Here is a 144,179-nt window from a genome sequence, read left to right on the forward strand (position 1 = left end):
GAATACTTTAATGAAGAGTCTCATTACATTACTTGAAACTGGGTCAGCAATTTAAAACTGAGCTCCAGTTATGTTTACACTACCAGGGAAGTGATCAAGCCTTCTACACAAACATGTAAAAGAGAATCATCATCCTCAAACTAAATAATTCCATTGCCACAAAACCTCATCTTCTTGCGGAAACCGCCCCAGTCTACGCTAACACGGGAGCATCTATCGTGAGCACGTGCGTCACGATTCGGAGGGCAATTACAGGATTAAAGTCATGAAACGGGGCAGAAGAGGTGAGTGGATGCGATACCGCTAATTATGCGGCCCTCGTCCAATTTCATCTGCGGCCAATGCGCAGAATGGCTCATCGGTAAGCTTTGGGACATGGATACTGGGGGTGATGGATAAGTGTTATTATAGTGCTTTGGCCGAGGACTGGCATTGCAGTATCATTACAGTTTCTCTGTCTGTCTGTCTAGTCCAGACTGATAGCACATATCACACAGGAAGAAACCTCTGGCTTGAGATCTGTCAATGATTTCAATAATTCTTCCCGAGTATGAATAAAATTAATCATCATGCTAGGAACTCCTCCATCAAACCATTCACCATCTGATCATTCATCACTCCTTTGCAAAAGAAAATATTGCTTTCCACTAAAATGCTGAACACAGCCCCAAATAAGAATAAAGAACCAAACATTTCTGTTCATAAGAATAGTCAATTCTTCTTTTTTCTTCTTCTTCATAACATTGGTTAACCAGATAAAGATAAGAAAAGCAGACCAAATCAACCACTTCCATATTTCCTTTTTGGATTAAGGCAAGAAAAATACATGTATGCATGAAAACATAATATTTTCAATGACTAGCCCCAGGTAATCCAACAATTATATTTGGAAGCATTAATGCCTGACATTCACAATCGACAAAGAAAATTCAGCCTGTTTCTTATCAAGAAGTTGATTTAATGCTGTGAGAGAAGATCCCTTTTTTCTCCTTTTCAATTGAACATTGAAAATGAGTACAATGAAAATAGGAATGGAAAACCCAATTATCTTTCTTCTTTTTTTCCTCCATGAAAACTCATTTCATATTCCATTTGTGAGATCACAATAGCAGTATGAGTCATAAAAAGAAGCTAGCACAATATGCAATGGACCTTTCCAACATGGACGTTCACAAAGAATTTGCAACCTTGGTATAGAATTCAAGTGATGGCAATTTGGTACACTGTACCTTAAGAAAATAAAATGACTTTTCTACTTGATGAAATAATATCTCAATGGTTTATTCAATCAATTTTATAGGGAAAATAAGATGAACTTAGTATCCTATATTCAATGGTTAATAATCATGCAGAATATAAATCACCCTTTCAATTGCAGTTTAATTCAGCTTTTTACTTTAACTTAAATTTTACAGTGTAAATTAGTAGGGGAAACCGGTGTTAGTTGGAACATGGGGTAAGTTGAAACATTGTAATTTTCTTTAACGCCTGTAAAGTAAATGCAATATGCAATACTGTCCTCAATTTATATCTATTTATTAATGATACAACTGTTGTATTATCAATAACAATAAATTGAGGGCAGTATTGCATAAATTTACTTTACAGGCGTTAAAGAAAATTACAATGTTTCAACTTACCCTGGTCTCCCCTACTCTTGTTTTTATTTGCCCCCCCCCCCCTCTATTTTTTGCTTGATTCAATACACAAGTACTGTATGTATATTTCAACATGTAATACTAGTATTATGTTTATGACTTGGTCAATTAAAAAATGGCAATAATAAGAGATTCTCAACTCTGAATTTTCAGCTCAAGGTAAAGGCTTACAATTACATGCCATACTTGAACAAGGGGACACCCTACATTTGAACTTGGAATGACAGACAAGAGAAAACATTTCCAACATGAAAATATTTGGGCATAGTTTGAATTATTTATTTAGACACTAAGCCTAGAGTCTGAATATGTTTTTGTTTTAATGTGGTAAAACTCTAAAAACACAGCTGTTTTCATGAATAATAAAGGCTGTTGTCTCTAGTGCTGTTGTCGATAGGCCTCATATCGACATTGATGTCGACATACGAAGGATTTTCAATGTTTCCGACATGTCGACATGCACGCACCCACATCGACATGCAAACATAAAATAAAAAGGGGTCTAGCCTAAAGTCACGAGTATAAAGCTTAGCTGAAAAGTTAGAAGCTTTTATCCACAGTAAGTGGAGCGATTAAAAGGTTTATTCAGCTATAAAGCGGCACATTAAATGAAAAAATACCTGCTATACGTCAGTGCGCGTGCCTGAGTGCAGTGGGGCCGGCCTGCCCGCCGATCGAGCTGTCCCTCGACGATCGCTCTAGATCTAGCTAGCGTAGCGTACGTAGTAGCATTCACCGTACCCATCCATATGTACCCATCGCTATTCACCGTGCTTGATAATACGTTGCTCCTCAATGCATTACTTTTCACATAAACGTTTTTGTCAAAGTTGTGACCGCCGCAATTGAGCGCTTATTTCAAACCACGAAGTCACAGAAAACTTCCCTTCCTTCGTTTGGAGATCGTTGCATGGATCGCCGCGGAAGTGATGCTGAAATTATCGGTCGATTTTCATTATTTTTTACTGTCAATTTGAGGAGCTTGCGTTTGCAGCACATGTGTACCAGCGTATAATACGCAATGATCACTATTGTAATTGGTGATTCTCAAATTGGCTCCGAGTGTTATTGCGCAATGCTTTTGAGACCGGATCGTGGTACAAAACTTGATTCTCCAGAAAAAGATGTGGATTAAATCGGTGATTTTGAAAGTGAATTCACTCTAGCTTAGTGAAAATATGTTTTCCCGAACTGAGCCTGTATTATATAGATCTAGCTCTAGTGTGGGGATATCACTCGTGTCAAGGTGAATACATTTGATTGAGAGTGTTATGTTCCACGATCGAATGATTTTTTTTGTTAGGGAGCCTAGGCTAAATTACGGTCCCTTTTTCATGTCGACATTGTCGATGTCGGGATTAATTTTTAAGCGACATGTCGACATGGATTTTTGTTCCCGACAACAGCACTAGTTGTCCCCCTTCAAACCTGAGGCAAATACATGGTAGAACCCAAATTACGAAGGAAATTGAAAAGCCCAAAATAATAACGGAGAGGATGGTAATTGGATACCATATTTATTATCAATACCAGAGAAAACACAAAGAAGAATACAGAGAGCCACTAGAATGAGGTCCCTCAAACATGATACTGATCTCCTCAAAAACATGTCATTTGGAGCAGCGAAAAAATGGTGCCCCGAAGCCAGTGTGCATTAGGCAAAAGCCAATTTTACATAGAACATCTTGGAGATGAGATAATCTCAGTCTGCCAACATTGTCGCATCGCACTCGTCGTTTTCTCTCCCTACCTTGATGTCTTTCTCTCTCCCTCACTGACTCATGTGTATGTGTGAATTTGACTAGTTCCAGATATATGTTTTATTCCGTCGTGGGCTACCGCACCTCTCATGCGTAAACAGAATACAATTTGCCGGCTGGGCATGACTTTCGTTAAAAAGCCGGGGCAGTTGCTGGTGGGCACAATTTTTATTTGTGCTAAAAGCTCCATGCTTTTATGAGTAATCAAATTCCTGGTAGCACAACTTTGCCTCCTTGCTTCACGAGAAAAAGAAAATTAGTTTTATTATTGTCGCAGAACAGATCATCTGTTCATCCCTTTTGTTATGAATTTCAGGATGTACATGTATACATGTAGGTCCAACATGTACATCCTTGACCATTGGAAACCAAAAAGTGACTTTTACTTTCTTAATGACTACCTGAAATGGCAATATTGTAATCCATAATTCTTTGCAATGAGCTTTCATTAAATTATGGGAAAATGTGTAAAGTTTATAAGTTGAGAATTTTTTCTTTCTTTATTCTAATATCATCAAAATATCACTCACACCATTGATTTTATGGATATATTATCATAAAATAAATTTATTCCCCTTTCATTCATGAACTGCATTCTAACAAATAGCATAAAATTGTTGTCAATCCATAGGCAATTTGCAAGTACAATGACTTTTTATAATACAAAAAAAGTTATGTTCCATGCCTTTGGCTTTCCAAAAATATACTTGGCAATACCTTGTAGAAAAGGCCCTTTCAACAATTGATTTACATGTACAGTACATGTAAATATGATCAGTAATAATAATTGTTTCCAAATGCTACAATACAAAAAGAAAATAATTATTGTATTTGAGTTTATTTAATTAGAATATAGGCCATTTCAGACATTTATCATCTAAGACATGTAATCATTTTGTGAACTTCTTGGCAAGATTGGTAATATTGTTACTGGCATTTTCCACTGATCATCTGATATTCTTGGCTACTTGTTCATGATGCAGCAGCTGTTTCAATTTGTATATTCTACAAACAAGATTAAATAGGACTCGGATTGGAGTTTATCTGTACTTGAACTGTAAATGTCTGATAAAGACATATATCAAAGGCACAGGAAGAGTACAGATCTGTTCAGTATTAATACCTCAGTCACTTTTTCCCTATGGAAGCTATACAGCGAGTAGAAAACAGTCAAAATAACACTTTTTTGTACCAGATACATGTACATACATGTATATACACGAAGGTGGTTTGAATAAAAATGAATAAAATGACTGTGTTTTCTCGCCGTAAGGCTGCCGTAGGCAGAATGTGACTGAGGTAGTTGATAAATGTTCAGTAAAGGTACAAGTATTAGAGTACAGTAATGAAGAACATGTAAATGGGTGTGAAAGTATTATGTGCGTTTAAAGCAGTAAGGATGGTGTAGTGGGGTACAAGTATGCAACAATTATCAATTAATTTTTCAATAAATAAAAACAAATGATAAATAACAATATGGGGTAAATGGGTACCTGTGCGCACCAGAATCAGTAGATTAGCTTAATAGCCAGGGTAATATATAGGAGCGCCTTGAGCACCTAGCAAGGTGGATATGTGCACTATACAAATCCTATATTATTATCATTTTATTTATTATAATAACAGCAACAATATCAATAATAACTGTAATAATAATGACAATAAATAATTTCGATAAAAATAATAATGCTAAATACATCTATCAAAATAGTAATATTATTGAAGTTGAGCTCTTCATAGGTCTCTTATCTAGACTTACTAAAAAAAATACAAAGTCTTCTGTCATATAGGACATATGAGGTTTGGGAACTGAGCACAGTGGGATTAATAAAGGGAGTGATCATTGAAAACCAATACCCTACAATATCCAGCCAACAATGTACATATTACATGTAGTACATCATGTAGTTCTTTTCTTACAGTTTTAGTACTTTCAGAATACATGTATACCAAGGTTTTTTACCTGGCTGCTATGAAAGCACAAATGCCTGTGAGCAAGCAACCAGGGAACCAACGGCTTAAGGTCCTCTCCGAGGGACCTGGTAATGAGGATAAATGCTTTACCAAAGGGCACTAGCGCACCACTTGGGAATCGAACCCAGGTCACCCGAATCCGAAACCCCCGCTCTACTGACAGAGCTATCGTGCCTTTCACTATACATATGTACCTCAATAACAAAGAATTTGAAAAATCAGACAAATATTTTGTCTGCTATAAATTTATTAATAACAAAAATGAATTTAAAAGCTAACCTACTGAGATTCATTACTGAAGTGGCTGTTGCACCAAGTTTTGAAACTGTGCACAAACTATAAAAAAAAATGTCTTAATCATTCAGACCATAAATTGAAAGTATTTACTACTGTAATAGGAGCATGGGGTAATTTGAAAGCAAGCCTACTGGGATAAAGAATTGATGCCATCAATGGGACCTGGTTTCGGAACTATTTTTGGTCCTGAGGTTCTAGCTTATTACGCAGCGGGCAGTCTTTTCATGGCTTGATGAGGCTTGGTGAATGGCGTAAAGCATTAGGTTACCACGAGGTGTGATACCAAAAAAGACAGGTGTTTCTTGTTGGAAGCATTGGTATGGTAGAGGTTACAGAGTTAAGGTCAATATCATCTGACCATATCTTAAAGGAACCACAACAGGGCAGGACAATCTCGGTGGGGTCACTCAGCCGCAGAGGAGGACACGTATGACCGTTACCACAAATGCAAGTGACCCCCTATTGCAGTCAATTTCAAGGACATTTTGTGAAATTTACCCCCCTATTTTCACGCAAAACAAGGACAAAATTGCGGTAAAATGGTACCTTGAAACACCCCTAATTATAAGATTGTATTTGTAAGGACACTTTTGCCCATTTCGCAAATTTACCCTATTTACCGTATTTCAAGCCTCAAGGACAGGGCATTTACACCCTTTCCTCATTAGAGGAAATTGCAACACAGGCGTCAGAGTGCTCAGTCCTGAAAGATGACCAAGAGCCATGTCATATAGTGATACAATAATCCAAAAGAACTTTATTTTTCTTGAAAAATAAGAAAAGTAGAATTTTTTGTAAAAATAAATGTAGAGATGACCATATAAAGATACACAGCATGATGCGGCTGGTGACTCGGCGACGGATTTTACTTCCCGTAATCGTTCTCCCCTTTTTCCTGACCCCTATTTCCATCAGATCGAGGACGGTGAGCACCCCTATTTTCACTACTTCGAGGAGTGTTCTGTCCGCGGACGTTCCGTGAAATTGACCCCTTTTCCCGCGATTTTGGTAATGGTCATGAGGTCCCCAAGTCATATTGAGTGACCCCACCGGAGGACAATTCGGATCTTTAATTTAATTATGAAGTACATGTACCAAAGATTGTACAGAATATACATGTAAAATACATGGAAGCAGTTTTGTTCTGTCAAATTTCACTGTCATTTATGTGATCAATGATGCATTTTTAGTTCCTACATATAATTGTACATGAGGAACAACAGTATCACTGACTAGCAGACGGTTTTCTTTATGTACACACTTAAACATGCTTAGAAAACGTGCAAGGAATAAAAGAAATCAAGATGTTATTTTCTGTCTGGTCCACTGTTTACATTTTCTGATGACTCTATCCTGGTTTTATGCCAATGGGGTCAACTTTGTTTATTAGCAGATTTCTGAGCCCCCAGTAGTCAAGAGCTACAAATGTAACCATGCATACATGTTCAGTGTACATGTAATGTATATGTACACATAAATCAGAATCAAATCCTTTTTACTTGGAAAATATAACTGGCCTACGTGTAGAAGACTTAAAATTCACCCATTAATAATAGTGCACATGTGCAAGATTTTACTTGAACATGTATAATGCTTAATGATGATTTGTATGGAAATGTGAAAATAAATTGAGCAAAATTAATAATGCAATGCTAATCCATTGCTGCCAACTGACATAGCTCAAAGTTATGGGGTCCTTTCCTTTCCTCCACTCCAGGGTTAAACAAAACATCAACACAGACTTTCCACGACACAGGCCTAAAAAATAGTCCAAACCTCATTAACCTACAAAAGAGGAAAATATTGCCGTTACGTTTTACATTAAAAGCTTTGACATTCAAGAAATCAAGATGAAGTTCATACAGTGTACTTGAACTCCATCTATCGTAAGCTTAACGAGTGAGGAGGTGTAACACCCTTTAATCACAATCACGGCAATGATGGCTATCAATTTGCAAAAGGTTATTAAATCCAATGATGACCTACGTCTTTCTTGCACTTAAGGCTCGAAAGCAAGCTGTGCCTGTACTGGGTCAATTTCACCAGGTGCCTCCGGCCACTTTCATCTCAAACGTAATAGATACGGGCCTACTAGTATTTTCACTATACAACGATGAAAGCGTTTTGAAAATCACAATGAAACTCCATTTTCATTGGTCAATCTTGATTTGTTGGAGGGGTCACAGGAGGAAAGTATTTCTCACAGTGATAAGTTGACATTCAGACAGACGAGGCCTTCTTGGGCTAGAAGGAATGCTCGGTAAAATTCACAGAATACAAAAGTCAAAGTGAAGTTCAAAATCATTCTCATTATTAATATATTTTAGGAAAAAAACATTCATCAATTTAAAGAAAAAATGAGCTTACAGTGTATGTATTCATCCAATGAGTTATTCTAAAAACAAATTGTTTCATACAAAATTTTATAAAACGTATACGATTTGAGCCTATACAGCAACACAATCACAGAACTTGCAAGAGATGACAAATCTGACTTTTAAACAACGAATGTGGTTTCCATGGATATGGTGTTGACATGAAGGCTCTGTATAATGTCAACAGCATGAAATGGCTGGTGGAGACAACGTTATCCAACAAATATGCACATGGAATTAATGAGATGGTGAGAGACAATGGTCTACACGTACATCACTTGTACACTGTAGTTGTAGGAATAGACATATGGTATTCCTATGGATGTTAATATTATTTACAATTTGGACTCAAAGAAGATCATAACTCTTGACTAGTCTGCAGGCACAGACCCTTGCTTTTCACAATTCACATAGGGCAAAAACAAAGTATAGTCTGAAGTAGTGAGACTACCTGTAGATCTATGCACTTACATTTGTACATAGTCTGCTGGTCAAACCCTTCACTGCACTCGAAATACATGTAAGGGTCTGAATGTCCAGCCTACTCATGCCTTGTGTACTGAAGGCTCTCTCGCTCAGGAACAGCAAGTTTTGTATGTGCTAGTCTTTGCGTGGAGGCACACTTGTTGATCAAAGTTCCAATGAGGGTCTGTCACTCTGTGCCTGAAGACTAGCACTTACATGGCTCTCATTTGACACAGGCAGTCTTTGGCATCAAGACCTTTTATTGGCTATTAAAAGTGTAAAATGTGAATCTTCCTTTTACATGTAGGTCTATATTTCACTTTCATACTTGACCAACTTGTATTACTAGAAGTTAGATGAAACTGAAGTATTGTGAGCAAATTGACTACCAGTGTTGTCTTTACATGTAGACATAAAGTATAGGCCTACTTATAAATCGATTCCAGTCCCTATATGATGCAGTGCATCCAAGTAGGATGCAGGCTATGTTACAGTGGAAAACACTCCATCCCTCGCATAGGATGCTAAATGGAGGCCCCGTGTAGAGGAGATTCACAACCTTTGCATGTTAAGAACCAACTGCAATATTCGAATAAGAGTAGGGGGAAACCCTGGTGTAGTGGTCCACCTGCATTCCCAAACCAGTTATCGGGAGGAGAGACCTACGGGTCACAGTTCTGTGTGCACGCCCTTCTAGGCGACTCAGATTGGCTGGCTCCTCCAATGCGCCTTTGAATGTCTTTGACAGATATATGGTGCTATATAAATGCTGTGCATCATCATCATCATCAAGTAGGCCTTCATCTACAGTGTACTACTGTATGTACATCATCAATATACTGAAAAAATATCACTATCACCAAAAGGATCAATCTTCTGTCATCAAACTCTAAAAAGATATTTGCCTCCTACAGAGAAAATTAATTGGTCATATACACTGTACATACATATACATGTATGGGCTCCACATACAGTTATCAAGGCCGATATTATTAAAATCAATATTAAAAAGACACAATGGTCTACCAGTGACTGTAAATTATGACTGACCATCACTGATAACATGAGTCATGTAGGCGCATTAATCAACATATTTTCAGTGCAATCCATCTAATTGCAAGGATGATCCATCTAATTATAGAGTATAGGCATGCTGGGTGGATGAAGATCTTTACTCACACCACCAACACACCAATTTGTGTAAATAATATCAAAGGTTAGACAAATGGACCCAATGAGTCACTGATTAACCACTTGGGGGATGGGGGAGAGTTGATCACAGAATATCTCCTTGTACATTTGTACATGTAAGTATTTGTTTGATTAATGACGTCCAGCACTGGAGTGCTAATCTATAGTAACTACATGTACAAGTACTGTAAGCTTCAAGGTATGGCATGGGTAGCATTGGTCAATATCACTGTCAGCCTACATTGAGAAACAGAAAAGAGGGCACAGAATATCTGTACAATCTAGACCAATATTATTGACGCTTTTGTGATAAAATCAGGGCTTTCAAGTACAAACGTACAAGCATAATATGAGAGAATTCTAAATAAATTTAGATTTCACACTTTCGTTCAGTTTTAAAAATTAACTACTTTTATAATCAAATATTGATTCTTAATAAAGCAGCCTTTGAGTTGACTATCAATTGACTACATGGGTACTTTCATGATGGAGGAAAGGGCCTCATACTCAATAAAGAAGATCTTGTCGCATTAATCCTTCCTTTATCTCATAATAAGCGTCCTTTTCAATGTGCTGGTACTTGTACATGTACTGTATGTTAACTTTTTACATACTGCCTTTAGAGCTGTAGATGATTCATATTAACCCCCTAACCCCCAAAGTATTAATGATAGATTTTTTATGCTTTGTGTATTTTTATAACTCTATTTTGATACTGTTATGTTTAATGCTGTTTTTTATGTAAAAGTTCTGTACAATTCAGCTCTTGCTGCGAACAGTCTTTGAATAAAATACCATTATTATTAGTAGGCGTACATGTATATTATAGTTGAGGAAATGCTTTATTTTCATTTCATTCACTGGTCTTTCTTTTTTTTTTTGGAACATGTACTGTATCCTGCATGCTCAGATATTGTGGTGAACCAAAGTGCTCACAAGCACCCACAATAATTATCATCATGCGGAATTATGACCTGGGTTTTAAAAGGATGCTCTGTTAAACACACAAAAGAAGGCATTTCCTACATATACTCCACATTGATGAGATTTGATTGCCATTGGAGTAGCACAGGAGAATGAACGTGAAGTGGGTCCTTTTCCACAAAACAACCATCAGTCCAAAAGCTATTGAAGTTCCATTCCATACAAACACACGTTATATTGAGAGTTGAGAGGAACCTACATGCAATTGTGTTGAAAATATATTTCGAAGTTTATGTACATGTATGAGAAAGAAGGGTAACCAACCAAGTAATTAGTGAGAAACCAGTATGGATTAATATATTTCTGTCCTTACTCATACAGTATGTCAATATAAAGAAGTGATTCTCAGAATATGACACCCCACAAAACCCAAATCCTCTTTTTATCACACTCAAATAACTCAATTATAGTTCGCAGGTAGGCTACGTAAATATAGGCCTATATTCAGTTTTACATTAAGTTTGCTTGAGTGGAGTTTTTTTCACCCCCCCCCAAAAAAAAAATATATATATATACAACATGTGTCATGTATACATTATCTGTATCCATCAATGTAAATGTAGATCGTCAACAAAATGAAACTCTTTGATGTGTTAATATTGAGAATAAAGTTATCAGACTCAAAATGACAGAGGGACTTACTGGGTTTTTTTCCTATTATTTATGTAAAAGTGTTCAAAAATCATGTGATGTACTAAAAGTCTTGTGGAATGTCGTCATGAATACTGCATCAAATATATTTTCAGTGTTGTACTGTACATACATGTACCTCACTTCAGTAAATGAAACCTGATATATTTTTCTCCTTGTAACTATCACAAAAAACCTCAAATAAAAATTAATGTTTCTAGATCAAAATAATAAGTTATTGGACTGAAGGTTGATAGACACGATATTAATTTACTTAAGTGCCTTTTTGACCCCCCCCCCCCCACCTCTCTTTCTCATCCACATTGATAATCAATTTTAATGACACATTGTGTGGTCCATGTACATGACAGCAGTACCATGTCTCTACCTGCATGTTTACTTTAAAGCATATTGTTTTACAAAGATAAAATCAAGCACTGTTTATAGTTTATGTAATGTAGGAAAGTGAAAGCAAACAGCAAACACACGCACACATATTACCAGAATGTCAATAAATGGAAAAGGTAGTGTATAGCCTACACATGTACTTTTATTCATAAGCAAAAATCATAATATTTTTCTGATTTGACAAGCAGGGATGCCATTAAAAAGATGATTTACAAACCACTAGGCCTATAGAATGAATAAAACATGATATTAATTTCTGCTTTCATACTGGAATCATTGGTTCATTAAACATCAAACGTCAACAAAGCGCAACACATCTTACCTCACTATCCTGTAAGTCATCACATGAAAAACCCACAGCATACTTTGGAACCACAATTTCTCTGATCTGTAAATGAGAAATAAAGTACAAGTATGTACATTGCAAACCTATGGATGTCAATATATCGCAACAAATCACAAATTACAAAACAAAAAATGGTAGTACTGTTGTGGGGGGGGGAAGGGATGGTACCTAAAAGGTGCAAATACATTTAAACATTTTCATACACTCAATAGAACAAAAAAAAATCTTCTATGGCCATCGAATTTCATTGTGAGATTCAATTCAATTTCCAATTAAAATAAAAATGGTTTATCAAAACACGATTAATGAACCAACAAGTGCAACAATTGACATTTATATAGGTGGTTTCAAATCGCCTCAATCACAAGAATCCCAGTTAAATTACGAGAACTTTTTTAGGCTAAAAAATACCCATTAATTATTCCTGCATTCACACCGCCCCGAAACATATCCTTCGGGATAAGTTCCTGAAGTTACGAGCATGTGCAGTATGGTCTGATAAGCAGGCAAGGCGCGAGATTCAAAATCACTAGCCCAGCAGCCACCCACAGCGCCCGAGCCCAACGACACGCTTGGCTAAAAGTTCCCGTAAAATTGCTTTCACATTGCCAAAATACCTGCGACCTTGGAAAAATCCCCGTGAAAGTTCTCGTAATTTCGCCAAGTAACTACATGTACTATTTAGTAGGTATTTTCTTTCGGGGAAATTACGCGTAGTTTGCTTTCACATTACCAAAATACCTGGTATTTTCTGATCGGGGTAAATTTCCCGATCAGAGAATACCTGGAACTGACGAACTTTGAGGCGGTCTGAAACCACTTTATTTGGACTGCCAATTTATTGAAGAGAGATGGGGGGGGGTATTAGGACATAAGAAAATCAGACCAAAATAAAACATCACCTGCTTGGTCTACCCATCACAACAAAACACCCCCTTGAGACATTAATCAATACTGCGCAATGCAATAAAGTGTCTGCCACAGAAAACATACTATTCCGGTCTGCAAGCATTTGAGGGATCGCACCTCTGACATATTCCATGCCGGCAGGGCAAAATAGGTTTTCTAAAAGGTCACTGATTATTGCAGCTGCAGACAGACAATCATGAAGTTATTGAAAAGGATATAAACTTCAGCTTATCTTTGAGCAAAATGTTTTTCATTATATATCTATCAAAAGGGCATACACGTTCTGTATGTGAAGGAGCTCAATCCTCCATTATTTGCCTTCTGAACTTTAAATCCAAGGATGGGAAGTTTATTTTGCCTTCTTTTATAAAACATGATCAGAAGTGATTTTCGTTGATGTTCATTTTTTTTTTTTTTGGCAGCCAAATATGCATTTATACCTGGGAAATGCAGTGAAAAAAAGAGTTTACCTACAAAGTAAAATCAAACTGTTACTTTTGCACATGGTTCGCTATAAAATAATGTGCAATTCAAAGTAAAATCAAATTGTTACTTTTGTACATGGTTCACTAAAAAATATTCTAATTTTAATTTTGAATTCTAAATTTTTTATGTAACAGGGCCCAAAAGTTAAAATAATAACAGTATTTATTTACCCAGGGTAGCCACTTCAGTTCCGAAAACAGTTCTCCCAGCGGGCGCTGCTATTACTATGCACAATCACAAAGTAACCGCTACTGGTATGCGGAATATTGTGTTAACATTATAAATACATACAATGGAGCTGAATAATTAAACACTATATTAAAAGAGTAACACATTTTTTTTTAAAGAGAGCAACTTACCAGCGAAAGAGAGTCTAGGCGGAGCTCCAAAAGAACATTTTTACCCCCAACAAACATGTTACTTTTGTTTCCTCGGTTATCATGAAACTCTAGTAATCTATAGAAGGATGGTGTGACTGCTGCCCCTGAACCAGGATAGAATTCACTATTTGGCACATCTGTATTAAATAAACAAAGATATTAGTGCACATTAGTCAAGAGAAATGGGAACGTAGACAGGATTGAAAATTATGTTTTTAAAGGTCAATTCCACCCAAATTACAACAAGCTATTTGAAAGAATTATATGAAAACTACTCTGTGACTCATAATTACCTACGATTGAATACTGTGGCATATTGTACAGCAAATGTTGTAGGATATATCACAAGTACATTATGTAGGCCTAAATGTACATCAAGAAAATAACATTTTCCCTGTATTATATTTATTCTTGGAATACAATTTTCCAATTATGATACACTGTATGATATTGTTTTTTGCAAGGTGCAGATCTACGAACATGTTGGGTCAGCGTTCCACAGGGTGTGACTTTTTCAGAAAAAAATTGACAAGCGAAAAAAAAAGTGTCTGTAAAAAAGTTAAAATGAAGGGCATTGCCCATTTTACGGGGTGTGCAATGAAGGTATTCTATGGGGTGCACCTCTATATTTTTTTTAATTTTACATCTTTGTAACTGGTGTTCCCAGTCTTGCTACCATGTCCTTTAATACAGTGCTCAGTGTTGCTGTATTGTATAGGTATATGTGTACATGTAAGCTTTTTTCGTTACCAATTACCGTGATCCCTCTCACCCAAACACCATTTACAAGTCATTACTTATGCAAACCCGAGCAATCTGTATATGAAGGACAACCAAAGACCCCTCTACTGGCATTGGCTGAGCAGAAGTTTACCCCTAACAATAGAGGACTGTAAAATTTACCCTACATGTGTCCAGCATAATAGCATCTCCCTTGGCAGATCTATTGTGGAAGTAATCTTGAGGACAAAAAAGGCCACAACCCTTATTCAATTAGTCCCAACCCTGGACCCTATTGAAAGGAGACTTCCTTTGAATTCAGCCATTCAGGCCCTGGTTCTTGTGTCTTTGTGGGTCTTTCTTTCAAGAGACCAAAGCAACACAAACATCATCAATTTCCTTTCAAAATGGCTTCTCAAAGTTATATGCTGATGTTGGCAAACATGTCTGCATGTTGATTCTAAAGACCTGCATCAATACAGAGGTACATCAACTTCTCCTCATCTAATATCTCATCAAGTGAAGTCCCTCTTGGCAAAGAAACCCTTCTTTGACAAAAAGTATCACCAAGTTTATACATGATGAACTGTAGCTCAATACTAAAATCTGAGACTACATTGTACATTGTACGATGTACATGTACCAGTAGCCAGGCCTACATGTACCTCCCTACTGGTTGAAAAATAAGCCAACAAATGTTTTTATGTGCATGTGCACAAACCTGAGGTCAATTCTGAGAGCCAATTCTGTTTAAGAAAGAAAAAAATGTCTACATTGTTGATTTTAACATTCTTTAATGTGTAATTTCATGACAATCGGCTTTTACATATATAGTGCTTTAATACTTTCGATTGGCATGTCTATTAGTGTTTTACAGATATACCCCTTTACAGATAGGCCCGGCCACTGGATTCAATCAGTCAGTCACGCACACAATATATACACATCCTCCACTCCCTGGGGAGTATATTCCAGTCAGTCGCCAGTACTGATCAAATGATTTGACTTTCACATCCTACGGGTACCCATTTGCTACATGTACATGGAAGCGCCCTTCTTGGCGACCCAGATTGGCTGGCTCCTCCAATGCGCCTTTGAATGTCTTTGACAGATATATGGTGCTATAACAAATGCTGTGCATCATCATCATCATCAAGTTTTGGACAAGGAAAAAATATGATGTACAGGCAGTATAGCAATATCCATGCACATGTAGGCCTTTACGTAAATTGTACCAATATACATGTAGACAGGTAAATATGAACTGGTGTGAGTGTACTAATTCTCGAATTAGGCTAATTCCAGACGAAATAAAACAGCAAGGATGAAGACAAAAGCAAAAGATGACATGCTGATCTCCTAAACAAAAACAGAAATCCTTGAATTGTCCTTGAAAGACAAACACTTTAGAATATCAGGTCAGGTCTCCCTATTGAGTTGTTTTAATTGCAACTGAATCTTCATGGAATCACTCACTGTTAGTGGGGAATGGACATCTGGAGCCTGTTGCAGAAAGAGATGCGTTTAAACGCAAGTCAAAATATCAAGCGCAAGTCCCAAATACGGGTGCTTCATTTATAGCTGAAAATCAAGTTGCGTAAGATTTTTTGAGTTGCGTTTGATGACTTTGATCGCTCTTTCTGCCACGGGCCCCTGGAGCCACTTTATAAAGCTACATGTATGTACATGTAGCGTCTTTGCTCATTGCCTGACGAAGTCTAGCAGCTTGCAGACGAAACGTCGCTTTCCTACTACGTTTGCTACATCGTGAGACAACTGGTTATTTCTTCTACTCAATCCTTCACCACGATGAACCTCTTCCACATAATGTACATGTACTTTATCAGTAAAAATAATCAAAATTGGGTAATGGTTGATTTTAAATATTTTTCTATGAAGCCATGGTGGGAAAAGACCAGCAAAATACAAAAAATCAGAGATACATGTACATGTACATGTAGTAAGAATCCAAAAGACTCTAGGCCTATTGATCATTTGAGAGAAGAAAAAGAACATAAAAAAACTGACACATACTTTACATTGATAGCACTTTGACTTCTATCACAACTACATGTAACATTTACAGAACTGATGGCTACATGTAACAAATAGAAAAATTAACATCCACCATGATTTAACATGCATGATGTAGGCCTCTACATTTTCAGTGCTTGTCTACATGTAGATCTGGACGTTAGTAGTTATTTGTCAGGAAAAGTTGGAAAACCCTACATCAGTCATCTCTATTTTCACCTTCTCCTACTAGTAAGTACTACGTGTACTATACAAGTATGATGTGCAAATTACACTCTGAAAATGCAATATACCAGCAAATACAGTATGTACACGTATACGTCATCCAACAAACCAAGTCATTGTAGTGTGTAATCTACCATACTTTTACTGTAGGTCTACATATACATATTGTCTTGACAAAAAATGGTTGAAATTTAAATCTGGAAAATCAAGGCCGAGATACATGTAGTATACAAATAAATAAATCCTACAATTTATCAAATGTATCATGAAAATATTTGTGATTTGTATTAAAAATTGATATCAATCCAAACTATGCATGTACATGTACATAAAGAAAAACATATTCCTGCATTCGAGATATTTATGTTTCCTCTTTTTAAGCAAGTTTTACAGCTTTGTAAGTTTTGTAAGTTTCAATAGGCCTATTCCACAATGTTTCAGCCTCTTCAACTGCATCATATCAGACTTGACTATGATAATACATGTATAAAATTAGTAATACAAGTTACATGTATATATACAGGGAGGTAGTTCAATTTGAGTGTGTAACATGAGTTTGGTCTTTAAAATAGGCATATAGGCATATATCTGTATGAGCTGTACATACATGTACATATAAAGACAACTTCAGGAGCCAAGTTTTCTTCAAAATTTTCTTTTTCGAGATGTGCCTGGTTTCAATGAAAACCCCATAAATCACAGCTGTGCTACATGTAGAGTGCACATTGTGGAGCTCACAAATCATGATTCTTGAAGGGGGTCAAAACCATAATCCATGGAGCTTCATGGAGTTGTCAGTAAACCTAACATCTGCTGTCTGTCAGTAAAGAGTATAAATCAGAACGCACCTTGACACCATCATAACTCAAGATGTTTGAAGGATTTCATGTAGATAAATATGGATAATATGCATGTTCACTGAATGAAACAGAAATGTGCTTATTTGCAAGGGAAAATCTAATTATTTGCAGGTAAATTTATTTTTTTTTCTTCACTGGGACAGTGGAAAAGGGGATGCATACTACTAAGAGAAAAAATAGAGGCAAATCTATAAAACCTTTTGGTGAGGTTTTCAAATTTATGAATGTTTTATTATGGTTGTTGAATGTGTAATGACAGTGACATTCATGCATTAATAGCCTACTCAATGACATGTGAAGTTGGCATCCACAAGAAAAGAACCTACAGAAAGCTACATGTACAAGCAAAGAGGGAAACTGGATACCCTTGAACAAAATCATGCCATGAATACATACTTTATTTACATTTTGAAAGTAAAGCATGATCCATGTATGATGTGTCTACTCTACACATTGATCATGAATAAACACAGTTTTTTCAACAGCCTCCCATATCAATATGAGTGTACTTTGGTCACTGACCTAGAATACAAAGGGATTCATCACAATTCAAAGACACATACAGTGTAGATATCAATTTAGGCCTACTATGTAAACATTAAAACCAAACAGTCAGCTTCATTTTTATTGTACTGAAGCTTCATGCAAGATTTCTGATTTACCTGAAATGTATCCATTGATCTTTTTAGGAGTTGGTCATGTACATATGGGTACTCTAAAAACTTCACAACAGTGGAATGGAGGATCTCCCACAAAAATTAATTCACAAACATAGAAATGGCAGTCTAAATACATTTCGCCAATATGTGATTGTGACATTAAATAAAGCTCCTTTATACTTGTAGTACAATGTACAATTGTATTTGTCACATTACATGTAATGTATCTTGGATAGAGTACAATGTACATTTACACTCGCTTCTGAACTTTGCTTTGTCTTGTAAAGAACGCTATTCATGGAGATCATTGAGGCATTCAAAAGAATAAAAGAGCTTATCCAGGAAGATGTAAGTTGGTGCAGTTGGGCTATTAGGATCATTGAGTTGTCACCCTGTATTTGCCTATTGAATCTTATATTAGGTGAGCTTAGGGGTAAAGTTAAAGACTTAAGGGGATGGTCCGGGCTGAAAGTATGTATACATGTAGCTTAATAAATAGAGTTGAATTCACTAAGCAAAATGCAAAAATTTCATCAAAATCAGATAACAAAAATTATAACAAAGTTATTGAATTTCAAAGTTTAGCAATATTTTGTGAAAACATTCGTCATGAATATTCATTACGTGGGCTGATGTCGCATCTCCACTTGTTCTTTTGTATTTTATCATATGAAATTAGGTTTATTCAAATTTTTTCCTCAAAGAACTAGAAAAATTGGATTGACAACTAATTTAGTGAATTGCATTTATTGCTGCAACTTATTTCATTATAAGGGGGACATATTCACACAAGTATGAAATAATGAAAAAAATATATTATGTAATATCATAAGAAAATAAAAAGTGGAGATGTGACATCATCAGCCCATCTATTGAATATTCATGACTACTGTTCTCACAAAATATTGCTAAAATTTCAATAACTTTATTATTTGTTATCCAATTTTGATGAATTTCTCAGCATTTTGTTCAGTGAATTCTACTCTATGTATTAAGATATAAATATTTTCAGCCCGGACCATCCCTTTAATAAAGGGATGGTCCGGGCTGAAAATATTTACATGTATATCTAAAACAACAAAGCCATGTCCAGATTCACAAGTGAACAATTATTGCCCGCAAATGTTAAACAATTTCTTTTTAAAACATTGTCCATTCTCCATTTAGGCTATGTGCATTGGCTTTAACTTTCCTTATTTTTTTTCCTAAACATTAGGCCCAATCTTAGAGAGAAAAAAAGAGAAAATCCATTCTCTATAAATCCAAATCAATATCTCTTCATAATGTTGTTTGTGTTATAACTTTACATTTGTTCAATCTTTTATGTATCAGATAATAATAATTTGACGTCTATAGTACTGCACAAGAATGAAGGAGAGAGAAAATTATAAAGCCATAAAGTGTACCAACTGCAAAAATCTTACTTTTGGGAGTGTATTTATTCTTATTTACCTAAGTAAAATCTTAATTTTCTCAAAATAATGTAATATGCAGAACTAAATAAATTCATACCTTTAAGCATCCTTTTGAAGTATTTCACATGACACCTACTGCATTGATACAAATCATACTTGAAAAAAAAAAAAACACAACAGGAACTTGCATGTATAGCACATTTTTCTGTCAAGTTGAAACAGATACCTGTACATCTGAAACAACGAAAAGTCATATGCATCATAAACATAACTAAATGTTGATAACACAAACCTACCTGCAACACTAAAACTCCTCTCCCGAACAATAACTGTCTCTGTCGCCCAGCTAATATGATCCACTAACAGCAAAGTCACTATAATGCATATTGCAGTAATTCGATGAAGTCGGAAGCTCCTCATGACTTTGGTATTCCTGTTGATTTTGTCCTTTGAAAATGCCATTGTCATAAGTTCCAGTACAAATTCATCTGCCACAGAGGAATTTCTGAAGGTATAGATCTAAACTGTGGTGCAGTCAGCTAAATTCTGAAAAGTACATAAAAGTGAAAATTCGAAAGGGAAACTTGATCACTAAAATAACATGATGAATAATAACAATCGGGTCTGGGAATATAATACAATGAAATTTGTAAATAAATATTATGAGATTTTCTCATTTATTGATCTTTAATTACAAAAAATATAAGTTCAGCATTGAATAAAGGGGTTTGAGGCTCCCTTTGATTTCTTCAACTTTGAGGGTGTTCCCGCGTTTGCCCAATTATGCTAATGCCTCATAGTTTATGTGAAATGAAACCTGCTCGCAGTACCCCACACATATGAATTCACTGCCGAATCCAAAATAGCAAACGCGAATTGCCCATGACCCATTCGCTATTTTGTATTTGGCGGTGAATTGATACGTGTGGGGTACTGGAAACCAGCTTCAAATCACCGATGTTACGTTTACAAGAAAGGGCAATGAGTGAGTCTGTGTCCAAGCAATAGTAAGGTTAGTCACTGAAGAGTATGCTTAGGCCTAATGTCTTTTTTTTTACGTCATGTGTTGCCTGCCCTTTTTACCAAAAAATGACAGTTTGTCACTGGTTTTTGAGAGCGAGTAGTTATCGCCGATGGTTCGGGTAATGTGCAGAGGGTAGCGGTAGTTAAGTATAGTCAGATAGTGGATCCTACACGAACCATCGCCTGAGCTGCAGTAGCATGATGCAGTTCTTTATTTTTGCCTCATACTGAAGTTGAGTGTAGGCCCTACTTTCATCATTTAGATTTTAACTCTTAACATGCCATGCACACTACTAACCCAATGCTACAGTGCTAATCCGATGCTAATCCCCTGTGCCAGCCACAAAACTCCCCTGTGCCACATTGATTTTGGGATCGCGAGTCGTATTCGCTCCTTTCAATAGTCATGATTACAATTGCTTATAACTCTCTAACGATTAGTTTATCCACGAAATATTGTGTAGTAAAGTTGTAGGAAATTTCATACCCCTTATAATGGTGTCCTCATTATATAGATTGGTTATTATCTTTACCGCTAAAATATGAGTTGTATCAAGTAGTTCCATTTAGTGGAGTGTTTTGTATGGATCAAAAAACCTAGGTCTCTTCCCTCTCAGAGGCGGAGCCATATCTTTTAAAAATGTAGAAATACTAAAAAAAAGTCGAATGTAAACCGCGTAAGTTGATCTGTCAAAAAGCAGAGTTCGCACTGCACACAATAGTGCTAATTACGGCATGCATGCGATGCGCAATACAATGCAAAACGGCGTAACAATGATTGTAATTCCGAATGTGCGCAGTCATGCACGAAGCAGGCAAGGGTAGGAAACAATGCAAGCACAAAGCAATCAATAGTAGGCGTGCGAGCACGAGTGTGGCATGTTATAGTAGGATACGTAGCATGCACGAAGCACTCAATGAGTCAACACATGCAATCATTCCAAAGGCAAAAGCTAAGGAAATGGCATAATTACTTGTAATGTAGGACAGTTTTGACATGCATGATCTATTCCCCTTTCTGAGTACATACATTACCAGCAAGTTTTATCGGAATTTAAGTCTTGATGAGTACAATTCATTGTCATTGAGCCGAGGCACCGGCAGAGCGCGAGCGACAATAGTCCGCCTCCGAGGCCAAACAATAAATAAAACGACGCCAGTGCAACGGGCGCATTTCTCACCACGCACCACCTCCACCACACCACTCACCAGCAAGCCACTCACAATTAATAATTCCGATCTTACTCAAAGGAGAAAATAATGGAAAGAGGCGGAAATTTACCTGAGTAGCCTAATTTTTACAGATACTACTTGTGTGAACAGTGGTACGAATGAAAATCCTTATAACTCCATGTATTTAGAAATGAGTGAAGACTCGACTTGAGTTTTGACGTAACGCGTACGAGAGCTAGCCGCAATTTCAGCGTTTATAGGGGGCGCTCTATCCAAAGTAAGAAAAGTCGTCACAGATCAGATTATTGATCTCATGTTTGCTTTCGGCCAACGTTGTTCATCGATCAAAATAGAGATGTCCATTGCTACTCTTATTCAGAAAAATTGTACCCTGAACCAATCTTTGTTCACAATGATCTTTTTTATGGAGGAGAGAGATAATGAGAGATCTGGTATAAATCAACAAAACTCCATACAAACTAAATGAAAAGTGAGTATAGAGTATTAAAAAAATCATACATGACATAAAAATCTAAAAAGTAAAATAGTTTGATGGGCCTGTCCATGTTTCACGGGCATATTTCAAAATCATTGACGCGTTTCATGAGGATGTTAATTCAACATCCTGTAGGGCAACTTCTTTTCTATAGTTCTACATGTAAGATTTGTAAGATTTTATTGACTCTATCGACCCCCTCTCGGGGTATGAGAATACAAACATACAAAAACATAAGTGATAATATATGGACAATAATATATTATGTACATGTGAAAATAAAAGATAACATTATTTACAAGTCAAGGCGCCTTTTTAGCATGTTTAGGGCGTTTGACTACTCTACCACTACGAGTGTACACACATTCTCATCTATGATTACTTTAAAACTATTGTCTGTTTTCTTTGGTTTTGAAAAATGCAATACAATTATTCTGACAAATTTTGCAAGTTTTATTTAAGTGGCAATCATTAGCTGAATTAAATAGCTTGGCAATGTGCAATGCATTTGGTCTATTGGCTGTTAGATTACTCGGTAAATACAAAAGTCTCTCTTTGTGACAAAAGGGACAAACAGAAATATAATGAAATTCATCTCCCATGTCTGCATGTGAACATAGAGTACAATGCAGTTCATTCGTCAGGCTTGCATCAAACCTTCCCTTATTAACAGGTAATGCATTTGTTCGACATCTGAATATACTTATAGTAACAGTCTATATCTTACACAGGATCTGTAAATACTTTTCAAACTTCAAAGTATCCTTAAACATTCTAAAATTTGTACAAATTCTATTTGACCATGTGACTGCATGCCCGCCACTCTTGATTAAACATCAAAAAGTATAACTTTAGCAGTGTGTGAAATCCATGTAGCACGATTTAAAAACAAAATAGAAAAGAAGTTGCCCTCTTTACACATATGTTTCTGATAATTGAAGAAAAAAAAGTACAATTATTTTTGAAGTGTCACATTGCGTCCCCCCCAAAAAAAAAAAACATGAATGTTTGTGTGACTATAAAAAAAAATCAATGATTAGCAAGAACTTTTTAAAAAAAAATTAAACAGCAAGGTGGGCAGAAAGACTGCCCTTCCACCAGAAAAGGGGAAAGGGGGAAAAAGAGAAAAGTAGAGGAAGCCACAGAAAGGAAAGAAGGAGCAAGAAAAATATAAAAGGATAAAGATAAGTGAAGAAAATAGTACGGGGAGGGGAGAAATTTACCATGCAATAGCAGCTATCCCAAGCCGCTAAATAGAAATAATGTTTAGTGAAATTTGTATCATACGATCATTTATTAAATTTCTTTGTTTTTAAGTCTTCATATAAAAAAATGTCTAGTGATATCCTTTTCATGCCTACAAACATTCCGTTAAAATATCCTTTTGTTAATTTCAGCTCACTGTCGTGCTTGCATTAATTCTTTACAGGGGCGGCTGAGCGAAGTTGAAAGTGGGGAGGGGCACTTATCTGGTATGAAGGTCAGGCACCTATATAAGAAGGCAAGGGGCACTTTCTGATGGCATAAAACGGGCCCTTCTCAGGTATGAAAGGGGCACAAAGCACTTTTCTTGAGTAAAAGGGGGCACTTGCTAAGAAATAAAACGGATCCTTCTCAGGTGAAAGGGGCATGCACAGAAGACATTCGAGAGGGGGCTTTTGGGTAAAAATGGGCAATCGAAATTATTTATTTATGAGGTACTGTATATATGATAATTATTCATGAATTGCATGGGGATAATGTTGATGTTAATTTTTATTCAGTCCAAAAATTTTGGCTGGGTTCGCCTATGTAGCTCATTATGTCAGAGATTTCAAGACCGTTCCGACGCTCCAACCCCCATCCCTTGACAACCTAATCCAACCTTCAAACTGTTTGAAAGTTTGGTATAGGTACGAAGTCGGATTCCATGACCCGTTGGGTGTTGTATTCCCGGGGGGGGGGGGCACTTCCATTCACGAGTGGATACCATGCGCGACCAAGGGGTCTCGAAAAGCACCCTAAACACGTAATTTCCATATTCTGAAAATGAACCCCTTAACAAGTATTGGCGTGTGAAACCCTACCCTTAACAAGTATTGGAAACAAAAACAATACTCTTGGCAAATATTCCCTGAAATGGACCCCTAAACAAGTACAGGAATGTTTTATTGTTACGGTTCCTTCGGTCGTCGGCTTTACCTTATTTGGTTTAGTACGACCCCACTTCTACACCTCGCGCAAATCGGACTCTAAACACGAAGTGTTGGGGCAAAAATGACATCCTTTATAAAACATTTTAATTTTGTTTTATCATCCCCGCAAATTCGACCCTAAACACGTAATTTTCCTAGCGAAATAGATACCCTTTTTTCATTATTTTTGTGTTTTTGGCACCCTTATCACGTTACGTACGTAACGTGCCCTATCGTGAAAAAGACATCCTTTTTACGTGTTTTTTTGGTCGCGCATGGTATCCACTCGTCAATGTAAGTGGCCCCTCCGGGGTTGTATTCGAATACCCGGGTTTAATCGTTGCTCAATAGTAATCCATACTGATCCCGTCCACAGGCTATATAATGTAGAGCATATTTCATTTTTCAAACTTCTTAGTTCGATATAACTGGTAATATTACCCCCCCCCCCTATTTTCTGTATCTCTCTCTCTCTCTCTCTCTTCTGAAGGGAAAATTTGAGACAATACAGTAATAAAACAATCGATTCAGTCACCAGTCCAAAGTACATAATAACAAAGTACACTTTTTTAACAAACACATTGTTTGTTTTGTCATGAGGCTGATTACATTGATTCTTATGTAATTCATTCTATTGCACGTAGACTTAAATTTAGGGGGAAAACCCCAACGTGTAATTTTCGTTGCGAATGAATGTAATTTTCATCGTTTTGAGTGCAGTTGTGATTTTTATTTTCTGTGGACAATAGAAAAGGTGAGCCGTTATCTTTTATCTTTATCGTTGCACAATATAGTGAACAAAAACGAGGAATATTATCATTGTCATAATTATGTCAACACCCCCATACCCATGGTTGCACGACAAGGATGTTTCAAATAATGGTCAAGAAATGTGGATTTCAATCTCCCGTAGTGTGAACAATTCAAATGCAAAGAACATGCACCCAAACAAGAAATTGATTTCATTTTTTTTTCAAATAGTCGAAATCGGATAAGAAATTTGTGACATTTCTAAGTTATGCTTATTTTCACAAAATAGTTATAAATAAGAAGTCCTTGACTGCTGATGACTAATAACATTACCAAATACCTATAGTTATTTTGATATTTGAGGAAAATTGAAATATTATTTTTCAAATAATGAAATACAAAGATGTGTGATATTAGGACCACACTATTATTGCATTTGATAACAATTTATTGTACTTTATCAAAGTTAACTGAAACAAAGTTATCGTTACAATGATGATACAGTAGATGGCACTCGACAACCCATTCATTATTTACATTGACAACAAACCGATTCCTGGGTATTCTATGCATTCAGAAAATGTGTTGAGTTTTTCCTTTACCGTGCATTTAATTTCGTATTTCTTTTATTAAATTAGATTAACAAAATAAGAAAATACTAGTAGCTGTTGGTTTCTCCATATTCGAAATCACATTCTGACCCCCCCCCCTCTACTGTCCCCTCTACCAAGTTCAAGATCAGGTTTATTGTTCATTGCTACTCATTCCTACCCTTGCAGGCCAACGATTTTCGTCAATTCATCTGTGTGAAAGAAGGAGAAGAAAAGTAACAAAAAAGACTCAGCTATCATAAAAGAAACCTGTAAATAATTGAAGAATGTATCTTGAATGCCATTGAAACGCATCTGGTTTTTACTTTGGACAGCACAAGTTGAAAATGGCATCCAAAAATCAAAAAATTACAGGACGTACTGATAGTCTAGAAATCTACTCCAACGGACTTGTTCTGGCATTCCTCTCGGGCTTCGCAGTGTCCATCTCATCACTCATGACAAAGCTAGCAAAAAACTCTACATTTCTACAAATAACTTTTCTGCGCACGAGTCTGATTTGTTGCTCCACCCTAATGATGGGAATACTGAGCGGTAATTGGTCCAAGTTTCGTGACGCAATACTTGATTCACCAATCAGAACAATCGGATGGCTCCTTGTGCGATCTTTTTCATCTTTCATGGCGATGACAACGGCCTATTCAGTTTATCAGCGGATACCTATGGGTACGGGTATGAATATTTGGGATTATTTTTATTTCGGTAATTTTGTTGATTTGAAGTAAATAAAATCCATATTAAACGTATTATTAAGAAATACATGCAGTCACCGTCGGGTGATTTTGATGCCATATTGTCGACGATCTGCGGTGTAACATAATATAATGGGGCTACAGTGTTGGATGAGATCATATACGATTCTGATGGAAGCAATCGAAGAAAACGGACCAAAATGTAATTAAAAAACACATGGATTTCCTAATGACAGATTATTTCTGAAGTCATTTATTTAACTATTCTATTCTTTCTTACCAAAGAACAAAGCTGACACCGGTAAGATCAAGAAAAGGGATCAAGATGAGAAATGATTATTCAAGGAAGAGAATCAACAAAATGATAATGAAAAGAGCTTATATGAAAGGAGCTTCACCTTCGTCTAAATAAAGGACAAGTCCACCCCAACAAAAACTTGATTTGAATAAAAAGAGAAAAATTCAACAAGCATAACACTGAAAATTTCATCAAAATCGGATGTAAAATAAGACAAAATTTCGCTTCATTTCACAAAAACAGTTATATGAACGAGCCAGCTACATCCAAATGAGAGAGTCGATGATGTCATTCACTCACTATTTCTTTTGTTTTTATTGTTTGAAATATGAAATATTTTGATTTTCTCGTCATTGGCATGTGAAATGAAGTTTCATTCCTCCCTGAACACGTGGAATTCCATTATTTTAACATTTTGTGCTTCAGGCAAGGAGGTCCTAATCGTCAAATTCGTAAAAATTGAAATATTGTATAATTCAAACAATAAAAAACAAAAGAAATAGTGAGTGAGTGACATCATCAACTCTCTCATTTGGATGTAACTGGCTCGTTCATATAACTATTTTGTTAAAAATAAGTGAAACTTTGAAATGTCATAACTTTCTTATTTTACATCCGATTTTGATGAAATCTTCAGCATTGTGCTTGTCTGATTTTTCTCTTTTGATTCAAATCAACATTTTTCTGAGGTGGACTTGACCTTTAATAAATCATTATAAAAAAATGAAATTCAAGAAAATACCAACAACTTTGCCGTATATCCATTGTGTGACAACTATTCACGGGCACAAATAAAAATCAAATGACTCTTTACCAATTTCCACTGGACTATATGCAGGTGACGCCTCAGCTATCTTCGGAGTTACTCCGGTATTCACTGGTATAATGGGCGTGGTCTTGCTAGGAGAGGCGTGGCAACGGAAACACGTGTACCTCACCTTCCTCGCGTGGACTGGTGTGGCTCTCATCTACAAGCCGACCTTCCTTTCCTTCATCATCCCATCCCACTACAGGGATAATCCGAAAATAGGAGTTCACTACGATGAAAAGTTTTACCTGGGCGTGGCTATTCTTGTACCAGTTGCTGCTTCGCTCTCGTTTGTCCTGTCGAGGAAACTCTCGAAGACGATGCCCCCAACGTCGATTGTCTGCATCACGAGTTTTGGGATTATGGTATACTCTTGCGTTGCCATGGCAATCATGGAAACGGTGCGACCTCCTCCTTTAGCGGACTGGAAATATTTAATTCCAGAAGTCATTGCTGGTAATAACCTCTTGACTCCATCATTTTCGTAAAGCAAATTTCAAAGGAGGTTTCAAATACCCATAAACACCAAGAAAAAAAAAAGTTTGATCTAATTATATTTTTTTCCAAGTAAATTTGAATGGTCCGTAAAAAAGATTAACAAAAGAAGGCATACAAAAATTGGGAGCTACTCATTCATACCCTTATCGATGTATAGTTAATTTGAATTTCATATCAAAGATGAAACAGTTTATTCATAACATTTTATTCAAACCAACAACGGAACATGATGAATATGGAAGGGATGTAAGTAGGCATAAACCAGTCATGCAACCGTGACCAGTGATCATCGTTCTTTATGGAAATTTCTGAAACTGAGATAGTAAATAATATCAGTTCCGCCAAACCTATATAGGCGTATCCTATAAAAGAATCTCATTGCATTATTAAATTCAATTTTCATACACGACGTCACCACATTGATTTTCATTATGGTAACTTTCCTTTTATGTTATGTTTGTCATTTCAGGGCTGACATCACAAACATTGTTTGGCAAGGCTCTACAACTTGAGCGAGCAGCTCCCGTTACACTTATGAGAAACTCATCCATCTTCTTCTCTTTCGTCTTCCAATTCATCATTTTCGGCACATTACCGAGCTGGGTCAGTGTTCTGGGTGCTTCCTTGGTCATCGTCTCAACGGCCCTACTCGGAACATTAAGATAGACTGATTTATGTATTTTAATTTTAAGAGGGTGACCATTTCATTTAAGAAAACTCCTTGATGGAAGTGTCAATCAATCCAAGTATGAATGAATGAAGTACATTTATTTCCAATAATAAAAACAACAATACATTTTATAAACTTGAACAAAACAATAGAGGTAGCAACTCAGAAAGCACAGCTTGTGATGAATGCACCTTGACGAAAAAAAAACAATTAATATACATAGTACATGAAAGAAATTTATCTAAACATAGTTCAATACAAAACAATGGGGCGGGGCAACTTTATATAAAATAGTAGTATGTCATAATTAATACTAGTATTTAAAATAAATCGTCTAACCAATCATCCCACAACTAAATATTTAAGGCAAATCACAAAATTTAGGGACCAGACGTAAGTTTTTACTTAAGTTTTGTCTTAAAGTTATTTAAAGTTGATTAAGACCAAGGTGCCGTATGTAACACTAAAATATATCGATACCGTTATTGCAAAGTCACTTTTTAAAGAATTTGGTTTGGATTTTTTTTTCAACAAAGACTTACAGGCCTTTCTTGATATCTAGTATGAAAGTCTGATGGCACACACTACCCTGAAATTTAGGATATAAAAACTGCTCAATAATAAAACTTCAAATACTCGGAACTGTAAGTGTCTTGTTGTAAGGGGCAGATCCAGGATTTTCCAAGAAGGGGGGGGGGGTAACCAAAAATTAAGGACATTTCCTACACAAAAAAGTTTGACAAGCATAAAAAAGGCCTTCACTTTCAAAGGGGGGGGGCACACTTTTATTTAAACGGCATTTTTACATTAAATGTTGAATCCATACTGTCAATTTGTTCTGTATTCTTTCTCTACGCAGGATCGTCATTTTTTAAACAGAACAATAGCGTACAGGATTGTATGGATGAAACAAGTGTTAGTTTTTTTTTTTTTTTAGATTTTGTTATTCATCCAGATTAAATTTTATTGAACAGCCCTACATATTGGCGATCACAGGCCTAAACAACACGCGATGACATCTCTCACAGAACACATTTCGTAACTCTTTTTGGCAACTCTCTTCCCCGCTCCCTTCCCCAAACAGTTGTGTTAAACGTGACAACGCAAAAGAAGCACAACAAATATGAATAAATCATGGTTGGGCTCGAATGAAAGAAAGAAAGAAATCAAAGAATGAACAAAAGTGAAAATGAACAGATTTTCTTGGATAGATGCATGTGCCGCGGAACTGGGGGTGGTCGGGCACTAGTAGAGCTTCTGTCCTTCTTTTTTCAATTATACAAAAACGGGAAAAAATTGCAAGGTACCCCTCCCCAAGCCCACTTCGAAAACCGTCCCGCGGCCCCTGGGATGAATGAGTGAATGAATAAATGAATGGATGGATGGACAGGTAGCCTGGATTTTCAACAGCGCCATCTGGATTTGTTGTCAGTGACTCCCGACGACGCTAAGATAAAAAAGTCAGCTGATCGATCTCAATTTCGGTTTGCGAAAATAATAAAAACATGACTGAATCACCATCGCCATTTAACAAAGAGCTCCTCGACAGACTCACGACGGGTATAAGCAAAAGTTTAGGTAATTATTGTTTAATTTTGTGTAATTTTAATGCCAACTATTAAGGGAGATTATTTTTAGCAAAAATGTTAATTTTCAGTCCCTTTTGTTAGTTTTGATGTCTGTTATTTTTAAAACTCGTACTGTCGTAGGGCTTGGCGCTGTTGCTTCGATAATTATGCCCACTGCTTTTCCGATTATAGCAAGACTCCCATATGTACCTCCCACTAAAATTGAGAATAAAAAAATGGAGAAGGCTCAAAATAATATATCTAGCACTAAAATAGAACATTTATGATGGGAGAGCGAAATGCATACCAAAAATTGCAAAATTATGGCTTGACCTCGTTCAAATTTTCACTCGCTCGCTGCTTTGCCTTTTATTTGCTTTGCCACTCATTCAGTGAACAAGGTTATTGATTTAACTTGTTCTCTGTTAGTTTTCCCTGTGTGATGAAATAAGGTTGGCAATGTTTGGCTTATTTTATCTTGTTCTTTGGGACAAATGCTTGATTTTTTTAAAGCAGGGAGCATCTTTACCGATAACCAGTTGGTCTAATAATCCATTTCATTTCAATTTATTTTGCACAATTAACACTTAATCCAATTAGACCAAATGGTATATGGACTAAATAGCTATTGGACCAACTGGTTATTAATAGACGAAATGGTGAATTTGCGATTAGACCATGTGGATAGTTTATGAACTGATGGTAGATGAGTTGGCAATTGGCTGCATTGGCATTAGACCAACTGGAAATAAATCCTCATCCGTTTGTTTGCCGCATGTTCACATAAGATTGGTCACTAACTTCAGCATTTTGACTGAACTATTATTTCTGGTATATTCATTTTTTTTATTAGAACTAAAGTTATTCCTAGTATCAATTATTCAGTAAGATTTGACTTTATTCAATGGTTACCCTATTATCTTTTATTCATGTTTGTAGAAAAGAGGCCAGGAGTATGTGACATCATGCTAACTGAGAAACCACAAGCCCATCGTCATCAACTCACATCTTGGGAACAACGGAATTCCTGCCTCTTGCCAGAAGACTTTAAAAATCTCTATCAGATGACAGATGGCTTGCTGCTGCAGTGGAGTGTCAAATTAGATGGTAATAGCTAGGTGAAATAATGAGAATTAGCAGAGAAACACAAATTCCCAGCTGAAATCTAACAGCTGCATTAAATCATTTCATCAAATTTACGAATTCTGTAGCCCTGACTTTGTAGAACTGTGGCTGGCATGACAATCAGATATGAAAAAATACTCAAGATGAGACATTGAAATCTTGGTATTATTTTACTCAAGATAAGTTCTCAAGACAGTTATGTATTTTCAGTGTTTCCTTTAATCAGGAATTTGCGCAGTGATTTGGTATCTCATTGAATTGAAAAAAAAATTAGATGAAGAATAATGTTGGTAGTACAATTGATTGACATCTTGATCTTTTTTATGTTTGTTTCATTCAGAATTGATTCTATTTCACTCATTACTAATTAGTAAAAATTAAATGAATGTGTATTCTGCTTGATAACTATTTTATTATGACTGTTTTCATGTAATCTATTTGCATTTATTGAACAGAATTTTCATACTTTAGATAATAATTTTGCAAATGCGTAACCAGATTTGATTAATTACCTAAACTTTAAAATATCTTGATTTTCAGGGGACAATGTTGAGCCTCTTGGGAGGATGGAGCTCAACTCGATCTCTGATGTAACAAAGATTGCCGGTGAAAAGATAACGAGAAGAAATAATCCTACCATTGCTGACCTTGAGGAGGACTCTGATGAAGAACCCGAGATGGGTAAAGCCCTTGAAAACTTTTCATAATTGAATTTGATTACAGCTTAACTTGCTGCTTGAAATGGCATGGATGAAATTCTCTTTTATCGTTGCACCGTGAGAATAATTGGCAGTGAGACAGTTGATTTTTTAATTCCAATGAGATTGAAATTAAGAAATTAGCCTCTATTTGGTCAGGGCTGGAGTATTCTTAATATTTGGCTATTGGTTAATCTTGTTATGGCAAGAGATCATCCCCTATGAATAATTGTCAAATCATTTATGCATTCTATGTTTGTACAGCTTAGACCAGTTTACTGACCTGTATCTGCCACACAGAAACATTAGCGCTAACAGAGCACTAACGGTAGGCCCAGTCACATCTTTTGGATTGCGATGTCAAACGTTGATCCAAGAAGTAAATAACATGCTGCTGTTACATTAGTCATCGCTGCAACATTACCGGTTGTAACAGGGCCTCTGGCACATTGTTAATGCTAACAATGTTTCTGTGCAGCCGGTACTGATGTATTGTATTGAAAATAGTTTGTTGTATGTTGATGCCATTCCCTCATTTACCATGTTAAAGTGAATAAGAGTAAATGGGATAATGTCTGGGCTGTATGAATCTTCCAGTGATTTATTACAGATTGGGACAGGTTTGTTTTCTGGAAAATATCCGTTGCTTTTGTAGGATTCTCATGAGTGATCAATGATATGATGTTTTTTGAAATCCAAAGTATTTTTTTTTCTCAGTCTAATCATTATCAGTGTTGAATTCTTTATTCTATGAAGTAATGAAGAGTTTATTGTACTATGCTTGCATTATATTAATACCCATCTACAACTTTTCTTTTGTTTATCACTGATTTGTATTTCTTTATTTCAGATGTTAAAAATTGATACAGAAAATGAAATAAATCAATGAATTCAAATCAATACTTTTGTAAATAAAAACAATCATAAATAACAATAGTGTCACAATAGTGTAATAATTTATTTGTCTCGACTCATATTCATTCTAAAACTTTTCAGATGAGACACCAAGCTTTGGACCAAGCAGTAGGGTCTTTGAGTTGGATCCTTGCCAAGGTTGTGGGAAGGTGTGCCTAGTCTACAGGAATACAAAACCAGGTTAAGTAGATGATCTCAACCTGAACTGTTTCTGTTTATGGTAACTCCCATAGGAACTCGGCAGGACAGCATTTTTGCTGGTAAACGCCAAGCTGGTATACAACCACTTACCCAGGAAACATTTTTACGCTTAGGTTAATCAGTAGTAGTGGCTGACCTAATAGACGACAGATATTACTCTCGGGCCTTTTTATCAAAGGGGAGACGATGGCAGAGTAAGGATTCAAACTCACAACCTTGGGATTATGTGTTCAATGCTCTAACTGCCGGACCACACGACCCGTTGAACTGTGGTTCTGTTGAACCTGTTTAGTCAATCATGGTTTGTGCTCGGATCTCGGGGAATACTAACCGATTTGATTGACTTGATTGACTGATCTTTCAATGTAATTCTGATGTTTATGACTCCAACATTTTATGTGATTATTTATAAAATATAGATACTAAAGAAATATAAGTATAATAGCTGAGGTCAGTCTGCTCATCCATGAAAACAAAAAGGGGACATACAAAGCAAATGCTGAATGTTTGTTACAGGGTTCAATACAAGATATAGTTTGGAATGGACAACTCTAGCAGGACAAATATCCCGGTCTCATTTTCCCTGAAGAGAATGATTTAATTTCTTTCTTCATTTAAGGCACACCAGCTGAAGTTGCAGAAATCTGGTTTCTAGACACTGCCCTCCGTTGGCACTTCCTCACCAGTACCTTTGCTCAGTACTTCCGTCTCATGATGGTTCATTTAGGGCTCCCTCAGTGGCAATATGCTTTCACGGATGTTGGCCTCAGTCCTTCTGCTCGGGTAAGAAAAAGCATTTAAAAGAAGGGTGTTCCTGATTATTCTTGAAGATCTAGCAAAGAAGTATGCTTCATTATAATTATGTACACATGATCGTGTAATGAATGCTGCTTTTGTGTATTGATAATATATTATGTGAACAAATAAGAAAGTTTGATTATAATATGCTTCATGGTCATAATTTAATCAGACTTTTAAATTTCAGGTACCAGATTGAGTACGTCCATTGTAAAGGAGGGAAGCAATATTTCTGTATAAGCCATTTTTTTCTGACTGTAATTTTAGCAGTCATCTATTCATTGATATATAAGTGCGTGTACTGGAGATGAAATGTTTGTGATCATATCTAGTAATGCTCATTCAAAGATTCTATAATATTTTGACAAACTTGTCGCGCTAGAGAAAGTGAGCAAATGACTTTACCACAAGGCAATGGGGAAAATTTTCTGTGGCATTGCATCAACATCTGTTGGTCATAAATATTGTCCCACTTTGGGTTTATTCAGATCAGCTTCTACGGGTTAAGCATCTGAACTGTGTCAAAATCCCCATAAAGACTTATGACAATGTGCCTTTAAAGAATCTTCTATCTGTTTGGTTGACATAAATTTTTGTTTCGTACCTTAACTGTTACCTGACTGTTTTTTTCCTTTTGCAGCAATGGTTTAATCTGTACGGTCCTTATCGGCTGCAAGTTGATTCTATACTGACAGAGATGTTTGGGCCTGAGGAGAAGGAGGTAGATGAAAATATGCCTGAAGGTGTACCGATACAGAAGCTTGATGTTACCAAAGTATTCAAAGGAAAATCAGATAAGAAGTAAGTCATCTGGGCTCCATAATATAAACGTTTGCAAGGAGTCACTAAATACCAATGACCAATCAAAATCATTGTCGCAATGCACACTTTGTTCAAAACACTGACCACTGGCCAGTCAGAGGGATTCTTTCATATTTGCATTTCATGACAAACTTTTAAGTTACAGGGCTCCTGTATTTGGCCTGGAAGTGTAAAGCTTAATATTAAATAGATAACTGCCATGGTAACAATACTCAATAGTCAACACGCAACTGCCAAAAAAAAAAAAAAAAAAAATCCTATGAAGTTACCAGAATACTGAGTTTTCAATTTTCAGGGCCAAGTATATAGCTTTTGAAGGTTGTCATTAAATTGATTTAATAAATAGTTGCTTTCATCAGTTTATTAGTCTATGTAATTATAAAGATGAAATAGATGGGGGTGGGTGTGGGGATAATGTCAACATTCAGAAAAAGAGGAATAAGGAGAAATAGATTAAGAGAGAAAGAATAAGAGAGAGGGAGAGAGATGGAAGATTGCACCAGAACAGACGGATAAAAAGTGGAGAAGGAAAATAGGACCTACTTTCTAGGATCATATTTGATGCAGTAGATAATATGATATGGCATAAGCTGTGGTCATATATGGAGCCCCATACATTTTATGAAGAATAGTAGATCAAGTTATTATATTATGCCAACTGTCAAATATTATATGATGTTGCAGCTTCTCATCTCCTAGCTTTCTATGACTGTTTAAACACATTTCATTTGTGTAAGTACATGTTTTCTTTAAATGCATTACCATCTCTTATTCATCCCTTATTATCTTTACAGAAGTAAAACATCCTCTGGTCAACAGAAAAAGAAGACATCAGTTCACAAGTAAGCATCAAATGGACAACTGAAGTTACTACTTTTTCTTTTCAAGTGTAAAAATTCTGTGCTCTTTGATGTTTTTAAACTTCATATTCCTTGTTTTTTGAGGACATAGACCTCACTAATAAAGCAATTATGAAAAATAAAAGGGATGTCTGCAATGAATGAATTGAGATGTCCATGAAGCCATAATCTTGCATGAATGGCAGTAAACTTCATTGCAAAATACGTTCTCAATTTAATTAAATTGACGCTGATAAGTGTTTATTTTAATAGTTTTAATGTGAATTTAATTGAGAATTTATTTTGCAATGAATTAACCACAACTTTGTAGGTAATGGATTAATTGCATTAATTCATCAAATTGGAGACAGACCTTATTTGGCACAGATCAAAACTTACGTAACACCAAAAAGTTCCTCCTTATTTATTGAAGTCTAAACACATCCCTGTAAAATGGCAGTAAATTGTTTGGGGATACTCTTCAGTAATAATTTTGTTTTCATGATGATTAATTTTCATTAAGTTAACAATTTTTTGAGGTGTGAATTTTTTTTGGACTTACTCAGTGTGATTGCTTGAAAAGTATTTAACTTTTTTTTATACTATTACATAATGAATTCTTTCATCAACTACAGGCCAATGTCTGGTGGGATGAGTGGAAGATCAACACAATTTCAGGGCAACAATCGATTTAGATGATTCTTGTTCTCGAAGGTGTCATTTTCTTTCAAGGACTTTCTGGAGTCCTGAAAAATTGATTAGGCACTTACTCATGAAAGACAAGAACAGACTTATAGACTTATAGAGCCCAGTGGCTGGACGCTGACGGACTAATTGGGATGTTCTACATACTTTAAGGGCAGCAAGTGATTTAGATGATCCTAGTTCTTAAAGATGTCTATTTCTTCAAGGCCTTTGCTGTTCATGACTGAGGGATGTCTTTCGAGAATCAATAAAACAATTCGAGAAAAAAATCTCTGTGTATACAAGATGTTAGTGCCATTCTGTAGTGAGCCAAGTGGACGGAGCTTTTGAAGGCAACATTTACTATCCTGGGGAAGCCTTAACCATTCCAGACTAAGGTATGCCTTTGATGGTATCAGCAAGGCACTTCTTGATGAAAGACTTTGGTTTTGCACTTCAATAAGGAGGGCTGATCCAGTGAAAAAGACTAGATATTTGATCAGATTACTTGAACCTGAATTGACTCCTGAAGACGGACAGCCAACCTGCCCGAAACGTCGAGTCTCTCTACTGCTTCTGCTTATCATCTCTACTCGCAGACTCAAGCCAGCACCTCCTCATCCATCCTACTACTCAAGCTGTTTCAATTTACCAATCTCTTCCGGTTTACAGTCCTTTTCCGGACTACGTTCAAGAAAGATTACTCTACTCTCAAATTTCCACTTTCTTGCCTATCCATTTCCTTTTCCTTTTTCTTTTTCCTCCTCTATCCACTGTTTCTATAATACTCCATATGGTGTACCGTAAACCACATCAGCGATTGCACATGCCACCATGCAAACCTTCAAACAACACTTTCCTGCTTGCTGTAATGATACCAGGGCATGCTGTATCAAAAATTGTTTAACTATTGCAAATTTAGGACCATGATGTTGATTGGATCATGGCCATAATAAAGACTGATCATTGTTATTTTTAAAAGCAGAATTATTACATGCTAGAGCTCCAAATTTGCAGTAATCAGAAAACCACCTTCATTAATATGTGTATCATGAAATGTGTTGTTCTTATGAATTCTGTTCATGTCGCCTCCCACTGTAAGCATTATGTTTTCTATCTTCTATCTTTTACGGTCATGTTTTAGTTATTATGATTTTAGTAATTAATACATGACCAGTAATAAAAACCATTGTTGGGCCAATAGCTTTTCCAGAAATGGTCAAATTCACAGCAAACCATTTCCCCCCGTTAAATTCTGCCATTCACACACAGAATACACACAGAATGAATCGCACGTAAGTGTTACTAGAGTACTATACAGCATGCATACAGTGTACATGTAGTCAGCCACACAACCACATGGTAAATTCTCCACTGGCCGCACGAACGAAGCCTGGCTAAACTCTGGCAGAAATCTCTCACAGAACTGTCAAAATTCAAGGTTCATACTCATGAAAGGCTCTTATAATGTCCATATTTCCTAAAAATTGGAGCAACTCTGTCATTTGTAAGCAGTAAAAGGAGAAATTTTCACTTCTGTTTTGGTTCAAACAGATCGGGTTTCGGGTGATATCGTCTGAATACATAATAGCTCCACATATGCATTTATGTGTGTGTTGATACACTTGGTATCTGACTTTCTTTCGTAGCTATTTTAATTGAGCCAAAAAGAAACTGATAAATTATTTATGATAATAATTTTAGCTTTCTTCCTATCTTTCTTTCCTTCTTAATCTTTCTTTGTTTCTTCCCTCGATTTTTTTTTGTTACTGTCTTTTTTAATTTCCCTTTTTTTCTTTAATTCATTTTTTCTTTCTATCCTTTTATAAAATATTTTCTCTATTTCCCTTTTCTCTTTCTTTCTGATATTTTCTTTCTTTAGTTTTTGAGTCCATCCATCCTATATTCATCTCTTCTCTTCCTTTCTTTCCTTCCTTCTTTTTACCCCTTTCTTCATTCTTTGTTACTTTCTTTGTTTCTTTCTTCCATCCATCATTTATTTACCCTTTCTTTTTTTATTTCTTTTCTCAGCCCTTTCTTTCTTACATTCATTCCTTCCTTTCTTCTATCTGTCTTGTTCTTTCTTTTTTCCCTTTGTTAATTATATCCTTTTACCTTTCCTTTCTTTTTTTGACTGCTTGCTTCCTTTCTCTCCTTTATTCTTTCATTCCTTCCTTTCTTTGTCTCTCGGTCTTTCTTTTTTTCTTCCTTTCATCTATTCTTTTACCTTTTCTTTTTTTATAATTGCTTGCTTCTTTCCTTCCCTTCCTTCCTTTATTTCTTTCCTTCTATCATTTTACCTTTCCTTCATTTCTTCGTTAATTCCTTCCTTCTTTCAATCCTTCCTTTCTTTCCTTTGTCTGTCTTTCCATCTCTCCTTTTACCCTTTCTTTTTTATTGCTTCTTCTTTCTTTCCTTTACTACTTTCTGGATTTGTTCTTTCTTTCTGTATTGCTTGCTTCATTTCCTTCCTTGCATTTCTTTTTTTCTTTTCTTTCTTTCTTTCTTATATTTGTTCCTTCTTTATTCCTTCCTTTCCTTCTCTAGTTCTTTCTTTTTTTCTTCCTTCACATCTATCCTTTCTTTACCTTTTTTTATTTCTTTCTTTTATTCTTTCCTTCTTTTCCTTCCTTCCTTCCTTCCTTCCTTCCTTCCTTCCTTCCTTCCTTCCTTCCTTCCTTCCTTCCTTCCTTCCTTCCTTCCTTCCTTCCTTCCTCCCTCCCTCCCTCCCTCCCTCCCTCCCTCCCTCCCTCCCTCCCTCCCTCCCTCCCTCCCTCCCTTTCTTTCTTTCTTCATTTCTGTCTTTCTTCGTTTCTGTCTTGCTTGCTTTTTGTCCTTCATTTCCTTCATTTTTTTTTTGAGGGGGGGGGGGTAACGAAACTTACGAAAGGCTAGACTTGCGCCTTTTCTTAATGTTTTCTTTATTTTTTGGGACCAGTAGATTTTAGGTTCGGACCAGTAAAAATTTGAAAAACTGGGTATCTACTGGTCCGACATGAAAAGGTTGGACCAGTAGAAAAAATGGGTTAGTGTGGAGCACCGAGTAATGACATTTTAAATTTTTGCTTAATTTCAGAAAACACTTATATGCACATCCTGGTCGGTATGCAAATGAAGAGACTGATGACATCATCCACTCACTATTTCTTTTGTATTCTAATACATGAAATATTCGAATTTTCTCCTCATTGTCAAGTGAAACAACGCTTGATTCCTCCATGAACATGTGGAACTATCATTGCTTAAAACTATATGATTTAGTCAAGTTGGTCCCTATTGTCAAATCTGTAAAAAATGAAATATTGTATAATTCAAACAATAAAAAACAAAAGAAATAGGTAGTGACGGTCATCATTGTCCATCTCATTTGCATGTCACTGAGTTGTGCATATCACTGATTTGTGAAAATAAGTGAAACTTTAAAATGTCATAAAGTTCTTATTTTACATCCAATTTTGATGAAATTTTCAGCGTTATGCAAGTTTGATTTTTCTCTATTTATTCAAATCAACATTTTTCTGGGTGGACTTGTCCTTTAAGCTCTCTCGTTCTTCCAAGAACTAAAGAACAATTTGGGGTATCCACTTCAATGATAGGCTCATGCTTGCACATTCGTGTGACAATGATCTGATTAAGTCTTGTGGAAAGATGATATTGACTTTGCACGCAAATGTTCGCAATCAGTTATTATTGTCATCAAAGGACAATAACTTGTGTTTCATGATGTTTGTACATATAATGGACATATGCATACTGTTGAATAATGATAGACTTGTATTCTTATTGGATTTTGTGTGTGCAATAAAGATTTCACCCTTTCTCTTACATGAACAATGTTTTAGAACTCTTTTTTTTTTACCTATTCTATTGAGTATTTTTATTTTATTTTTTTATGCTAATGTTTTCTCAAAGGGAGAGGGAAGGAAAGATCAGTGGTGGAAACACTACTATTGATTCTGCCACTGATTCAATATATCCAGAAGCTATTATATGTATGAATATTTTCATTTGGAGGTGCAGAACTAAATGCGCAAATACTTGACCACCATAACATAAATCAAAATCTGCAAGAATCTTAAGAAGAGAAGGAGGCAGTTTATAGAGAAGAAGATGAAGAATGGGTCAGGAAGTGAATGAAACGTGTAAGGAAAGGAAAAGTAAGGAAAAGATAAGATACATAGTAAGGATGATGGTGATGATAATGCTTTACTCTTATTTGGGTGTTCAGAAATGTGCCGCTCTAATTTGCATGACTTTTTTAAAGAAAAAAACCCTGAACAGGGGGTATGGTTTTGTAAGATTAAATGTGAAAAAAGCCAAAAGAGTAAATTTTCCAATGAGAACTGTTTATGATCATGATAAAGAGGATCTCCCTTAATATGATGCAGGTAATAATGTTGCCGTGCATATCCTGTTTTGTGCAGTAGGCCTATGCCTATCCTCGAATGGTCATGAATTTCTAATGTCATATTGGATTACAAAAAGTAAACATTTTTTGTGAGTTGTGATTTTCAGAAGTTAGTATTTGGTTGCTCTATAGGAACGCCCTCCCAGCTATGAAGACAACCAAATCCAGTAACAATGATACACATCATGATACACAATTGCATATTGCATTGGTAACACATGGATATTCATGAGACATAGTAAATGAAGAAATGTTTTCCTGCCTGGTTGGCTCCCTTTGTTGGGCGTTGGGCAGTATACCCAAAGAAGAAGAAATGTGAAGATATATAGACTAACTGTAGAAGAGTGAGAAAATAGACAAAGAAAAATACAGTCATTTCTCTGAGAGAGAGAGATACAAGGAAAAGAGATATATGTGTATGTTTATGAGAAAAAAAGAAAGCATCATGCTGCATATGAATTAGACAAAAGGAAGGAGGAAAGTCGAGTGAAGGGGGGGTACCAACATTATATGCCCTCAAATTCAGGATGATTACACAGCTAGGGTACACGGTGACACGTTTTCCTTCTCTTCTCTTTCTCCCCCCCCCCCCCCCCCGGTGATGGTGTGTTTTCAGGAGGGCATCACCCCAAGCCCCCATCTGTATGCCAGGGGCGGATCCGATCCAGCTTTTTTTAGAGGGTGATAAAATCACTTTTTACCCAATTTATTACAATCTTTAATTTTCCTTGGATTTTATTCTGATTTCCTTGGATTTTCTTTAATATTCTTGAATATCTTTTGATTTTTTCATTTTCTTTTTAATTCCTTGATTTTTCAAAATTCCTTGAAAAATTCCTTCTTTCGTCAAAAATTCCTTGAAATTAGAAAAAAAAGAAAAAAACAAGGAAAGTTTTTTGAATGTGGAATTAGCTTTTAGCTTTCCATATATCTAGAGCAACGCCACTTCATACCCACTGCAGCAGCAGCATGGCGTCAAGAGACTGTCATTTAAATGGTGCTTTACAAAAGTTCGAAAAAGCTACGAAGAATCCAGAAAGATATATTAGGTTTGTATAGTGATTTTGTAGTGATGGTTATAGTGTCATTTAATTTGAATTCCTTATTGTGCTTTAATTTGCAGCTTATCTTTACGAGATTTTGTGATAGTCCCACCCATGTAGTTTTGAGTTTGTTGAGAAGATTTTTTGCTAACTCGACCAGTGACAGCAGCAACGCCCGGAAAGAGTAACTAAATTCAACATGCACGCATGGAAAACTAATTTCACAAGCCAGTGCCGATGCTGCACTGCAGCATGCAGCAGACAATCACCACAACACACAGCAAACACTTCACTAGACAGCTGGCAGCCATCTGTTTTGAGGAGTTTTTTAACATTTTTTTATATTTCTCCTCGTACACACTCATTCAATGAACAAGGTTATGATCACTTGTTCACTGCTACCATCTGGCCTGTGGAGAATCTACAGGTAGGACTATGGTATGCCACACTCACACATTGTACGAGGTTAGTATGTACTAACCTCGTACAATAGACCGTGTTTGACCCTGGATTTCGAAGTAGTCGGCAAACATCGCTTCATTGCTGAAGTAATATTTGCCGAAGCTCCTTCTCGCTACGCACCGGGGCTCTTGCCGGTAAGTAGCAAGAGTTTGTTGAATATAAAAAGAATAATAAAATAATAATCCGATAAAAAAAGCACATTTTGCTTACCTCGGCCTCGAAAGTGACTTCGCTTGTCTCTTCCACGGAAATACAAGGAAGCCCGTTGGTGGCGCTAATAATTTCACAACCTTGATTCAGCTCCTCGGTAATTTTATAACTGTATCTAAATTCTTTGAATGCGCAATCCTCATGATTAATTTACTAATTATGGGCACCAATTCATGAAATGCCTTCAAAAAACATAATTAATGATTATTATTGGTGATGATAACACTCATTTGCATTAATTTAAAAAGATGACTGATAAAAAAAAATGAAAATAATATACATGCCTGGAAAGAAACCAGCAGTACAAGCTTTGACGAACGTCAATAATACGTATACGGTATACCAAAGTCTATACAATGAAAAGATGGACACTTCACGGACTTTGCGTAATGCCTTGCGTCGATATGCGTGTAAAATAGTGTAGGTGCCTATTCTTTCCCTTGTCGTGTCTTTGATATGAATATAAATCGCGCGCCCTCTTCAGGAGAAAATTGATATCAACGCTGACTGATTTCTATCTCCGTAAAATCTTCACTAAAGATCAAGAAAATATACATATTTTTAGAAAGAAACTTCAAGGAGAAGTCACGGAAGGATCTAAATGATTCGGTAAGTGTCATAGCAGGATGTGGAATATTTATTTATACATAATATTTTATGTGGGCAAAAGCCCACTGTATTTTCGAAGTGTAGTGGTGTGTCGCGTGCGTATGACTGATAATCCTTCACTCGCGAGACGATATGAACCCATGGGTGGGTATGCCAATGCTGTACAGAGCACACACTTTAAAAAATCATTAAAATATCACTTTTGTGACCAAAATTACTAATTTCCATACACTACCATGACTACAGTTTTAATTGATTTATCATTAGTAATGTGGGAATAATTTTTGTATTCACCAGAGCGCTCAAAAACTTGAATTTTGGGCATATTTTTGTGTACGCCCTCTATTGGTGGAAAGTAATATGGCAAGAAAATTTTCATTTTTTGATCTCTATTTTTAATTAAGAAAAAATGATATAAAGAATCAAATTCAAATATGAGCCAAGTGGTATGAATTAACAGGTCTAATGGAAACTGTCAGTGTAAAAAAATCAAGCATTTGCCCCAAAGAAAAAGAGAAAAATGAGCCAAACATTGCCACCCTTATTTTGTCACACATGGAGATATAACTGAGAACAAGGTTATATTATAACCTTGTTCATTGAATGAGTGGTTATGATATAACCTTGTCCTCAGTTATATCTCCATGTGTGGCAAAATAAGGGTGGCAATGTTTGGCTAATTTTCTCTTTTTGTTTGGGGCAAATGCTTGATGTTTTTACACTGACAGTTTCCATTACACCTATTTTTCATACACTTTAAATCATTTTTTTCTTAATTAAAAATAGAGATAAAAAAATGAAAATTTTCTTGCCATATTACTTTCCACCAATAGAGGGTGTACACAAAAATATGCCCAAAATTCAAGTTTTTGAGCGCTTTGGTGAATACAAAAATTACTCCCAAGACCAAGTTACTAATAAAAAATAAATTGCAACTGTATGGAAATTAGTAATTTTGGTCACAAAAGTGATATTTTAATGACTTTTTAAAGTGTGTGCTCTGGACAACATTGGCATACCATAGTCCTACCTGTAGATTCCCCACAGGCAGGGTGGTAGCAGTGAACAAGTGCTCGTACACATGGCTCGCTATCGTGCAGCCACCATTTAGGGGACTTGCAATGCAAAATCCCCCCGTCGGGGCTCTTCGATTTTTGTCTTTAATGAATAAAAAAATAGACAATTATTGCGACCAAAATGCAAATTAATATTCCCTCTTGGCATTAATTGCCCCAAAAACAGAGAAAAATCAAGTTAAAAGGAACAAAAACAGTGACTTACCTCGGCTGTCACGAAATTCACTTCCCTGTTTTGTCCGATCTTAAGTACATAAACATATGGCCATTGAGTCCCCTGTACAGATCGTGCTAGAACTTCGGTCTCTGTATTTGGTGAGTGAAGCCAACGGAGTTCAGCTGAACAACCAACATAACAGAGACCGAAGCTTTTGGTCTAACACTTAGTGTTGTTATCTAGAAAAAAAATCCCGGTCCGAAACCGTCCCGGCAACTTCAAAATTTCCTTATCGGGATCCCGGCTCGTCCCGAATCCCGAAACGTATCTCCACGCACAAATGCAATCCAAAACTGTATACCTACATTTCCAGCCTTAAATACGGTACAACACTGCGCACTGGCGGTGCACCAGACAGTCAAAGTGTGCATGCCACCACCGCAAATTGTAAACATTCACTCAAAACGTGGGGAAAATAATGATGAGACAGTCAAAGCGTGCCACCACCGCAAACTGTAAACATTAATGACCACTGACATGACCCGAATTATGTTTGAGTCGATCCAGCTGCTGATCTGACAGTCCAATAACACACGTGTCGGTGCCACTGATCTGTGGTCGGTGCGCACGTGGTTGACAGTTATAAGCAAATTGCGTAATGTCTTGTCAGTGCGCCTGTGGCCCTAGCTAGCCCGGAATATGGATTAATTTTCAGTTTCACTCTCTCTCTCTCCCTCTCTCGTAACTCTGAACAGTATGATATCACCAAGGAGATATCTCCTTGATATCACTACTACTGAGAAAAGTGAATACTATCTTATCAGAGAAGCTTATTTGGAAATTTACACAAGATTAGTCCCGGCGGCCGGCACTTCGCATCAAAACAACAAACTCATTTTTTCTTTAATCATGAATAACTTTCGATCAAGAAAACATTATTTGAATAGATACTCAGACTATTCACAGTAAAAAAAAATATTTTGAACAACTATTTAAATATCAAGAAACATTGTTTAAGCCAGTCAATATACAACTATTTTTTAAACTATTAAACCAATAGAAATTTTTTAAAACTTTAAACAGTTTGTTTTTAAATATTTTTTGCAATTTCCAACGATATCATTTAAAACTGTTAATATCATTGGAAATTTGTTTGATGCATTTAACAACATATTTTTACAACATATAGGGTATGATATGACTTTCAAAACAATGTTGTTTCAAAGTTTGAACAACGCCACTTTAAACATCGCCAATTCTAACAGCGTTTTGGTACAATTTTATAATTTAAGTCGAAATATATCTAGGAGAAATGATTTGACCGACTGGTTTGCAATTGTAAACATCAAGTCAACACTATCAACCATTGACGGCTGTCGATGACAGATGGTCCCTAGTCGTGAACGACCAAGCACTTCCCGTAATCCCCCCCTTATCTCTCTCTCTCTCTTTCTCCCTCTCTCTCTCCCGACTCTAACCAGCTGAAACATGGTGCGCATTCGTCTAGTTGTTATTTGCAAACCTTTTCGCAAAAAAATACCCCAACAAATACAATCATGATTGATTGATTGATTTTATTCGTCAAGAATATCACAAGAGATTACAATGAAATTGAAGAATACCTTGACAGGATAGCCCATGAAAGCCGAAAGGCTTATTTCCAATGGGGTCCTACAGTTAGTATAAAACATTAACATATTGTAACAAAACTGGAATATGGTAAAATAATAATAAAATACATACATACATATCCATCAGTCAAATAATAAGCAAATATCTGAAGCAAACAACAATCCTCCTAATATGTGAAATTAATCACAAAATCACAAAATTAATGTCGACTTTTTTTAAATGACTAAATTTGCATACTCATAGATCATCATCGTCAATTGCTAGTAAATTATTTCATGATAAATTCACTAGTCCATACATGTAGCAGATTCAACTCGAAAGTATGGGGTAAATGAATGACTCAGTAAAACAAACTGAGGCGAAAGAGGTCTGCACATGAGACTATAAAGTAGACGATTGTTGTCTGCGTAGATCTCTCGGAGCCGTGTGCAAAGCTAGATTGCGTGCATGCTCATGCGATCGACGAGTACAGATAGCTATGTAATTGCGTAATATTTCGAGGTGCATGTGCACACAGCCAGTTGAAACTAAATTGTTCTCTCGTATTTCGTAAGTACAATTACTAATTAGGGAAATATTACAACATGAATTTGGCCATTATTGATTTTATTTTCCTGCCGGGATACGGTCTAAGTTGATTGATCCCGGAACCGTCTCGGAGCCTCAGACCGCCGGGAATTCATCCCGATCCCGGACCGACTGACAACACTACTAACACTTCACTAGACCAAAACTGCTGGAACTTAGACACTCACACAACATGCGAGGTTAGTAATACTAACCTCGCACAACGCATGTGGTTTCATAGTGGACTTCGACGTTTTCATTCATCACACGAATGTGAGAGGGAATAAAACACGCCGAACCTTTCAATATTTCTCCACTATGCTATCTAGTAATTGCACATTCGTATTTTGAGTTAATTTTAAAAAGGAATTATTTATAAAAGTGTTTTTATCGCTTACCTCCAAATATCAACCGTTCAATCCATCCTTAGTTATCCTTAATACTGCAGTGGAAATTACGCAAACAACAATCGGAATTCAATTTTTCCTATCGAACATTCTCTATTCAAGTCGTTGGCGCATAATAGGAAATTGTACCAAAAATCAACAGGTTGCATCTCATGTATATACTTATAGGTAAAGTACGCCATCTATTGACAAGATGATGAAGAAAGTGGATTGAACGAGCAAGAAAATAATGCTGATCGCCTAGAATGCAGCTAGCAGTACAAGCTGCAGAAGAGGTAAACAAACGGTAAACAAACTGGCTTGTGAATAGTATCGCACGCCCTCTTTAGGCAAAAATTGATATCCACGCTGATCCAGAGGCATCTACGTGAAGATCACGAAAAAATGCTTTTATTTTATTAAAAAAACAGCAAAGAGAAGTCAACAAACGATCCATATGGTTTGGTAAGTGTCATAGCACAATTAGAATTCTTAGCTATGATGTAAAGTCATAGTTATTTGAGCTAAAAAGGTGTGAAAGATTCGCGTGTACCAGGTGCACATGAATCCTTCACACACGAGATGATTTGAAACCATGGGTGGAACTTAGATGGTTCTTCCGCTGAACTACGTTGGCTCCACTCACCAAATTTTATACAAAGACCGAAGTTCTAGCACAATCTGTACAGGGGACTCAATATCCATATATGTTTATGTATTTAAGATCGGACAAGATCGGAAGGTGCGATGTGTTATGCCGAACAAAAGGCAGGGGCTGTTGAACTGTGGCCGCAATGTATGGTGATGCATTTCAAGAGTTCATAAAATTTGAGACAGAAGTTAAAAATAAACATTGCAATTAAAAATTAAAAAATATATATCCATCAAACATTGATTCGAATTTCATTTTGTAAAAAAGACATTTTAGAATTAGAACAAAAAATATTACAGAAAAGCTTAACTGCATTAATAAATGTCAAATTTCGGGCAGGCTGCTCTAACGCCAATATGGCCAATGGTTAACATAGACACTTAGTGTCGTTCCAAAAATGAGGATCATTTTAGAAAACAAGGTTATCCTATAAACTTATACAAATCATGTCCTGTTACACTGAGATTGTCCTTTTTTTATGAGGACAATTTTTTTCAACTTTCTTGCAATTTTGGGTACTGAGAGTGCTAAAACTAGATTCTGTAATCTCAATTACTCCCAGTTTACCATTTTATTACTTGCCGTCTTCAAACAATCATGTTATGAACCTGATATATTTACATTAACTAGCACACTGATTGGGGTTGGCCAACTGCACTTGACAGGTGAATGAACTTTCCTTGATTTCTTGTGTAGAGAATTTATCATAAATGAAGATAATCCTAATACAGGGATGATCCTAATTTTCAGTCTGATGTCTCTACTGACAAGACAAGAAAATAATAATGGCATCCAGTATGTCTAATGGTGATGCAAATAGAAAAGTAGATTGAAAATGACGACATTGTTGACAGAGCACACACGTGAGTGGAACCCGACATGGTGTTTCTTGTTTGTTTTTTATGAATATGCCTGAAAAAGCTAGGATTCCCCATCTCATATTCAGCACCCTGAGCTAATGAATTGATTTTCTTATGTTTTTGTGTGTCACTGAACTTGCAGTGATTTAAGATCTGGTTAACTCAAGGAGTTCCACCAGCAAACCTCCCTAGTGAACATGGTGCAGACTGTAAGGGGTAACCATCCCAGTATCAGGCATCCATTCTTTATTCCTTTATTGTGAAAACTTGACCCATTAATTCTTTGTAGTTTCATGATGGTGTTGTATTTGTAGCCAGGAACTAATAACTTAAATTTATTTCTCACATTACAGTTCCCAACCAGCTCATGAAAACGCTCTGACATCATGCACCCAGACTTTGTTTGGACTGGCAGCGAGTCATGCAGAGGCAAATCTCAACTCTTCAAATCCGCTATCAGAGCTTATCACCGAAGGATTCGATGAGGAACAGATATGGCAGGAGCTCGAACTGCAGAATCAGCCTTGTCTTGGCACCCTTGTGAAGCATGTTTCTAAAGCAATTGCTGTAAGAAATAGACTTCATCTCCAAGTCCCCAATGCAAAAAGCACTCTTGGGGTTGAGGATGGAGATCAAGATGAGGAGAGTTCTGATGGTGACGATGAGGGAGATGATGAAGAAGATGATGAAGGTGAAGAAGACGAAGGGGATGCAGATCATGATGAGCTGATGGATAGCGAGAATGAAGAAGAAAATCTTAGTTTAACAAGAACAAGAAAACCAAAGAAAGCCAGCAAAGACTCTGATGAAAGTGACGAGTCTGATACGAATTTCGACATTGATGAGTTGCACTCAAGAACTAAACCGAAAAAGAAAACTTCAAAGACAAATGCTTTGTCGGAGGACAAGGGTGGGAAGGGTAAAGCGTCGGTCGTTGATGATCAGTTTTTCAGACTTGAAGATATGGAGAAGTTCTTAGAGATGGAGGATGCAAAGGAAGCAAAGCGTGTGAGACGAATGGAAAGAAAAGATGGAAGTGATGATGACGACGATGAGGAAGATGATGAAGATGATGAGGAGGAACCAGTGGACTTCTTTGAAGATGCTTCATCTGATGATGAGGGATTTGACGATGAGGATGATGAAGATGATGAAGATGATGTCAACATTACACACAAACAGGTAACTGACTGAAACACATGCAGCAAGTTGGCTTGTGTGAATTGAAAACAAACAAAGAACAAGATCAATGAAAGTTTTAAAGAACGGGACAAATATTGGTTTCAAGGGTTTTATTGTCCTTTAATCAAAGGTTGGAGGTCAAATGTAATTTTTGTTATTAAAAAAAATTTAACACCTGTAAATATTGTTTCTGTTTATGTTGTTGTAGCTATAGAAGTCTTACATTTCATTACTTACGCCAAAATGTATTACATATATATTTTAGGGCTGTTATTTACTGTTAGTGATTTTCCGTGATTTCATGGAATTCATAGAAAAAGCCTTTTAAAAGTGGCTTTTCAAACCGACAATCGCATAAAACATATTTTTCCTCAAACTGCACAGAACAGCAACATAAATTACTACAAAATCTCAACAAAATACAAATACATACTAGCCACAAAACACGATCTCACCCCCACTTTGCTAGACAATCCAAACATCGTTATTGCATTTGAGTAAAAAACATCGCATCACAGGGCAAGCTCAATTTTAGTAATGTACCAACTAACGTGGTAGGCATGCAGCACACGGCCGTGTTTGCTGCCCTTTACTTTAGAAGACGTTGACTGCTCAGAACGATGTCCAAAAAGTCTGAACATAATCTATAAAATTTCATCCAACCCTAAAATAATGCTTATAACATGAAAGGTGAGGTTGTTTTTATGCTAAATATTTTTGTTAAAAGTTGTTATGTAATCATTTACATCTGATGAACATGGATTTTAAGCGTTCTAAGTACAGTGGCAGATGCAAATTTGGGCTAAAGCAAGGTATGTGACATTGCTATAATGCATAAAAAAAAATGTGTGTTGATTACAGGTATGTTCTTTTGTCGAAAGTTATCGATATCGCCAAGATAGATTTAGCGACATATCAACAGAGAATTCTCTTAACGATAACAGCCCTAATACATCGATGATTCAAGCAAAAGTGAAAGGCAAGAAAGGGCAGTTACCATTTAAAAATATTTTGCCCCATAGCCTCCCATATTTTATGTGCAAAAAAGCAACATTTTTTTGTATCTATGATACATATTCTTACTCTTGGAAATGCAATTTTCTGCATGGCTTCTTATCTTCATTTTTCTGTGTGATACTTCGATTGAATAAGGGCTTACCAATGTTGATGATGTCCATCAAAGTAGATTCAAGATCACATATTTATTGTTACTCATTATTTGGATGAATTGTTACCCATCTATCAAAAAAATCAGTATACAGGATAAGATATCAATGATAATTGGTACAACGATCATGAACAGTGCTTTAGCAAAGTAGATATTCCTGATTTTTGTGTTTCATAAATCTTAAGCAGTCACATTTTCAAGAGCTACCAAGTCTCACGCATTATGCGTGAGACTCAAGCATTTTTGACTCTTGTTTATCCCCTCAAATCTCTGTCTCACGCAACTACATGTATCACAGCCTATCCCCATATACATTGTACACAATGTCTGTGATCTCACTCAAGATTCGCAGAAAATCTCACGCATAGCTGGTCTTTGAACTTGGCATTTCTGCATATTTATCTCTTGTTTTTTTATAGGATAAGAAGAGCACGCGTGACCTGATGTATGGGGACTTCTTTGCCGAGCCTGGTGCAGAGATGGCAACAAAATTCTCTAAGAAGAGGAAAGTACGTTTTGAAAGGGAAGATGAAGAAGAAGAAGAGATTGAAGAAGATGGGAATGAAAAGAACTTTGAAGAAGAGAGGTAAGTGTTGAGGCATGGTGCTTAAGAAATTCTTGAAAGACAGCAATTTTTTTTTTTTTTTTAACTTCAGTTTGTTTACAAAAGTGCTACACCAGATATTTGTTATCATTTGCATTCTGAACACTGTATCACAGAGATATATTAAAGGGGAATTCAACCCAAATAAAAACTTGTTTTTATAAGGGAAAAAAAATCAGACAAGTTGATTGGTGAAAGTTTGAACAATATTGGACAAACAACAAGAAAGTTATGAATTTTTAAAAGTTGTAAATATTGGTAATCACTATACCCATGGAGACTTCAAATTGGCCACATATGGGATGTGATAGTGATGTAAGGCAAGGACTACTCTTCCATGTACTCCAATACACATTATGGCTAAAATGTCATTTTTCCCAAAAGTTTTATTTCAAATTATATTTTTCGTTCATGAGGACATAAAAAAATATACTCCCTGGGTTATATTTAGATTACTGCCCCAGGGGAATGGGTACTTAGGAGAAAACCACAAATCCCTGATAATAAAGTACATGGCCTATGGGAAAGTTGTCCTTGCCCCTTGTCATAATTTACTTACTCAATTGCCAATTTGAAATCTACGTAGTATTAGTGATTTCAATTTTAAAGCAACTATAACTTCCTTATTACTTGTCCGATTTCTTTCAAACTTTCACCATTCTGTTTAATTTATTTTTCTCCTTCCCAACACAACTTTTATGGCCAAGGCTGGATTCCCCTTTAAATCTTTTGAGACATTTGTGTTTAATAATTGCATGCACTGGTTAAGGTCAATGAATTCTGATTGCCTATTAAAGCAATTGAAATTCAATTGGTTGGAAAATCTATCATTAGTAATTTCATCCACTTGGGCATTATGTCATGTTCGTTGATATGGTTTGTTGATTCCTATAAACTTAAGTTTTGAAGAGGCAGACTTTGAAGATGCCGATGATGAGCTGCTTGCTGACCTCCGGAAGGCATCAGGAACCAGGAATAAGGATGATCTACTCCTGAGCGGCAGTGAGAGTGAAGGAGAGGATATCTCGGACATCCTTGGTGGTCAGAGAAAGAAGGGAGAGGACAAGTCGTCTTTCGAGAAGCGCCAGGAAAAGGTGACAGTTTGGATTTATCCGTTCATATTTGATAAATATGGAAGGATAAAACATGTCTGAATTGACTGGAAGGAACTGGGCATCTGGGAGAATGATTTGAATAGTAATGTCTTGATCTGACTTGATCCTTATGTTTAAGCTGTGTCTTGAAAGAGCATAATTTAAGGTCAGAAATAATGTTAAAATTAGAAAATTCTATACATGATTTATATCCCACTCCTTGATACACAAATGGAAGATTGCATAGAATGTATTAGGCCTTCTTATTTGATATTGACTATAAGGCCCATTTACAAATGATTCATTATCTGCTTACTTTCCAAGTTAAATGTTTTAGGTGACAGCCTGAAAGCCTACTGATAAGTTTGACAGATGAAGCAAAAAGCAATGTATGCACAATGTATTCTGTGTATTAAGACCATTTCCTTGATAATAATGGTGATGTATATACTTGGACACTTTGGCCTGAATTAAGGTGGTTTTGAAAACCCACGGTTAAGTCCATGGTTTATGCAGATTTTCTGTAAAAATTATGCTTATTTACTGCGTATATTAAAAAAATGTCCAATGCTGATGCGCGCTTTTGTCACAGTGCGCCAAATTGACGTGTGTTGCCGTGGATATCCATGCTATTTTATTCATTAGTCCACTGTTTGAAGAGTGGACTCATTAATTCAAAACAGTGGACTCATGATTAACATAGCATACTTAACCATGGCAACAGGCGTCAATTTGGCGCACTGTGACAAAAGTGCGCATCAGTATTGGACATTTTCTATACACGCGCCCGATACACGGTAAATTATTGTAATTTCTACAGGAAATCTGCAGAAACCATGGACTCAATCAAAGGTGGTTTTCAAAACCACCTTTGTGAATTTGGGCCTTTGTTCGCCAGGAAGGAAACTTCCATGATTTAAATAATATAGTTAAATGTTTTATTGTAAATGGACAGCATGAGTTGTCTTTGTATTCAATTCATATTTGAATGATGCAAAATAATACGATGATAATCTCTTGTCAATTAATTTACAGCTCCGTAGCAAGATTAAGGACTTGGAACAGTCTAATTTGGCGAAGAAATCTTGGCAGCTGACTGGAGAGGTTGCTGGGATCAAACGACCTGAGAACAGCCTCCTTGAAGAAAACCTGGAATTTGACGTCAGAACAAGACCAGGTATGCATTTAGTCATGTTAACGCTAACTTCAAGGTGGATTGGCAGAGGCTGTAGAAAAATTGCAAGGGCATGTATGACATCAGCTTTCACAATAGCATTAGCACGAGTATGTGATATGGCTGCGATGGTTTTGTAATGCTTTCTCACACTTGCACGTTCAACCACTTGCACACACACGCACACTTCATTTTTCTTCTTTCTCCTTTTCTGATGATTTGTGACGTAAGATTTTCTTCCAGATATAGACCTATAGAATAATAGGTTTCCATGTAGCACTTTTCCCCGTTTGGCTGCTATTTCTCAAGCATTTTTTTGCTTATATAGTTTGCCACTGCATTTTTTTTTCATTACTTTGTCTTGTCCTTTTATTGTATTCATGTCTAAATTTTGTTATGACACTACTATAAATTTGTCACATTACAATGTACTTTCATGTCATACTACGATTATGTTTTATTCATTGTAAATTTATTTTGACTTTACAATAAATGCAGAAACTCCTGCAAAAAAAACCCAAGGTATTGTGTTTATTAGTCTAGTATACCAAGGGAGACTAGAAGTGAAATTTTAATTGCGTATGGCAGGTCTTGACATTTGTCCACATTTAAGCATTGCATCTTCTCTGTTCAGATTGATCCCTGTTCCATCATATCACTAACCCTGTTCCCAAATGACTCCTCTCCAGCTCCCGTGATCACCGAGGAGACCACCAAGAATTTAGAGTCTTTGATCAAGCAACGCGTCCTAGACCAGGCCTGGGATGATGTCCAGAGGAAGGCCAAGCCTAAAGAGGAGGTCAAGGAATTCAAGAAGAGGGTGACCTTAGACCAGGAGAAGAGCAAGATGAGTCTAGGAGAGATCTATGAACAGGAATACATCAAACAGACTCAGGTATTTGGGTTTTTCTATTATTGTTGTTACAAGTTCATGGGTGTGGGAGGGATGAGAACAGGAAAGATATAAAGTATTGCTGGATTCCTAGAGATACAAATTGCAGGAGCAACCTTCATCTTCAATTATTTTCCTTCTCCACTCTCATATTCTATTTTTTTTTCTTTTCCACCCCTTTATTCCTCATCTCTCTTTTTCCTGACCCATCCTCTTGGTTTCCTCCCCACCCCCTTTCCTTTCCTTTCCTTTCGTCTATACTCCCCTATCCTTGTTCCCCTCTCCCTCTGTCATTCCTCCTTCCATTCTCTCCTTTCCTCTTTTCTAATTATTGCCCTCTCTACCTCCTCCTTTTCCTCATTACACCTTCCTTTGTTACCATGTACTAGATGTGAAAGTCAATTGATTATCATTGTTAATATGTAATATCTCTTGATTCAAATTAAATATATTTGACCCATTTTATCATTCTTGTGTCCCATTTTTCAAAAATTAGCAAGAAGCTGAAGAGGAAAAGGAAGATCCATTGCACAAGGAGATCAAGGAATCCATGGATTCACTCTTCATCAAACTGGATGCCCTTTCAAACTTCCACTTTGCTCCTAAACCAATCGGTCCCGAGGTCAAGATCATCTCCAACACTCCAGCCATCTCCATGGAGGAGGTTGCACCAATCAGTGTCGCTGATTCCTCCTTGCTGGCTCCAGAAGAGATCAAGGTTAGTTGTCATCGATGGACCACTGAAACCTTGGCCCTAATTCACAAAGTTGGTTTTGAAGACCCACAGTTGAGTCCATGGTTTATGCAGATTTCCTGTATAAATTACGCTTAATTTAGTGCGTATTGGGCGCGTGTATAAAACATGTCCAATGCTGATGCACGCATTTGTCACAGTGTGCCAAATTGACGCCTGTTACCATGGTTATCTACGCTATTTTATTCATGAGTCCACTGTTTTTATTCATGAGTCCGATCTTCAAACAGTGGACTCCTAAATAGAATAGCGTAGATAACCATGGTAACAGGCATCAATTTGGCGCACTGTGACAAAAGCGCGCATCAGCATTGGACATTTCTTATACACGTGCCTGATACGCGCTAAATTAGGCGTAATTTATGTAGGAAATCTGCATAAACTATGGACTCAACCATGGGTTTTCAAGACCACCTTGGTGAATTCAGGCCCTTGTGTCTCAATATTTACAATAGCAATAGGACAGCTCAGAACAAGCTCTTATCTAAAGTTATGACATAAATGGCAACTTTATTTGCCGAGAGAGTTCTCTACTGGAATTTGGAGACCATTTTCAAATGAAATGACATTATTCTAAAATACAGCTTTTCCATGCTTTCCTTTTTTCTAAATTTTGAGATGTGAGGTTTGAACAGTCCACCAATGTTATGTGCATAATTACATAGGCTCATTAATGATTTTGCATTATGTGTATCCATACTGAGGGTACAAAATATTAGTTGGAGCAATCACAAAACAATAGATGAAATTTTTGGAGATCTTCCACCTATCTCCACCACCGTAATTAAGCATAGAAGGTTCGCTGGTCACTGTTTCTGTAGTGATAAGGATGTTATTTCTGATGTACTTTGTTTGTGCCTCCCTCATAAAACCAGAGAACAGAGACCTTTAAATTTGGTTGATTGCATATGTAGGGATACAAACAATTCCTTACATGATTTACCAACCCTCATTGTGAGATTGCAAAGCCTGGCTTAGCATTGTTAATTCATTCCCGGACGTGTCATTAGTAGTAATATCCATTTGTGTACATGATTTTTAAAGTGTGGTGGTGGGGCTAAAGAGATTAGATTGGTGATTAGCTGATGATCTACTGTTTGCTTTTCAAGTAAAACCAATATATGACGGCTAAGTGATGACAAGTTTTATCCTTACATATCACAGGACAAGGAGAAGGGCGAGCTGAAGGGTAAGACAGAGAGGACGTCAGAGGATCGGAACAGAGATCTACGTAAGAAGAAGCAGAGGCAGCGAGCCAGGGCCAAGGACAGGGAAAGGAAGGAGAAGCTGGTTGAGAAATTAAATCCAGGGCTTGGTAACAAGTACAGCAAGAAGGCTGCAATGGAAAGACTGGAAAAGAGTAGCAAAGCGCCATCTAGTACCACTACAATTGTAAAGGTCTGTATTCGTCCTTATCAACATTTAATTGCATTGGTTTGCTTTTAGGCTTATGATTTTTCAGAAAATTGCACAAAATCGACAGGAAATTGATTGAAGAATGTATATTTGGAAAGAGGATAGCGTTATGTTCATTCATGCGATTTTACTCTGACAAGTGCAGGTTGAAAAGCATCAGTTTTGAATGCCATTTTCCAATGGTTATTGATTGTAGGTAAGAAATGCAGGTAGAAATCTCAGAGCTCTGAAACCAATTATCACAATATGTTTGGTCATTTCTGTATTGGAAATATACTATGCACGTAACATCAAATAACCTTTTTCTTTCATTGAGTTTCATGTATGTTACAAGATTTATCAGTAGGACATCACAATGCCAAATGCCATTTCATAATAGGTGCATGAATTGGGAATCTTCCATATCAACCCCAAAATCTGAAGTTCTGAGACACTTATGCAAGACTTGGTCATGTCATCAAGACTCTGGATTATGCAAACTCACAAAGTAGAGAGAGCGGGAGAAAATGAATTGGTCATTACTCATCGGTAATCACTTCATTATTTGATTAGCATTGCACTGAATTTGTTGGTCCTTTTTTTTTTAGGATATGGAGAATACCAAAGGAAATCTCAAATCTTCCAAGGCATTCTTCAGTAAGCTCCAAGAGGAAGTAGTCTCAGAGGTCCATGGATTCAAGACCAAGAAAAAGAAAAAGAAGGTCATGTCAGGAACACAACTCAAATTGTAAATTGTGAAACTGATTTTGGACACCCAATTGTACTGAATATCCAAATATCGATGGTGCCTACAGTACATGTACCTCGAGCGTGTTTTGAATCTGCCAGAATCCGGTAAACCTCGCATCTTGCAAGCAGGAATATTTTTCATGAAAATTCTGGTAACATTCAAAGTGGAATTCAAGAGTGACCTTTATTGTTACTGCTTTGTGAGAGTACTTCCGTTGACCAGATGACTGATTGATACTAATCAACCTTCCAGTGAACTGTGGTCCGATTTGAATATGGTGGGAATGCAATATTAAAATGTTAAAGGGTGTCTGGATGCAGTATGAATGCAATGCAAATGCCAATCAATAGTTCTTCACAAGTTCCCATTTAAGTTTTCTTCCTCAAAAGCAGAAGGCTTGCCTCACAAATTATTTGAACATTTTGAACATTTTGATTGTATGTAATCTTCCATGAGAAAGAAAATCTGTTATGAATCAGAGTCTGTGTAAACAAAAAATGGAGGATAAAGGCAATGTATGTGACAGACGAGAGGGAGTGAAGAAAAAGGGGAAGGGGGTATCTTTTATAATTCTCACAATTTCCCATGAATAAAGCAAACATGTTAAAGCTAACTCGGTGTATGAAACACAGAATTCCTTGTGCAGAAATTACTAGAAGATTAAAAACATTAACACATAACCCCCAAACCATGTGAAATCTATTAAATTAAAATAATATTTTATTAGTCATGTAAAAAATACACTGCTTGTCTCCATCTCTCTAGCTTTTAGTGTGTAATTATTAGAACCGGAAATCCTACACCAACCTGGTGGACTGTACTTTTAACGGATGATGATCCTTTGTAAGGAATGGATCTCCAGCATGATGCTTGTTTAAACTTTAATGATTCATTCAAATTCATTGGCCTTAGCGTTACCGTTAATTTATGTTACAACATTCATATTTCTCTCATACGGAAACAATGAAAGTCTAAATGTTGGTCTACACTTCTACCTTTTTATATCTTACAATTATCCACTGACTTGCAGCAAGGTTTATATTGTGTTCAATTTTTCTTCTCCCACATACACAACATAAAACGATTCAAAGAATAATGACTTAAGAAATAAATGTACACCGAGGTTTATATTTTCATATTTAATAATGAAATATAGCTTTCTTTGGGAATATAGGTACAAGTTTTTAATCTCATTGAATTCCTTGTACATCCTATCCCATTTTTAACTCATCTGACCATATTTATTTTGTCATCTATCATCCAACAATTAGTGTGTAGTAATAATAGGCCACCAACATACATTCAGTATTTGGAGATCTGAGAAATTTCCATAACATAGTTCCTAAATTGAGGCATAACTTCACAACTGAACCACTGAGATATGGCAAGATACATTGGGGTGTTCAAACACAAGTCACATCATCTCCAGTATGAATTTAAAAAATCATTTGAATGCACAGTCAAACTTTGTTCAAATATCAGGAAAATATAAGGACTTCCATTTTGATTTCATATTCCAATAATTCAGAAAGTAATGAATCACTTTATATGCAAGTCTATGAGACCTCTTGCACTAAACGTGTTACCATGTTTCTGATAAATTAAGGTAGTATTTTTCTGCCTTTTATTTATACCATATATACATGTACTGAGTTTCCTGCTCTAACAATGCCTCTGCAATAGGCCCAGTGATCTAGACAATGGACCAAACAGATTAAGAAAGTTGCTGTTTCACAGTTCAATTAAAAAATCTTTGGGACAATTACATTGACACCAAGTCTTAGCAATGACATTTTCCTCACCTTGAATTTGGAGGATTTAAAGTTATATAATCAGGGATTAAATTTGCTCTCCTCCTTTCCCGTGAATAATGATTGTCCAATTTACCAGACTGATATTTGTTCAAAATTTGGTCTAAAAAAGGCTTTCACTGCCATAGCTCAGCATCCCACCACCCTTAAAAATAAAGTCTTAAAAAGATTTGTTTTTTCTTGAATTGTAAGTTCAGCTATCAAAGTATCAAGTTATGGTTGCAAAAACTACAATTAAAGTGCTGAAATCATTATCTGTAGTCTTTCACTGAAGGGATCCTGTTTCTCCAAGGCTTCATTTACAAGTGCCTGTATATGGAAAACAAGTAACCAAATGAATCAAAAGAAAATAAACAACCAACAATGGGAGACATATGCTAATACCTTGGTCACATTTTCTCTACGATGAGTCGAAAACAGCCGTTTTATTAATTTTGATTCAAACCACCTATATGTAGTTGGACAAAAAAATGTTAAAACGGCCGTTTTCAACTTGCTGTATGGCCGTCATAGAACAAATGTGACCATGGTATAATTATCCAATTCAGTATTTGACTTCCCTGAAACTCTGTGAATATTAACCTTTTTCCTGCAAACAAAAGTAAATATATCAAGATATGTACTGATGTGGTGTGCTCAACGCTTTAATATACAGAAAATGATATGAATTTTTTGTTTACACGACTAGGTTTTTTTCCCACTTACACGCTAGTGGCAAAAGTGTCAGATGATAAATTTCCACAACAGATGTATATCAAGGTTTGTGATCCTTACAGAATATTTTGATATTCATTAAATGCCTTTTTGGACACTTCATCATCTAAACATCTCTTTCAAATAAGTGTGCAAACACTTTGTTACCATTTTATTCTATCGGCAAATGAAAAGGCAAAAACAAAGAAAATGATAAAAATAAAAAAATTATAAAATAACAAAAAAACAATTGATGAAAATGGCAGTTTAGTTACCTTAGAAGCTTCCTTATCCTTCTTCATCAAAGCCTCTACTAATTGAAGTCTTATTACAGATCGGGTGTAGTCTTCTCCCCCAGGCTTCCCGTTGCTCTCCATGCCATGCTGAAATTCCCTTCTTGATTGCCTGCACAGTGATCACAAATGAAAGAGACTGTAAAATAAGCCTAAGATACTTCAAGAAAGGAATACATAAAATCAAGAGTCTTCTTCATATGTGTAGCTAACATGAGTTACAATAATTCAGTTCATCGTACATTTGTATAAAGCAACCAGCAGTTATCGACAGGTAACTGGTACTTATGATATTAAAGGAAGGTGATAAAATTAACATAATGATGCTCATAGTAATGATGATAATGTTGAATATGATGTTGATTCAAACCATAATAAGAATAAGGATGATTTTTCAATGTAAAGGACAAGTTCACCCCTCATAAAAGATGATTTGAATAAAAGGAGAAAATCCAACAAGCATAACACTGAAGATTTCATCAAAGTTGGATGTAAAATAAGAAAGTTATGACATTTTTAAGTTTCGCTGAATTTCATAAAACAGTTATATGTTCATCATGCGCAGTATGCAAATGAGGGGACTGATGATATCATCCACTTACTATTTCTGTTGCATTTTATTATATGAAATATTCTAATTTTCTCATTGTTCTGTGAAACAAAGTTTTATTCCTCCTGAACATATGGTATTTCCATTGTTTCAAAGTTTTATGGTTCAGTCAAGTTGGTCCTTAATGCAAAATCTGTATAAATCGAAATATTGTTCATACAATAAAAAACAAAAGAAACATTGGGCGATGGACATCATGGACTCTCTCATTTGCATGTCACTGAGTTGTGCATATAACTGTTTTGTGAAAAATAATCGAAACTTTAAAATGGCATAACTTTCTTATTTTACATCCGATTTTGATGAAATCTTCAGTGTTATGCTAGTTTGATTTTTATCTATTCATTCAAATCATCATTTTTCTGGGGTGGACTTGACCTTAATGATATTGAAGATGATAATGTTGTTCACGATAATGATGTTCATGACAGTGATGCAATGATGATGATGATAGTGTTGATGTTTATAATGATGATGGTGAATATTATGAAGATGATAACGGTTATAATAATTATAAAGGGGAATATGATAATGATGACAATAACTACAATAGGGAATACATTAATCATGCTTACCTGTCTTGATTACCTAGATGTTTATAAAGTAATCCCTTCAGTAAGTGACTCATAGCTTCCTTAGGAGCCTGTCTGTTGAGTTCATCAATCATTTGTTGACCAAGCTCACTCCACGAACCACTATCATCCGCTATCTGTAGTAAGATTAAGAAACAACAAATCAGCACCAATCATCGTTAGAACATCAATTAAGATATCTCCTTATGAAGTAAATAATTCTGATTGAGGAAAAGACAAAGTAAGCACTGGCTGGACGGACCGGAGAAACAGCACCACAGAGAAAGGCTATTCCGTACAAAGATTTTTTTTCTGTACTCTGAATTGTTCCAACCAATATTTTGTATTGGATTTAATACCTGTGAGTCTCCCTATGTTCAAATCCCTTGGAACCCAATAAACCTGTTCAACTTGGGTAAAATTAGACTTATAAGAGGTTAAATCCCACATTTCGCACAACCTGGATCCCGTAAACACAAAGGTTAGCGATTAATCACATGCTTGATTTTCATGATTAGTTGTACATTGTAGTCAATGCCATCAATTGTAGAAATATGTTCTATGATGATTGCTAAGCTTTGTGTTACAGGCTCCTGATCTGAAAAAATTCTTTCAACTTTAGTGATTATTGACTTACAGAAGGGAAACTTATGCAGAATCATCTGAAGCAATTTATAGAAACTCTTTCGCAATTTACAAGGGCTATTTTTTATATCATTGGGGACAAACGGACAAACACTTTTCTCCAATGTAATCTGCACATCATCCTACTGACAGGAAAGAACACCAATAGTTGATGCAATTTAATGTATACAATTTTTATACTATTTTGTGTGTTATGTACTTAAGATTTACATTTATATTTTATTTTTGACAATTGTAAGCGCTGTGATACTTTTTGTGTATAGCGCATATAAATAACCGTTATCATTATTATTAAGATAATGGAAAATATGAGAGGGAAGTGAGAAGATTAAATACATAGTTATCTCACCTTCAAGCCTAAGATAGCAAGGTATGCTAACTGATGTAATATAGTGATCTGCTTCCTACCACTGATGAGAGATAGACAGTGCTTATAGCAAGCTTCTGCTGCAGCCATCATCATGGATTCAGTGTAGATCTTACCTAATGTCTTCATTCCACAAAAGAAAGATAAAATATCTGCATGAAACTTAATCAATTTCATTCAAATAAGTTTTTATTTTTCATTAAAACATCCGATAATGCTCTAAATTTGAAATAAAAATTCATTCCAATTTGCCATGATTTTTCTTTAAATCCTAATTAATCTTTCATGCTGAGATCTTAATTAATGGTCTTTGACCTCAATGCAGTAAATCAAATTAGACAATCTTGTAGATTTGAATTGTTTAATTAATTTCTTCAGAATCTTTTCAAATTTACTTAAAGTATCAAATAATACATTAAATACTTGCCTACAATCAACCTTGTAATTATCTGATTTTCGTATTCAAAGTATCAATTTGAAACTAAACAATATCTTGAAATTTCGTACAAATTTCCTAGTACATACAGTAGTAGCAAACTCAATTTTTTTTAAATTTTAAACCCTCATTTCACATTTCATCAAATAATAAGAATATTAATAATAAGAATTTAAAATGAGAGTCAGGTGGAGAGATATGTACCTTGAAGTGGTTAAAGGTCAAGTCCACCCCAGGAAAATGTTGATTTGAATAAATAGAGAAAAATCAAACCAGCATATTGCTGAAAATTTCATCAAAATCGGATGTAAAATAAGAAAGTTATGGCATTTTAAAGTTTCACTTATTTTCACAAAACAGTGATATGTACAACTAAGTGACATGCAAATGAGTCAGTCGATGATATCCATCACTCACTATTTCTTTTGTTTTTTATTGTTTGAATTATATATTTCTTCATTTTTTACAGATTTGACCATAGGAACCGACTTCAATGAATCATATAGTATTAAACAATGCTAATTCCACATGTTCAGGGAGGAATTAACCACTGTTTCACTTGACAATGAGGAGAAAATTTGAATATTTCATATACTAAAATACAAAAGAAATAGTGAGTGGAGGACGTCATCAGTCTCTTCATTTGCATACCAACCAGGATGTGCATATAACTGTGAAATCAAGCGAAACTTTAAAATGTCATAACTTTCTTATTTCACATCCGATTTTGATGAAATTTTCAAGTGTTATGCTTGTTGAATTTTTCTCTTTTTTATTCAAATCAACTTTTTGTTGGGTTGGACTTGTCGTTTAATTGATCTACATATGTTTAATTTATCCAATAATGAATGCGCACTTTTGATTATTGCCAGAAAGGCTATGATGATGCTTGCTTCTAAACTTACTGTATTAGCGAGTCCTCTTTTTATGTAAATTAATCTATCTAAACAAATGCTGTTACTTCGTAACAAACATCAATATCGTGCAGTGATAAAAGCACACAATCATTACCGGACACTTTCTCAATACACGCACTGAATTAAGCGTAATCACACCCCCTAAAGCTGCATAAAGCATGGTTCAAAGGCACCTTTGTGGATGAAGGCCTAGGGGTTTGTAACCTGTACCTGCCATGCCAGTGGTGACTGAGAAGCCGTGATTGCTTCTCTGAGTGTTTTGAGATTAGACTTCTTTCCTGTCGCCATCCAGTCACTCAGGGTATGTAGTAGCATAAGGTCATCACTGGTCTCCTTTCCATAGTTACACCATTCAAGGAACTGATTATGATGAAAGAGAAGGTAGGGAATTTGGGAGAGGATGAAAATGCTATAGTTAAAGTTTGAACGACGAAATCATCAATTTGAAACCAAGAACAAACTGAAACAAGTAGAACATGTTTATAACTGAAACATTCAAACCATTTAGTATTGACAAATTAATCTGAGAACTAACTATTGCCCAGATGTCCCAAAATATTGTTCTACCAAGAGAAGATAGTTGGAAAAGTCCTGATACATGTACATATGTTGCAATATCCTAATTAACAAAAAGAAATATTAACAAAAAAGGAATTTGCATTAGGGAAATGAAGATGAATGCTACCAAACTCATTGAAAAAGTTTGCAGTTGAAATGTGATGTCCATGCTCATGTTAGATCTATAATACATCTCATATTCATAAATATGTAATAAAGTTTACCAGGGCTTCATGAAATTGAAAGTTGTCAAATTATGATCAAGACATCAACCAAATGCTTATACCCATTTCATAGAAATGTCTGATTCTTTATATCAACCTGAAAATTAAGATGTTGAGAACAAAACTCTGTACACAACGGAACTATAAAGACAAATGGAGGTTTGAACTGTCATGGTTTGTCCAGCTGTCGTGAATTATTTCTTACTTACACGATTTCATTCTTGCATGCTCCCTAGAATAGTTTTACTAGATTTACTAGTGGTTATCGTAAGCATAAACTAACAAAATCTTAAGGCGACCGCACACCTTAGGATTGGTCTGCGACTCAATTTTTTAATAAAACGTAGTAGAATTTGATTCTAATATTGACACTTGGAATATCTTACTGTGTAATGTTCTAAATCATTGTACAAATACCTATGCTCAAATCTTGACTATGCTATCATCCTCAGAATAAAAGCAAATTTAATATCTGTTTCTGTTTGTGGTAGCTCCCGTAGGAACTCGGCAGGACAGCATTTTGCTGGTAAACGCCAAGCTGGTAATTACCAATTACCTATGAAACATTTTACGTCTAGGTTAATCAGTCATAGTGGCTGACGTTATATCTAGTCGTAATGACGGCATAGCAGTCGTGGGATTGGCTACGATTTGAAACTAATTTGGCCTTTACTCCAAAAAAAAGGCTTACAATCTTACAAAATGGTTACATTAGTCTTCTTTCAATTAATTTTAACCTCAAATAAAATATGTTCCATTCACATTTTCAGAAAATGAGCAAAATGTGATTTGTTCCAAAATCGGATCGCAAAAAGTCGTAAGGTGTGCGGTGGCCTTCAAACTAGGGTATAAATTACCCTTTGTGATAGATCCTTCGCTTCCTTCCATTGTTGGCTCTGTAACAAGCAGAATACATTGTGAAGAGACACCCATGCAGCTAGCTTAGAATCTGCTTGACCTAAATACAGATAAATGCGCAATAAATCTCATTAACTACTTGATATATGGAGTTTCCACAATCATTCACAGAAAACGACCATTTATGGGAGACATCATGAAATAATTCAAGCTCTCTTTAAAGTTAAAAGTATAAATACATTCTTGACTATTTCTAATGTCTTATGCATCTTTCTACAATTACATCACCTAGTTTATCAAGCAATGCATACTATCATCATTCAGATATCATTATATTAAGCGCATTTAATCTTGGACACAAGTTCTTCTTTTACCAAGCTAGCAAAATTTATGCTATTGCCATGGTTTGAAATTGTAATAATTTATGTCAATATCAGTCACTGGGTTCACCTAACCCTAAATAGACTGGGCTATTTCGACGCTTAAGAATTTTTTAATCAAAATTAATTGATTTTAAGCAGTAAAAGGAAAAATAATGATACATTTATGAATTTTGGCTAAGAACACTATTTGCATTGGATTTGTACACAAATTCATGTTTTTGAGTAATTTTGGGTCTGCATGCACTTACAAAATGTTGCGTAATTTTGGAACCGCGTACCCAGGGGTCACAATTTTGGTCTCAAAAGTTGCGCGAGACTTGAAAGTAAAAAGTCAGCGAGTGACGCGGTCAAAAAATTTCGCGCGGCGGATTTATCGCGAAAAATGTCGAGGGGGGGGCTGATTCAGCCCCCCCAGTCTTTTTAGGGTTAAATAACCATGGTCTAAAACCACTGCTAGTTTTGGCCAAAAGAGCCCTTGCATTATTTGACCACTCTCGATTAACATGCCAAATTAGTCATTTATTACATAAATCTGCACAAACCATATTTTTACTTCACCATCTTTGTGAATATGTTTAATACATTCAGAAATTACATTCTCATTCTTGAAATATAAGAATTTTCAGTGGCTGAATCAACTAATTCTTTTCAGGTACTTCACAAAAATAACATTACCCAAATTACCCATTTTACTCACTTGTTTGCAAGAGGAATTTGGCCACTTGAAGATTGACATCTATCAGATTCCACTTGTCTTGGTGGACATGTTGGTATGTTGTCTGAGCAGAACAAGCAGCTCCAAGAAGGGCCCAATTATTCATATCACCTTTTCAAAAAATGAAATAAATAAAATGAAGTGAAAGAGAATGATACTCAATAAAAGTTTGAATTGTCTGCAATAAAAAAATACTTTAAACAGCAAAAGTGTGATATGTTTTGGGTCAAGGTAAAGACTCAACGATCTGAAACTTTTGTATTGCCTTAGGTTTTGCCTATTTTGACAGATAATTGTCAAAATTACTCCTCTTTACATGGCTATTGCTGCATATAAAAACATCAAAATTGTGAATATGGCGCATAAGCATTTTGTGAAAATATGTGCATGGCTTTACATATTAGCACACGATGACATATATATATTGGGATGATCTTTGTAGGTTTGCATGGTGGAGTTTGTAACCTGGAGGTCTACTGTTCACCATGTGTAATATGACGAAGGGAAGGAAATACAGGCAGAAAGATTGAAACGAAAAGACGAGATTTCAACCTGCTACTACTCAAACCATCGCTACTCAAGCCATATTCAGCTCATCTCATCTGGTTTACAGTCCTTTTCAGGACTTAACTCACTTTCAAGAAAAGAATACTTCCAATTTTCTCTGTTCATTCCATCTCGTCTTTCCATTTCAATCTTTCTGCCTGTATTTCCTTCCCTTCTTCATATTACACATGGTGAACCGTAAACCTTCTGCACGTTTCATATATACATGTATATTATTTCACTTATGATTGTCCAAGAAGTATCAATTATGCAGTGAATGAAGAGTCCTTTGCTCGTTCTTTACACTTCAACTGCTAAGCAGTGTTGTCAGCAATGTGTTATGATCTAGATTCTTAATAACAAAAGGAAAATTATTTTTTAGCTTTAGCTCTCACAGTTTCAAGAGATTTTACTTGCTCTGAGATTCTACTTGATCACCTTTGCCATACATACATGCCATCAGTCTGGTAAGGGTTTAATGTTGACTTCAAAATTTAAGACTGATTCAAAGATAATTTCTCTTAACCCTTTGACCCCGATAGGCCAGAATACTGTGCAGTGAACTCGCCAAAACCCAACAGGCCGGAGTACCTACCGGCCTGAAGCCATGTGACTTGAAAAACATGGGTTCTAAATATCCAGTGATCATTAATAATGATGTCATCTTTCTAGTACGAGTAGGAATATTCAGTTGATAATTTCATTTAGCATAAAAAAAAATGGCCAACATATACTACTATACTGCAAAAGATTGTGTGGTATGTATGGTAATATGCGGTGAGTCATAACGCTGACTGTGGGGCAGCTATTGATAAAACTCACTTCAGTTGAAAGAGTGATTTGAGCCTAAAACAGACACAAAAGATCATATTTCTGTCTGTAGACTAGGTCTGTAAGAAGCTAAACAACTTCAGTCAGGGCGGGCCACGTACCAGCAGGGGGAAGATGCCGCGTGGGCTCGAATCATGGGATTTTATTAATGTGGTTGATAAGTGCAAATAATTCAGGGTAGGTATGGGTCATGACCACCCCAAATAATTCAGGGTTCAAAGGGTTAAAGATAAATTCCAGTTCTGGTAACTACATGTATCTAAAAATGACTTTTTACAGAATCTAATATAATGACCACCCAAGTGTCTGTTTGTATGAATAAAAAATATGTGCCAAAGGATTCTGGAAGAAATTGTGTAATTGCTGAGAAATAAGCAAAATAAGCGCGGGTTCGGTCACTTCCGTCGGGTCTTTATTCCAGCAATAATAATGCACTGTCCCACGTGTGCCTATCTGTGTTGGTGATCTTCAGTGTGAACATTTTTCAGGGTAGATTTCAAGATTTCACAAAGTTCAGTTTATGTAACTGTACCAGATCTAGATCCTCGATGATATACTGACAATTAAGCCTGGTTTTACAGACTTTCTCATGAAATCAGTGTTTACTGCAACTACTGGAATTTCTCTTTAATTAATATTCTGAATGTACCTGGCATGGCATGGACAGCCTTCTGTGCTGCGATCAAGCTGGGAGAAAGACGACCTCTGGAAGGGTTACCATGGCAACCAGAGCAAAGTTTTGCTGCAGCATTGACTTGAAGAACATTCTACAAGAAGGCATTATAGACAGTGGTTACACACAAATATCTACACAATGAACACAAGAACTATCATATGTTCAATGATTCAAAACAGAAAGAAACCAATAGAAACAACTTTATTTTATGACATTGCACACTGGCACTTATACAAATTTCTTCCTTTGTTTTGAACAATAAGATTTTTTTTAGCTAAACTTTTATCAAAGTTAAATGATGGCATGTTGTGTACAGAAAATATGAGCTTGTTGTTGAAATGAACTAATTTATATATTTACATCTCACCTTGTGGGTAGGTACTAGAAGCCTTGCCTTTTCTGAACAGGTCAATGTAAACTGCAATAAAATAGAAACGGAAGACAGTTGCACTTCATAAAGCTGATTTTGAAGTAACACATGGTTCAACACATGATTATAATGTTTGGGATGCTCAAGGTCTATTTTAAAGCCGGCTCACACTGCAATTCATTGCGATCCAATTTTCAAAGAAATCATAATACTATTGACATGAACATTCCAACCAATAAAATCTTAGTGATCCGAGGTCAGAATACTTGTAGAGCTACTGAAATCAAAATTCATTGTAGTTCGAGCCTCAATGTAGGAATAAGAGCAAATTCAATTTCAAATCGTAATGACGTCATCATCGGCTGCGACTTGAAGCCGATTTGGAATAATCTGACCACAGGGCTTGCCGCACAGCAAAATTATGATTTCATTATGCCAAAATTCAAATAAAGTAATTCATGTTTTTGGAACTTTCATATTAAATGCAAAATGTGATTTTAACAGAAAATAATGTCATATCGGAACACAAAGTGTGAGACGGGCTTAACATACATATAACTGAGCACGACTTCATTTCCCATCATTCAATTAGAAAATGGGCCTTTATTACAGTGTATCTGGATCCTGGTTGCACAAAGTTTGGCAATCAGTCATTGTATGACATTTGCCAATCAATGTTGTTGAATTCATATTTTGTTTGGAATTTCTCTTGCCTTCGATCGCAAAACCTTGACCATTATATTTTTGGTACGTGGCAAAAGCTTGCATTTTTGAGAAAAATATATCTTGGAAATTAAAGATTGGATATTAATCATTCAATCTTCACTATTCTTGCATCATGAAAGCTACAAAGGTGATGAAATAGAAATTAAACAATGAAAAAAAAATGTACATGTCAGTGCCTCATATTCATATTGATTTTTCTTTTTGGACGAAGGGATGATTAATAAAGAGGCCTCTGCGATCTGATTCTTTCAAACAAACAAAAATGATAAATACCTCCACATTTGTAGCATCAAGCAGTAGCATCAGTTCTGCTGCCAGATTCCATAACTGATTGTCATTGGGATAACTGAATTAGAAGAAAAACAAACATTATTTTGATGAAAATTAACTATCAAATCATTAAAAATTCTACAATTAAGATTTATACAGAGTTCAAACATCAACTGGATCAGTAATCCATGAGATTAAAGCTTGAATACATTTCACTATACTCTGTATAACTTCAATGTGTGACATAACATCATTCTGACTGCAAAGGTTCATGCTTATTAAGTTGATGTACATGTACTTACTCTTTAACTGCTTTCATGAGGTGTTTAGACATTGCTGGTAAATCACCCTGATATATGAGGAAAACAAAACGAAATCATGACTAAACTAAACAATTCATCATTATCAATTATACATTTTGTAAGCTGAAAGTCATTAAATAGGCAAGTTAAAGGAGATGTGTACTATTGCCGAAACGAGCCATCTATTCGATCTTGTTTAAGAGTAAAAATTTAGTATAATACATTCTGAAAGAAGTACTTTTCCAGATCTTAATTCTTGGTGTGGGTATCTCCAAAATCTAACTTGTAATGTCTAAAACTACTGCGGTGGCTTCTGCTATACAAAATAACAATCCTAGAAATTCATCTGTGAGTAAGCTGATACCTGGAAAAAAAACTGCCATATAACCCAATGGAGAACTAACTTTAAGTAATTGGCATATGATAAAACAAGTGGAATGCCTCTGGCCGTCTCACCTGCATCACGCGGTTCAATATAGCAGCAGTGCTCACTTTGAATACTACTCTAACTCGCACAAGATGTTCAGTGATACATGGTTACTCTTATTTCCCTTTTTTATGAACTAGACCAATAAACTTACAGAGATATGATGGTTATTCAACAAAAAACCCCAACATGGCCAAAGTTCATTGACCTTACATGACCTTTGACCTTGATCATGTGACCTGAAACTCGAACAGGATGTTCAGTGATACTTGATTACTCTTATGTACAAGTTTCATGAATCAGATCCATAAACTTTCAAAGTTAGGATGGTAATTCAACAGATACACCCAATTCGGCCAAAGTTCATTGACCTTTGACCTTGGTCATGTGACCTGAAATGCGCACAGGATGTTCAGTGATACTTGATTACTCTAATGTCCAAGTTTAATGAACTAGACCAATAAACTTTCAAAGTTATGATGGTAATTCAACAGATACCCCGATTCGGCCAAAGTTCATTGACCCGAAATGACCTTTGACCTTAATCATGAGACCTGAAACTTGCACAAAATTTTCAGTGATGCTTGATTACTATTATGTCCAAGTTTCATGAATCAGATCCATAAACTTTCAAAGTTATGATGGGAATTCAACAGATATCCCCAATTCGGCCAAAGTTCATTGACCCTAAATGACCTTTGACCTTGGTCATGTGATGTGAAACTCATGCAGGATGTTCAGTGATACTTGATTAACCTTATGTCCAAGTTTCATGAACTAGGTCCATATATTTTCTAAGTTATGATGACATTTCAAAAACTTAACCTCAGGTTAAGATTTCGATGTTGATTCCTCCAACATGGTCTAAGTTCATTGACCCTAAATGACCTTTGACCTTGGTCATGTGACATGAAACTCTGATAGGATGTTCAGTAATACTTGATTAACCTTATGGCCAAGTTTTATTAACTAGGTCCATATACTTTCTAAGTTATGACATCATTTCAAAAACTTAACCTCAGGTTAAGATTTGATGTTGACGACGCCGCCGCCGCCGCCGTCGGAAAAGCGGCGCCTATAGTCTCACTTTGCTTCGCAGGTGAGACAAAAAACTATGTTAATGTTGGATTCTAATTCCACTTATATTACCAGCCTTTTGATCCCCAGTTTTCTCAATTTTTATTTCAATCCATGAGCTACTCTAGCCATGATGATTAAAGAGCATATGAATAAGAACAATAAAAATCATCTCATGAAGGTACCACATATTAAATTAAGATAAATAAATAAAACAAATAAACAAATAAATAAATAATATAGGATTTGTATAGCGCCCATGTATCCACCTTGCTAGGTGCTCAAGGCGTTCTTATATTACCGTGGCTAAGCTAGTCTACTGATTCTGGTGCGCACAGCTTTTTAAGGAGTTACTTTCTGCCAGTACCCATTTACCTCACCTGGGTCGAACAGCAGTGTGGATAAATTTCTTGTTGAAAAAAAAAACACGCCACGGCTTGGATTCGAACCCACGACCCTCTGTTTGAAAGGCGAGAGTCAGAACCACTAGACCACGCGCCCACACATATTCCGGGTAGGACTAACATCTTTTTTAATTGCCCTGAGGATAATTTCTTATTAACCTGCAAGTAATGAGCAGCGGAGGCCAGGACCGTTGTTTGGTGGACCAGGTCCTGTTGGTTAGGCTGCTTGGCAAGCTCAGCCAGGGCTGCATTGGTGAGGACCATATCCTGGGTCTGCAGTCCCAGGGCACTCAGTGCTACTAGCCCTTCACGACAGGGGGACGACAGCTGGGAACTACAAGGAGATCATAATGATAATGATTACAGTATATCTATAGAGTGCAGATACTATTCAACAATAAGTATGCATTCTACTGATCATATTTTCATGCGACAAGTTGTCAGATCTGACATCTTTCCATGATTTTGATTGGCTGAGAGGCACTGCTCCTATGGTAACTGTCGGATAAAATGGGACTTGTCGGATAAAACGTCCGACAAGTCCTTTCATGAAATGCCCCCCAGATCTCCTGATAAGCCTTGTTATTCATCAAATAGATATAATAAAAATATTGATTTCAACTTATTTACTGATGGGCTGATTGGGTTTATGCCTACATGACAAGTCCACAATTCTATGGTGTAGCTGGGTGCTTGACCAAGAAATGCTTTACATACAATTAGTTATATATTGAATGTTATTCCCTACATAGATAAAAACAGAGTAATGTCATGGGCAGAGCAGGAACAGCATACAGAACAGGGATGTGTTACTGTTGAAAAGTTAGCCACATCTACACCATTATAGACAGATCCATGATCTTGTTTAAAAGAAAGTTGAAACCTTGGCACAAAATCATAATGTTAAAGAGAGCAATTTGAATAGGACCAAATTATACATTAGGACAATATCTAAGGTCTCTAACCTTAAACACCCAAGGACCATAGCCTCTAATGATGTGCAGGTACTCTAATATAGTTGACATTGCATATATATGTAGAATATGCTATCTAGGTAAAGAATCCAAAAATGCCTCTGAGAGCCATGACCTACAACTTGCCATTTTTCTTCAGTAGATGAAATATTTGAATTTCATTTCACATTGAAGCAAATAATCTCAAAATCCTGTCAAAAATGTAAAGTTCAGAAATATGTAAAAAATCAGAGGATTGGTGGTGAATAAGATTTAAAAATGGTGAGATTCACCTTTGAAAGAGCAAGGTTTTAGCAGTGGCAAGATCTCCAGATTGGCAGGACACCATGGCAAGAGCTGTCAGGATCTGAGATCTCTCAACGTCAGAAGAAACTAACTGCAATGCTTGCTCATAAGCTGATTGAGTCAAGAAAATATAGAAACATACATAAACAAAATTAATTCAAAAATATGAGCTAAATTACAATGGTAAATAACATACATGTATTAAGACAAAATGTACAGAAGCAAGGGAAATCAAGAACAGTCAAGTGGAACACCTCTGGCAGTCTCGCCTGCATTAAGCGATTCGATATAGCAGCAGTGCTGACTTTCAAAAAACAGCTATTGAATAATAATTCACAAAAGAAAACATATGATAATATAAAAATAATAAAATACTATGTCCATTGACCATGACCATGATCATGTGCTCTAAGATCATTTACACAAGTATTTGATTACTCTTATGTCCAAGTTATATGAATCAGATCCATACACAAGTTATGATGCCAATTCAACAAATACCCCCAACATGACCAAAGTTCAATGACCCTGACCTTTGACCTTCGTCAGGTGACCTGAAACTCTCACAAGATGTTCAGTGATACTTAATTACTCTTACTGTATGTCACTATGTCTAAGTTTTATGAACTAGATCCAAGAAATTTCAAAGTTACGATGGAAATTCAACAAATACCCCTAACAGTTCATTGATCCTAAATGACTTTGACCTTGGTCATGTGACCTGAAATCAAGGCAGAATGTTAAGTAATACTTGATTACCCATATGTCCAAATTTCATGAACTAGGTCCAGATACTTTCTAAGTTATGATGTCATTTTAAAAAATTAACCTTAGATTTGATGTTGTTGCCGACGCCGTCGGAAAAGCAGCGCCTATAGTCTCACTGTATCTTTTTTGCAGAGTATAGAAAGTTGAGATAGTAAGGTGATATTAAGTTTATCTTATTGTCTTTTTACTAACTTACTCTCATCTTATACACTATACAACAATACACAATGTTTAATGTGACATCATAAATTTGGCCATTTGCATAACAACCTCCTTTTGGTTGAACAAATATTGATTAAAAAAATCATGATCAAAACATTTTAAAGTGGTAATGACACCATTTTAAATTATTTTTACATAATACTCCATCAGACAGGCCCTTTATTTCAGTATGATACTCTAATGAATCACATAACATATTACTTGTACTGTAAAAGAAAATTAAAACCATTGTATGCATTAAAAAAAAAGAGTTCCATATTACACGTTCAAAGACTCATTGCCACGAGGACATAAAAAACGCTCGAGTCTAAGTAGTTAATTGCAACTACTAAAAAGCAAGAAAGAAGCTAATGATACATGTAGTGTGAAAATTTGCCAATTACCCATATAGGCTTCCTGCCATTCCTTGTTCCGATAGAGGGCCAGAGCAAGCTGAAGGATGTCTTGAATATCAACCAGAGGACTGATAGAACGTAAGGTATCTCTGGCTTCCTCTGCTTTACCAATGGAGCTGGAGTAATGATGGAAGGATAGAATGATTCTAGTACTCTATTTTCTTTAACCATAAAAAAACATTTAGGATAAATCTGCTTACTAACATATTATATTTTAGGCATAGTGACTGATACCCTTTTCATAAACCTATCCTCCAATTAGCCGCCTAAGAGTAATGCGGATAATTCAATAAAAATTGCGTTCATAAACTCCGAAAATAAGCCACATTATTTTTACGAGCGCCCGTCCTGAAAAAGGCGGATAATCGCCATGACAACTGGACACGCCCCTCCGATGCGGTTGTGTTGGAAAAGGGTGACCTTGTGACCGCACCATGGCAATTATCCGCATTATTTGGAAATGCGTTCATAAACTCAAAATCTTGTCCCGATGCTGCTATTATGCGGATAATAGCAGCATCAGAGTAATGCGGATAACTCTTGTCCTCCTCCAATTTTACGACCAAATTATGCTGCTATTAGCCGCCTAATTCATTTTAATGGGGTTTATGAAAGGGGTATGATTTCTCAGATTTGGGAATAAGTGGGGAGATTCAACTTTTTAAAATGAGTGAATAATTTATCATCTTCATGTATGTCTTTTACACTAAACCTGAGAGATTGAAAGAGCTTGTTGGACATAGCCACAATTAATGTACTGTTTGCAAAATGCTTGCAATATATTGTAATTATTTTATTAAGTACATGTAGATACCTTGTTACTGGGTTCTCCAGTGGGTTGTCATAAAGCTTTTCATGCATTGTAAGGATTGACCTTTGAAAGGTCTTGAGGCCCATTGTCAAAACCTACCACTTTCTGTTATTGTTGTATTTATAATGCATCCTTTTGTATATCAATGTATTTGTAGTTTTAATGTATTTCTGAATATTTTTATACTATTGTACTTGTATTTTTATCAGATTGTGGAAGATAAATGATTTGATACTGAACTGAAATAAAGTTACGCATGACTTTATGTTCGACTGGAACATGATCTTAGGTGCCACATGTATGTCAGCTACATAGGAATATGACATTTAGCACAAGAAAAGGTCACCAGTTCTGCATAAAGTCACTTGTATCCTATGAACAATTTTATGAAACTTGCCAGGAAAGAAACTTCCATGACTTTGCACTATTTAGTAAAAAGGCATATAAGTCACAAACATACATGTACACAGATTTGAGGAAAAAATTAAAAAGTGCAGACAATCCATATTCTAACTTATATTGACAAATCAATGCTGCATGTTACTTCTTAACAAGGTGTGTGTCAACATGCTTCTGTGTCTGCCTTTCTATCTAGGCACTGAAATAAAAGAACGAACGATTGATTTCCACTTACTTCAAAGCTCTACCATGATTAGACAAGGCGATGTTGATCTGCTTCGCATCTCCCTGAGTCTTTACCACCTCTAGTGCTCTGGGAAAACAGTGTAAAGAATTATCTTGGCAGTTAGCAAGTATGGACATGCATAACAATGATGGGAAATTTTTGAAATAATTATTGTTAAGTTCTTGCCCCCTTCCTTTTGAAAGGAACCTAAATTGGGATCTGCAAGTGGAACAGCTCATCCAACGTGCTTCGAAACATCTGTATATCTTGTGCAAGCTGAAAAGGAATGGAGTTCCAGCAAGTGATGTATTAAGTTTGATAGTTTGTACTTAATTATAAGGTGTAAGACAATTTCGTATTTATGCCCTAATTTTAATGATTGTAAAAAGCGCCATGCCTGATGGATGTGTCTGCTTTAAAAGAATCTATCATTACTAGTATTATAAACCAAGCTTTGCTACTTATATCTTACATCTACATGTTTGTTTCATTAAAAGAGAAGCTATTATCTTATGGTCAACTTTTCAATGGTATTTCCCTTCATATTTAACCATTATTTTTGTTATTACCACTATATCACTTCTATGAAAATTTTAGGTTGTATTCTAATCATCAGTGTTTGTCCTATCTCATCAAATGTCATACTACATTTTGTGAGACTTTAACAAATAAACCAAACTGAAGTTGACTTTGAGTGGAGAATATTTCTACATTTATTAAGACTCACTGTTTATAGGACACTTCTGCAGCTCGATGTAGACCTTGTCTTTCTTGTAATATTCCATGTAAAGTGTGAGCTTCTCCACTAATCTGGAGACGATCTGTGATAACGTTGATGATTAAAAAGGGGGGAAGGAGAAAAGAGGGAGAAAGGGCTTAATAAGTTAAAGATAAATTCCAGTTCTGGTAACGATCTCAAAATGACTTTTTACAGAATCCAATATAATGACCACCCAAGTGTCTCTTTGTATGAATAAAAAATCTGTGCCAAAGGATTCTAGAAGAAATCGTGTAATTGTGGAGAAAAAAGCAAACAAAATAAGCGCGGATTCGGTCACTTCAGTCGGGTCTTTATTCCAGCAATAACAATACATTGTCCCACGTGTACCTATCTGTGTTGGCGATCTTCAGTGTGATCGTATTTCAGCTTAGATTTTATGATTTCACAAAGTTCAGTTTACGTAACTGTGCCAGATCTAGATCCACGATGATATAGTCATACTTAACCTTGGTTTTACAAACTTTCTCACGAAATTAGTGTTTTACTGCAACTACTATCAATTAGCTTTAATAAGGTGCAAGTTCATAATAATAAATGCAACATAAAAATAGATTTAGAAAGGAAGATGTGTAAGAATTATTTACAACAGACAAGTCAATCTTGGAACCTTCTTTACCATTACACACATATTTACTATTCTTCTTTTTTTCTTCTACCCTTATATCATAAATCTTTATGAACCACCAGCTAATCTTGTTTTTGCTGAACCATTTATGATCATAATATGTACATGTATAGTTATTACCATGAAATGGATTGAATTGAGCTGCCAGTTTTAAATCCAAATTTATTGTATCTCACTCTCTCACTGTTTTTTTTTTCATTTTATCTCTATTTTAGTCATTGTTTGTCAAATCGGCATCTTTATTGTCATACCCAATCCAACTTATAGATCATTCACTGTACGTGTACACACCTGCAACTTTGCCTATTGCGGCATCAGCAGCGGGAATGGCAGCCATCTGAATCACATTGTATCTGTACACCTCAGAATCCTTGTTGAGTGATGGGTCTAGGAGTGCACTACACACCAAATCAGCATAGCCAAGGCCACCTTCAACCTATCAAAGAATATTAAAAAAAACATGCTTAGAAGAATAGGTCAAGGTCAACATCAAGGTCGATTATTACCAGGCTTGGTTTGGTCTCTGTCACGGATATGAAGATTGCCAATCTGGCCTTAGTAGAACTGGATTTCTGGCAAAAGAGTTATTTTTTCATTTTCCAGGGCTACTTTTCACAATCTACTGCCTAAGCTGCCTAATTCTGCAATGGGGGTCTTTCTTTTTATTTTCCAGGGCTCTTTTGACCATTTTGGGGCAATGGGCTAAATTGCCCAAAGCCCCCATATAACTTTTTTTCCCTGCCAGACTAGACTATATGTAAATACTTAGGTGCACATTATAGCACACATTACGGTTAAATCTAAAAATGAATAAGTCATACTTATAAAGGAAGTAGGTTCCTTTTTTAAACCATTTATAAATTACCATAAACTATAAACTACAGCCGGGGTAATATATAATGCGCCACTGAATAGGCAACTAGATAGATCGGCGCCTCATAAATGCTATATATTATTATTATTACCATTATTTTCAAGTACCATGAAAAATCCGAGTTATTTTCATTAGATATCTTAGCATTGTAGATCTTACATGTGTAGTTAACTCTGTGGTATGTCTGTAGAGGTCCATGGCTTCTTGGCTCCCTAACGTCTCAGCTAGCATGCTCTGAATGATAGAGATTCAGAATAAATATCTTTAGAAAATACATGTAAACAGAAGGGAAAAAACATAAAAAATCAGTATTTACATGACATATTTCATTATTTTAATGTACAAATACAATAATATGAACAACAACAACCAGAAAGGGGCTTAAGAGATACTTGAGGACACCGAACGAAAATACTCTGACACTTTTCCAGGAAACAAATTTATTGATCATCTCTTAAACAATTTTCTGCAAAACTTTTAACATAATGTAATTACTGCAGATGGAGCAATTTTAAAAGATAACTTGACTGGTCAACAGAAGAAAATATCAAGCTTCGCTAAATAAATGATCGTCATGTTTTTCTTAATCATATGGTGTATCTGACTCTCATCTTTCAAACAAATCATCATGGGTTTGAATTCAAGCAATTGCATGTTTTCCTTCAGCAAGAAATTTATTCATATTGTGCTGCACTCAACCCAGGTGATGTGAATAGATACCTGACAGAATTATTTTTGTTGAATGCACCGAGTGCCAGAATTGCGCAGCACCTCGAGCTAAAGTCAGGGTAGTAATAGTTGCATTTTGTATCCTCTGGAAAATGTGCTACATAAATCAAGCTACTACTAAGTATTTTTTTTTTTTGACAAAACACAAATTATTTCTACCTGTCCAATCCAGCATTGCACATAGTTCGGTTCCAAAGACTGGGCAACAGCGAAGGCTTCATTAGCAAGCTTTAGGTTCCCATGGGATAGGTACAAGGTTCCTAGGTTGGTCCAAGCTACAACATTCTGTAGTAAAAATAAGACACAATTAACATTAACTTCTAGTCTGTTGCATTTTATTGACTCACATTCCAGAAATGTTCAGCTAACAAAGACAATCATTTGTTGGCTATAAATTGACAGGGATTTGCAGATTCTATGCTTGGTCAGGTCATACTTCAGAACTTTTAAAAGAAGATCCTCTGTCCTTAAGCAAATGTACTAAAATTCATATTAGTGTTTATATTATAATAGTTTAGCCCATGAATTTGAAATAAATTCAAATAATCTAGTTAGAAAGGTAAAAATCATGGTCACTTTGGTTGCAAGTTTCTAAGACAAGTGCAAATAATTTATATAAACAGTGAGAAAAAAAAACAATAATAATTAGGGGCTGAAGCACAGCAACTAGCATATCTACTAGTGCAAATACAGGATCCATTGCCAAAAGTGTACATTTATTACGGGACCTTCTACATGTCTGTGTTAAATCAAGAAATTTTCATAACTGTGGCATACTATGTACATTAAATCTTAAACACTACAAATACAGAGTATAAGATAAAAAAATGTCTACCTTTGATTCTAATTGAATTGATTTGATGAAGGCATGTTGTGCAAGTTTTGGGTCGTCAACAGCTGTAAATAACAAGAAGGCAAAACCATCAATACTTCATGCAATTACTCCTATCCATATGTTGCACTCGCATTCCGAAATTTGCAAAAGTATTAAAATAAAGAGGCTATGTTCCTTAATCCGAGTGTTAAAGGAACGACCCTCGGATTAAGGAACATAAGACCCATGGTAGGAGAGACGAGAGGGACAAGTCTGCAATCATCGATCATGCTCATACGCATGATCACCGGATCCTCTGGGATGAAAGTAGACTAGTCACCCGTGTCCCCTACTGGCATCAGCGGAGAGTCAGAGAAGCGTTGGAGATTGAGGAACATAACACTGTTCCTCAAGACAGCGGCCTCCAACTTAGCAATATCTGGCTTACCGTTCTAGACAAAGGGGCTAATTTGCCTAATTAGCCTACCGGGAGTTTCCACACACACGTGTGAGCACTGCAGCGCACGGGCGGAAGTGGTGGCTTTTGTCATTCATAAAATGCTAATCCTAGCGGGAATGATAAATGACGGCATTTCAGGTCGTGGCTGGTTTTGCGCGCCCAATTTGTATGTTGTCACTCACGTCCGCATATGTGGATGTCATGTGACTTATCTATAGCCAATCAGACACATGTACCCTGCGAGATACCGTGCAGACGGCACTTCGACAGAGTATATAAGGCCTGCTTTTACAAACTTTGCTCATTCTCCTGAGGATGACAAGAACAAACTTGTCGAAACGTCGAGATTGGGTGTTCCTTTTCAGGACCAACATTTGCCCAAGAAAGATACATGGTGTACCGTGAAATCTACTACATTATTGTTCTTCGCCATGGAAACCTTCAGAAGTTATATGAATAAAATATGCTTTGTACAATTTGCATGGAAAGATGAAAATACCAAATAATTCCATACTTTAGGTAGCATTACCACTTAATAGTTTTTTTTGGGGGTACAAGCATACCACCAATTGTCCATTTACACACACAAAAAAATGTTTAGCCTCGCAGATAGAGATTCAATAAATATACATGAGTGAGATGGCTGATAAATTTCCACTTAAGAGTTCAAATGATGATCGAGATACATGTACATCTAGTAAGAAATTATTTCCACAAATATTCGCACTGATCAATGAGGCTATCTTTGGTTAGGAGTTTGCAATGGTCCAATTAAATAGGTCAATAAGCATTGTGTGAATATATTGACCCACTATCAGTAGCAAAGAAATGGAAATTTAACTCTTTATTCAGATGGCCTCGATATCTTAGGTATCGTGTCTTGCTGATAGGCCTATATCACAATTGTCTTCAAGCTCTCACCATTGTGCACATTGAGTGAGACTCTGATATGTACTAACCTTTTGATGCTGCAACAACACCCAATGCAGTCCAGTGCATGTGATTAGATTCATCTAGCTTGATGGCTTTCCGGATAAACTGTACACCAGTATTAAAAAAAAAGAATAACGACATGTTAGTTCAAAGTAAGAGATTATCTAGACAGGTTTTCATAGTTACACCTGTATGAGAAAAATTGACTTTCTGCTTCACTAAGAATACTGAGAACCTGGTGTTTTTTAACAGGTCTATATGGCGGTCTTATCAATTTTTCACCAGAACTAAACATAAAACACTAAAATCAACACATGGAAGAAAAAATATAAGATAGATCAAATTGGGTGGTAATTTTTGAACTACAGCATTGCATGTCCATACCTTTCTCCAATCTAATACAAAAATGTCTGCTTTTCTATTCCAGGTCAATTTGATGAGATGTCATTTAGGAATACGGTCGACTCTAAGATGTGTCGCATATGGTTCTCTTTTAATTCTTTAATCCCTAAATGTTGTGTAGGCCATAAACCTTTAGTTGAGAAGCCTGGTATAAACCTTTGAGTTAATACCTTTAACAACAGAGGGTCGTGGGTTCAAATTCCAGCCATGGTGTAGTTTCCTTCAGCAAGAAATTAATCCATACTGTGCTGCACTCAACTCAGGAGAAGTGAATGGTTACCTGGCAGGAATTTATTACTTGAAATGCCGGGCGCGTGAAAGCTGCTTGAGCTACAGCCGGGGTAATAATATCCAAGTCCTTTGAAAGCGCATAGAGACGTTATTCATATGTGTTATGCGCTATACAAGAACTGATTATTATTATCATTATTATTACATTTATGTGATCATATAAAATATAGACTTTTGCTCAAAATTTGGGGAAAATGTGAGAATTTGATGATCAAAACAAACCTGCAATGCTTTATTTGCCATTTTCACATCCTGAGTGTACTGATACTGATGATAGAAGTTGATGCCTAGATCATGCCACAAGCTAGCACACCCCTTCTGCCTCTCTACAGCTCGACCATAACACCTATTTGATAGGTAAAATAACAGGTAAATAATCTTTGAAATATAGATCATATATATATATATATATATATATATATATATATATACAACTGGCAGACATCATAACATGAAAGGCACGACCTTCCCGCTTACGACAGATATCCCATTGTTTACTGGAATGAGATTCCACATAAAAGCCTATAGGAACTCAGTGGTCAATGGGATAATGGCAGTTGAGAATAATATAAAGGCACAAATGTTTTGAGACTACACACAGAGTGTATAACTAGATGACTGTACTAAATTTACAAGCAATATCCAGGAAAATATTCATATTGATTGTTAGTGCTTGAATATTTTGTTATATGAATAAAAAGCCAAATATGCAGGGATTCAGGTTTGTTTTATGCCGCTTGCGCACCCCCCACCCCCCCTCCCGAAACAAAAAAACACATTCTCAGAACAGAAAACACATGATATAATGTTATCACTATTACATAGCAACCAATGGCAGAGGTAAAATTGAACATTATACAAATAATGCACGTAAGCGCGTGCATGCAGGGCCAATAATGAACGATGTGCGAGACGAGCCAATGGATATACCGCAGGACCGAGTGTGGTATATCCATTTGCCAAGTTGAGCACAGAGTTCATTATTTAGGTCCTCTATGCACAAGAATGCGTGCATTGTTTGTTTTATACAACCCCCCTCCTCTCCCATGTTACTGAGTTGCCCCGAATGCTATTATTTGTTTTAAATTTTAGATAATTCTAGATCATTCCAGACCTTGTGCTATGATGCACTCTGATGTCAGAGTGCAGGATAGTACTTTTGGTATGATGTCAGAGTGCAGGATAGTGCATTTTTTATGCAATAGTGCAATTTGCTGAATATCATGTGATCCGATTTGGACCAATCAGATTACAGAACATTCTTGAGAGTTGTACATGTATAACATGCATTATTGATATTCTAACATTATGCGAGATGACTAACCTCCCACCCAGGGCAAGCAGTTCTCCTTTGTCTAAAGTTTCAATTTTCTTCTCGTCTCCACAGGTAAAAGCACCATTCACTGAAATCCTGAAGAAATAAAAAATGACAAAGAGTGATGATGCCTTATGAAAAGAAGAAATGATGCCTTAGGAACAAAGTGTCTTTAATAGTATCATACACAGAACTTCCTTAAAACATGCATCTTTATGCTAAAAGAAAATTTCTATTAAAACAGGAAAATCTTGATATAAACAGATGTAACGTAGTTGATAAGTGATATCTATGCTTGTTAGTGAAATCTTTGATTTAAGATGCACAATAGTCATGTTGGTAGAGTGATGGTCTCACAATACGTCGACCTTGGTAGATTCTCTAGTGACCTACAGTAAGGCATTTATTCTCATTACCAAGTCCCTCAAAGAGGACCTTATCATTTTATGTCCTCTAGTTGCTTATTAAAATATTTGTGCTTTCTAAGCAGTCAAATAATTTGACCACCACAAAACTAAATGAATAATACTTTATTGAAATCCATGCTTTCCTGAATGGAACATATTTGAAAGCTTAAATTGATGATATGATGGCCTATATTCTGAAGTCAGGTTGAACTTATATAACTCTGGACTAAGCCTGGGGTAAAATTACGGGAAGGTAGAAATGTAGAAAGTCTGTTTACTTCTTGTATATACCTAGATCTGTCTCCATATTTTAATGGTAAAGAAAACTATTGTAATTATAGTTTTTTTTTTAACATTTTTTTGTGATTTCAATGCCAAATGTGATAATGTAATTAGAGAAATTGATGTCGCAACTGGTGACCCATAGTTAAACCACCACTTTAGACCATGGTGTAAGTCACACCTGACTTTCAGAATAAGGGTCGGTATGTCACCTAACCTGATGAGATTGTTGTGTAGTGGAGCTAGCACAGTGCATGCGTCTCCCAACAGTTTCCACAAGCCACAGATATCAGAACGAAGTAGTACAGCTCTTTTGGAAGGAAACACGAAAACAAATTCATGGGCGAATCAAGAATGTAACAGGTTCAGTTTGGGATGAGGAATATTTTTCTTGAGGTAGTATATAGAAAGTATGGAATAGTCAATGATTACGGTTTGGGATGAAAAATAGCTGTTAAAACAGAAACAACTGTGTGGGATATCGAATAGATGCATAGGTTCTGTCCAGAACCGAGTGAGCTGTTAAGGGGATAATAGGACATTCACATAATGTTCATGGGAAATTATTGCTGAATTAAGAAATTTACTCATGTGCTATTTATAATATTCTTCATCATCATCATCATCATCACCATCATCATCACCATCAACATCATCATCATCACCATTATCATCATCATCATCATCACTATCATCACCACTATCATCACCATCATCTCAACATCACCATCATCATCACCATCATCATCATCATAATCATCATCATCATCATCATCATCATCATCACCATCACCATCACCATCATCATCATCATCATCATAATCATCATCATCATCATCATCAACATCATCATATCAACATCACCATCACCATCATCATCATCATCATCATATCAACATCACCACCACCATCATCATCATCATCATCATCACCACCATCACCATCATCACCAACCCACTATCACAAATACCCATCATCATCTTCTTCATCATTATCATGATCATGATGGTCATCAACATAATCATCATCATAATCATGATCATCACCATCACCAGCAGTTGCTATGACCATCACATCATCGTCATCAACATCCTACCCTTCCTCATCATCATATTCTTCTCAAACAGCATGCTGAAGTGTATACCTTGTCAAGACTGTGATCGCATCCTGGATGTAAGAAACACATCTGGCATTGAAGAACTCATGAAGAGCAGCCTTGGCCATTAAGATGTATGCCTCACCTTGGCCTAAGAATAAAATGCAATATACACCAATGTACATTATTTTCTTAAATTCTAGCTTATTATCTTTATATATATATTTTATGACAGGGTACAGGAGCTTATTTGTGTTACTATACTTTACAAATATAGGGAAGGTAAATCCCTTATGCTTAGCTCAAGTTAAATTTAGCATCTTTATTCTACAACAAATAACAGGTTGAAATGTAAATATACTATTTATGTTGAGAAATCTAAAAAATATAATAACATAAAGAGTCTGTGTATTTTTCTTTCAAGTGAGGATTTACTTCTCCAATGTCATATAATCATACTTTCCCGTTTTGATTCCAACTTTTCCCACATTATTGAAGTATCCTCTTTGAAACATGTTAATTCAATGAGAATATATGATGGCAAATTTTTTCCTTGATTCTCAGACATAGAGAATGATACAGTATGTTGTCTGTTTAACCTACCACTCAGCGCTGGGACATAGTCAGGTGTTTTGCTGAGGACGGCCTGATAGTCCGACACTGCCTCAGAGTAAAGACCAACAGTCTGCTTGATGTGACCAATCCTAGATAGTTAATAATCAAAGGGAAAAAAAGCATTACTTTATTTGCAGCATTTGAACCATCCGTATACCTAACTATAATCAACACTCATTTATAGGAATGTTTATAATCGGTAAAGGAAATAATCTGTTGTCTCACGATGCGGCAAACTGAAATTGCGACGTTTCAACTGCACCTGCTAGTCTTCGTCAGGCAATTAAGCGGACAATCGCTGCGTGCGCATTTTATACCGTAAGCTGCGTGCCGTCGGTGCCGGAATTGCCACGCTACAATTGGTCGGAGCAACTGACCAATCAGAAGCCACGGACGGTACGATCGCTGGGCGGCATGCGGACGTCGCGGATATCCCGTCAGCTGCCGGCGGTGTGGAAAGCGGGCGATTTACAGACGTCAAAGAGTTATCAGCGGAAGCTGTACAAATACTAGTGTGGATAGATGCGAACATCAGAGAGCAGTTCACTGATGAGCATCGGGCGGTCATCTAATTTCACGGAACACATAACATATTACAACTGATTGCAACCTTTACATGCATAAAGAACTTGCATTTTCACAAGGAATAATAACTTACTTGAATAAAGCATATGTTGAATTTGGTTCCACCTACATGAAAAAAAATTGAAAAAAAAAATGATACAAATGAGGGGGCATTAGGGCATGGTGACATCATACACTGAATTATTAATAATTTTATTCAACCACTCGATACCTCAATGAATCTTTATTTAATGTCGGATACAAGATTAAAAATGTTTACTCATGGTTATAGGTGCCTGAGCAAGGATTGAACCCAAAGTACTCTCCTATATAAACAAGTACAATAACTACTTGGCTATGGCAATTGCATAGCATCATTTATGACAGGAGGCAAAGTACAATTTTCTTTCAATTCCAATAACTTGCCTATTCCAATTCATCAACGCAAAAAAAAGAATAACTACAAATATGGCAAAAAGCATGGTAGAAAAAACGTCCTAAGTTCAATAATGCCTAGAGAAACAAAATGGAGGGATTACTAAAAGCAAAAGAGGCTTATCAAGGGAAATCCCAGGATCCAGCTGGTCTATTTAGAATGGTTGACTTACCTCTACAATGCGAGAGAATGTTTTTAATGCAGCAGTGTGGCTGCCTCGGCTCAAATAAGCTTCAGCAAGGCATTCCTGACAGTGTCTGCAGAATATCAATGTAAACAAATTATCATGGTAATAATATCATAGTCATTTATAATGTGGTGTACAATTTCCAAGTTTTGTTGAATAATACAATGTGCAGTCCAGCAAATGTATATATTCACCCATTTCTCTGCGCACTTGTTCTTGTAATTTAAATCAAGCACAAAAATCAATTACATCTTCAAGATTGCCATCCTGAGAGACCAGTAGAAAAACATTACTGTGTAACCAACCAATGTTTGACTTGAAATCAATCAAGAGGATCAAATAAATCTGTTATCAAAATATGTGTCACAATAGGGAAACAGGGACAGCATTACAACTTATAATTTACAAATCAACATTGTTGGTTATTCTGGTTTTTATGTTCAAAAGTACTGCATAATTTCGAATCACTTTATTTCCTCAGGTTTTACTTACATGTCATCAGGATCAGCTCTCAGAACTGCTTGAAAGCTGAAAAGAAGAAATTATAAAATAAAAGAGACTAGAATGAAACAATAGAGCATTAATAACAGGAGTAGCACTCTGAGTAAATATACTTTGCAAATCAATGATAGATTTTCAATTATTGAAAATAAATGCATGGTCACGTTATACACTAAATGATGTCCTATCTTTCTACAGAAATGAAAAAAAAAAACACAAAAAATTACTGCTAAAAGCAAAAGGGGCCACAGTAAGTTTGTTAGTGACACCTATCTCCATGTATGTGGCTAAATGTAAAACTGGGTCATAAACATTTAGCAAACTCTTCATTTCTGGTATAATTATAAGATGAAATGATGAGTTCATCACAATCTTCTTAACACATTATCCTTGTGATCAACGAGGTAAAATAAGTCCACCACATTGTCAATACAAGCAAATGATTCAATTTTTAAGCATCTGAAATTTAGAGAATGCAATATTCAATTTATTATTGATTATGGATTGTAACTGAAGGGCAGTAGTCACAATGGATTATGACCAAAACAACAGTTACTTACCTTTCTACAGCTTCTGTCGCATTGCCTGCTTTGAGTTGAACAAGACCTAATCTTAGCCACGCCCACTTTGCCTCACCCAGAGCAGCCCGACTGGTCACTTTTGTGTAGACAGAAATAGCTTCATCCTATCAAATTTTAATTTTCAAAACGAGCAATATAAAACAGTGTTGTAGTGCCTTGATGCTCGGCCTTGGCCTTAAGGCGCCTTAAGGCCTATTTTTTCAAAGCCTTGGCCTTGAGAGGGCCTTGGCCTTGAGGATTTTGAGCCTTGAAATTTCAAGGCATTTTCAAGGCATTTTCAAGGCTTTTTCAAGGCATTTTGTATTTTGTACTTTCATTTGTTTTATAAAAGTAATTATAAATGTTTCAATTGTTCTGTATATCTAATGACACTAAATACTACCAGTCAGCAGCAGCAGAAGCAGTACATGTATAAGTGTACTTAGCAGTGCCATCAATTACAATTATCATCACATAATTATGTAACAAAGAGAAGTGATGAAAATTAATATTATTTATTGGTAATATGATGTAATCATGACTAATAAGGATAATGACAATATCAATAATAATGATAATTATGATTAGGATTATAGTCAGTGGCGTAACTACAGGGGGGGGCACGTGCCCCCCCCCAATCAGCTGACTAAAAAAAAGGAGGAAAAGAGGGAGAAAGGAAGAGAAACGTAGTGGGAAAGAAGACATTAATGTTCATTATAATGTTATAATTATGTTATGTTACATTACATAAGAAACATTTTTTTTCATATAAATGAAACATAATTGGCTCAGGGCATATATGTCTTCATTGTTCCTGGTTCTCCCATTGTCTTTTTACCGAGATATATAATCCTGTTATACTAAAACCTCCCGTTTTCAAGTCAATATACACCAAACTACCAAATATATTTCCTCGCACTTCAAGTTATTATTTTACATGTACAATAGTATGCTTCTTTTTCATGAATACTTTAAGTGATTGTCCCATTTTAAGGTCTTAATATAAAACATTTCCTGTCCGTGCTTACATTCGCAGTAGTGGATTGGTGAAAGATGTCTGCTCTCCATCAATTCCTAGAATGAGTCCTTAAAATGTCCCTTTTTCTGTTTTCTGATCTAAATATCAAAAATTTTCAGCTCGCGCTTCGCGCTCGCATCATTTGGTTAGTGAACTATGTAAGGTCTTCTTGAATTCCTACAAACAAGCCTTAAAATGCCCCTCTTCAGGTCCGAATTTCCTAAATTTTCAGCTTGCGCTCGCAAGATTTGATTAGTGAGATGGGTATGTTAATCATGATTACAAGTGCTTTATGTGCATGTTTAGATGTAATTCTAACAAAATCAGCAAGCGTTTATTGGCACTCCCATTAAATGACTATGGTGAGATGTGTATAATCTTAATAGATAAAAGATTCCTAAAATATAATCCTTAAAATCTTCCTGTTTGGGGTCAATATTTACAAAAATTTCAGTTCGCGCTTCGCGCTCGCATTATTTAGCGAGACAGGTACGTATCATGATTACAAAAGATTGATTGTAATGTCCCTTTTTAGGTTTGAATATCAAAAATTTTAAGCTCGCGCTTCGCGCTCGCATTAATTGACTAGTGAGATACATGTCCGTTTATTGGCACTGTCCTTATAAAAATATCTCTATTAGGTCAGTATACCTGGCAACTGGGCGCGCTTCGCGAGCTCACTAGGCAGTTCCAAGTTTTTGCTGGTGTCCCCCAATGCCGTGACCCACGGTACGCCACTGATTATAGTGATTTTATGACAGGAATAATTCTGACAGATCTGACTGCAATTTTGAGAACAATTTTCATACTTTAAAAATAGCTTACTCTAAAGAATGATAACAAGGTTGATTTCTATTCCATTAGGTTTTCCTTGTATTATTTTCTTTGACCAACAAGAATGTTTTAAGTCTTAATGATATTCCGAAAAGATTTGGTAAACTTGAACACACACTTCAATTTCGTCATTTCCAAATGGGCTATGGCATCAATGGCATGATGAGCCAAAAAGTTTTTGAGGGATCAAGCATGGCATACAGAGCAAAATTTTAGGTTTCAAAATCAACAAATTTTTGGATTGTGCTTGCATAAATTATTGTTAAGTAAGGTTCGCATTCAATTTACACACAAAAAATGCCTAGAATGTCTAGTTTTTAGGTCGGAATATTACAAATTTTTGAGCTCGCGCTTTGCGCTCGCATTATTTGATTAGTGAGTTATGTATCCTATTTATGAGTCACCAAATGCAGTCCAGAACAGCTTCCTTTTGTGGTCAGTAAAAATTTCAGCTCGTGTTTTGTGCTCGCGTTAATTTGTTTAGTAAGATGCACACCTTTTTCATGATTACAAAAACAGCTCGAAATATTTAAATTTCATTTCTTATTACATCTTATTACAACATCTCGCAAGGATGCCCTTTTAACAGTGATTAGCACCATAATTGACCCAAAATCGAGTTTTACAACTTCAAAATTGATTTTTTTTTCAAAACCACTTGCTCGCTATGCTTTCTATAGCGGGAAATTAAAGCCTAAATCAAAATATCTGTCTTATCAATTAGAAATCACTTAAAAAAGCTTTGCTGAACTGCACCAAAATTCTCATTTTGACTTTGTAAGTGCATTTTTGGCTTTGACCTCCCCCCCCCAAAAAAACCAAACATTCTGCCTCCCCTGTACCAGGTAGAGGAGAAAGACATATGTTGAGAATGGGCATGCGAGGATCAGATCACCTTGGTAACAATAATTATTGCAATGTGAATCGCCTAGAACAATAATTAAATGTTTTTATGTCTCTAAATCTACATCATGAAATTATTTTTGTTTTAAATGTACAAGGGTCAAAAATTTTTCTCGCTCACACCTTTCATACATTTGGTCCTGTGTGTCATGTATGCCGCCTAAGCATTGTTGTCTAATTTTTTCCATATATTGTACAATTGAAATGCCTTGGCCTTGGCCTTGAGGTTTTCAGGCCTTGGCCTTGGCCTTGAGTTTCCATGCCTTGGCCTCAGCCTAGGTTATTGAAGCCTTGGCCTTGGGTATTAAAGCCTTGGCCTTGGCCTTGGAGGTTTGAGCCTTGACTACAAGACTGATATAAAATATGGCATTAAAAAGGCCTACATTTTGAACAGAAATAAGTAGGATGTTCGAAAAAGAGATTTCATTGTTTTGGTATCCAATATAAATGTAGAGTTTAAGTGCAGCCTTGACAACGAACTATAAGCACATACATGTACTCTCTTTATAATAATAATCATACAAAATCGAAGTAAGATACAAATGTTGTCATCAAGCAAGATCTTGTACAATACAATATACCAATCCACAAAGGAAATAGTCTAGAGTGTTCCTGATTAGAGATTAATGCTTCATGTCAACTTCTTAAACCAGAGTAAAACACTGTTTAAGAAAATAACCCATAACAATGTGAGTAGGGTGAAGAATATTGATGCATGTACACATATGTTTGAAATAAGAGAAACTTTTTTATTGAAAACATTCAAAACATTATAGCAGGATGGAAAATAGAGATTTGTTTGTTTGGGTAAAGAAGTTTGTTCGCCTTCTTCCATTGTTTACATTCCTTAAAGGTGTTGATTTTATTTGCTAGTTTTGCTGGGCCAAACTAGCAATTGGAATGTGGAAGTGAAAGAGGGCAAACTGACTGGGTTGCTAGGCGTTCAGGACTCATGGAAGTCCATTGGAACTTCAGTTATTTTACTACTTTGCTTCTTATTCATGTTCTTCGGCTTGCTTGCATTCTTCAGTGATTAGAGAGAGAGAGAGAGAATGTGAACAGGTGTGGAAGCAAGGAGTGCTGGTAATTCCTTGGTGGAAGTGAGCTGTGAGGAGTTGTAGAACGAGTAAGCTGTAGTGGGAGTGGCTGAAGTGGGAGAGTCGCAAAAGAGGATTAGTTGACCGACAGAGCAGTTGGGGGAGTGGTAAAGAGAGTCACATATGTTGGAAGAATAATGGAAAGCCGTAGAGCTTGAATTTGGAATCAGAGTACACACAATAATTAGTTCCATTTTATACACTAACATTAAAGGGGATTAATTTCGCGCATTACACCAAACGTGATAGGGTCGATTTGGGGAAAGGCTTTTCTCGCCATGTGGTGTTTGACCCAAAAGGGGATAAAAGGGAGTGTTTAGTCGACAATAAGAATTTTCGTTCCCGATTTGTTTTGCTGCCGTAGGCCATGTCGGCTTAATTTTCGTACTGTTGTCGGTCGTCCAGCCCAGAGATGCGACGTATATTATTATCCAGCATGTAATTTGACTCTGATTTAGAATAAAACCTGATATACAATTTAACTTCATCGAACTTGTAATTCTTTGACTCCCGTCTTTTTTTGTACGTGAGCAGCGCAAGACAGTGGGCGGCCACCGGCCGTCTTGCAATGCTGTGCCGCTACAACATCAGAACAGATTGTCTTATCAAATTCTTTGATCAAATTTCTTAATTCCTTCATCTGATAAAGCATCACACATAATCATGAAAACAGTAATAACACTATATGAGACAAAGGAGTAAGCACCAGGGGTGGACTTGAGGCCAAAAGTTCTCAGGCATGAAGCCGCTGGATAGAAGTCACTCAAATAGACTTTGTGTACAACAAACAGACCAAGACCAATAAAATATGGCCTTGATATTGGCCTTAGCTCCAACCCTACTAAGAAGCAAGTATTACCTTTTCATCAAGTAAGTCACACACATCACCCAGGGATTTAGCTGCAGCTTCATTAGCGGGATTCAAATCATAGGCTTTTTTGTAACAACGTTTCGCTCTCCTGAAAATATACAAACATAAACATGAGAAGTGTATTCATGCTGATTTACTATCATCGCCATTATCATTATTCATTTGGACAGAAAAGGCCCAAATTCACAAAGGTGGTTTTGAAAATCCATGGTTGAGTCCGTGGTTCATGCAGATTTCCTGTATAAATTACGCTTATTTTATCGCGTATATTAAGAAATGTCCAATGCTGATGCGCGAGCTTTTATCTGAGTGTGCCAAATAAACACCTGTTGCCATGGTAACCCATGCAATTTATTCATCAGTCTACTGTTTTGAATAACGAGTCCACTCTTCAAACAGTGGACTCCTGAATAAAATAGCGTACCTAACCATAGCAACAGGCGTCAATTTGGCGCACTGTGACAAAAGCACGCATCAGCATTGGACATTTTTTTATTCAAGCGCCCGATATGCGGTAAATTAAGAGTAATTTATATAGGAAATTTGCATAAACCATGGGTTTTCAAAACCATCTTTGTGAATTTGGGCTAAAAATCGTTTTGAATAGACAATGAAAGTATCTTACCAGAAATAATCTTTAACAAAACATACATCAGAAAAAAATTGAAAGAACTGGAGGGAAACATGAAAGGCAAAAGAAAGAAAATATGCTTACACTGTATCTTTGCCTATCTGCATGTAGTAATGTCCAATGTAAAGGAAGGAATCTGAGTAGTTGGGGTCAAGTTTGGCAGCCTAAGAAAATAACAAAAAAAATGCACTTATTATGGCCGTCACAACCATTGGTGTATTGAACATACCCAAAGACATACACAGGTAACATGCTCTATAAAGTTGTCCTTCTATGAATCTAATATTTGCCCATTACAGTCCAGATTAAGCGAAGCACATTATATACCTCTTATAAGTCGATTTTCTGCTAAGAGAAACAGATTTCTGTGATCCAGAAAGACCACAGGACGAGTTACCTGTATATCATCTATTCATATACATGTATTGTTCTGAAGTAAATAAAGTTAAGAATTAAAAAAGTAACTGGTAAAATAGTAAGATTGATTGGTTTGGGGTGGTCTACTTGAATGCCATGAAAGGATGAACACATGTAAATATGCAACAACAAAAAAAAAAAAACAAGTGGAATGCCTCTGGCCATCTCACCTGCATCACGCGGTTCAATGTAGCAGCAGTGCTGACTTTGAATACTACTCTAACTCGCACAAGATGTTCAGTGATACATGGTTACTCTTATGTCCACTTTTTATGAACTAGACCAATAAACTTACAGAGATATGATGGTTATTCAACAAAAAACCCCAACATGGCCAAAGTTCATTGACCTTACATGACCTTTGACCTTGATCATGTGACCTGAAACTCAAACAGGATGTTCAGTGATACTTGATTACTCTTATGTACAAGTTTCATGAATCAGATCCATACACTTTCAAAGTTATGATGGTAATTCAACAGATACACCCAATTCGGCCAAAGTTCATTGACCTTTGACCTTGGTCATGTGACCTGAAACGTGCACAGGATGTTCAGTGATACTTGATTACTCTAATGTCCAAGTTTAATGAACTAGACCAATAAACTTTCAAAGTTATGATGGTAATTCAACAGATACCCCCGATTCGGCCAAAGTTCATTGACCCTAAATGACCTTTGACCTTAATCATGAGACCTGAAACTTGCACAAAATTTTCAGTGATGCTTGATTACTATTATGTCCAAGTTTCATGAATCAGATCCATAAACTTTCAAAGTTATGATGGGAATTCAACAGATATCCCCAATTCGGCCAAAGTTCATTGACCCTAAATGACCTTTGACCTTGTTCATGTGACGTGAAACTCATGCAGGATGTTCAGTGATACTTGATTAACCTTATGTCCAAGTTTCATGAACTAGGTCCATATATTTTCTAAGTTATGATGACATTTCAAAAACTTAACCACAGGTTAAGATTTCGACGTTGATTCCTCCAACATGGTCTAAGTTCATTGACCCTAAATGACCTTTGACCTTGGTCATGTGACATGAAACTCTACTAGGATCTTCAGTAATACTTGATTAACCTTATGGCCAAGTTTCATGAACTAGGTCCATATACTTTCTAAGTTATGATGTCATTTCAAAACCTTAACTTCAGGTTAAGATTTGATGTTGATGCCGCCGCCATCGGAAAAGCGGCGCCTATAGTCTCACTTTGCTTCGCAGGTGAGACAAAAACGTCTTTGAGGGACCTGTTCAAGAGGATTAATACCTGATCGCAGGGTGTTATTATATCAATTTGGAATTGATGCTGCATTACAGGAGATATTCAATGAATTTTTAAGGCTCCTACACTGTGGATTAGCCATAAACATAGATGTCTTAAGCCCGTATTCTGAAGGCAGGTTTAACTTAACTCAGGTTTAAGTATGGATAGCCAATTGTTTCATAAATCACTAACAGTATAAATACATGCAGCATATTTCAGCTCATTTGGCTCTCAAATCATTCATAATTGGCTAGGAAGTATAAAAAGATGATTGTCTTCACCATGGATGAATCAGGAAAGAGCACAGTAAACATAAGAATAATACAACTGAATAAAATTTCTGACACTTTTGGCTTCCCATAATTTTAGCACAGAGTTAGACCATGGTCTAAGTTAAACCTGACTTCAGAATACGGGCCTTAGATTCCTTTATTGCACACACAAAAAATAAAATCAAATCAATAATCATCATGTATTACCTTGAGTAGGGATGAATTGCATTTAGATTTATCTAGCTGTGCTTGACCTCCCAAAGCCCAGTACACTCTGCCAAGCCAGTAATGGTAGACTGCCTTCTCTTCCCGAGCTAGAGCCACCTGTAATCTATAAAACAGGATTGAAAAATAACAGAATATGATAAAATAAAAGAATGCAAAAATTGACCTTGCATGGTTCCATAGTCAATATAGAGATACGCCAGGGGAGTGTTTTCACCATTTAACTAACTTATATTAAGCTAAAACTCATTTGATTTCTTTGCAAATAATGGACAAGTCCACTCCAACAAAAAGTTTATTTGAATAAAAAGAGAAAAATCCAACAAACATAACACTGAAAATTTCATCAAAATCAGATGTAAAATAAGAAAGTTATGACATTTTAAAGTTTCGCTTAATTTCACAAAATAGTTATATGCACATCCTGGTCTGTATGCAAATGAGGAGAATGATGACGTCATCCACTCACTATTTCTTTTGTATTTCATTGCATGAAATATGAATATTCTAATTTTCTCCTCATTGCCAAGTAAAACAATTAATTCCTCCCGAACATGTGGAATTAGCATTGTTTAATACTATATGGTTCAGGCAAATTGGTCCTTATTGTCAAATTTGTAAAAAATGAAATATTGTATGATTCAAACAATAAAAAACACAAGAAATAGTGAGTGATGGGCATCATCGACTGACTTGCCTAGTTGTGCATATCACTATTTTGTGAAAAATAAGCGAAACTTTAAAATGTCATAACTTTCTTATTTTACATCCAATTTTAATGAAATTTTCAGTGTTGTGCTAGTTTTATTTTTCTGTATTTATTCAAATCAACATTTTTCTTGGGTGGACTTGACCTTTAATACATCCTTTTTTTATAATTAGTTCTTTCCACTATTTTCACATTAAAAAATAAGAATATTTGGTGGGTATTTCATGAAAGTTGTCAGCACTGACTAAATTGTCAGTGCTGACAATTTCAGTGAAATCCTTGGTTTTGATTGGCTGAAAGGCACTGGCTCTGACTGTTGCTATGGTAACTGTCGGAGAAAGACAACTTGTCAGTGCTTCCAACTTTCATGAAACGGTCCCCTGATGTGCTTACAGCAATACAATAATTCACAGCAACAAAACTGCACAACAGAATATAAATATTGCTAATTCAAAACAATTTCATAGGTCACATGATTAGAGGTTTCATAAATAAAAATTATGTATTTCTTACTTCTCCTGGGCATCAGAAAATTCCCCTTGATGAAACTTCAACCAGCCACCTAAAGCTATAGTATCACTTTGGTCTTGATCAGAAGATATCATCTCAAAGCTCTGGAAAGTACAACAACAAAATGCTTGATAACAACTTCTAATAAAAGCAACACAATGTATCCATTTTCTTGACAAAGAATACTTTATTTCTTCAGTATTTTTTTAAGCTCAAAAGCTGACCAATACAATAGCAATACTCTATCAAAAATACAGATTAATCAATACACCCACTTTTATGAAATAAGCATACTTATTAGAATTGGGTTAGATTGCAGTAAACAGAAAAAGATGTACTGATGTGACTGTTTGAATAGAGATGCTCTTGCATGTCAATGTGTCAAACATATTACATGTAAAAAAATGATTTCATTAAAAAATTAGCTAAAGTACTTTTTAACCTAACAGGCCCTGAAGTTACAACTATCAAAGATTTTACTATGTAACAATTTTTATGGAACAGTATTGTGGATTGCAGATAGACATTAGATTCAGGCAGATTTTTATGCAAGCCCTAAAATACTATAATTGATAGACAGAGGAGTGAATATAGTAGCACAACACCTCAAAATTCTGACAATTTGCTACATATTGGTATGACCACAGGCTTTATGTCAGGTGACTACAGGTCTTTGGTCAGGTGATCAAAGGCCATTATGCATTGCACCATCAATGGTGCTGAAGAGTCGTGGTCCATGTTACATGGAAGCCAAAACTCCCACGAAAGACGGGATAAACAGGAATACAAATTAACATTGTAGTGTATAAAATTCATTCATGTGTGTTAGCTAGATCATGAAATGGAAACAAACCTGCTGTGCACTCGCCAAGTCCCCTACAAGAAGATGTGCCAAGGTTAACGGCTTGTATATGGAGTCCTTATCGATAGCCTCAGGTAACAGCTGTTAAATGACAAACAAACATGCCATGAGGAAACTCGACTGATTTAGCAACAATTTGTGGCACCACTACAATATACAGGAAGAGGATTGTTTTCCTAAGTGATTGAAATTCTTGGGATAGGGGTGGTCAATGGAGAATTCCCTGGAGGAAACCAGCAAGGAGGTTCCTGATGAACAAAAATATTTTGATACTAGAAATGGTGTAAGATTGCTGATGTAAATCATACAACCTTGAACCTAGTTATATAAAAAATAGCTACATCATGGAAGAAAATAGTTAATAACACCCACCCTTCCCTGAATACACCCAGATTTGATTTTAGCACAAGATACACTTCTTGGTTTATTTCACACCTTCATTCATGACAAATAATTATGTGGATAGGATAGAGCAAATGAGGGTAATTATGCAAATGGTAGATATTGAAACAATTATCACTACAAAGGCTTAAAAGCATACCTAAAGCTGTCAATTTTTTGAAAATATTCTGTGATAGAATTGAAAATTTTCAGTTTGAACAAATAAGACACATATGTTGACATACTTATTACATGTGAACTCCAATGCATACATTTCATGTACATAAAAATATAATCAATTATTTCTATAGTTAAAATTTACCTTTTTAAATATTTCTACAGCCCTTAGGCCCTGTGCCATAAGGCCCGAGTCGATGCAAGCTTTTCCCTGGAGAATTCTGAATGCTTCATGCAATCTTACTGCCTCACTGAGTGCTGGATGCTTGAAGGTCTTCAGAGCTCTTCTACCTATGAAGTGCCAATAGAGGGAATGCAATAACACACATTTTATAACTACCTCTCTACTTGTGCTTTTTTAATGAGAAGTTTACTACAGAATCTGTAAAAATTGTGCTTTTTTAATGAGAAGTTTACGACAGAATCTGTAAAAATTGATGTGCTTATTTTTCTTTCTATCTGCAGCAGCAGGCGTGCCAAAACACTTTCAGTTTAGGGAGCACAATCTAGAATGGGCAAAATTTTGTGAAAGTGTGAGATCCTCAGCCAGAAGCGAATCAATCAATCAGTGTAGAAAGGGTGTGGGAAGGGACTTTCTATAAAAATGGAGTATTAAAGATGTGATTATAGAGCATTCATTCCTTGGGAATACATATTTGCCTTCAAATAATTGATGATTTTTTTTTATGTATGCAATACACCATTGCTTTTGTCCTGAATATAGGTATTTGACAGAGGCCCTAGATGTACTTCACCCATTTTAGTTTTCATATAAATACAAATTATTCCAGACACAGAGCATATTTGAGTGCACAGTGTATTATTCAATTGTGCGCACCAGAATTGGTAGACTAGCTTAGCCAGGGTAATACATGTATAGGAGTGCCTTGAGCACCTAGCAAGGTGGATACATGTACTATAAAAATCCTATATTATTTCTTTTATGTATTAATTATAATAATACATCCATGAATATTCATAGCCTGTTGAGATTGTATGATTATACTGTCATCTATTTACATATACATGAATATTCATAGCCTGTTGAGATTGTATCATTATACTGACATCTATTTACATATACATGAATATTCATACCCTGTTCAGCTGAATGTTCGGCTGCTTGGTAATCATGGAGACTGAGTTGGCACCGAGCCAAGAATAGCCAACTAAGTGGAAAGCCGGGTAGCTTTTGTGATGCTATGATGAGAGAAAAAAAAAAAATGCAAACCATAGCATCTTGACATCAAATTTGTAAAGAAAAAAAAAAATTTATTGAATATTGAAAGTTTCTAAATGTATGATATACAGTACACTGGGGTAAAATTTCATGAGGTTATGTACATCAAATTGGATTTTATATATCATGGCATATTTTGAAAAAAAAATCATGGAATATTTTGAAGAAAATTATGATATCCATACTGTATTCAATATTAAAACAAATATTATTTTTCATGTCCATAAACTCTTTTATAAACTTTTATCGGGATATTTATAGTGTAATTAGCAAGATGAAAAAAACTTTCTGAACATGCTTGGAATTTCGGTTTCCTCTGAATAATTCTTGCTTTTTGTTCTGTGTAAAGACATTGTGGTTTATGTTTAATATGTCTCCTGCAAAATATATGTAGCAATTTTAATTGTTATTCAACAAAAGGTTATAATGAACTCCGCTTCAATTCTTATTCATAAACATCAGAATATTTGCAAAGAAAATAAATAACATACTCTTGGAACTCATTTTCATTACCCGCAGTATATACCAAATATCTATAACAGAAATAAACCACATGTTGCATGAAACAATGATCATTCTTGCACTATTGTACATATTTACCATTTGTGAGATACTCCTTAGCTGCCTTGTAATCTCCACTGGTCAGTTTAAGTTGACCTTGACCAATCACGGCCCATACATTGTCCTTATCCAGTTCTAGTAACTGACCATAGACTGACCAGTCATCAGATGTCTTCAATGCTGGGAGAAAAAACATCAAATGTACAAGTAAAAGTTATTCTCAGTAATTTATTGACAGCATATGAATGTTGTTATTGTGTTACTATGACAAGCTATACGAAGGGAACTGAGTTTTAAAATAAATATAAGATTAACAATTTGTCAGACCTACCAAACTGAAAAAGAACATTTCAGTATTTTTAAAGCTGAAAATCAGTATTCCGGTGAGGAAATCAGTATTTAAAAAAAATACCATAGGACCACACATACAACTGAAACTTTAGAAATCAGTATTTTACATGAAACTATCAGTATTCTTCTCACTCTTCAGTACTAAATACTGAAAATCAGTACTACTTGGCAGCTCTGATTTGTGACCTAAAAAAACATTTGATTTCAAATTCAATATACAAAGAAAACTGAGACTCACCAAATGTTTCAATCAGAGTCATTTCTGTCATTTTCTCCAGGGGATATATCTCTGATGGAAACTTTTCACACATCTTAGAACATGTTGCCTTTAGCGCACCTACATCAACTTCCCTGTCCTGAAGAGATAAAAACATAATGTCAGTTTAACTTCATTAGGAAATTATCCAAAGATTAGTCAGAGTGATATGTTTTGTTACATGCATGATTTAAGATTGTAAAGATTACTAAAAAAAAGTCCATGGGAACTTGATTGCACACAAAGATATCAAGCAAGTGAAAATTGGCCGATCTTCTGTGGGCTGGATATAGCAACTTGCAATCATGATCAATATAACCTTGCCGAAGTACGGTAATACATGAAGATGACATGAAAAGTGCTTTTAAAAATCCTACATGGAGTCTTCAAATAGGGCCTACAGTTGTGAGTAGGAAATATCAGTAAATGGTATGAAAAGTGGTTGAAAATAATTGTTAAAATGTCACTCATGTTGATATAAAAAAGACTAATCTAATACATGTAACTTTTAAATACAAATAAACACAATATCAATATTGTCATGTGTAAACAATCAAACATAAAGTGCAAATGGATTAGCAATGAAAGGGCCGTGGTGCACTGGTTCTGACTCTTGCCTTGTAATTACAAGGTCATAGGTTTGAATCCCACCCTGACCTTTATAAAGGTGTATTCCACACTGTGCCACTCTCCACCCAGGTAGTGAATAGGTACATGGTAGGATGTGACAATCATTGAAGCTTGTCCAGCATTGTGTGCGCCTTAAAGGTCATTGGCTGGAATACTCCCAAAAGTAGAGAATGTGCATAGATGTACATTGTGTTAGGGAATGAATAAGTGAATCTGATATACATGTAAGCACATTATAAGTAATCAGATTATTACTAATACTTTTAGGAAAAAGGATATAATCACAGTATTCCACTGAGTACAATACAGGAACAACAAAATATTACCTTAAATTGTAAGTCAATGTATCCCTTGTAGAGCTCTCTCAGTGATTCATTTTCAATGTTGCCTGACTCCATGACCACAGTATATGCTTCCTTTAGCTGAAGGAAAAACAATTATTACAGTAATTTGGGTAGATGGAAAGTATCTGTTGAATTCATTTCAATATTAATATACATAACAGGGAAAACTGAACAACTGTAATCCTCACATAGAGATGCCATGGCTCAATGGAGGAATTTCAAGAACACTGATGAAACAGTAAAGGGTTTCAATCCACACATTTCAAAGCATGCTTTCATGCCTCTTTGCAAGACATTGACTTTAATCTGCTACACTAGACATACATCTCAAAACACACTTATATAACCGTAAACCTTAACTTGTCTAATGCAATCAACAGCGCTTTGTATCCTCTGAAAAAAGCGCTATATTAATCCAATTATTATTATTATTATACATACAGTGAGTGGGTATCTGGGGGCCTTTTCACAAAGCTGTTAAGTTAAGAGTGACTTTAAGAATGACTGGTGAACCTTTCTTCCAATAATCACCAATGAACATTTAATGGTGAAAATAATTTATCACAAGAAAGGATCCCCAGTCGTTCATAAAGTCGCTCTTAACTTACGAACAGCTTCATGAAACACCCACCTGGTAGGCAGGGATGGACCTAGGGACATTTTAATAGCAGATATTTAATTAAAAGGCACCTTGCCATGTAGGAAATAAGGGGACAACACAACATTTTCTTTAATTAGATGATCAATTGGAGCATTGTGGCCCAGTGGATTAGTCTTCTGACTTTGAAACACAGGGTCGTGGGTTCGAATCCCAGCCATGGCATATTTTTCCGAAGCAAAGAAATTTATCTACATTGTGCTGCACTCAACCCAGGTGAGGTGAATGGGTACCCGGCAGGATTAATTCCTTGAATGCACTGAGCGCTGAAAGGCAGCTTGAGCTAAAGCCGGGGTAATAATGATAAAACAATGCGCCTCGGAACAGAATATTTCTATATAGATCGCGCTATATAAATGCCTATTATTCTTATTATCAATTGACCCTCACATTTTGCATTTAAATCATTAAAATTTCCTTAAAAACATTATATGATATTTTCTTCGCTATTAAAAAATGGGAAGAGTCCCAGTAAACACAAGAAGCATAACAATTGCAATAAAACTTTTGACACTCATGACTTTCCATTCTATTAGCCCAGACTTAGACCATGGTTTAAGTTAAATCAGAGTTCAGAATACTGACCATTGGGTTTAAGATCCATTACTTACCAGGTTGGTATTGCTCTCGTCAAGTGATGCCTGTTTTGATAGGAGTTGTATTATCTTGCTCCACTTCTCAATCTTGTATTCATTGTCTTCAGATTTCAAGATCAAGGAATGGAGGACTTCACATGCCTGATAGAAAGTGATACGATTCATTTATATTGTCGATCAGGAATATGTTAATGAATGTAAATTACAAGCTAACAATGAGCTTAAAAGGTCAATTTTCATTGAAATCGATTCTATACTAGTAGGATATGACCGAGTTTCTATAACTGTATAATTAATTCCAAATGTACATTAACATCTATATTAATTTTACTTTGCATCAGTACCCATAGCAGTGCATGGTTGTATCTACATTCATAGCAGTTCTAGTATAACATCTACACAGCAAAGGGGGAGGGGGGCAAATTCTCTACCCAGACACATTTTCTTTTCCAACAATTTATTGAAAAGAATATTTTTCACTATTTCATTATCGGTAAGTTATCTGACAAAAATGTCTACATAAATTGAAGAATGATAATCATATTTCAAGAAGCCTACATTGTGACAGGCATGTCATTACCTGCAAAGGTTTGCTAAGTTTTTGATAGAGGTCTGCTAGTTTTTCAGCAATCTGAGTTTCTTTTGTCTTATCATCTGATAGTTTCATAAGCTCCTGATACACATCCACAAGGTTTTCTGAGTTTTGGGGGGTATCGATCTTCTCATAGAGTGCAGCCAGTCCCTGTGACACACAATAGACAAGAGAGAAATATACTGAATGAATAAAAAAAAATACAGAGTGTCACACACAATTAGACAAACACTGGACTTAAATTAAATTTATATATCTGTAGGGAAGAAAGATTGTAAATTCACACCTTACACAAATCAAAACTGACAAAATGTTATTTTTCTTTAACTTAGTTCATTGGTTGGAGTCCCATCCAGAGACAGTGCTCTTATTACGGAGTTGAGTCAATCCAACCCTTTCAGAACAGCAGGTTTTATGCTGCAAAACATTCTTGTACATTTGAGAAAATCTTTTTCAGAAAGGGTATTGATGAATAAGCCAGTTCGTAGTTCCTTTCTGCGCATGACCAAAAGATTCTACGCATGATCAGAGGAAGGTCATTTGTACTAAAGGGTCATTCCATCTGGATTCACCCAGTGGTTGCACCCGACCGTCTCAGAATTCGTTGTAATTTGGTATACATAAAATTCAACATGGCCCAACCACAAAACAAAAAAAATTAGTCCAATCGGTCCGTCGGTTCTCGCACTACGGCCCGCCCTTTTCTCCTTGTTTTGACAAAAATGGGCGTGACCTTCAACTTTCAATGGCCACTGCGTCGTTACGTGTTGACCAATTTTCATGAAACTGGTACCATTTGATAGGAAATTCAGAGAGGAATCCAAAACATGCATCGAATAATGTATTGGAGCAATTTATAAGGTCATGACCTTTGACCTTAACTTTGACCTTGAGTTTGACCCCCGGACAAATAATTTTTTAACTTGATTTTCGTGTATGTTAATTATTGGTATGATATTGACAAAATATGTTAAAATCAATGATGATATTTTATTTCTTCACCTTTAAAAACTCTTCCAAAGATACCATGAAATTTCACTCTAGTCCCACACACTGATATTCATGTTAGTAAAGTGTTTACCAGTTACATGATTTCTTCCAATCTTAAGTTACAGTATGCAAGCACATGAAAAGAAATTAAGCTTAATCAGTTCACAAATAAAAGATTAAACCTTTATGCTCATGAATAGGTATCTGTTTAGGCATTTTGATGTTCATCAATATATATTCATTTTGATGTTTGGCAATATATATCATATATATTCATAGTAGTAAAGTCTTCACTTTTATCATCAAAATATATACATGTATATATATATGTATATGATATATATTGCTGAATCATAAAATGCCTAAACAGATACCTATTCATTAGCATAAAGGTTTAGTCTTTTATTTGTAAACTGATTAAGCTTAATTTCTTTTCATGTGCTTGCATACTGTAACTTAAGATTGGAAGAAATCATGTAACTGGTAAACACTTTACTAACATGAATATCAGTGTGTGGGACTAGAGTGAAATTTCATGGTATCTTTGGAAGAGTTTTTAAAGGTGAAGAAATAAAATATCATCATTGATTTTAACATATTTTGTCAATATCATACCAATAATTAACATACACGAAAATCAAGTTAAAAAATTATTTGTCCGGGGGTCAAACTCAAGGTCAAAGTTAAGGTCAAAGGTCATGACCTTATAAATTGCTCCAATACATTATTCGATGCATGTTTTGGATTCCTCTCTGAATTTCCTATCAAATGGTACCAGTTTCATGAAAATTGGTCAACACGTAACAATGCAGTGGCCATTGAAAGTTGAAGGTCACGCCCATTTTTGTCAAAACAAGGAGAAAAGGGTGGGCCGTAGCGCGAGAACCGACGGACCGATTGGACTAATTTTTTTTGTTTTGTGCTTGGGCCATGTTAAATTTTATGTATACCAAATTATAACAAATTCTGAGACAGTCGGGTGCAAAATTGCACATTCATTGGGTGAATTGGCATGGAATGACCCTAAAGTGTTATGGTGGTTTAAAATCTAATGAGATAAGCACCAACTTTGATGTCTTGATTATTCATATATTCTTTTGAATTGTGGTTTTCATTTACATCCACAAAAAACAACAATGCGTCCACGAATGACTGGTATTTCACAGTTTGCCAAGTACATTGTGCAACATGCTATGATATGCATTCAAAGCAGGAATGCAACAAATACCTTCATAAAGTGTTCATTGGTGTGCTATTCTAGTCACCTGGTCTATTCAATTTCTTCATCCTGCTACATAAGGCAAGCTTATGTAATATCTTGCTTTGAAATCTGCCTATCATAATGAAAGAAATGAAAGGTCATTTGACCAAAATTGTCCATGAAGTAACTACGAACTGGTCTATTGCGTATTGTAGAAATCTTTTCAATTCCCTTCATAATCATAAGACAGCAAAATGTCACGCCAATTATTGCTTGCTTCGAGATGTATATTTAATACCGGTTTTCTTTAATCTTGCACTCATTGATTTAAAAAGGCCCTGTCTGATCGTTCCATGCAAGCCTTGCGTGTGACTTTTGGGTAACTATTTTTGCTACCTGCAGGTCGCCGGCATTGATAGTATCTTGCATGTATCTCACGTGCAGTTGCCCGTAGTAGCGCTCAAAACTTTGTTCCAAGTGAGTTGCGGGCAATCACCCACAAGGGTTGCACGGAACAATGTGACAAAGGCATTAGCAAATGTAGTGAGTGCAGATGGGTGCCTATCTGCTTACCTGCCATGCTAGAGTCTGCTTGGGATCTATGTCTGCTGCTTTCTTATATGCTTTCTCTGCTTCATCTCCCTGTCCAAGCTCAGTGGTAGACTTACCAAGAAATATCAAGGCATTGTAATGCTTAGGATCCACACTCAAAGCATGCTGACAGTGTCAGTGGGAAAAAAAATCAAAAGGAATACTTCATATCTTTGAATATTTCGTAGGCAACAAATTTACAACTATAGAGCTGATGCGGTCATCTAAGTATTTCATATTCCATGTTTGGAAAAGTCAAATCTCTTGGTCCACGATCAAGGTACCGTATCATAATGAGGAAAAAAAACACATTTTTGTCTTCAATTGGAAATTTGGAATGTAACAGCATATGCAAGCTTTCGCTGCTATCACTCTTTTATTTGACATATTTCTATTTCGAACACTAAAAATATGGATTTTTATTGCATACCCATTCATACGATGAAGTTAATTTGAAACTTATCTAATTTTGAATGTCATACAAATTTAAGAAAAGGATGTTGTTTGAAACTATTCGTAAGTATTCACTGTTTAGTCAGGAGGGGGAGAAAAATGATAATTGATATATAGGAGTACAATAAAGTAATTTAACCATGAAAAAGTGGTCGCTCAACAAAAGTAAGCAAATACGGGTCAAGTCAAGTTAAGCCATCAGTGTATGAATAGTTTTGTGATTAGTTATGTAGATAAAATTGGCATTTGGGTTGGATCAAGATTACTTACTTTCGAATGTTCTAAAGCCTGCTGATAATCCTTTACTTTGATGGCTTCTTTAGCTCTCTTGATAGGAGCTTTAAGCTCCTTGCTTCCACCTCCTGCTGCCATTCTTCAGTTTGGTTCTAAACTCGGTTACATCTGGTTATAATAGTTGGTATAAAAAGAAAGAAATGAGTAGGCCTATACATATCAATACACTTTGTACTGAGACTAAAGAATTAAAAGTAACAATGAAAAAAATCACCTGCAGACCTTGCTTCTTATGCATGTATTGCGCTACCCTATCGCATATCTTGCACCTAAATATAAAGTCCATAACATTGTCCATAATGCCCACGATATAAGCAAACCGAGTGCTTTATGCAGAGTCTAATATTATTACATCAACCTCATCTTCTTTTTTAGTGCAACTTAACAAACAGACGATGTCCTAGAATCTACTAACAACCATTGCTAGCCTCATTTCAGCCTGCCAGGGGCCCATTGCAGAAAAAGTTGCAATCAATTGCAACTCTAAAGATCATGCGCAACTTGATTTTCAACCAATCAACAGCACACATTTGGGACTTGCGATTGATTTTTACTTGCGTTTAAACACAGATCTTTCTCCAACGGAACCTAGATGTGATTTCTGAACAACTATTCTCAAGGCATGGACAACCGTTTTTTTTTTTACCCTTTTTGGGGTTTCTCCTACACAGACAGCTAGCCACCTTGCACACAGTGTGAGGGACCTATGCCCCATAGACTCAATGGCCAGTATTCTGAAGTTGGGTTTAAGTTAAACTTAGGTTTAAAGTTGTGGTTTAAATATGGACAGCCATTCTTACATAAATCACTAACAAAAGAGATATATTATTTCAGCCCATTTGGCTCTCAAATCATTCATAATTGTGTAGGAAGTATAAATAAATGATTGAATTCACTACGATTAATCAGGGAAGAGCACAGTAAACATAAGAAACATACAACTCAATTATAATTTTGACACGTTTGGCTTCCCATAATTTTAGCAGAGAGTTAGACCGTGGTCTAAGTTAAACCTCACTTCAGAATACGGGCCAATGTATTATTCACCTAAAAAACAAGGTTCAGGAGAGCTTTTCAACATTTTTGTCTCACAAGCTGTCAGATCTGACAACTTTCCTTGAATTTGATTAAAGAAGCAACGTTACTACAATAACATTCCAATAAAACAGGACTTGTTGGATAAAATGTCTGACAACTACTTTCAAGAAAAGCTCCCTGATTTTCAGTGATTATTATTTTGTTAGAAAATTGCACTATCATGGTGTTGATAAGATTTTATTATCTTTAAAAATTAATCATTCATAAATTTATATATCGACGAAAAAAGTAGTATTCACAGTAAAAAATCGATCATTGATTTTTGGGTACATAGGTTATCACATGATATGCCTGAAATTCAATATTTTTCCACCGTTCTGAATCAGCATTTTAATCAATATAGGTCTAGATCTATGTATTGCTGGTGTAATAGTTTTTTTCATTGCATATCTTCTTTAATTAGAATTGCGCAGATATGTGTATGCACAGACTTGGGGTAACCTTATTACCATATAATATAATACCATACTACCCATTTTCATTTTTTTAAAAAGAAAAAGACAACTTATTGAGTTTCTTAATTCATGATACATAGAAAGCTGCTCAAACCCACTCTAGGCGACACCGCAATACTTACCCGTGTTAAGAAACTGAGACTCCACTCACGCGCATTTGGGCAGCCCTAGCTTAGAACTAAGCTTTCTTTCCGTAAAAAATCTTTATTCTTATGATTCAATAAATGTTAATGAATATATAATTACTCTTAAATCGGTACTCACCGGTTCTTTTCTTGAATTTTCTGCCAAATTCCCACGCTTCTGGCTTCAATTCTGCGATGGATTCTGTTGCCATAGACAGCTACACATGCAACTCTATTTATAAATAGAGCGCCCCTTACGAGAGTTGTTAATGCCGCGGAAAAATTGTTAGGCATTTTGGCCTGTGGTCAAGGCGTTCTTTTGTTCTATTTTTTTATAGGTATGAGATCGAAATCACAGCGACTATTCACACTGTTCCATAATGATTCCGAAAGGAGGTGCAGCACCCCCCAGGGGGACACTTCCCCCTAACCCAAAATAGTAGGGGCACATTATCAAATGTCCCCCTACTATTTTTGTTCTTTTATATATGATGGAAAGAAATAGGCCTACATCATTTAAATCGAAGTAAAACATGTATTTTGGACGAGACGACCTTCTTTTGGGGGTGATAAACCTTCCTTTTTGTTTTTTTTTTTGTTAGTTTGTTTTTGTTTTTTTTGCCTGTTTTCCAGCCCCTGGTCCCCTACCTTAGATTTCCACCCTTGCCTCCCACTACTCTTGATATTGTTTGCGAATCTGTTTTGTAAATTAAAGGGGAATTTCACCCTGATAAAAAGATGATGAAAATATGAGAAAAATCATTTCAAAATATCGATGAAGGTGTTATTTGACAAAAAATGGAGTTGATAGAATTTAGAATGCTTGATTTATTGTGACGTCTATAACGAGCAGTTGCTCTATCCTAAATATAAAATGCCCAAATTTCCCATTTTTAATGGTCCGTAACGACCCACTTTTTTCTTTTTGATAACAAGTATGAATTGATATAGGCCTACTAAAATGTACCATAAAAATCATTATCATGTATTTCTTGACATTTCATTTACTTTTTTACCATAATAATAGCTGCTTGCAAAGGCCTACGCCGTCACAAAAAAACCCGGGGGCCGGGGGGGGGGGGCACTTACATTGACGAGTGGATACCATGCGCGACCAAAAAAAAACGTAAAAAGGATGTCCTTTTCACGATAGGGCACGTTACCTACGTAACGTGATAAGGGTGTCAAAAACACAAAAATAACGAAAAAAGGGTATCTATTAATTCGCTAGGAAAACCGTCGTGTTTAGGGTCTAATTTGCGGGGATGATAAAACAAAATCAAAATGTTTTATAAAGGATGTCCTTTTTGCTCCAACACTTCGTGTTTAGAGTCCGATTTGCGCGAGGTGTAGAAGGTGGGGTCGTACTAAACCAAATAAGGTAAAGCCGACGACCGAAGGACCCGTAACAATAAAACATTCCTGTACTTGTTTAGGGGTTCATTTCAGGGAATATTTGCCAAGAGTATCGTTTTGTTTCCAATACTTGTTAAGGGTAGGGTTTCACACGCCAATACTTGTTAAGGGGTGCATTTTCAGAATATGGAAATTACGTGTTTAGGGTGCTTTTCGAGACCCCATGGTCGCGCATGGTATTCACTCGTGAATGGAAGTGGCCCCCCCCCCGGGCAAAAAAAAAATCTTACCTTTGAAAAAGATTGGTGGGGGATGGATTTTCCTCGAACGCATACCAATTTTTTTTCTGCTATTTTCATAATAAACTTTAAATGAATTCAACTTTGCACTACTTAATTTTTTCAAAGACAAAATAACAAAATTACATCTCGTCATCATCATCATCACCACTATCATTAGCATCACCATCATCATCACCACAACCGTCACCACAACCATCATCATCACCAAGATAATTTTCATCATCGTCATTGCCATCATCATCTTTTTTTTTTCTTTATTTTTTCCCCATCCCTTCTTCTTTTTTTTTTTCTTCCAATATTCCTCCTTTTTTTTAGAGCGGCACACCGTCATGCTCCCTCACTGATTATCCGCCTCTATATGCTTGGTGTTGTATAAATTGGCGGATACCTGAATGAAATACTGAAGAGAAAATAAGGAAAGGGAAAAAGTAAGAAGAAAAAGAAGATGAGGAGAAGAAAAAAAGAAAGCCAAACAAATGAAACAAAACAATGTCAAAATTTCGTAATAAAGTCTTCTACATGTACGTCAGTTTAATAATGATGTTTTCATTGAAATGAGAACAAAAAAAGAATTGAAACCATAGGCGGCGGAAGCGGGGACGTTCCCCCCTAAATTTGTTGTTGACCTTTTTTTTTTTGCTTGTCAATTTATTTTCCTACGTCCCCCCTAAAATGTTTGGGTTGAGAGCCTTTTTTTTGCTTGTCAAAATTTTTTAGGTTGGCCCCTCCTAAAATTTGGGGCTTCCGCCGCCAATGATTGAAACAGGACTACATTATAATATAGTGTAAAGAAATAGAGGGAAGCTCCGAGACAATAAAAAGGTTGAAAAAGAAAAAAATGTGAAAACACAAAGCTCTCACAACATGAGCATAATAACAAATAATAACAAATAAGCGAGGACAAGTAGCTGAGGGACCCCCCCCAACTCTCTCTCTCTAGTTATCTATCTATCTATCCGACTCGATTATATAAGAGAAGAATTTACTAATCAAAATATTATGAGCAAAAAGCACGAGCTGATATTTTTTATGAATATTCAAAACTGATAGAGAGACGCAATCGAATTATTCGATTGCGACAAAATTGATGATCTGAGAATTTATTGTTTTTAGGAATTCATTAAAAGCATAAAGTTGATCAGCATTAAAATATGGCAGGCGCAACGCATGAGCTAAAGCTTTATAGGCATACACCGATAAAAAATTTTAAGTATTTTTGGTAATCATGAAAAAAACTGATATTTCATGAAAGAAAGCTCAAATCCCGAGGAGGAATATTCTTATGAATTGACTTTAAAAAAAACTGTGGTAAGCCCCATTTAATATTTGATTATAAGTCGAATAAAACAGTAAAAGCTGACAAACGTTCGCGTGATATTTGGCAACCTCCCCCCCAAAAAAAAAATAAATAAATAAATAAAAAATATAAAAAAGTTTTTAACTATAATAATGATCGAAGGTAATTTTGTCTCGCGTAGAACTGGACAAATGAAAAAAAGATTGTCACTAAAAAAATGAAGGTAATTTTGACCCACGTAAAATTTGGCGAGCCCCCCCCCCAAAAAAAAAGGAAAAAAGGTTTTAACAAGCAAAAAAAGGCTAAAAAGGAGAAAGAAGAGACAAGAATAATTATGAACGAAATATCCCCATTACAAATAATGCTGTGATCATCATAAGGGAGGGGTCGCATAACTAGTATGAACAACGTATTTAATTCCAAAATATTTACTACAAATCTCAATAGGGGGATCGGGCAGAAATGCTCACCCCCACCCCCCCCCCCCCCCCCCCCCCCGATCCGCCACTGATTCCAATCAATAATGACATTTATCTGCAATACTGATACTTTGGAATCAAGATACTGAAGATTGATACGCTTTACATAAATTATGAACGTCTGACAAAAAGATAATCTACCGATCACCTGACCGATCAGCTGACCAGTTCGCGTATTACTTCGGAGTTGATCACTCGTCGCAGCTGTGTGGAACGCTCACCGAAAATCAACAAAAAGGGCCTGAAATGTAAGTTTAATGATAATATATTTTAATTTGAACTACTTAATTAATACTTTTAATGTCTCCCCAACAAATGAAAGTCATATCACGTAACTCCAATTTGTATTAAGGCGTACATTTACCAAAGTCTTGGGTTGGAAATCAGAACAGCATTGTCTAACCCATATTTTTGGGTAATGTCGCCTATGAGGTCCATACATGTTAATGTTTGGACCTCATTGGTACTAGGAGTGCTCAAACCCTATATTTACCTCAATAAAAAACATTTAATGCATAATTTGCAAAATTATTATTATAAATATTCTATAAAAAAATCAGAATCAGAACTAATACAACGTCAAAATTACTTAATTCAATTTTTATGTCGGACAAGGGTCTCTTTCATGGAAATATCAATGAAAGATGTCTCTAAAAGGACACCGTCCATGTTCTAAAATAAGGGAAATAATGAAATTTTTAATTTATCCAGTTATGTTTGTTAATCTTTAAAGTTTTTTTCTCTTTTTACCTCATATAGTAAGTTCCATACATCGACTACAATCAGTAACACTAATAAATAAAAGATTATTACCTCCATTTAATTTATGAAATATATGATTTTATGAAAAGTCGTCATTCCGAAATACAGGTGGCAATGAAGAACAAATATTTTTCTGATACTATCAATATCCACCCAAGGGTTCATTACATGCTGCCGCGCACAGAAGAATCAAGCCGTAGAAGTCGTGTGCTGTGGACACCAGAAATGAGATCCCAGCACGCGCGACCCACTAGATGGAAATCCAGTGCCAAACGCGGTTCACTCTCGATCTCTGGGAGCCTCCTGGCTACGCAAACAAACGGGTGGGACTACACTACACATAATCTTTACGAATGATCTAACGTGAGGCAACAGTAACGATTAACACAAACATCCAATTCCGAAATTGAAAACCTGGCATCTGATTACATCAACAGTTACATAGAATATGTATTTCTTGTTCATCTGGTACACGTACTCACATTTTTTAGAAGCCAAACTTGAAACTTCTCTAGGCCTAAATAGAACCAAAATAAATCAGAACGTGGAAACTTCTATGTCAAGCCAAAATACACTTAGATGAAGTATGGGTAGCCGCATGAGTCGTCGGGTATGTGGAATTCTATTGGGCATCATGGTTCGTACATGGAGAATTATTTCAAATTTAATTCATTTGAAGAGGAAAAAATCTTATTCAGAATCAAGACTTTGAAGAATGCAATATTATAGTGTTACATTTCAGGATTGTTTATGAAAGACTTTTCTGAAATTACCCTGCCCGTACCACTGAGGGGAGATGAGTGGTTCGTACCTATGTGAAGTAGCCCCAAATTAGTCTCTAACGTAGCTTATTTTTTTCCCTTAGCTAATTCCCACGAGTAAACTCGTTCTCTAGACTAACATAACTCGTTCCGTCGACTTATAGAACTCAATATTCCCTCGAAAAGTCGTTCCCTCGACTTATTATAACTGTAATTTCGAGGGAACGAGTTAGGAAAAAATGTCACGCATCATGATGCCTTGTACCTTAGGCCTAGGGCTCCGTAGATTAACTTATAGTGCTCTCTATAGAGCTCTCAAGTCTATTTTCTCGTCCTGAGTTTCTGCATGACCCCCCTTCCCATTTATAAGGCGCCCGGGGAGGGCCAAGGGGCTGACACCCCCCCCCCTCTGGTGGTCATCTATATTAGGCCTTTTACCATTATTTGATGGTTTAAAAAAAATCCCGTATAATAGGTTATGAAAAACCTAACCCACTTCCATCCTTATTTCTAAGAACAGCATATAGAACGGCATATTATATGTGCATGGCCCGGTGTATGGTTGACCTAGACTGAGTATGGTGGGGCGCCCACCCTCCTAAACCCTGATCCGTCCTACTTCTCGTTCTTTGGACTTTTAGCTTTAATTCTCAAAACTGCGTTTTGTTACATGCTTTACATGACATTCATACGTCTCCGCTGATTGACTGATTGAAGTTATTTGTCTGCTCCTGAAAGTGGCTTGACCTCTGCATAACACCGAGGAGTATTTGAACAAAATGGCCGACCAAAATGTCAAGAGATCTCGAGCAAGATCAAATAATTCTTTAATTTAAACAACCTCTGCCTTTTCCAGAGCTCCTTCCCTTGTTCTTCTTCTCCCCATCTCTCCTGACTCTCTGATTTCTATTTGATCATTTGCATGGCCTTCAACTTTTTTGAAAAGATACGATTGGTGAGGGAGATCGTGTTCTCGCCTGGCACAACTCTCATATTTCATTTTTGGAGAGGAAAATGCGCGGTCTTTTTATCGAGAAAACGTTAAGGTATAGAGAGGAGAGGAAAGGGGTTGCGTATTTTATAGGCGTGTTTGCCAAAGCTGACGTTCTCGCCAGGCAAACTCTCGGGTTTCAAAGTATCGTGATTAATGGCATTTTGTGGGCCGCCTTGCCAGATTTTTGTGCAATATTTTCGAGCTTTGCTCATATTTTCCATTTTCTTCTTCATCTACCTGCATGGTGGTGGTTTCAAGACATATCCAATAGCACTTGGGTAATAATACTGAAAGATTTCACTCTCCTTGTCCCTTTAGTCGATGGCGAATGGACTGGTAAAGACCTTTATGATTCCAGACCCTGTAATAATGTAGGACATTGATGAAGAGTCACATCGCGCATTTATTAGACATGACACACATTTTCACATGGGTTATAAAATCCTTTACAGCTTTCGAAATGCAACCTAAGTGATTATGATGCCATAATGACCTTTTTATAAGTTGTGATTTTCAAATCCATGTCTCGGCAAATGTCATTTCAGCTAAGTGCATGTCCACATAACCGGAGATTCAAATGACGTGAATAATGACATGAGTGATATTTTTTCTCTACATCCAAACACAAATATTGATTATTTTTACCTTCAATTTTATAGTGCATGCTACTTATATTTTCTTTCGTCAACAATTTCAAATAGACATTGTACCAATCTGTTATAGAGGTGCTATGAAAAACAGTTAATCGTTAGAATCAGGCCATGCAGTTTAAATCAAATCATTACTTTCTTTGATGTGTTTCTTCGTCATTCTATATATGGATGTCTTTCAGATCAGTTTATGACTTTTAACACAAAAATGAAATCATTTTAAATCACTTAAAAAGTTATTAACCATTATAATCATCTGTTATACTAAAAAAAATAATTATTAAGTACCAATTGTTTCCTTTTGTTCCCTTTTTATCACAATAGATTTTATGTTTCGATAACCTACAACTACAAGTTCATGTATGCAATCATAATAGGCCTATATTTAATCAAATGTTTATCTCTTTTTAAAAAATATGTTTCAAATAAAATCGAATCAAATCAGAAAATATACATATTTCATAATTGGCGATCATTTTAAAAATATGAAGAAAAAAGTGATGAGAACCAATTCAAGTACCAATACACATCATACAAATTCCTAAACAATAGGATAATTGGTTGATGCGTAGGCATATCATCTTTAATCATAAAATTATTTTAACGGTATGGCGTGAGATATCAATAACAGTATTAAAGTATAGTTTCTTGTCACAGAAATAAGAAAAAAATGAAATGAAGGGGGGTGCAATAAAAAGTACGAGTGAATATTGGAGGCAAGATATCGCATAGCGCAAGTGAACAAAAGACGGTGCTGCACCATCCCGAGTCAAGACTTCAAATCGAGAAATACAGTCTTGACAATTGCCAAAAAACATATAAATAAACAGATAAATAACACAAAGTGAAAAGGGACACTAAATCTAGTTGGTAAAACTTAGTACTAAAAACAGTACAGTTGGTTTAAATTTTTAGCGAAAAAACAAAACATGAAGACCACCAAAATGCCATTATGGCCAGTAAAATATGTTGAATTAAAAAATTTGATTCGAAAGAATTGTAATTCATCAATTACATTTGAAACTGCAGTTGAATTGATGGTGTTTCGTTAATTTGTCTATGTAAAACAGTACATTCACTTCAGAATATAGATTTAGGGGGGCCAATATCAATGATATTGCTTGTTAGAAATAAGTTGACATGAAGGCAAATTTATATTCTTCGGAATTAACAAATTGAAGAGATAAGAATGATAACAGTATTGTGAAATATTATACGCATTAAAACAATACAACAATTTTCTTTGCGGAATATGTAAAAAAAATCATTATTTTAAATGCTCAGGTTTAATTTCTTACATTTTTCGGCAACACCAATTATCTTCAGGGTCACATCAATTACATAAATCCCATTTACTGTAGTATTGAGCTTAGTTTTTCATGAAATGGAATAGGCATGATATTTATACGTCTTTACAATATTCTGACATGATGCTCTTTTTTTTACGATGAATTAATTTAATTTAATGAAAGGCAATGAAAATTAATGATTGATGCGTTGAATTTGATACCGTAAATGAGAAAAGGGGGAAGCTATCGTAGGGAAGGAGGTAAAAAGTATTGTGTATATGGTTGAGAAGAGCATGAAGCAGGTTAGGAAAAGAGTAAAAAGAAGGATAAATGAAAAAGAAATATAACAAATACACCTGTATAATGATTTAAAAAAAAACACGAATTCTGAGCAAAGGACAGTCCGAATCCGAATATTTTTTCATTTCGAGGCACCATTCGTGGGAAAGGATCGGCGCACTATACTCTCTTCCAGTCATTTCCCCTTTCCTCCTATACCTCGCTCTGTTTACAGAAGCGGGTAAAAGCCGGATATTTTGTGAAGAATTCGACCTTTTTACTCGTAATGTCGGCTGCAAACTGAAAGACGACAGAAGCTCACTCTCTATCTCCATCTCCAAAGTCGGTCTCAAATGAGAGTTTAACACGGGACGTGCACTGTACAAAACAGCCGCCGTTTACTTGATTCAGTCAACACACGCTCAGGAACGACCGAGCCGAGCAAATCAAGAATTGAGAGAGTTTCCCGCGCTGATTCTCTGAGCAAATATCACAATTTTTTGCCATCAAAACTGGAGATTTGTTGGTATGGTGGCAGCGCGATATAGTAATTTGATGGAAATCAGAAATGAATCGCAAGCGAGACCGTGGTGCTAATTCTTTAGGGATTCGGGGGAAATGGGGGTAATTTGAAAGGAGGGAGGGAGGAAGGTTGAGTGGTCCACATTATACACTGGCTAAATCAGGTTTAGGCTTCTTTTGATCCTGGCTTTTGATGCAGGTAACATTTCTTCTTCTGCTACATTTTTTTTTCTGTAGACAGTTATCACACAATACGTAACTAGAACCAAATACAAAATATCTCAAATTTACTATATTGGGCACAAGGGGGGAGGGGAGGGGCAATGGTGTTTAGATGGAGTGGCTTTATAGTTCCACGATAAAAGTAAATGTAAAAAAAAATAAGGATAAAAAAAGAAAACGAAAGGGAAAATGGTGAGATATATTTTTGGCTGGATATGATATTCAGTTGCTCACAACTTTTTTAAAGGCATTTTGCTCGTCAAATTTTTGGCTCAAAGCACCCGTGGCGTAAACAGGACTGTCTTCATGGTCTTCATAGCCAAGAGATGAATGATCCCGTAGCAATGTAAGTACAGGATTTTTTAAATGCAAATGTATGTGTTGGCATAGGTCCAGGGAATAGAAGCGGCTGCCCCCCCCTTCATGGCTGCGCAAAAAATATAAATAGATATATATAAAAACATGAAAATGGAGGAGAGAGGGGTAAAACATAAGAAGTAGAAAAAAATGGTAGGAGAAAAAAAAGAAGAAAAATCTAAACGAGGAAGAAAGTGAGTGAAATAAGGGGAGGCGAAGAATACAGGAAAAGAGAGAAATTTTCAGGCTATTATAAAGTATATATTATCGCATTATTAATGTACGGCTTATGAGATCCATTATCTTGTTTGTAAAATGAATTTTAAAATGTAAAATAAAGTCTTTTATACATCCCTTCCTATCCCCAATGTTTATCCGACTCCTATTTTTGCAATAAATGTATGTTACGTAATTCATTTATGTTGTTTTCTTTGGAAAATTAATAGATAATAATTGCAATAGCTGGACCCAGCTGTGTGTGAGCGTGTGTGGAGGTGCGCGTGTGTGTGTACATATACATTTCACTTACATAAATTTGCATACACACCTTCCATCTGATTTATGAGGCCGCCATCAATATCAAGCTTTACCGCTCACGATGGCGGTCTCCTGCGTTCAGTAAGCATTATTAATATTATATATTATAATCATTATCAAAAAGTCAAGTTTAGGCTCACAACATTATTTTGTATGTATTATGTATTGTTTATGTTATGGATTATTTTATATATTGCATATAATGTATTTTTATGCCACATTTGATATTGAATTGTTTGAACGCAGAAATAAAAGCAAACAAGAAAGCAAATAAAACAACTGTTTTACAATGTATATTGTGTTTTTTTTTACAATATATATTTACGTTGCAAAGACCCCATAAGAACAGCGGTATTATGTTAATACCTATGAAATGGGCAATCCTGCATATTTCATTTGACGAATTTTCGTTTTCTTATTTTACTTTGATCATGTATGTATTTTGTTTTATATGGAAATAAATACAAACAAACAAAGGAATATTACTAAAAACATCGACCCTCAAAGGAATAGTTTCAACGGATCATATCAACAATGTTAACAATGGTAAATATAATAACAATAATAATGATCAGTTTTTGTTACACAAAACAAATAGGTCCCTATGCGCTTAAGAAAACAAAGGAGAGGAAGAGAAGTGTTTGTGAGTTCATTTTGTAGAGGCTAGGTACAATTTAAATAAGTATATTTTAAGAGCTGTTTTGAATTTGTCTACTGATTCGATTGTTTTCAGGGAATGTGGGAGTGTTTTTTTTCCATAAAACAGGGGCTGCATGAGCAAATGAACGTTCGCCATATCATGATGTTGTTGATATTGGAGGTACGACTATAAATCCATGCTTTGTGAACGTAAATGACATGTTTCGTTATACAAAGAGACTAAATCATTTAAAAGAGTAAGTCCATACAAACAATGATATACCAATAATAATGGTGATGATGATAATAATGAAAACTATAAGTTTATGTTTTACACACAATTTGTTTTTCGTCTATCTTGAAACCCGAGGGATGATTGTATACAGCATTCATTCTACCAGATGATAAGTTGGGGATGCACCCCACCCACATTGTTAAGGCCCCTGCATTACGTTGTTTGTTTGTTTTATTTTTATTTCTGAGTTCACAATACATTACCTAAAATATTTACATTGCTTGCAATATACAAAATAATACATAATGTATACAATATAAACATAATACATATTTAGAAATAAAAATGGTGTGGGCATATACTTCACATTTTAATACCTGTAATAATAAAAAGCAACATTAACAAATGAACGCGGGAGACCGCCATTGTGACCGGTTAAGCTCGTAATTGATGGCGGCCTCATTGTAAAAAACTCTATGCTTCACCAAAACCAATCCCTCCATAACTATCCCACCAGGCAGTCAAATGAATATCACTTGCCCCTCCTCAGAACGCATCTAGCACAAAATACTTATTTATATACAGGTCCAAGATTTTGGAACTCCCTTGGCGATGAGATTAAAGATGCCCGTTCTTTACTGTCCTTTAAAAACAAATTAAAATTTATGCTCCTTATTTCCTAATGAATTATATTCACTGTTTAAACTAAAATTTTGTATCATTTTTTGCTAATCTATGTTTATACAGAACATAAAGCCTTATTATTATTTTTTTTTCCAGTTAGACATAAAATTTGAAAGTTATATCTTGTCTATACATTATATTGTACCTTTTTTATTGTATGTGTGTGTGTGTGTGTGTGCGTGTGTAATGGTGTATTTGTATATGTGTGTATGGTGGGGTGTGTGTGTGTATGTTTATGTGTATATGTATGCGTGTATGTATTTGTGTGTATGTGTGTGTATATATGTATATATATATATATGTGTGTGTGTGTGTGCGTGTATTGATGTGTATGTATGTGTAGACATAATATAATTATATGCAGCAAATTAGCTTTGCATCCCTCTCCCTATCTCTATTTTCTTTCTATATTCTAGGCAGTTGTTATCGTACTATTGTCCACCTCATGTTCATGTGTTGTGTTGTTTCGTGTTATTTACTATTATTACTTGCCTTTTCGTTATCTTCATGTATTACTTTACGTATATTTCTATATTCCTTGTATCTATTTTTTGAGGGGTCCACATTATACAAGCTTTGCTTTTCAGTGGACCCCTCCATTCTTCTTATGATATATAATTGCGTTGATTCAATTATATCTAATGATATTGATTGTATTGATTTAATTTGACATGTATGTTAATTTATATTTAGATTACTTTCAAATATGTATTTTTTTTTCTTCCAATATTGAATTTTGTTCATGCTATTGTTTATTTAAATTGAATCAATCTATTTTGTCCTTATTTGTATCATTTTGAAGAATGAAAATAAATTTGAATTGAATTGAATTGAAAAAAATAACAATATTAAGATGCAGTTTAGGGGATAGCCATATCCTGTATATAGTTGAAGTAAGTGAACGTTTAATAAGGTTACCAATTATATGGCTTGCCCCCCATCAACCCAATAATCTCTATACTCAATACTCATATCTCGCTGCTTTGATAGCCCTTCTACCTTTTAAACTCTTAACTACCCATGCACACAACATGATTTACGAATGATGGAAAGGTTCGGAGAAAAAAAAGAAAATTGATAATGATGTTGTTCTTTTTTTGTGGAAAAGGCCCCAAAACGATACCATTCAATTTAAGACTCAGATAGGTTTATGTTATTACCATCGAATTTGATTGCAAATTATACCATTATTCCCTGCCTGACCCTGCTTGCAAAGTATAGCACAGAAATAGAAATGTACAGATTCATATTTCTCCCTTTTCTAGAGGTTTGGGACTGCTAAGTAAGCACTAGTTCTTCGATTTATGTATTCCTCAGCTTGAACTCATCATCGTACTTCGCCCACTGTCGAGAGTTTGTTTGTCTTGACCTAAATTCTACTCGATGCCAGAAAGCCCCCGTTTAAGCTACCCAAGTCATGGGGAGCGTACTAAGCAAAATCGGACGAAAATATGTTTATTCGATTATCGAATAAATTCTATTGGGAGAGAATACAAGTTTTAGTATGTAAACAAATATTGACTATGAACCAGTTCACTGCCCTTCAGAAGGAGGTCAAGTTCACGTGTACTTCTGTTGGGGGAAGTCGGTCAAAACGCGCACCCGGAAGGATTGTATCACATTAAAGCGTGCGCGGTAATTTTACACATCCGAAATGCGCTAATGCTCTGAATGCGCGATCAGCGCGGATGAAATCGAGTCATTCACTTTTTAATTTCCGTCCGGGAAAGACATTTTTTATGATCACGGTGGTACTACGGTACCTTTTACTCGGATTTATTCGGAAACACGATCCCCATGCACGGAGATATCTCAGATAGAACTATTTACGGTACTTTATCGCGATCTGGATCTATACACGGAAAACTAAATCCAACCCTAGCCGGACTCTAACCTAATACCATCGGAACATATTCCACTGGCACTGATACCGTACATCTGAAAACTGTTAAGATGATTAAATATTTTAGGGTAGGCCTAGATTATAGGCCTATACGGTACTCTTCGCTTCGGCCTAATCCTTTAATTCGGACAGATCTACGGAACCAATATATAGGCTACCTCGGCCGGCCTCGGAGACATCTCACACGTGAATTCACTAAAACTCAATTTTAGTCGCATGTACTGTAGGCCAGCTACACTGCAGATTGATAAGCTAACTCTTCGACCACATTACGGTACGGTACTGGCTCCTCAATTTCGACGGTCGACTCTAAAGTATGATTATCGCGGCAGACATCAAAACTTGACTGGTTCAATGAAATAATGCCTCAAGATGGGAAAACATAAAGGATTAACCAGCAGAGGAGGCAGGGGGAAAGGAGCCAAAGGTTCAAGGAGACGCCCACGTCCACGGAGTCTATGCGGTCAGAGTACCGGTACGGGTACCGGTACGACTACGAGCAACGAGAGCCACAACGGAGAGCCCGGCAAAGCCAGCAGCCGACCAGACCGGGGGTGATCGAGCCTTCGCTAGGCGATGGACCAGAGATAGAGCTCTCAACAAGCAACCACCTCCCACCCACGTTAAACCACGACGAGCCACCAGTCATCCGGTGAGTTAACCAGCCTTGGGCCTGTAATCCAGGCCTCTGGCTCTGGTGAACTTGTGTCACTCATTCTCATTAGTAGGCCTATTGTGCCTGAAACTAGTAGAAATAGAATGAGGGTTAACTCGACGGAAACTCAGGGGGTGAATTGTCTTGGGAATACAGCTGACAATATAACGCTAGGCCTAGATTAACATTTCGCTCATTTTGCAGTGATAATTCAACCAGGGCTTTAGTCCCAGACCCAGGGAAAATGCAAGTGCTAGCGATTAGGGCCTATTTTAATGTCACGCCATAGCACATGTAGATGTGGACCTAGCCTGCAGTTAATTTTAATCACTTGGCTGTGGATCAAGGTCTAGGCCTAGGGGTCTAAATTTTGAAATTGCTACCAATTCAGATAAATTCATACAGAATGGATTGATACATAGGCCTATTAATTGGGTACAAACGTCGTTTAAACTGAAGAAATTAGTGGTATTACCACTGCCGCATAGGTGAAAATATAAATAAATATCGAGCCCGGGCCTAACGTTAGCCTGGCCTGGACCTGGTCTTACTCAGGACTACAACGTAGTGCCCGGCTTGGCCAATAACACTGAATCATTGTAATTCCGAAGCCGGTTGTTTAGATTTTTGGGGTAGTCTAGACTCTACGTCAGAAGTAGGCTAGATTAGATCTGGATAAATTAAAGATCTAATAATGCCTAAATTATATTAAATTTTCATAATTTTGGCCAGATTATACGTATAGGGTTATAATATCTATCTAGGACCAGAATTAGGCCTAATTCTAAGACGCCGTTTTTGCAATTGGAGAAATGCCCGAACTTTTTTCAAATTAAATTGAATGGGAAAAGTCAATTCTTCGTCAGATCCAGTCTACTGCCAGTTCTGTGCGCAGCCTACAGCTACATGTAGGCCTACATCTTTAATATCAACTTCACAATGGAAGTTAGGCTAGAGCCTAGGCCTAGTTCTATTTCTGAGTAGATGTAGCCAGAGACTAGACTTGTCTGTTTTAGGCCCTGGTTCAGCTGGCAGATAAACCATAAAGACCGTCTATATTATGCGCAATAAATCAGCTTGAAAGATAAATGTTGACCTCTTTGATTTAATTTGGATGGTTGGTCGAGCGAGATGGTCTCGAATTTATCCCTGTCCGGCTAGCTTGAAATGTTATTGAATGGAATTCTCTCAGTCTTTCAACAAAAAGTGAATAAATAAAGAAAAAAAAATAATGATAATGAAGAAAAAAATAAATAAATATAGAGATAGATAGAAAACATACACGGTAAATAAAGGAACAATAGAGTTGGTAGTATTGATAATGGAATATAAAAATAAATATCCCAAGATCTACACCTTGAAGCATCAATAATGGTACGGTTCATACGCCTTGAAAGGAGGTTGGTATTTGGAATTAGGTTTGTATGGAATGGATGTCGATGTTTGGGACTGCTTTTGAGTTTTAAATCTCGAGAAAACACAGTAACGGTCAATTTACCATGCACTCACCAATGCGAACTAGCATGGAACTCCTACCTCAATCTGGATAGTATTATTACCAATAGTGTGCAATATTGTTGCTCTCTTTTGGAAGGGGCAAGTTCAAGGGGTTCGGCAAGCAGCGATTGTTTTTTATATAGCGCTTTGTCAATCTTCAACACAATAAAATCTTACAATTTATGGTTGAAGAATAATAGTACAGGAGCCTAGATTGCCCGTGAGTAGTTGGAACTGAGATGATATCGACTATATCATGAATGGCAACAATTGTAATAATAATTTTGCTAGTAATGTTAATAGCGGTAAATATAAATAAAGTTGAAACAATAATTCCGGAAGGGGTCAAGTGGAAATTAATGGATATAGACAGGCGGGCATGGGCTTGTATTCGGATGTGGCTGAGCCCTGTTAAAAGCTTCGGTCATAATTTCCATGTGTTGCGTTTTTTAATACAATACATGCAAATGAAGTAAGCCATTTAGTTCAAGTGTACATGTAGGTGAACGGGTGAACCTGGAAATGAAGTCGTAAATGTCTTATGTGATAAAATGGGTGGTATTTACCCAACTGTAGTAGTTTGGATAACTGGTTTTCGGGGAGGATGGCAGTGCATTCTTGTAATTCAGATGATGTTACGCAGATACACATCCATGGTTTCTATCAAAAGAAAGCCACGGATTACTTACTCAGCACGTTTCATAAATGTACAGGTGGCTGCTTTTTGGAATTGATCAGTGAGGGGAATATGGGTGACCAGTGGTCTTCTGCTGATTTTGCAAGAGCTTAAAGGGATTGGTTAACATTGGTTTGACTTTTTAAAAAATTTGAGCTAGAAGGTCACACTTGTCATCTGCGTCTGTGATATGTTACAAAAATGAAGCCAAGAAAAAATTGCGTTCGAAAATAATTATATAGTTTTTCAAAATTGAAATATAAAGTGACCGGAAATACCATCTTAATTTCATCCCATACACTTATGTGTACTATTCAAGCATCTATAAGACGCCTAATTACAAAATCGGGGTTTGCCTTGTAGTTTTAGCTTTTCATTCTCAATAATGGTTGTTTTCAGGGTTTATTAGTTGTGATACATGCACTTGTACGCATATTTCATCTTGGTTTGAGGATTTTTAAATCGGCAGCCCGCAAAGTTAAACAATACTTTTAATATTGGCGGGATGTAAAAAAATAAATAAATAAATAAATGGAAAAAAAAGGAACTTAACAAAAAATAAAAGAAAGGCGTCTGCAATTTGGCTTATTTCTGTAGTTTTAGAGGTTATAAACAGTGTATGAATATTGTTGATTATGATACTCTTCTGCTACAACTATTAGTTAAAATAAATTGATTAACAAGCCAAAATAAATGAAAAAAAAAATATTCATAAATTTGATAACTGGAAAACAGAGATAAAAAGTCGGGAGCTACGTGCATGAGAAGAGCAAGTAAATCTTAATTGGCCTTAAGTTTAAATAGGCATGCTTTTGCCGAAAGTTCTTTATGTCAATGGAATGTGTATAGTTTACATGCAACACCAAATTAACAGAATTAGGGTATTTACACGCACAATACAACTCCGGCTTAAAGAGAATTAGGTGATTTTAACATGATCCATGACAAATCAACCTGAAAAGGAATTATGGGTATTTTACATGTCCCAACGCAAGTCCAAAGTAAAAAGAAGTATGGGTAATTACAGGTGCCAATTTAACTTCAACTTAAATATAAATCAGAGTAGTTGCCGTCAATATGAGTTTATATCGCCAGAGATCTGGTACATTTAAATGAATCGAATCTTGTGGAAACATGAAACCTAAGCCGGTTATCAATTACCATGGGCAACGCCAATACAGGCAAATAAAGGAAAGGACTAGACAAATCCGTGGAATGTATGCTTACATGATCTTTGATTATTCATCAGAACTCACAATTTCTTGCAGAATCCACTGGCATAAATAATGCTCATATGAACAGATGTTGGGGTCATTTTTCAGGTTCAGTAAACTCACTACCACAATTGATAGTTATTTTTGAATATCATTAAGGGTATTTACATGCCGTGTCCCAATGCAACTCCAGCTTAGATATAATCATATATAATTACATTTACCATATTATATCCATACATCTGGATACCAATAAATTTTCTCATACTGACATGCATGTACGGCATAGGCTACCATAAAGAATATATACTCGGAAAGATTTCTGGTTTCTCCTTGCAGGGCTCGAAGAATCTGGCTGTTTGGCGACAGCTTACAATGAGGGCTCGGGAGAGGGCCGTCACCACGGGGAACCACAACCTTGGGGGCTGATTAAAGGCTACGAGGTGTACTAGTTGGTGGAGCCGTGGGGGTACTACGCTTCCCAACTGCCCGAGTGACCTCCAAGGGGGATCGACTGAGATACAGCCCCATACCAACCTTAATAATCATTCACGTGGGATCCAATGGATTCAATGATTGGGCAGCTATATAGTGCCAAAGAAAGTAGACAAGCTGGAGATAACGCACTGAATTCAACCAGAGCTCTACGGCCTTGGTGCGACATATGTTTCTCAAGCATCTTGCCACGCCTTACTATTATGCACAAGAAAGAACTATCACCTCACAGGCAGCTAGTGACAATGTCAGGAAATCTGTGAACGAATATATATGCCAAGAGAAGGATTCGGTGCATGCACAAGGCGTCATTTATCAACCACATCTTACACTATCATGAACACCGGTACTACAACAGAGGTGGCATCCAACGGTCAGACGAAGGAAGTGACATCCTGACTAGTGATTTCAATAGGGCAGGTTAATTTGCCCTCACTGGACAAGACTTGAATGAATAAGAGAGCTCTAAGAGTCCCAGGATTGGCGAGTGCGATTCCTTTAATTGATCTGGGAATAGCGAAGGAAAGACACTGGACGTGCAGGGAAGTGTAGTTTAATTACACAACCCATGATATGGCACTCATACTATTATAATGGTTTTTCTCATGCTTATATTGGTTCGTTATCTGTTTAACCAAACGGTTCCTTCGGCTCATACCGAAGAGAAATACAAGAGAAACATTAAGATTTAATGAACGAATGAGTAACACCGACAAATAAATTCAATAGATCAATAGCACGAAGTGCTCAAAGGTTAGCAACTGGCATTAAGACAAGCTGATAGTTTTGAATTTAGTTTGGTTATACCTTACAATGCAATCACATCTGTCATATTGGCGTGGGTGCATGGACACTCGCACCTGATTGGACATGGGTAATAGTGAAAATAAACTTGGGAGTTAATTAATGAACAGAGAACCTCTTTCTGCAAAATGGCAAGATATACAGAAACAGTGCCTATCCAATGGTTCTTTTCTTGGTACGAAATTTGCTCTGGTCAGTGCTTAATGGTAACTACTTTGGTGCAAATGAACAAATCAAAGAATTGGCAAAAAAAAAAAAAAAAAAAAAAAAAAAAAATTATGGGTGTTGTTTGGGGGCATTTGTTTTGGGGGTGTTTTTTAGTACTTGGCAATTTCATTATCATTTCTCGAAGCATGCAGGGGATGGAATGACCAAGAGCTCTGTGAGCCAATGGCGGGGAAAGGCCAAGATTATCGGATATTTCGTAGGGGGATCCCCGTCCCAGGCAACTGGGACACTGGGTGGAGCCACCATCCTCCCAGCTGGTCACGTGACTCGTGACCCGGTTCCCCCTATGTGGTTAATTCTTAGCCTTACTCTCTCCTTCCTCTGCAGGCATTGACATTTATTGATATTACTGCGATACACATGTTTGTGAAGTATTGGTGTATTAATTAATGTTTGATATTACTGTGATACACAAGTATGTGAAATATTTGGGTAACAATTCCCGAACGGAAATTAAAAGTTGAGAATATGGCAATATCTGGTATATCGTGTAGTATTTCTTCTCACAATATGTTTATTCGATTATCGAATAAATTCTATTGGGAGAGAATACAAGTTTTAGTATGTAAACAAATATTGACTATGAACCAGTTCACTGCCCTTCAGAAGGAGGTCAAGTTCACGTGTACTTCTGTTGGGGGAAGTCGGTCAAAACGCGCACCCGGAAGGATTGTATCACATTAAAGCGTGCGCGGTAATTTTACACATCCGAAATGCGCTAATGCCCTGAATGCGCGATCAGCGCGGATGAAATCGAGTCATTCACTTTTTAATTTCCGTCCGGGAAAGACATTTTCCCACCTCCCACCCCTCATTCCTCATGTATTGATGTTCCTTAAGGTGCATTTACGGATTCCGTCGATATATCTAATCAGTGGATTTTCTTTTTAGCCAAGGGTTGAAAAAAGAAAGAAAAAAAAAAATAATATATATATCTTATCAGTATAACATGCGAGACGGGCACGAATGGGTAGCATTAATGAAGTAATTAGCATTCACTGTGCTAGGAATGGTAAAATATGATTACTATGATACATAACACATGTAATTGGTAGAAAACCTGGACTATTGGCCAACAGATGGTTGGTACAAAGCTATTACCTCATGGTTATACTCTAGGGGAAGTTTGGACTTTCAGTTGTCAATGGGGTGGCTAAATGAGTTTGCATGTCTTGTTGCTTAGTAAGATTCATTTATGTATCTTCATAGGCTGATTTTATGTTTTTGTAAAGAAATGGATGGCTGGTTGGGGTTGTACCAGGAGTAACTCCTTGGTTGTATACACATATTTTGGTTGGCTGGTTGGGGTTGTTTATTATTTGGCTGGATGGTTGGGGTTGTTATCAACAAGACTTTAGGCCAACAGATGGTTGGTACAAAGCTATTACCTCGTGGTTATACTCTAAGGGAAATTTGGACTTTCAGTTGTCCATGGGGTGGCTAAATTAGTTTGCATGTCTTGTTGCTTAGTAAGATTCATTTATGTATCTTCATAGGTTGATTTATGGTTTGGTAAAGAATTGGATGGCTGGTTGGGGTTGTACACATATTATTTTGGTTGGCTGGTTGGAGTTGTTAAGTATTTGGCTGGATGGCTGGGGTTGTTATTAACAAGACTATTGGCCAACAGATGGTTGGTACAAAGCTATTACCTCACGGTTATACTCGAGAGGAAGTTTTGGACTTTCAGTTGTCAATGGGGTGGCTAAATGAGTTTGCATGTCTTGTTGCTTAGTAAGATTCATTTATGTATCTTCATAGGCTGATTTTATGGTTTTGTAAAGAAATGGATGGCTGGTTGGGGTTGTACCAAGGAGTAACTCCTTGGTTGTATACACATATTTTGGTTGGCTGGTTGGGGTTGTTAAATATTTGGCTGGATGGTTGGGGTTGTTATCAACAAGACTTAGGCCAACAGATGGTTGGTACAAAGCTATTACCTCGTGCTACTCTAGAGGAAGTTTGGACTTTCAGTTGTCCATGGAGTAGCTAAATGAGTTTGCATGTCTTGTTGCTTAGTAAGATTCATTTATGTATCTTCATAGGCTGATATATGGTTTTGTAAAGAAATGGATGGCTGGTTGGGGTTGTTAAATATTTGGCTGGATGATTGGTGTTGTTATTAACAGGACGTTGTAGCCTGTAAACGACATGCATCTTGGGTGTTTTTTAGTACTTGGCAATTTCATTATCATTTCTCGAAGCATGCAGGGGATGGAATGACCAAGAGCTCTGTGAGCCAATGGCGGGGAAAGGCCAAGATTATCGGATATTTCGTAGGGGGATCCCCGTCCCAGGCAACTGGGACACTGGGTGGAGCCACCATCCTCCCAGCTGGTCACGTGACTCGTGACCCGGTTCCCCCTATGTGGTTAATTCTTAGCCTTACTCTCTCCTTCCTCTGCAGGCATTGACATTTATTGATATTACTGCGATACACATGTTTGTGAAGTATTGGTGTATTAATTAATGTTTGATATTACTGTGATACACAAGTATGTAAAATATTTGGGTAACAATTCCCGAACGGAAATTAAAAGTTGAGAATATGGCAATATCTGGTATATCGTGTAGTATTTCTTCTCACAATATCGCCTTACAGCACAAGCAGTTCAGCAGGAGTATTCTGGTTTGTCTTGATTTTTTTTTCAAATATAGTTATGTTTTTTTTAATTGATTTGTAATCATTATGTTGCATATATATGAAATCTGGGCATCAATGAACCATATTCTGAATCCCACGCATTCCTCCACTTGTACAAAGCTTTCTAAGATTTGGTATAATGGTTCAATGATATGAATTATTGGATTGTCATCCCCAAATAATAAACCTTTAACAGATTTTAGCTTTAAGGTACCTCACCATTCCCCCGTCATTGAAGCATGCTTGTCGGAGAGCATCGTAACTGTAGACAACCGTTTAATAGTACTGTAATACTTGGTTAAAATTCTTTTCAAATAGTTTGTATCTTTGTACAACTATAGTTATTGTAATAATTACAAAATTGGGGATTCGCTTAGCTCGTATTTTTGCGAGGATATGAAAAGAAGAGCAATTTATGATAAAATGAAAAACTGTGGCCACTGTTTACAAAGTACGCGTGATTCTACGTCATTTTAAAAACCTTTATCTGTATGTAAAGTAACTAAATACAGTAAATGATAAAAATCAATATAATTCATACGAGGAAATATATATACACATAAATCATAATTTGCTTAATAAAAAGGTGATTCCAGGGGCGGATCCAGCCTTCGCCAATAGGGGGAGGGGGGGCGGGGCGGAATTTTTTCAGCCATATTATCCCGATAGGCCGCTCGAACATGATTTTTTTTCTTTAAAGGAGTAGTCGTACTTCTTAGCCTTATTCTTTTAAATCATATAAACATATAATATCATAATCCTTATTCATATAATGCGAGCGCGAGCAAATCTTTTTGGACATTTGCTGTATTTTTTCCTAAAATGTGGACATTCTAGACAATGCCTATTATTATTTTAATTGAATCAATCTATCTTGTACTTATTTGTATTATTTTGAAGAATGAAAAATAAATTGAATTGTATAAAAAAAAAATGTGTATGCAACTACATAACGAACGTGAAGCGAGAGCAGAATTTTTTGATGCACGTTTTGAACTGATCGAAAAGGAAGGCCTACTGCTTGCAGTTAGCTATGAAGACATTACACATGCATATTTCAACAATCAAATAATGCGAGCGCAAGGCGCGAGCTGAAAATTTTTGACGCTTTTTGCTAAAGAATGGAAATTCTGTGCACTTTTGTAACTTAATCAGAATAGGTACATAACTTAACAATTATTGATGCGAAGCGCGAGCCGAAAAAAAATTATATAGTGACATGAAATTTTTTTTCCAAGTTTTCCCCTCATTTTAATATTTTTCATTCACTCGTCTTCCTCTTCTTCTTTTTTTCTCCTCTCTTGAATTTTTTTTTCTTTCCTTTTCTTCTTTTTTTTTTGCTCCGCCAAAAGGCGGGGGGGGGGGGGCGGCCCCCTGGATCCGCCTAGATTCGAATAATCACAAATTCTTATTTTCGTTTCCCATCGCGACAACAGTTTGCTAAATTACAAGCGCTTCTATATAATAAACTTACAAAGCTAACATTATATTGCTGAACGATGAAAAATACATGTTTAGATTACAAACTAAGTTATAAACTTTTATTTTAAATATAGATTTTTGTACAGCAGAAATATAGGCTACGTGGTTTTCTTTACTCATCAGAGGAACAATGTGCATTTTCTCAGCAGGAATTTAAGATAAGCTGATGAGTATTGTACTCTGAACTTATAAAACATTTCACTTTTACAGAATTTGCAGATTTTCTTATTTCTCTCTATTCCCTTTTATTTTATTCTTTTTCCTTTATCTTCTTTATCCCATTTCTTTTTTATTCTTTCAATATTAATTGATCAAAGTATAAATTATAATCCCACTTCTTACTCTTTGGATGTGTGGGTATGTGTGTGTGCGAGGGTGTGTGTGTATGGGTGTTTATGTATACTTTTTCGTTGCATGTGATGGATTGATGTAAAATGGAATTAGGGATGCGATGATAATGTTTAATTTTGTTTTCTGCAAATCATTCATGAATATTAATTTTCATATATTATTAGGCTTGTATAGATGGTCGGAGCTGAGTTTAGTTTTCTTAGTATAATAATATATTTTTTGAAGCATTTCATTCCATCATTATTTGATTCAGTTTTTGGTATTTTTTTTTAGTTTTTAGACTATTGTTGATATATAAAGAACAAAGATTTGTAAATTTTGTTGTAATTATTTACCTTTAGGTTATGTAATTTGTTTGTATGAAATCGTTAATAAAAACATGTTGACAAAAATGCGTGCGTGAGTGTGTGTGTCTAAGTTTGGATGAGGGTGTGTGTAATTTGGTGTTGTGGTCATATATATCAGTGTGTGTGTGAGGGAGTGTTGTGTCGGTCTCAGTATTTCGATATTAATTCCACTTAAAACATTAACGTTGAGAGATACTTATGTTCACATCTTTCTTATATAATGTTTATAATTTTCAATTATAGGGCATCGTCAAGAAATAATAAGACACCGAACCCGTGACAGGCAAGATTCATGATATTGTGAGAGATCAATCTTTCACTGAACTCTGTAAAGAAAACACTCAATTTTGTTTTCATATTTTCGCTCATATAATTTCATGTATTTCTCGCCCTTGAGTTCGACCGCTGTCCCACCATCCCCGTCTTACTATTGCAACAGTTTTCAGCGAATGGGGGTGTTGTTTCTGCAGGACTAGCAAGACTTAACTGACGTTTCCAGGGGCGAAGCGACAAAGCCTTTTATCGGATTTTCAGATGTGTTTTTACTAGAAATCGTAACCTCCAAAAGTGGGCCAGCTAAGCGCTGCGTTTAAAGCGGAATCATAAAAGCTCCCCTTGATCTCTAAGCTCAATTCTACACGACGGATGTACGTTGTACGAATAAACCTGACAAAAGCCATGTTGAAGTCGACAGCAATTTCCAAATTGGTCAGTCCTCCAGTAAATACGATTCTGCCTCCAGACAATTGTAAAATAAAAATCATAAAACGACATATAGGTAGTTAGGTCTATCTGTAGTTCAAGGAACTCTCAAACAAATTTTATCATACCAATGTTTATAAATGCAACCTTGAACAGATCCACATTCCTTGCATAGAGTCAGACACCTCTCCAAAGAAAAGCATTTTATTTCATTACAGAACATTTATTCAACCCATATGAATCTCTCTATTTCAACTCACAATTTGCTCTTTGCCATATTTAGTTGAAGACAGATTATAGTGATTATGTGTAACCAATCTTATTCACTTCTCCCCTACGGCTGTATGATCGACAAGTATTATAATTTACGACTACAGGATTAAATCACAATCTTGTATCATTAACCAATAACAAATTAAGAGGGAAAACAAATTGCAACGAACTTTATCTGAGAGGAACTATACGTTTATACCCTTGCCTAATCAATCTTCAACGATGACGATTCTGAAACTGGGGCCATGTTGCTTTTCATTCTGACAGAAGCATTTTCCGACAAGTTCTCCCGAAACCCGCCTGACGCAGACACGGCCCAGCAGTATCTGTAGCGATAGTTGATATGTCGGCACTCCTTGGACATTTACCAAGATGATGGATCCAGGATGAGAGGGTCAGGGGTCTAGTTCTGGGTGTCATCGGGTAAACATGAGGGAGAGAGGATCCACTCGGGAGAATGACCTCGCAGTTGAGTTATTGCGTTGGGAGCACTGGGGACATTCCTTCAGAGAAATGCATCACACTGTCAAGTCAAACACCCCCTCAGTGGCATGCATAATTAGCATAATTACCGTGTCAGTGTACATATTGTCTTTATTTCTTATTCTATTGTACCTTTTATCAGGGAAACCAAAACCAGAACAACCCTCCTCCCCCTAAAAAAAGGTAGCAAAATTTAATTGAGGAAGTTTGGGGCAAGGACTCTACTCCTGTGGTCACCCATTCCCGGCTTCATTGGGAAGAAGTCTTAACAATTTTCTTTTTCTAAATAAAAAAAATACCATCGAACAGATTTTGTTAATAACAAAATACAAGAACATTGATATATATATATATGAACGCAAACAAAAAGGTAAATAAGGTAAAGCAAGACCAGTATATATGGAATGAGTCTCCCACTTGACAGAAAATCATCTATGGCTTCAATGCCTGTAAGTAATATAGTAAAATATATGGAATGTGAATCTCAGCCGTAGCTATTAATATTAAAACCTTTCTTTTTTTATTTTTTTAAAAACAAATGTCAAAACAATGATTGATAATAGGATAATTAAAATTCATTAGCGAAATGATCAATTTAGATGGTATGAATCCCGGTTTGGATGAAAGCATGACTACCTTGCTTGACAATAGTCTTGAGATACCTCTCATTATCCATTTATAGATAAGATACTGAAGTAATAGATCATAGCAAGTAGTAACCTGTGGGCTAGCTTCATTGAGAACAATGTCAATCTCCCTGAAAGACACGTGATTAAATTAATTGAGAACTGAAAGCTAACACGATTTACGTGCCAGCTTTATCTTGGAGCATTGCATAAATATATGCGAATTTTTGTTGTTTCCATAAATAGCGAATAGGCCAGTATTCACTGCGATGCCATAGATTAAAATAAATGTTATGAAAATGAACACAATTCTAGATCCGGGATCTGGATGTTTATATGTGATGTAGGAAATAATAAGTCTAATTAAACTAACGATGTCTGGCCACCATTAGTTATTGGCGGGTAAAGTTTTGCATATACAATGATATACATTACCGAACGATGCTGAAATTCAAATTCCCAACCATTTGCTAGAATGGACCACTTTATCGTAATATATCCACGTTAAGAATGTAAAGGCAAAAATACGCCAAATGATATGTTTTTGGAGGTATTAATCAAAGTCGATTTTATACATGACTATTTAAGACAATAATCATAATGGTAATAATAAAACACATATCGATACAAATAAAGGTGCATTTAACAAATCTGGTCATCAATTTCTGATTAATAAATAATGCGAATGAGGTGTTCTCTTAATTAGGCATGATTAAAAAAAAATATTTCTTTTTAGAACATTGTAGACAACAAGTGTGTCTGTTTATCAAAGACTAAGAATGACTCGATATTGATCGTAATTGACATCGATATCTTCGGGTTGCAAGGGCACGATCCCCCGACTGAAGTCGGTGTCATGGTCGTTACACTACGTGACAACACTACTTCAAAACTGGATTGTTTCTGCCCAATTACAATCCGCTTAGCAGCTCCGATGGGTGCAAGGTAATACGCGAACAGGAGATCTCTTCATTAGCATGATTAGTGTCAGCAATGTGAAAATCGCCATAGGTCAAGTTTGGGGTTAGGTGACATTTTCCAAAATATACAGATAGGCCTGCGTTTTGTTATTTTCATCTCTCTATATATTCTCATATTCGGGTCTTCCATTGTCTAATTGTTGTGTGTGCATGTGTGTGTGTGGGGGGGGGGGGGGGGGTGAAAAGGAAGTGACACGACATCCCATGGAACCGAAAACAAGGCCTTTATTATAAGTAACGTTACCTGCTGATTGGCTCACTTTGTATATCACGTGACATTCATTGCTCACAGATACGATGATCTTTGGAATTTAAGATTAAAGTGAACTACAGTATTACATGTACAGTTGACTGGAAGATGGGGAATAAGTTTTTAGTATATTTTAAAGCAATATTATGCATAAGGTTGAAATGATTATTCTTGCAGATAATTTTTTGAAATATAGACTGTTCTGAGATTCAAATGACAAGATCGAGACATGGTCCACTGCTCATTAGGTGCGTCGGGTAGGTTTAACCACTAGATGGCGTTTCTTTATATATCAACGTTATTTCATTCATAGCATATGGGATCACAGGCCTACATCATTTCCCATAGACTCGTGTGTTATAGTGGCACTTTAAAATAATTCATAAAAAATAAGGAGGAATTCGAGGGTTGAATGTTTACTACCAGTGGACAGGATATATGTCTGACATTCCATATCTGACCAGAAAAGGGTACCTCGACCGGCTCATTTTAAAAATAAATCGGCATTTATGAAGTCTACACCTGACAGGATCAACTGGGCGTTGTGGCGTGCGCCTGTAATCCAAGCTGTGGGAAGTTACAAATTGATACAGAGGTTCGAGCCCTAGTCACGTCTTTCGGATGGTGACGTTAAAGGTCGGTCCCAGACGTAAATAATCATACTGATTGATACACGTCTGACAAAACTCAAATACACACACACACACACCCACACACACAAATTCATCACTTGAGAGAGTAAAACTTAATGGCCCTAATTCTTCCGCCAGTAAAAGAATAGTTCCAAAGTAGTGATATATCTTTCCAATTTGGATAAAGGAAGTAGAGTAGGTACCCTCCCAAGAATCAGTGTTAGATTGTCAATCATATTCATTCATTTTTGTCAATCAGCAATATCAAATTGAGCAATGGGTTGGCTCGAATGAATATCCTTGGCCTGCCAGTTAGGCCCGTCTGACAATATGCCAAAGAAATGCTTGTAAATTTCGGGTGGTCTCCATAAACATTTGCACCATAAAGACACCATAAGCCAGTTTAATTCTGTCAAAACTGAACTAAAACAGATTTCAAAACCAAAAATCTCTTTAATTTGGTCCGTATCTGAATTAGGGTAAACTGGGGGCATAGAGCCTCTTCGTCTTTTTTGCTTTTGTGAAAGAGGAATCGAGAAAGACAACACGGGATTTAGGTCAAGTGGGATAAAGATCGAGTGCTCGTGTGCAGCGATCGAATTGTGGCGAGTGTTCTGTTGTGGGCGTGCATGATACGGGACGATTTGGCCTATAGATCGATCAGATACTACACAATGATTAAAAACGTTTGATTAAGAAAAAAGAAAAGACAATTAAAAAGAAATGACATCGACCAATCTGGCCTGAATAGAAGTCATGAGGAGACGAAAAAAATAAAGACAAGTTGTATTTGTCTACAATAGGTATTATTTTTCAAATCTTATCCATACGCTGATATGCCTTATTTTACAGTATATCTATAACATTTCAGATTACCCTTTGTTATTCTTCTACACTTACATTCTTTTTTTTTTACAAATGAAACTTTGTCTTACTTTTAAAAAGTTTTTGAAAGTATGTACCTAAACATGTCATCCTGTATCAAGATGTTATGAATGAATAAATAAGGTTATATATGAATTAATGAATCAATCAATCAATCATTTCATAAGTAATCAACACACACACACAAATGGCAATCGCCAATCCAGAAGGACTTACGGGTAACCGTCCCCGCTCACCAGGGGTCATAATCTGCATATCCACTGCAACATATGTGTTCAGAGTTTTAAATAATTTAAATAAAAAAATATATTTTTCATTCACAATGTTTACCAAGTGTACCATTTAAATGACTTACTGGTCACCACAAGATCTAAAGTATTAATAAGGATGACTTAAGTCAGAGAGAGAGGGAGAGAGAGAGAGAGAAGGGGATGGAAGGTGAGAAGGAGAGAAAGAGGTGCGGACGGTGCAAATATTGACAAATTGTTTAGATGAAAATTAGGTAAATACAACCCCACTCCCCGAAAAATTACATAAGATTATGATGGTGATAATGATAATAGTAATAATGAAAACAAATCAAATAAAAAAATGAAGATGGAACGTCTGAACAGGAAAATACTCGTGTTGCAATTGCAAGCCATCCACGATGGATTTAATTAATGGCGCGAAAACACAGGAGACGAGTGTGATTCGCACAAAAATCGAATGCAAACACAAAAATACCTCCTGACCGATTGGCACGGGTGTAAGCTCTCGCCGAGGTGTAAAATTCTTGAAATAGATATTGACCACCTGACTAGCAACATCGCCATATGATCGCCTGCACCCCTAGCGATTCTTGACACGAGATAGTAGGCAACATCATGTAGGCAGGTAAGCTCATTTGCCGGAATTTATAACCATTTCTTAATTTCACCGAATTGTTCAAAAGAGATCACCGCTTCTGACTTTGGTCGGATTGGTTCGCTGACCAACCGAATTCAATGCAGTCATCTATCAGTCTGGCAGGAGGCGACATGAGAGCAAGACTAGAACCACGGCGGAAGGCGAGCGGAAGCCGGCCTCGTATCGATTGGCATTAGACAGGGACGCGACCAAGACCTAGACCTTGGAAAGGGGATCCTCCAGGTCGCCCGTGAGCACAAACAAGCGTCATCGATGCACGGGGGAGATTCGGCGAGCGGGATGGGACGAGCTCAGATGTCGGCAAGGCGGCATATCCTCTGCATAAAGCTATATGTTTAGAGTTGGCGAGCCCCAAACGCGAATTTGCCCAGCTCAAATTTACTCCCAGCCGTCCTAAGCCGTCAGGTAAATGATGAAGTTTATAGGGGTCCCCTTGTACTCGTATTTGTGTGTCTCAAATATGTGACATTAATTATCGCCCGTTTATACTCGAGAATAAAGGTTCACCAGCTTTCTCGTTTTTCTTCAACCATGGCTTTGAAAAAAGCTCATAATTTGAAATGGATGTGTATTAATCAACGGCCATTTCTCGTGAGAAGTGTCCACAGAGTTCTAATTTCTATGGATTTTTCAATCACAGTTGCTGTCAATCTTAAAGTTGTTGATAGGCAAAAATCGGATAAGGAAATGGACGAATAGTTCGACATCAAAGTTTAATCAGCTAAGTACTTTAAGCAAGCTAAAATCTAAAAAAAAAAAAAAAAAAAAACCTGGAGCAACGGTAGCGAGGCTTGAATTTTCGTTTTGGTAAGCATGGTAAGACGTCCAGTTGATTTACAACCAAACTTTATAACATTTTCAGAAACCAGAATTGTATCCTCATCTAATCATTCATCTGTCACAACTCGTCTTTAATCACTTAAATTATACAAAAAATAATAAATATACAAATTGTCAATTGCGAATTTCAATATAATAATCAATATCAAATCAATCAATCAGCAAGATAAAGGGAACGAGCATCCACACCCTCGCACACATCCTGGACCGCACATCCGTAGTCTATACAAGTTTGTCCATGCACACCCACACAACATATATACCCAGTCTGTATACTGAAGATGATTTGAATGGAGGTGCTAATTGAAAGGCTGCGATGTATCAACGGTTTTAAAAATGTAGAAAACAAAAATGAAGTGGCTGATTACTACATATAAGATATTATCTTACGAAGGTCTTAAATCATAATGTTTCCAACAATTATCAAGCCTTTATTACTCAGGAATGGAAAAGGTGACAGAGATGTATAATTAGGCCTATATACTTTACAAGGGAGGGATTCATTGAACATTTGACTTTGATTCCACGTCTACTACCGTTGTCAGTTAATCCATGTTTATGTGTGATGATTTCCACATGATTGTACATTTTCAGCTTGTCAAGTATCACTTTATATGGAGTCTGGGTAGTATGAAAATTTTCCAATAAGATGTATATGATAAAATGAGGTTTTAAAACTAATGCATGGTATGACTGGTATCTTTTCTCTTTTTATCAACTATTGTAAAACGACATAGTTTGATGAATCACAAAATTTTGAAATTTTTTAGTTTAAAATAGATTTTGACATATTATCTAGGAATTCCCCCTCAAATTTCAGCCTTTTACCTTTCCTTTCCTTTCTAGTCCTCCCTTTCGCTTGTACGTGAATCTTTTGGGGTGACCACCAAGCACAAACCCCATGGACTTGTTGCATAAATATCCTATTCCAGGGGGTATTTTGGTAGGGGAGGGGGTAAGACAGGTGATGTTAATATATGAGTGAATTGCAAAGAGGTAATATAGAGTTGCGAGATCGTTCTTTTTAAATATACATTTCTTTCGTTCTTCCCTTTGCTTTTTTTGAAATATATATTTTATCTATATTATTTTCGCTATTTAAAAATGGTCGGTCGACCCCCCGTAGCGCTGCATTTGCCATCTCCCTCGTTATCTAACATTACAGGGCCGCGGAACGAGGGGGGGGGGGGGCTCAGCAAACACTTTTTTCCAAAATCGTGTACAAACACGTAAAAATGACCATCTGATTGTAATTTTTGCATAGTCAGCTCCCCAATTTCGGCTCAGCCCCCAACTTTAAAAACTATTCCGCGGGCCCTGCATTATAAAGCTAAAAGATATGAAATTTTGCAGTTTTTCTTTTGCTTGTATGAATTTTCCTTATTTGAATATTGATCTTTGAATGAGGTGTTTCCGGAAAATACGAATCTTAATTAGGCCTACTCCTTTTACCATTTATTATTCCTCGCTGTGAAAATAACACGTTAAGGGCGCATGAGCAAAACTTATTTCTTATGTTGCTCCGTCTATAGGGCGAAGTGCCATTTTAAGCTGTTTCTTTTCTCAGAATTAAAAAAAATAGGTTAATGTACTGTTACTGCCTCAATCCCGGATTTAGTGAAAATTTGGAAAGGATCAAGGAAATAAATTTGAGGGCGGTTCATCGTAGCTTTGGGGAGTCTGATTTCAAGGCTATTCACTATCTCGATGTCTGATAGCCATAACATCACGTGCATAAGTCGTCATTCACCTAATCCTCGTTCTTCAAATTGTAATAAAATAAATGAGTGTTCATTATTGTTGCTCGATTAATGTCATCTTGACCTTTGGCGGGAGTTTAATCGCACTTGCATTTTTTTTTCGGGGGAAGGGGGTAGGGAGGGGGGTCATCGGGTGAAGATTCTTCACCGTGGAGCGCTCCGTGCTCCCCCATGGACGTTGATATGTCAGCGACAAATTCATACCCGGTGTGTTAGCCATCTTCCCCAGGTTATGTTACAAGTCATGTCAGTATGTGGTAATGTGGTTTGCAGTTACCTTGCAAGAAAATCACAGGGGTGAGGTTGCTGTGTTAGCCGAGGCAGGACGGCAATTTTTATTTTCTTATATCTTATTCTTAACGAATAGAAATGAGATAATCTTCAATGGTTCACACGTCGTAACAACAAAAATGTTTGTTTTGAAATATCCATAATGAATATGATTTTTTCAAAGATCATATTTCTCTATGTAAAAATTGGTAATTGTGGGGTGCAATACATTCCGCGGCTTAAAATTCTGTTTACAAAATAATGATTTATGGAACGTAATAAATTAAATTATTTACATGTTCAGTGGCACGAGCAAAGTACCGCAGTGGTGTTTCTTCTTGATAGTAATAAATAAATAAATAAAGTTTTAAGGGCGGGTCACAATCCCCTCCATTTGGCGCAGTTGTCGCTCTCTGGTTTCGATTCACGTCAGAATGTTATCTGTTTGTTTCCCGCCATTTGCAGACGACAGCGTGTTGAATAAACGACGAGCTGGAGGGGAGAGTTCAGGGCGCTATCGCGTTAATGTCGTGGCCCGTCTCACCCCAAGATGCCGGCTGCATTCCTGCGATAGCATGTGAGGAGACAGCCATGTGATAGATCATCCTTGTTTTGAACTTGAAGAGTCCTATCTCAAATTCAACTCTGGCTGAATTACATGCATCGCCCATAGCATCCTTTCATAAACACAATCCTTCAAAGTTCGTTAAATCCTACATATATGCCTCGTATTTCTACTTCATATTCCCTTTATATTCTGTAGGGTATTTCAAACTTCGTCACTTCTCAATACGATATCATTTCAATTCATATCTATCTGTACATGTTAGGGATTTTTTTTTTTTCAAGACGTAGGTCTACACACAAACATCCAAGAGAACACGAACCTGACATTTTTAAATCTTGTGTCCCATCCCCATCTTTCTTTTCAAAATGGTGTATAGGCCTGAGGTTCTATTTATTATTTGTATTATTTATAATTTATCTCTATATTATTGGTTAATTTCCAAACATTTTTATGCTTACTTTCAAATATATAGACTAATGAGGAGTGTGAATGGGTGTGAGTGGGTTAGTGGGGTGAATAACACCCAACCGAATGAAAATATCATGTCCGAATCAATGAATCAGTGTGGATGATGAAATGCACGAATCACGTTAAGAATATAACTCAAACAAGGACTGACAATGACCTGCTTTACTTAAAATACGCCAATTTGGGAAATGTCACTACACTGCAAAAATACCGGTGTTGATTTAACACCAGCCCGGAATCTATATATGTCCACACCAGAGAAGTGTTAAACAACACCGGTTTTGGTATTAGTCTAACACCAGATAGGTTTTTATACATCACCAATTAGTATGAAAACAGCATCAGCTCGATTCCAAACTGGTGTTGTTTCAATACTTCTCTGGTGTGGACGTATATAGATTCCGGGCTGGTGTTTAATCAACACCGAAGTTTTTGCAGTGTAATATTTCACTGCCTGCTGCATGATCTATTATTCTGTATAAGGAATCCTTTTCTACGAAAGGGCACCTATCTATGCAGACCAGTGGCCAACAAAAGGAATTATCGTAATTGATTCCCATTCTGTAAGTAAATTTTGTTCAATGTCGTTTTGTCGTTACATTTTTGTGTCAAACTTGAACTGAGTTTAATTCCACAGGGAATGAGAGGGTGGATTTATCATGAAACAGTCTTCAAGAAGCAGCGGTTTATCATGAACTTTTCACGAACTTTTCACTTTACCTTGAAATACGGCATTTTGTTCGTCTCGCGCATCAAGATTTAGAGATGATCATTGCTGCCTCTCCGATTGGTCCCAAATCAAATGTAATTGTGCAATTAATTCAGGAAGATTTGTGAGATACTAAGAAAGATAGAGCAGCCCTAGTCCAGGAGAAGGATCCCTGGTAATCATTCGAATGGTTTTGTTGTAATGGAAAACGAATCTCCCAAATAAAGATCGTCTCCAAGCATAAACTCGTTCTGATTGGTTATTAGCAACAGGAAATAGAAATATTTAGACAGTCGGAAACCAGAAATGTGAGCAAAAAAAATGATCAAAATCATGGCAATGTAACTTTATTTTGCAAAATGGTTAGAAAAAGGGCAAATTCTGATTCATGAGCTGGAAGTGGAAACTCTCGAAGACCCTGAAAAATTGAAAATAAATGTAAATCCCCGTGGTCATGGAGTGATAATGATTATCCTCCATTCTAATATTGTTAACGCGTGATGGCAAGGGATCTCATTTCAAAATAATTTTGGGGGATTTGAATATCTCCACCACTGAGCCAACGTGCATTATTCCAAATACGTTCTCTGCGTCAGTCTGATATTCTGAAATAAAAGTACATACGCGCTAATTATGCATCTTGATTATTGAATATCTTTACTTTTGAAACAATTTTTTTTTCGCAAGAAGAACATTTATCGCCAAGAAATGAAATAATCTGTGCCCATAGGCAGATGGGCATATGAAGCCATTTATGATGTAGCTCATAATGCTGTCTTTCCAGAACCCAAACTTTATCTTTTTTCTTTTAAGGTCAGTTTCGTTTTTAAAATGGATTTGATTTGTCTAAAGCTTTATGGATTTTATAGGTTAATAGCTATACACTCTAAAAAATGTTGGGTAACAGATTGTCCACACAATTGGTTTTATCCAATTCTGGGTAGTTTTAAACCAATAATGTGTGCTTTGGGTGAAAACTACAGTATTGGTTGAAAACTACCCAGAGTTTGATAATTTTGTAACCAATTGTTGCGTGGACCGTATGTTGCCAAACATATTAGTGTATGTACATCATTTTTTCCTGTATTGAGAAATTTAGTTTTCATGTCATATTCCTATATAGCAACTTACATTTTAAATCATTTCCATTTTTGTGCAACTCTTTTATTAACGTTTCCTTTCGTTTCT

General features: G+C 36.2%; 5 protein-coding genes across 6 annotated transcripts; 3 read left to right on the forward strand and 2 right to left on the reverse strand.

The window, feature by feature from the left end:
* Positions 1 to 11,618: 11,618 nt before the first annotated feature.
* LOC121415380 lies at positions 11,619 to 22,222 on the reverse strand. Its single transcript, XM_041608575.1, has 4 exons — positions 22,082 to 22,222; positions 20,073 to 20,322; positions 13,843 to 14,000; positions 11,619 to 12,130 (listed from the first exon to the last, which is right to left on the reverse strand). The coding sequence occupies exons 2-4, from the start codon at positions 20,242 to 20,244 to the stop codon at positions 12,041 to 12,043; spliced, it is 420 nt and encodes a 139-aa protein (XP_041464509.1). The 5' UTR covers positions 20,245 to 20,322; positions 22,082 to 22,222; the 3' UTR covers positions 11,619 to 12,040.
* A 4,008-nt stretch (positions 22,223 to 26,230) lies between these two features.
* On the forward strand, positions 26,231 to 29,159 carry LOC121414771 (solute carrier family 35 member G1-like). Its single transcript, XM_041607828.1, has 3 exons — positions 26,231 to 26,669; positions 27,832 to 28,257; positions 28,769 to 29,159. Exons 1-3 carry the CDS (start codon positions 26,330 to 26,332, stop codon positions 28,963 to 28,965), a joined length of 963 nt encoding a protein of 320 aa, XP_041463762.1. The 5' UTR covers positions 26,231 to 26,329; the 3' UTR covers positions 28,966 to 29,159.
* A 1,206-nt stretch (positions 29,160 to 30,365) lies between these two features.
* Positions 30,366 to 37,787, forward strand: LOC121415381 (tubulin polyglutamylase complex subunit 2-like). Its single transcript, XM_041608576.1, has 8 exons — positions 30,366 to 30,547; positions 31,477 to 31,644; positions 32,203 to 32,343; positions 33,357 to 33,455; positions 34,096 to 34,259; positions 34,915 to 35,075; positions 35,891 to 35,938; positions 36,571 to 37,787. Exons 1-8 carry the CDS (start codon positions 30,475 to 30,477, stop codon positions 36,632 to 36,634), a joined length of 918 nt encoding a protein of 305 aa, XP_041464510.1. The 5' UTR covers positions 30,366 to 30,474; the 3' UTR covers positions 36,635 to 37,787.
* Positions 37,788 to 41,973: 4,186 nt separating this feature from the next.
* On the forward strand, positions 41,974 to 58,338 carry LOC121415383 (U3 small nucleolar ribonucleoprotein protein MPP10-like). The gene is made up of 9 exons (XM_041608579.1): positions 41,974 to 42,076; positions 49,035 to 49,863; positions 51,451 to 51,617; positions 52,537 to 52,729; positions 53,765 to 53,906; positions 54,593 to 54,798; positions 55,292 to 55,513; positions 56,714 to 56,947; positions 57,553 to 58,338. The coding sequence occupies exons 1-9, from the start codon at positions 41,997 to 41,999 to the stop codon at positions 57,694 to 57,696; spliced, it is 2,217 nt and encodes a 738-aa protein (XP_041464513.1). The 5' UTR covers positions 41,974 to 41,996; the 3' UTR covers positions 57,697 to 58,338.
* Positions 58,339 to 59,688: 1,350 nt separating this feature from the next.
* On the reverse strand, positions 59,689 to 113,753 carry LOC121415382 (tetratricopeptide repeat protein 37-like). 2 transcript variants are annotated; one of them, XM_041608577.1, is made up of 45 exons: positions 113,654 to 113,753; positions 107,274 to 107,405; positions 106,533 to 106,676; positions 103,757 to 103,918; positions 103,192 to 103,317; positions 101,905 to 102,000; positions 100,931 to 101,048; positions 100,381 to 100,521; positions 99,639 to 99,740; positions 98,686 to 98,831; positions 97,974 to 98,063; positions 97,124 to 97,224; positions 95,884 to 96,007; positions 93,797 to 93,876; positions 93,070 to 93,169; positions 88,359 to 88,483; positions 87,790 to 87,825; positions 87,283 to 87,367; positions 86,769 to 86,800; positions 86,099 to 86,199; positions 85,544 to 85,646; positions 84,617 to 84,709; positions 83,720 to 83,806; positions 82,618 to 82,741; positions 81,729 to 81,807; positions 80,331 to 80,392; positions 79,655 to 79,780; positions 78,926 to 79,000; positions 78,184 to 78,328; positions 77,214 to 77,307; positions 76,496 to 76,573; positions 75,039 to 75,166; positions 73,653 to 73,776; positions 72,566 to 72,740; positions 70,499 to 70,545; positions 70,200 to 70,272; positions 69,198 to 69,248; positions 68,804 to 68,921; positions 66,760 to 66,888; positions 65,679 to 65,779; positions 64,250 to 64,399; positions 62,669 to 62,809; positions 61,678 to 61,811; positions 60,475 to 60,604; positions 59,689 to 59,815 (listed from the first exon to the last, which is right to left on the reverse strand). In XM_041608577.1, exons 2-45 carry the CDS (start codon positions 107,373 to 107,375, stop codon positions 59,741 to 59,743), a joined length of 4,653 nt encoding a protein of 1,550 aa, XP_041464511.1. In that variant the 5' UTR covers positions 107,376 to 107,405; positions 113,654 to 113,753; the 3' UTR covers positions 59,689 to 59,740. The 2 variants fall into 2 exon arrangements, with proteins under 2 accessions (XP_041464511.1, XP_041464512.1); XM_041608578.1 differs by having other exon boundaries at positions 113,650 to 113,731.
* Positions 113,754 to 144,179: the final 30,426 nt, after the last annotated feature.

The sequence above is a fragment of the Lytechinus variegatus genome, chromosome 5, assembly GCF_018143015.1.
Source record: "Lytechinus variegatus isolate NC3 chromosome 5, Lvar_3.0, whole genome shotgun sequence".
Classification (NCBI taxonomy): Eukaryota; Metazoa; Echinodermata; class Echinoidea; order Temnopleuroida; family Toxopneustidae; genus Lytechinus; species Lytechinus variegatus.

What these genes read in the sequence shown, in the direction of transcription:
- LOC121415382 (XM_041608577.1), bottom strand. Translation starts at nt 107,375, where the DNA reads ATGGCAGCAGGAGGTGGAAGCAAGGAGCTTAAAGCTCCTATCAAGAGA. An exon ending in GTGACTTACTTGATGAAAAG is followed by an intron (nt 88,484 to 93,069) that starts GTAATACTTGCT and finishes AAAATTTGATAG; the next exon opens with GATGAAGCTATTTCTGTCTA. An exon ending in AAAACCTTGCTCTTTCAAAG is followed by an intron (nt 72,741 to 73,652) that starts GTGAATCTCACC and finishes ATCTCCTTGTAG; the next exon opens with TTCCCAGCTGTCGTCCCCCT.
- LOC121415381 (XM_041608576.1), top strand. Translation starts at nt 30,475, where the DNA reads ATGACTGAATCACCATCGCCATTTAACAAAGAGCTCCTCGACAGACTC. An exon ending in AAAGGAAAATCAGATAAGAA is followed by an intron (nt 35,076 to 35,890) that starts GTAAGTCATCTG and finishes TTATCTTTACAG; the next exon opens with AAGTAAAACATCCTCTGGTC. An exon ending in AAGAAGACATCAGTTCACAA is followed by an intron (nt 35,939 to 36,570) that starts GTAAGCATCAAA and finishes CATCAACTACAG; the next exon opens with GCCAATGTCTGGTGGGATGA.
- LOC121414771 (XM_041607828.1), top strand. Translation starts at nt 26,330, where the DNA reads ATGGCATCCAAAAATCAAAAAATTACAGGACGTACTGATAGTCTAGAA. An exon ending in TTATCAGCGGATACCTATGG is followed by an intron (nt 26,670 to 27,831) that starts GTACGGGTATGA and finishes GACTATATGCAG; the next exon opens with GTGACGCCTCAGCTATCTTC. An exon ending in AATTCCAGAAGTCATTGCTG is followed by an intron (nt 28,258 to 28,768) that starts GTAATAACCTCT and finishes TTGTCATTTCAG; the next exon opens with GGCTGACATCACAAACATTG.
- LOC121415380 (XM_041608575.1), bottom strand. Translation starts at nt 20,244, where the DNA reads ATGACAATGGCATTTTCAAAGGACAAAATCAACAGGAATACCAAAGTC. An exon ending in GAGGAGTTTTAGTGTTGCAG is followed by an intron (nt 14,001 to 20,072) that starts GTAGGTTTGTGT and finishes TATTTAATACAG; the next exon opens with ATGTGCCAAATAGTGAATTC. An exon ending in GCCTAGACTCTCTTTCGCTG is followed by an intron (nt 12,131 to 13,842) that starts GTAAGTTGCTCT and finishes TCTCATTTACAG; the next exon opens with ATCAGAGAAATTGTGGTTCC.
- LOC121415383 (XM_041608579.1), top strand. Translation starts at nt 41,997, where the DNA reads ATGGCGTCAAGAGACTGTCATTTAAATGGTGCTTTACAAAAGTTCGAA. An exon ending in AAGAACTTTGAAGAAGAGAG is followed by an intron (nt 51,618 to 52,536) that starts GTAAGTGTTGAG and finishes TATAAACTTAAG; the next exon opens with TTTTGAAGAGGCAGACTTTG. An exon ending in TGGCTCCAGAAGAGATCAAG is followed by an intron (nt 55,514 to 56,713) that starts GTTAGTTGTCAT and finishes TACATATCACAG; the next exon opens with GACAAGGAGAAGGGCGAGCT.